At 48.0% G+C, this 128,380-nt stretch overlaps 2 protein-coding genes across 3 annotated transcripts; one reads left to right on the top strand and one right to left on the bottom strand.

The window, feature by feature from the left end:
• Positions 1-18,142: 18,142 nt before the first annotated feature.
• Positions 18,143-65,776, bottom strand: LOC119455708 (signal recognition particle receptor subunit alpha). The gene is made up of 13 exons (XM_037717133.2): positions 65,537-65,776; positions 65,172-65,255; positions 62,055-62,198; positions 59,706-59,880; positions 53,133-53,268; positions 48,399-48,558; positions 39,372-39,487; positions 34,347-34,456; positions 33,150-33,409; positions 30,643-30,856; positions 29,145-29,230; positions 27,966-28,142; positions 18,143-19,087 (listed from the first exon to the last, which is right to left on the bottom strand). The coding sequence occupies exons 1-13, from the start codon at positions 65,651-65,653 to the stop codon at positions 18,962-18,964; spliced, it is 1,905 nt and encodes a 634-aa protein (XP_037573061.1). The 5' UTR covers positions 65,654-65,776; the 3' UTR covers positions 18,143-18,961.
• Positions 65,777-66,159: 383 nt separating this feature from the next.
• On the top strand, positions 66,160-92,953 carry LOC119455709 (upstream stimulatory factor 2). 2 transcript variants are annotated; one of them, XM_037717134.2, is made up of 7 exons: positions 66,160-66,354; positions 67,587-67,645; positions 70,916-71,221; positions 73,398-73,541; positions 74,507-74,601; positions 81,271-81,540; positions 89,905-92,953. In XM_037717134.2, the coding sequence occupies exons 1-6, from the start codon at positions 66,323-66,325 to the stop codon at positions 81,511-81,513; spliced, it is 879 nt and encodes a 292-aa protein (XP_037573062.1). In that variant the 5' UTR covers positions 66,160-66,322; the 3' UTR covers positions 81,514-81,540; positions 89,905-92,953. The 2 variants fall into 2 exon arrangements, with proteins under 2 accessions (XP_037573062.1, XP_037573063.1); XM_037717135.2 differs by having other exon boundaries at positions 66,167-66,354; positions 70,928-71,221.
• Positions 92,954-128,380: the final 35,427 nt, after the last annotated feature.

Below are 128,380 nucleotides of genomic sequence, written 5' to 3'. Positions count from 1 at the left end.
CAGCGACCTTCTACTAGTGTACGTGTTTCCTGGTCTTTTCATTAGTATTGAAATGCAGTACACTTTTTTTTCTATTATAGAACTTACAATGTGTAGATAAGCCTTCGTTTGTAGTGAGTAGAAAAGTGACGCTGCCTTCGCCTTCGGTTTCGAGTTGGCTTGGCTCGTCTACCGGCAGAATAACGACGCCGGGGGCCAGCCAGCCATGACATAAGTGTGTACTTGGGGGAGGAGGAGGAACAACTTTATAAAAAAACACCAGTCAATGAACACCAGGAGAGAAATCCATCTCCCCCGTCACCCCTAGCCGTCGGCCGGAATACCTTGAGACACAGCAGCAGCAAGGGCTTGACCGATGATGTCCTATAGTTGCTGGACGTTGGGGTCTGGGCTGCGGAGCAAAGCCTCCCAGGATTCTAGAGTGCGCGAGCTATCATACTTAAACGGTCATGTCCACACCATGTGAACAGAATTTGCTGCCTCGTCACAGAATTTTCACTTTGACCTGAATACTCCTGGAAGTCACTTGCTGTGGAGTACAGGTTTTGAGAAAACCCCGTCTGTAATTTCCTCCACATAACCTCCTCTTTCTTACTGAGCGTTCTGTCCGCTCCTCGGTAAATTTGTCGATTTGGTGTGTACTGTGATTTCCTGTATATGCGCGCATATCATCTCTTCTGTTTATAGTTTCGGTGACTTGGGAGGAAACATGGTACGAATATAAGAACGGTCTGTACAACAACGCACTTACTATTGCGATAGCAATTATATGGACACTCCAGGCGGATTTCTGCCGTCACTGTCGCCGTGAGGTTCTGTATAAAGTCCAAGGGCGATAAAATCGTCGCCGCGCGCCGTATGCTGTATGTGCGAGTGAACAACGTTTATAGAAAAAGTATCTATAAACGTTGCGAGTGAAAGCATGCGAGGGTGAGCCGGCAATCGCGGCTCAATCTCGCCCACGCAAGAGACAGAAGCTGACAGGAAACGTGCCGTCTTCCGTCGTGTGAAAGGCCGTGGGTGTCCTCCGAAGGCAACAGCGCATTTCGCGACCGCGCGCATGCGGAATCCCTGTTCGCGACTCAAAGTCGCGCGGAAGGGAGGGAGGCGGCGTTGGACACCGGCATCAACTGCGTACTTTGCATGGCCGCGGGCGCCTTATCTTGAAAGCAATCTGCATGCAGGCGGTTCATACTTTTGTGCGCGCTGTGTTCTCGTTGCACGAAGGTGACTTCGCTCGCTGCTGATGCCGTGCTTCCTGACGGCAGCGTTTTGACAGCGAGTGTCCGTGGTCATCGAGTGTGTATGTTTTCCTGTGCGCGCTGGCACCATGCTTGTTAATTTATATTCGCCAGCACCATGCTGGCGAATATTTCCAAGTTCATACGGCCGATAAAGCTACTATCCTTACGTCATATAGATGTCTACCAATTTGCTACCGCAATTGATGCTTCGCCTTTCGGGCGAAACTGCGGCTCTTTCTGTAACAGCTTTTTTTATTTTCAAAAGTGTTTGAAAAGGACAAAATATAAGTGGTTAACCACACTGACACTCCCTCCTGTGAAAGCAGAACGATGGGCGGCTTTCACAATTTGCGAGCTGGGCTATCGGCATCGCTCTCACTTCTCAGCGTTGCTGGAGGGTCTCTTTCTTTTATTGCACTCCAGGCGCATTTCTGCAGTCTCCGTCGCCGCCAGGTTCCATATAAAGTCCACGGGCGATAAAATCGTCGCCCCGCGCTGTATGTGCAAGTGGAGGCGTACGATGGTGACCCAGCGATCGCAGCTCAATCTCGCGCACGCAAGGGAGGGGAGTGGCGAGGAAGCGCGCAGTCTTCCATCGTGCGCAAGGCTCCAGGAAAAGGTAGGAAGGGGCGGGTGGCGTTCTACTCAGGGCGGCCGCGACTTTACAATTGCTAGAAGGTACAGCGCGGGCGTGGCACTGAGGGTCACGTGACTTCCGCTTAACACGTGTTGCCATGGCAATCGTGGAGCTCCTAGGTGCCTAATGACATAATCGTTTAGGGACTTTTGAGGCACTTGTCTCCGCTGAGCGTGGCTCTCTTATCTCCGGGACCGGGCGCAGCGACCGCCGAGCGCAGCTCCTACGTGGTGCGTAGGGTGGTGGTGGTGAAAAACTTTTATTTGTACGACAAAACGTACGAGGAGGTATGCTCGGGACGACCCTGAAGAGGCCGCCCCTTACAAACACTAGGTGGAGTCCCTAGTGTGGGACCCCAGTGGCAGTAGCCGCCGCCTGGGCGCGCTTAACCAGGGCCTTTTGGGCCCGTAGGTCTGAGCAGCCAAGCAGGGCAGCCTCCCAGTCCTCCCGGGTAGGGTTGGGTAAGGGGGAAAAGGCAGGGTTGGATGGGCAAGCCCACACCTTGTGGTAGAGGTCCGAAGACTTCTCCGCACAGTGCGGGCAAGCTCCAGTAAAGGCCGGATCGAAATGTTTAAGAGCCGCCGGGCACAGCATAGTGTTCGTGAAGAGACGGAGCAGGAGACGCTCCTCCTCCTTTTTGAGGCCTCTAGACGGGCGCGGGTAGAGTTCGTGGCCGGATTGATAATAAGCTGTAATTTCTGTATACGAGTAGATTGGGTTTGGGGTGGAGTCCTGATCGGCGGGGTCAGAGAAATAAGGAGCCCGGCGAGAAAGCGCGCGGGCGGCAGCATCAGCTGCCTCATTTCCCTCTAATCCCATGTGAGCAGGAGCCCAAACGACGTATCGGGGGTCGGGGTCCCCGGTTCGGCAGCTAGATTGAAGGACGCGATAGGCCAGGAATGGTATCTGACCCTGTTCGTAGTTCCGACAGGCCCCTCGCGAGTCGGTAATGATGGTTTGAGAGCGAGAATCGGATGCAGCCAACGCGATGGCGACTTCCTCCGCATATGTTATGTCTCTAGCGCGAAAGCTAAGGCCGTTAACTGTTTTGCCTTCGTGGACCACCGCGGCCGTAAACCATCCCCCATGGTGTGGGCCGGTGGCATCCACGTAGAAAACGCCGGGTTTGGAATCATAATGGCGCGCCAGGGCCTCCGCCCGAGCCAGGCGTCTGCCATCGGGGTGTGTGCATGCCATGTTCCGGGGAAGATGGCGCACGTGCAGGGCATAGCGCCATTCTTGTGGCGTACGTACGCGCTCTTCCATCTGTCTGAGAGGTTGGAGGTGTAGTCGGGCAAGGAGGCGGCGACCCGACAGTGTCTTAGAAAGACGTGTGATTTGGTTGGTAAGATGAGCTTCCTTGAGCTCCCGATACGTATTCACCATCCCCAGGCCCCGAAGGAGCTGGTTAGAGGTGCTGACCGGGAGATCAAGGGCCCGCTTAATCATCTTTCGGAGGATGACCTCAAGGGCGTCCTCCTCATGCTTGCGGAGATGGAGGTATGGAGTCGAATACAAGATTCGACTAGTCACAAATGCATTAGCCAGGCGCAAGGCATCTTTGCATCTGAGACCCCCGCGCTTGTTGGAAACCCGGCGGACCATGCGGCCCACCTGGTCCCCCACCTTCCGCAGCTTCCCTAGTGTTGTGTCGGACCGGCGGTGTTGGTTGATGAAAAGTCCGAGGACTCTAATTTCGTGTTGTTCAGGGATTCGACCATACTCTAGAGAGAGAGCAATTTTGGACGTGCATTTGGGCGAGGGGCGGAGATGCACGAATTCAGACTTTTGGGGGGAACATTGGAGGCCACAAGCGTGAGCATATCGGTCCACTATGGTCGCCGCTTGCTGCAGGTTGGCCTGCATGTCTCCCAAAGAGCCTTGCGTGGCCCAGATGGTGATGTCGTCCGCGTAGAGTGCGTGTTGCACCCCCGGGACAGCCTCCAGCTGGGCAGGCAAGTTCTTCATGGCCAGATTAAACAATAGGGGGGAGAGGACAGCGCCCTGTGGTGTACCTCTGGACCCTAGAGTGTATGGGCCATGTTCGGTGTCCTGTATGTGCAAGTATGCGTGTCTCTGTGTTATAAATTGTAAGACGTACTGAAAAGCGTTACGCCCGCAGTTGGTTTGAGAGAGATGAATTAGGATGATTTCATGAGTGACGTTGTCGAAGGCTCCCTTAAGGTCCAAGGCCAGAACCACCTTGTCGTTATGGGGGCATTCGATGGGGTCTAGGACTTCCCGATTAAGTTGGAGGAGGACATCCTGTGCGGATCTGTGGGGGCGAAACCAGAACATGATGTCCGCAAATGCGTTATGGTCTTCCATGAAAGTAGACAACCGGTCCCGCACCATCGTCTCCATTAACTTGCCCACACAAGAGGTGAGAGAGATGGGGCGGAGGTTGTCCGGATTTACGGTTTGCCAGGTTTAGGAATAAAGGTGACAAGTGCTGTCTTCCAATCGATAGGGATAGGCACTTCTCCCAGCCAGATAGAATTGAAGTATGCCAACAGTGAATCGTAAGTCGAGTCTGGTAGGTTTGCCAGGAGCTTGACTGTAATTTTGTCCCGTCCGGGTGCCGTGCCACGTTTCATTTTGGCCAGGGCTGCCTTCAGGTCATGGAGCTGGAAAGGTTGATCCAGCTCGGCATTCTCAGAGCCTGCATATGAGTATGCCGTCCCTCGGGTATCCTGGGTAGTGCACAGGTATTGGTCCCTGAGCTTGTGTGCTAGCTGAGTTGTGTTACCAGCAAAGCCGTGGATGGCGCGCTGCAAGTGTTTCTGCGTTTCAGTGCGGGTTTGTGTGGGGTCAATGAGGGCGCGAAAGAGACGCCATGTGTTTCGGCTGGACATTTGTCGCGCAGCCGTATTGCAGCGGCTAACCCAGTTCGAGTCGGCGAGCTGGGCCGCATACTCTGCCGCCTTCTGGGTAAGCTCTGCTATGCGAGATTTTAGTTGTCTATTGTGTTTCTGATGGCGCCATCGGCGGACGAGGCTGTGCCGGGCTTCCCAAAGGTGGAGGAGGTGGTTATCCACATCCGAGACCGCCTCTGAGAGTTTGATGTGTGTTTCCGTAGAACGCAAGCTAGAAACAAATTGCTGGGACCAGGCCTGGTAGCCGTGCGTGTGTATGAGAACAGTGTCCTGCCAATTTTGTCTGAATTTCGTCCAATCTGAGATGTGGGCTTGTTTGAAGGGTCGTGCCATGGGGCGTGTGCGAATGGTTGTGTTGATGAGACAATGGTCGCTACCGAGGGTTTCCTCAGTATTGACCCAGTCGGCGAACTGAATGTTGCGTGTGAAGGTCAAATCCGGACAGGTGTCCCTGGTCACAGAGTTGCCAATCCGAGTTGGGTGGACAGGGTCAGTGTGAAGAGTGAGGGCCAGCGTGGACGTAAGCTCCTCCAACTTGCGGCCACGCTTCTCTTCACGGCGGTACCCCCAGACCCGACTGGGGGCGTTGAAGTCGCCCACAATCAGGAGGGGGTCCCGGCCCGCAACTCTCAGCGCACGACTGAAGAGGTCCGCGAATGAGACGTTTTGGAGTTTTGGAGAGCAGTATACGTTGAGGATGTGAATGGATGGGTCCTGTTTGCGGAGTGGGAGGAGAGTCACCATTACGTAGGAATAGTCGGTTTGGAGGTCAAGATCGACCTTGTTAGCTGTGTAATTTCGATGAACGCAGAGACAAGACGAGGGGTCCTGCTGGAACGTCGAATAGTTCGTAAGGGTGGCGCCCTTCCCTGGCTCTTGGAGGGCAACCACCGCGGGCGATGCTCGAAGGTTGAGAGGAAAAGTCGGGAGGTCCGCTCTGTTGGTGCGAGAGCGGAGGCCCCGACAGTTCCACTGGGTTATGATGATGGGGGACGCCGATTTGGAGGGGGCAGAACGCCTAACTTTAGGGGTTCCCGCCATGGTTAGGTTGGGCGTTAAGAGTGAGTGGAGCTGCCCCAGAGCCAGTAGGCAGGGCCAGAGTTTTGGCATCTAGGCCTGCCAGGTTGCAGTCTTCGTCATCGTCAATGTCTACAATGCGACGCGAAAATTTGGCGGGGCGGCCGGATACGTCCCTAAGGGGACCCGCTTTGCGCAGCGTGCGGAATTGCGCAGCGACAGCTTGATTAACTTTACTCGTGATCAGCTCATCAATTTTCGCGACCATCTGGGCCATCGCGGTGCCGATCAGGAGCTCCATTTTTGCACTGAGGCGCGCCTCCATAGTCTCAAAAGAATCATGGCCCGACGGCTTCGGCAGCGTAAACGCACTATCCATGGACTCCGCATTGGAGGCGGAGGGGGAGGTAGGAGCAGACGGTGGGTTGGAGAGTTGAGCCTCAAGGCTCGCAATTTTAGCGCGAAGAGGCTCCGTGTGCTTACGGATCTCCTCGGCAATTAGAGTAGGAGAGTGAGGGGGGTTTGGAAAGGGGAGGCTGCCCCACCGGGACCGCCCACCTGTTTGCCATATTTCACTGCGTTCGCCCAGGCACCCGCTCCCGCATCCTTTCGCTGTTGTTGCTGCTGGCCGCGGTTCCCCTTGCCGTCGTGTGGTGGCTGCTGCTGCGCCGCTTGGCCCTTGACGTCACCTCGACGTGGTGGCGCCTGCTGCGTTGTGACGTCGACGTAGCGTGATCCGCCGTGCGAGAACGCCGTATAATGATGACGAGTCTTCTTCCCCGACTTGGGGAGGCCGCTCTGCTGAGGGGTGGTCATCTTGGGTTGTCTGTATTTGGCTGTACATTCGCGCGAGTTGGTGGCGTGGCTTCCTCCACAGACCACGCACTTTGGGTTGCACTCGTGAGGGGTCCGCACCCCTCCACTAGCTCCGCCTGCTGTCCACACAGGCCGCACTTTGCATTGGCTGGGTTGGGCCACGAATCAGCCCGGTGTCCAACGGTGCCACACAGTCCGCAGGCCGGAATGGTCCGGTAATAGGGTTGAACGAAGGTGATTTCCAAGTTGTAATGAATGTAGCGAGGCTTGACTCTGCCAGCAAAGGAGAGTCGTGCCTTGTTCGATGTGCCAAATTTTCCTATATCCAAGAGTTCGCCTGCGCGCCACTGCAGAGCCTGGCGTAGGGTGTCGGTCGTCTCGTGGTTGGCGACCGTGACCACGCCGTAGCAGACGTCCTCACCATGTTGCTTCAGGTGGCCGTGGGCGGCCATCTTGCCTTTGTCCGTTTGTAGCTCGAAGTCGCCGAGCAGCTGGTCCGCCGTTTGGGCCTCCCGCGTGCTAGCGATGATGAGGTTCTGCTCCGGCGAGAGAAGCAGGTTGAGCGTCGCCGCCTTTTGTACTCCGACGAGAGTGACAAAGGCGGCGCCGAGCGCGCCACCTTCGGGAGGTCGAGCGACCACACCCAAAGTCTTCTGGGTGTGGTCGAGGCAGAGGCTTAGGCTTCCACGTCGTTGTAGGCTTGCTGCGCTTCGCGCCGGATCCTTGTGCCGCACGTGTGGCGGATCCTGTCTGAGTTGAAGGTGCCTTGCCGGCGGGCGGGGCCGATGGAGCCATTTTCATAGCTTTGCGCTGGGAGCGGCGCTCAATCATGCAAAAGAGTTCTTCGTTGCGGATGGGGTCCGCAGCCGCAGATTGCTGTCCCTCGGGGACCGGGATCGTCGCCCACGCCATGGCGTCGGGATCGTAACCGCGTTGAGCAGAGAGCTCTGTCATCTTGCAAGACCGGTCCGTTCTCGCCCGCGCGCCGACGTAGCCGTTAGGCTCAGCGTCGGCAACGCGAGGCCGGAACGGAAAATCGCTCTAAGTTTGCCAAAAATGGGCCCACCTGGATGAGATTGGTGTCCTCGGGTGCCGGGCAGCTTTAGGAGCCCGATGGAAGCAAAATTGATGGAGTTGCACGAAATTGACGGTGGCTTTCGTCAGTAATTGACGGAGCCGATGCACCACACCACGCAAGAGGCAAACGCCAACCGCGTTCCCCCGTGCGTAGGGAGCGAATCGTTTAGGGCGCGTTGAATTTCTGGCGGCGTCTGGGCCACGCCGGTCGCGCTTTGTTATTGTAGCGTTTGTTCTAGTGGCGGAAATCCTTGCAGTAGTGGTGGTGTGGCATGACGGCTTTTGATCTCGGTGAACTGTGGTAGTGTAAACAAGCGGATATTACCGCGCTACCTCACTCCAGCGTTTTGATAGCAAGTTTCTGCGGTCATCGAGTAAGATGTGTTCATGGTTGCTTGTGCGCGCGTGACATCGCGCTTGTTAATTTACTTATTATGTCCATGTTTACAAGTTTATACGGCCGATAAGACTACTATCCGCACATGGCATCGCAGTCCACTAATTTACTATCGCAATCGATGCTTCGCCTTCCACGCAAAACTGCGACATTTAAGGGCCCGACCACCCAGAGGTCGAAATTTAGTTGTGGTGTTGCAGTTGTGCACGTCTGCAACGAACACGTAGCCGCGAGAATTTTTCGAAATGGTGCCGTAATAGCGAAGTTACACGCGTTTGATGATCGAAACACGGCCCTCGCTCGTTTCGCTCGTTCCTTCGCTACTCTCCTCGTCGGCTGATCTCTCCTCCTCGCCGAGTGCTCCTCCAAATGTCACGTGACTACGTCATCGCCAACGCGCTTCTCAAAACACTGCCCACTTCCGGTTAAGGCACGTTTACGCTAGCGGCAAATATACCGACGGCGAACCGGCCTCCAGTGCCGTAGAACGTCTGCCGCTTGAGCGGTGTCCAAAGTAGACGGCAGTTCGGCCGGCGCACCGCCCACAGCACTATCAACGGGCCAATTCGATGACCTCGAAGCTGCGCGCCTCCGCCACTGGCGACGAAAACAACGGCTGCAGCTTCTGTTCCAAGCAAAATTATATCAGCATTGGTTCGAGCGTCGTCTTCTTCCGCAGTTTAAGCCAGCCGTAATTTGTGCGTGTGGCACGAAACTGCCGCGCCGTAGCCATGGCAATCAGGCGACGCCACACACACATCTCCGCCGAGCTACCGCCAGCTGCGCGCTACTGCGCATGCGCCGTGACGTCATCCTGGCGCGTCTGCGCTCGCTGCCCGAGAGAAATAAATAAAACAAAATGAACGTTCTTGGGCAAGGCAGGATACGAACTAGGGTGCCCACGGCCCGAAGGCGAGCGTCAACCACTGCACTATGTACACCCACGCTTGCAGAACGTGCGTTTATGGGAACCATATGGTTGCATTGTACTGGCGATTGCAACACAACTTCCAATGGGAGAGAGAAAGAGAAAATGAGAGCGAGAGAGAGTGAAAGGGAAAGAAGGAGAGACAGAGAGAAAGAAATGAAGCGAGAGAAAAAAAAATGACAGCAGATCCACGAGGTGAATGATGATGAGTGGGCGAAGCTCCGGAGGGAATCATCGGATCTCCCGCTTAAGGGGACGCTAGCACAAACGCGTTAGAAACGTGCAGTACTCTCTAGTAAGGGGGAGCGGCCACAGCGTCTTACGCAGCCATTTACACATGCCGGAACGTGCACCGCGTTTGCCGACGCCATCACATGACTGCTGAGAGAGTATACCCCCGTATTCATAAACGCTCCTCGACTTGAACTTGACTTGCCACCGCTTTGGGCAGCGCGTTCGAAACGCGTTGAAGGTAAGGTGGAGAGGCCACAGCGTCTTACACCAGCTTCTTGCACGGGCCGTAATTGGCGCTGAGCCGTGCTCCCTCAAGGGCTGCAGAAGATAGCGCCAACCTTTCCCTTTTCCCTCAAGAACCACTTACCACGGGCCGTAACGCGCTAGCACAAACGCGTTAGAAACGCGCTAGAAACGCGGCCTTTCGTTAATGTTGGGTATTTATAGCCATCGTGGTGCGTTTGTGCATGTCCGCTTCGTGGCGTAGTACCGGGATGCCCTAAGGCACATGATTGAACCACCAGAGTGGATTCAGGAGCTTGACGTTTTGGTGTCTGTGGTGGCATCTTTGAAGGCCTTTCAAAGTATTTGATGTAATAGTTCAGCGGAAATCCGCTAGGTGGAGATAAGTAATTAAAGGGAAACTGAGACTTCCACCCAAATGTAGCAATTCGCTACTATGGAAACCCAACCGGGTTCCTCGAAAGAAAGCCTCGCAGTTGAAGAAAAATTCGTCCTGGTCCGGGACTCGAACCCGGGACCACCGCCTTTCCGGGGCAGCCGCTCTACCATCTGAGCTAACCAGGCGGCTAGCAGATGGCAGGGTAGCATAGTCTAGCCAAATTATGCGTTAATATTGTGTAGCGCCAAGTGACCTGCTTTGTATTTGTACGGGTGTATGTATTGTTGCAAAGAAGGGAATAAAGAAAAAAAAAAAAAAAAAGCTTCGTGGCGTAGTGGGCTAACGCCGCGCGCTCGGAAGCGAGGGGTCCCTGGTTCGATTCCGCGCTACGGACACAACTTCGGAATTTTTTTCTCGTTTTTCTCAGACTGGTTACACACTACTAAAGTGTTATAGTCTTCTAGTTCACTATACACATTACTACTACTACGACGGGGACGGAACGGGTGCCGCCATAAGGAGCTTCGCCCCTAAAAGAGAGAGATAAAGAGATAACCTAGCTACTACGAAGAGAGGCAATCAATCGGCCAGGTTCGCTGTGTCTTGCGCTTTGCGCGGCCTAGTGCAAGCTTTCGCCTTTTAGGGGCGAAGCTCCTTAGGGTCGAGCCTTGTCACGCTGTCGTAGCCGCGCTAGTACTCGCCGCTCCCGCTAGAGGCGCAGCTGTGCTCTTTCTCTCTCGTTCCCGACGCGCGCGCTCTCTCTCTCATCCGTAGCTAGGGGCGCTGCGGTGTAGAAGGGCTATATATAAGCGCTGTATATACTGTACACATGTATATATATATATATATATATATATATATATGTATAGTAATACATATAGATATGTATAGTATATGTCCGCCACGCTCCGTCTTCCGGAAGCCAAAACTGTAAGCCAGCTTCCAGAGAACGCTTCCGTTGTTTTGCCCGAATGATCCCCCAGCCCGTGCTTTGCCCACTCTTTAACATTCACTTCGTGGATAAGCGGTGTTTTTTAACACGAAAGTGTTTTATGCCGGGGTCCACCAAGACTTCACTGACGTATTTCCGTCACGGAAATACGTCATAGAACATAATACAAAGAAAGAAACCAGAAGAAAAAGTTCCACAAACATGCAAAATTTGGAAATCGAACCCACGACCTCTCGGTCCGCGACGATAAATCGCCGAGCGTTTAACCCATTGCGCCACAAACGCATTTGCAGAGAGCTACACAGACGCGCCTTATATATCTAACACTCCTCCGTGTACCCGCGCTCTTGCTCGGGGCGGTGCCGCCGCCTACGAGCAGAAAAGAGAAGTACTGCATTATGACACTAGACAGTTTTAGCAGAGCGTTCACGGTCCGCTCCGCTCAGACCGTCGTGTCCGAACGATTCGCGCAGAGCCGCTCAGCGGAACGCTAGCGGGAACGCTAATGCGCGTGCGCACAACGCTCATATCGGCAGCGGAACGAATAACGCTGCCCACGGTCCGCTACGAAGCCATTTGAGCGGAGCGTTAGGGTGCGTCTACTGGTTGCTTTGCCGTTTTGCAGCCGCGCTGAGCGCGCGTGGCCGGCGTCTCTGGCAGACGCGCTTGTCAAACAAGCCAAATCAACGCAGTTCATGCAGCCAGCGGTGTGCGTGAAACGTTAGCGGAGCGGAGCGTAAGCAACGCTCTGCTAAAACTGTCTACTAACGCGCACCGACAGTGAACGCTTCGGTGGTCTCAGCACTACGACGCCTCGATGCCAGCATTCGAAGGGACGCTGGCATCAAGAAGCACTACCAACGCCACCTAGGTGGCGTTCACCGTACTCAGCACAGCGGAGCGTGGCCTCCGCAATTAGCTCTGAAAATGTTTCTGAAGTTGATCGCGGAGGCTGCAATTACGACGCGCTGTACGCGCTGATTTGACTCGGTGACGATTCAGTTACGTGCTTTGTCTTGCGCGTTGTATTAGTGTGTCAGTTACGTGCTTCGTCTTTCGCGTTGTGCTAGCGTGTGCAGCGTAGTGCAGCTTCCATATGCACGACGGTTGCTCATGGTCATCGACGTTGGTAGTCGTGATGGAGGAGACGTGCCACCAGGCGTCAGCGTGGGTGCATCAACGCCTAAGGGCGCTTTAGCCACAAAACACCAATAGACATTATATATCAATGTGCAATAAACATTACACTACTTCTGTGAAGACACGTTTCACTTTCGTGTTCTATACCGATTCCTATATAAGAGGGATCAACCACATTTTTTTTAAAGGCTCCTCAGATCGAAAACATCTGCTCGCAATATATCTACCCACTTTTGGAAGTAACCCCTGCCGGTGTGAACACTACCGAGGGTGCTCGGCAGCACTCAAACCTGAAAGTGATGCAAATTTACTGGACAATTTAGTGACACCAAGGGCTCAATATATGGCGTCCTCTGATAATGGTTGTCAGTGTAGGTATCAAGGCAACGTGGTCTCTTTCGAGACGTTGACGGCCAATTCAATGCAATCCACGGGCTGTATTAGGGAGGGCTCCGGATCAGTTATCAACCACCTGGGATTATTTATACATAAGGTACGTGCACCCAGATATAAATACACAAGCATATGGCCGGGAATAGACCCCGCTACCCCATACCAAGGTCTCCGAGATCTGGACGGCGGTCAGCGCACGCTGCTATATCTCGGAGGCCATAATCATGCTCACTAGCAGCTAACCCCGTAGTACTGAGCCACCACGGAGACTCGCTGTGATTAAGGTGTGACGGCAGGCAAAGCAGCGTGACCATTTTTAAAAGCAGCGTAACCGTTTTTAAAGTGAATACAACAACTTCTTCTGACTCTCCCCCATTTTCGTTGTTGTCGGACTTTCACCGCCCATGCGAAGGCACTTATGGAAATGACGAGTGCTCTCGTGCAATCAAGTTGCAGGGAGTGTTTGTCGCCGAATGCAAAATACGACGTTCGCACTGCTGTCGCACGGGAGCTTTGGGGCGTCTGAAGGTTTAGATGAGTCGGCCCATGTCCTGATGGATGTCCAGATAAATTTGGATGCTGTGCTGGAGCGCTAGGGAAAGACAGCCCTCCTCCATCAAAGCCTGTAGTGCCTGCGGGAGAGGAGTGTGACGGTCACCTTTCACGCCTGCGCTCGCTTCACTGGAGATGACGAATCGGTTTAAATGTATAGCCATCTATACTACTCCTGCACATGTGCTTGTTAACGGCTTTGTTCTCTCCAGAATTACGTAACAAACGCTACATAAATATCCTCACAGAAAAAATTATGCGCCTTAAATGCATCATTCCTTTCTAAGGCGTATACCTTATTAAAGTGGTCCGCTATTCGCTTACATTTACAATTACTGTCAATGGTTTCTACACTTCTTAAAAGCATGGTTGACTCCTCGCGTGACATTGCAGCTCATAGCATGCAAGTCTTATGTACCACATCTAATGTTGGTGGTAGTAGCCGAGACGGATTCGCAGTAATTACAGTGTTCTAGAAGCTTCATTCGTAATGTAACGCGAGAGTAATTTGTAATTGGAATGTGTCTACGTTCTATGTGTAAAAAAAAGGAAATACCACTAACATTTCTTGTAATAATAAAGTGTCATATAAAAAAACTTAAGCTAGAAAGCAGTGTTACGAGGCTAGTGAAATGCATGTGCATCATGTGGACTCTCCTCATGAGGTCCGAGCAATTTTCTGGAGCATTACTCTTCTCCTTTTGACCCATTTTTCAGAGTTATTAACCTTTACAGAGAAATTAAACAGTGTCGTAATATAGAAGCTGATCAACTTCACTACGTGCAATAAGAGCTCAGCTGAAGGCTCACTGAAACTAATATGTTGCACGTGCAGCTTGCCCTCACCAGGCTCGCCATGTCCATGATACGGCTGCATGCAGTTGCCTTCTACAAAACCAAGTATTTTTTTTCTGTTAGCCAAAAATAATTAACGGTTTATTAATTACTCGTTTAACGGCAGAAGTTTTAACACCAAATTGTGCTTTCAATTCGAAAACATCATATCCAATAGTTTTCCGCCGACTACACTTACATTATTTTTTTCAGCATTTCAAAACGCCAAGTCAGCATGCATACGCGTGCCTCGCGCACGCAACATCAGTGTTCTCAAAGGCACTTTCAAACAGCTGCCTTGTATGTAAAAAAATTTAATTCTGAGGTTTTACGTACATAAACCACGATCCTGCATGAGGCACGACGTAGTGGTGATTGATTTTGACTACCTGGGGTGAGTGGCGTCACTCGACTTGCCAGCACCCAGTGTGGCTGCTCAGAATGTCAACCCCCTTTTCAACCCAGGGTTCGTACACAATATTTGGCTGGAAATTCAAGGACATTTCAAGGATTTCAAGGATGCAAAAAGGCAGAATTCAAGGAGTGTTAGCGTAGTTTTATTTCCTCACATGACTTAGGAAAGGAGCCCTATTTTCGCATTAATTTCTCTTTCAAGAGCTGTTATCTCCGCTTCTTTTTCTTTGGCTGTTCGACGGAAACTGTTTGCCTTGACAAGTCAGGTCATTTTTTGCGTCAGCGTCTTCCGAAAAGTGATCCACTGACTCCTGCAAGCACTTCACAGTTTTTTGGAGCTTTGTCTTCTTCTCTTGCATGCTCTGTAGCTCTAGCTCAAATGCTTTTCTCTTCAAGGTTACCTGTTGAGCTACAGCTTGCTTCTTCTGTTCGTCCATGTATAGCGCATACCTATGCCTGGCTTGGCGCACTGATGACTTCAGTGCTTTCGACAGTGGAAGGTTAAGCAGCCCACCGTGGGTTTTCACGGCCTCGCAGACGACTCTTTGTGAGATATATGAGAGCTCTGCCATATTTTCGACCGCGATCTGCTTGTTTACACTGAAACCTCTTTCTACTGAAGCCTGCCCATGGCTAAGCAAGAGAAGGACCTTCAGTACTTCCCATAACATCGAGAACGCCGGGTCATGCTTCAAAAGGCGCACGAAGAGAACGTCAAGGCGTTCATGGTCTCTTTCATAGTTTTGCAGTTCATGCCGCTTTTCTTGGCAGAACTGAATGTACTGTGCACACACAATATCTCTCTTGTGCTCAGAAAGAAGCTTACTGTCAATTAAACAGTTATGAACAACTTTCAGCTTCCCAAGGCACATTTCTGTCTTCGCCATCTCTCTGGGGTCGAAACATGACAACCCTCGAACCAGAGGGTACCTAAGAGGACTTCTCTCCATGATTTTCAGGATCATGTTCACAATGAACTTACGATACTCGCTCCTAAATTCAAAAACACACTTGGTACTCGCTTTTCCGCTTTTTAAGATATTCTCAGCTTCTTAAATTTTTGCGCGCAAACAAACAGGGACGAAGAAAAGGAGACACAAGGACGAGCGCTTTCATCGCCAACTTTCATCATCCAGAAAATCTCGGCTTCGATCACGGAATCATGCTTTCTGCAGTCTTCGTCAAGTGTCGCAGCCCGAGAGGAAGTTGCCGTGCTTTCACACTGACAAGCAGCCTCGGATGACAGATTTGCCACTTGCATGAAACTTGCGACGGATGAGCAGCCCTCACCTGCTGCAGCTTTAGATCGGTGCTTCGCGCCTTTCTGGTGGCTCTTCAAGGCAGATTCCCCCATCGTTGCAATGTCGACCGTCTTCTGACATAATGTGCACATTGCTCGATAAGGATCGCTTGGTTCCAGTCTCACCCAGTGACCATAGTCCGTATGTTGCAGCCACTCAGGCTGAAACTTGCACTTCCTGCCTGGCATCTTGTCAAAGTAAACACAAAAAGCAAACGCGAACTTCACTGAAATGGTGCGCACGAGGCCGACAAACGGCCCGACTATAGTACCTAAAAGACACTTACTAGTGTGCCGAGAGCGGGTGTCGCGGTAGCACCGAATGTGATGCCTGCCGCCGCCGGCCGCTTGGTGCGCTGCACTTCGAGACTGTGCTGGACCATGCTGAGACATGGGCGGACTTCAGGCAAGACACGACGCGAGTCTCCCCATTTGCCCGGCGATCTGCCTCTTATGTTCTTGTCCCAATCCGCAATACGTTCGGGGTCTGCGGACGCGCTGGGTAGTGAGATGAGCCGTTTCTTTCCGCGTCTCTGGGAAATCGCGGTTTCGCGACCTGTTCAAAGTTTCTTTAGACAGACGAGTGCACACATAGATGCAAAAAACTCACTCACAAGAAAAGACTGCAACGAAAGCGGCAGCAAGGCGAGAAATGAACTACGCATTGCAATTGACGCGTAGCAATCAACGCATCGCAAACGAACGCGAGTCGGAACACCGCAGGATTTAGCATGGTGCCGACAGGCATCGCCGTCTGGTGGCCCGCGGCGACAGGCATCACTGCCCGCGCCACCGTCCCGTGTGGAGACGCTCGGTGGACGGCACACTAGAGTATATTCTAGGCACTATACGCAAGCGGAGCGAGCGATATGCCTCGCATTGGATTGGATTTCCAATGCATATTAGTTGCCAGACGACGTAGGGGCTGCGAGATTTAAAACCGAAACTTCCTGATGTTGCCCTTTAGTCAACACAGCTTGTTTTCATGGGCATTCGTAAGCGAAAGGGCCCTAAATATCAGCATGACTTGCGGAGGTACATCGTTAATTTCCTCTAGCGGAACAAATCCCACGGGATTTTCAAGGATTACAAGGAGCTCACGGGTATTCAAGTAGTTTCAAGGGCCCTTGAACTTATACTGTCAATATCAAGGATATTCAAGGATTTCAAGGGGCTGTGCGAACCCTGTCAACCTCTCTTCTCTTTCCGCTCCCTCCTATTTTTTAAAGCACATGTTTTAGAGTGAATGTGAAATATTTTAAAAAGGCGACGCTCGTATGTCTGCCTCTAATTCAGCATTTATATCGGTAAAAATTTTAAAAAAGGCAACGTGGTGGCAGTTTGACATGTCACATTTTGTAAGCGTTACAGAAATTTGCATATGCGAACTCCAAGACAACATCCCATTTTCTTCATTGTCCCATTCATCTGCCCAGGGCACAGACATTTACCGCATTCGGCTACGTGCTGCCGAAAAAAACAAAGGCTCTGAGTGAAGACTGTAGCACAGCCGCCGCTCAGCGGGCTGCACCCATGGTGGCCCGCCCCCTTTAGCAACGCCACTGCCTGGGGTTCTTTAACATGAATCAAAATGTGGCCGCCATGGTCAGGATCAAATAAGTGACCTCGAAGTCAGCAGTGCAACATTATGGCCAGTAGGATATTGTGACTGGACATAAATGACTGACTTTGCAATGCGTGAAAGCAACAAAGCATCAGTGCAACTGTTGGCTGCTACTGAAAGATATACTTTTTGTCCTTGTCCTAAGCCGGTGGACACTGCTCTAGCTCAGAGCGTCATGTGGCTGCTCCCTTCCAACACATGCAAGTAAGCAGTTACACCAACGCTTTGTCACTTGTCGCCAGCCTGTTTGCAGGCTGTATGTCACCAAGTATGTTTGCCGCAGCTAGAAACACAATAGAGTCATTAATGGATCCAGTGGGTGTCCTCGGGGCCCCCCGACAGACTCTACTGATGGAAGCAGCGTTCGGGTTCGCAGCTGACTGGCAACCACGATGGTAGGTACATCGTACAGAAAACTGCAATATTAAGGTTAAAGCGCGAGCATTGATGGTTCCAGTAAATATTCCATTGGAGCGCGTTTTCGGCGTATGGAGACGAAACAGGACGAGACATTCAGTTCTCTCATTTGCCTTTGCAGTTCCCAGCAACAGTCACCACTCACGCCAAGATGCACTCACAACATTTTTTTCTTTCGTATTTTGTGAAACACGCTTTTATTATTACCGTTTGATAATTATTACCTGGCGTGACATGATGGTATCAAAACATAATGCAGGGCTTGTTTCCAGATGATAAGAAATTTATGTTATTCCATGCAATGTTTCGTGCAAGCTGCCAGATGGCTTAAAGAAAGGCACCATTACGATTCCATCAGTGTTTGCGCATGCATGAATAATTGAGATACAACCATTGTGACATGACAACATATCATCCTGAGGATCAAGTGCACTGCGATACTGTTTCGAAAATGTGAACTGGTTCATAAAGTGTTATAGCTTTATATTCCCATTAACTGGAATTGAACCAATACATAATGAAAGCACCTTGAATGCACGTCAGACTAGTATTTTCTGTTATTTGACGCCCTAGTTCTGCCAGGAAACGGTCACAAAGTTTCAGCAGTGTTTGGATCAGATGATAAGCAACCATAACGAATCAACCATAATGAATCAAGAAGCTTCTCATAGATTGAAACACATACTTTATTTCCAGGCACAAATTATCACTGCTCCTCAAGTCAAGTGTAAACTGATTATAGCGTCCACAGCACAACATGGCAATGTTAGCGAAACACCACAGTTAGGTTCTGGTGCAATTCACAGCCAAAATGCACTATGCATATCATAGAGTATAATCAAACCGGGGCCACTCAACACAGCATTGCCATTGCATTGAAATATATAAAATTAATAAAGGTGCATTAATTACAGCCCTTAGGTGTGACTAAGATTTTTTAAAAACTGACGGTCAGAATTAAACGTCAAATACATAAAAATGTGTATAGTTTTGAGCTAAAAAGCTCAAAACACGCTGTACAAATAATCATATGTAAATAATTTTTTTAGTGTTGAGCAAAAAGCACAAGAAAATGATGTGAAAGCCCGTAAAACACAAATTTAGGTGGTCAGGCCCAGCAGACAGAGCTCGTAGTTTCCCACACTGACGGGAACTTAAGCTAATAGGTGTGAATTCCTCAACAAATGATGAAATAACGACTAAGGGTAGCATCAAAGGAATGTAACAAAATTAACACGTGTAGCATATGTAACTATCAAAAACGTTGTTTTCAAGCGAAAACAAGGAAGGAACCTCCCGGTTCTTCAAAATTTACGTGTAAACACAATAACACGACAAAAAAAAACTTGACATAACAAGGCTTCTTTCTCAACCAAAATGAAAGAAAGTGTGGCACTTTCAACAAAACTGCTACTACCCTAAGAAGGAAAGGCTGCGAAGGGTAGCCAGGTCAGCGAAGCAAGGCTGCCAAACTTCACCAGTGCTGTCTACTTCATGAGTGCATGCACCACTGCCTTGGCGTTGATCGTTTTCAAGTCGATGTAGGTCTGCCCCGTGCCAACAAAAACAATGGGCTGTCCTGTGATGTAGGTCATTGAGATCGCAGCACCAACCTAGGGAGTGAAAGGTAAGCGAAGAAAAGGGTCACTGGGTGCAAATAAATTTTTGCCTACAATAGACTCCTTTCAAGATTAAGATGAACTCTGATAATCTGAATTGTAGACTAAGTTAAGCTAAACTTCTGAATGAACAGATTTTCGAAGTCCCTTCATGATCGTCTTAAAGAGTCTACTGTATTGAAGATGTTTCTAAAAAGGCTTTAATAATTTGGTAGATTGCAAGTGAGATGAATAAAATAAAATCAGAAGTCAACAGCAGCAACTTTAAGCATGATTCATAATGCATCCAGTTAGCACCAAATATTTTAAAAAATTAATATTCATTGAAAGGCAACTAGTACTTTACAAGCTGTAGAGCAGGCTGGGAAACGCACAAGGAACTGTGTCATGCAAAAACCTAGCTTATTCTTGCCTAGCTAGCCTGCCCCTGCATACAACTCAACCCAATTTGAGTCAATGATTCACCGAATTTGGTTACCAAAAGAAATGCCTTGGCTTTGACAGGTGTCACAGCGCGGTCTATGACTTGATTTTGAGCACCTGAGCATCTCTAATGTGCACCTCATCAAACTACAGTCATTTTTGTTTCACACCTACATCAGGTCGGTATGGTGGCTGGAAATCCCAAACCCACAACCTCTCAAACCTCAGCCGCAGATTGCTGAACCACTGAACCATCACATCAAATGCCAACAATTACAACCTCCAATAAAGCAGCAAGAAAGTGCATATAAGCTTCAACAACGAGTGGAAACTGTGCATGCATAACTCACAAATAGTTTTGTAAGCAAGGTTCTTTCACATGTAAAAGCCACTATGTTGTACAACGCCACCAGAGATGTCGATAGAGCCTTCACCGATGTGGCTGGATGAGCAGAATTTTTGAGTGAAATGGAAGTTGAAGTAAAAAAAGAAATGAAGTTTTGGAGTTTTATGTGCCAAAACCACGATCTGATTGTAAGGCACGCCGTAGTGGGAAGCTCCAGATTATTTTTACCACCTGGGGTTCCTTAACGTGCACCTCAATACAAGGGTCTATGCATTTCACCCCCATTAAAATGCGGCCTAGATAAAACCCATGACACTGAGCACAGCAGTGCAACGCTATAGCCACTAGGGCACTGCAGCGAGTCAGACTGGCAGAATAGTTATTTGCACACCAAGACAATGCCAGCCATGCTTTAAGTGTAACCCTGTGCTTTAAGCCTGTCTGCATAGTCACAGCTACTACAAACTGGTGTCACAAGAGCTGATTGATGAATGGAGTTTAATGTCCCAAACTCTGGCTAAGAAAGATGCCATTGCAAAGGGCTTCAGATTGATTCTGAACCCTTGGAAATCTTTAAAAGTGCACCCAAGCGATGGCACACAAGTTTTCTTGCATTCTGCCCCCATCGGAATGTGACGGCCGTGGTCGGGAACTGATCCTGAGACCTCACTGTCACAAGGTAACAAAAAGTTTGTTTTGAAAGTAAATTTCTAGAATGCTGTGTAATTCAATATACTGATTCACAAGTGAGGAGCTCTAATTAACAAGTCACCTGTACACAAATTTTCTCTTCAGGTACAGCTTCAAAGTAGTGCTGAAGCATTACTGCAAAGCTGCCGCCAAAAGCAGAATTCTTGTGCAGATCATATGCCGAAACATATGACAACTTTCTTGGAACATAGCTTGGAAACTATTAAAAGAAAAAAAGTTGTCGCAGTTTCACCCGAAAGGCGAATCACCAATTGCGATAGCAAATTAGTAGAGAGCTATACGGAGTAAGGATAATAGTTTTATCAGCTGTATAAACTTGGACATGCGGCAGCACCAGCAACGCGCAGAACTGCTGTCGACGCCGTCGGTGTTTTACCCGCGTTCGCACCGAACGCGCGCGGCGTTTTTATATAAATACGTATTTGGTGCCGCAGTTAAACGTCGCCTCCTCTCCCCCCTCCCGTCCCCCCACAGCCTTTCACGGGACAGAAAAAGTTGCGTTTGCTCTCTATATATGGAAAGGAGGAAAGAGACGCTTAATTCTGCAGCCCTTCAGGGAGCACGGTGCAGAACGCGCCGCTCGCGTTCACAGCGGCGTCCCTCGCGCCCTTTCACTCGCACATACAGCGTCCGGAGCGCGGCGACGATTTCATCGCCGTTGACGTCATACGGAACCTCACGGCGACGGCGACGGCAGAGATCTGCTTTGGAGTGTCCATATAATTGCTATCGCAATAAAAACATTACATCCATGCATACCTGGGTAGTAGCAATTCAAAGATTGTTTACAACAAAGCTAGTGTGATAGGTGCAAAAACGAGCAATTAGTGGAGTGAGAATATTCGAAACTTCGAATATTCAATTCAAACTGGTTGGTATTCAATTCGATTCAGAAGAAACTTTTACTATTCGAAATATTCGAACTCCTGAAAATTGCTGCTATCGGTTCTTTATAGTCCGCTTTGCCGCAACACAGCCGTGTTATGCGGCGAGGCATACAGAATGTATTGCGCTGAAGCATATTTGCTGTGCAGTGAAGCATATTAAAAATAAAAAGGAGGCACCGTCACGGGCCACTGCTAGTGCTTAATTAAAGGGGCCATGATCCACTTTTCATCGAAATCAAGAAATGCATTCGAAGTTAAATTACACTATTACATTAGGGCCATGATCCACTTTTCATCGAAATCAAGAAATGCATTCGAAGTTAAATTACACTATTACAAATACCTTGTTGCAAAAAGTTTTTCAATGTGCTCCGCAGAGGCGGAGTTACTGGCAATCAAACAAACTGTTCACGGTGATTCCGCTGCTCCTTCAATGATTTGCACTGCGAAGGCTACGGCGGAGTGGGGTGTGCCCACACCACTCCACCTATTGAATGTCACCGTGGCGCACAGTTCAAATTTGATTTTGGATGTTCATGCAGCTGCCACTGTTTCCGATTTTGCCGCCTATAACGTACTAAATGCGGTTGACCTCAGCGAGCCACAGTGCATTCAGCCAGTGGTCTTGTCGCAGATCTACACTATGTGGCAGATCGCAGCTACATGCAACTGCAGCGTTCGCTTTGTGCACGACAGGACTAGAGTGCGCGCTTGTGCTCATACGCTCCTGTCTGGCTGTGCTATATGGTGTGAACCGGCTTTGTCCAGCGTCAGCTTGACCTACGGATAGTAGCCACATCCAACTTGCGCATTCTGAAGCTCATTACAAAGCGAAGTCCGCCAAGGCATGTAACCAGGAGGGGCTAGGAGTGAGCGCGTGCTCGTCAAGTGTGCTTGCGGTATGACCTTAAGTTTCCTGTGATTCGAGGCTAGTTGAGTGTTTAAAACTGGTTGAAATTAGCGAGATTTGATGGCTATAACACCGATAAACAGGGTGGCCAAAGTTCAATTCCTACGCCGGTGGCCTGCGGCCAAGCATGAGCAGACGATAGTCAGCTTCTTCCGGAAGTACGTAATTATTATCAAAATTTGAAAGCTAATTTTCACTTCCATCAGCCAATAACAGCCGCGTATGGGAATCTGCTACATTACGAATTAAAGCGTCCAGAAAAGAGTGAGAAGCAGGCTTCTGTTGATAAGAGAGGATTTGAGAAAAACATGACTTCACGCTCTGCTTGCGAGATTCACACGCCGCGCACGACTAAAAAAATTGGCTGAGATGTTCACAGCAGGGTATGCTATCCACGAACTGTTTTTCACCAAGCCCGAGGGGTCGTTCAGAGCCCCCTTAAGGCTACCCGATACAATCAGCTCAAGTACCCACACTGTACTGCCTCTTCACAACACCAGCCGCCAGGTGGAAACCTGCTGTCTGCTACTAATCTGGATAAGTGCCCAAACCACAGGTTTCCGAACGCCAAATTTGACCAAGTAGCAAGCTTGGCGATGTTTTTAGATCCTCACTCTAAAGTAGTTGTATGCCACTAGGATACTTCAATGGCAAACTGGGTTAAAACCCTGACTTTAGAAGACGATTGATACGACCAGTGCAACCTAACATTAAACACAAAAAAAAAAAGGCGACGAGGACAGGCACTGACTTCCAATTGATGTTAATTACAAAGAAACGTGAATATATAACCTCGCCCACACGATTACAACCACACATACTTGTGCAAATAATCAAGAATGCCACACATCCACAAGAAAAACCAACAAGACTTTGGCGGCTCCCCATGTGCAAATGACTAAGTAGGCAAATTCTTTATCAGTCAAAAGGCAACTCTACCAGTAAACCTTCCATAGCATTGACGAATTAAGAATTTGCCTACTTAAAGTCATCTGCACGTGGGGAGCCACCACAGGCTTGTTAGTTTTTCTTGCGGATGTGTGGCATTCTTGATTACTTGCACAAGTATGTGTGGTTGTGATAAACGTGTGCGAGGTTATATATTCACGTTTCTTTGTAATAAACGCCAGTTGGAAGTCAGCACTTGTCTTCATCGCCTCTTTTTATGTTTCCTGTCTGTTTTTGCACTGGTCATATCAATATGGAATACCAACTAGGCCGGTCTCACACCCTTCTTTAGAAGAAGCGAGGAAAATTTCAACACCAAGGAACCCAGAGGTGTCCTATACCGGTTTAAGCTTCTGAAGAGGCTCCTTCCACGTCAGCACCATGGAAAGATTGATAAGCTCATCAACCAGCAGCAATTTCCACTGTGCCATAATAAGCACAGGTTCAAAGATATGTGCATGATGAAATTTTGGCCCAAAAACAAGGTCCTTGTGAGTGGTGGAGTAAGTATGGTAGCCACTGTTGGCTTGGTTTGCAAAGAGATACCTGCTGATACCAGACACTAGTGTGTCCACTAAGCAGCTCTTTTCGGTATCTGAAGGAATCGTGACATGCACTAAGGTGTCACTGCTGCCCAGACATGTTGACCAGGTATCCTTCCTTCATGGCAATATTAAATAACAGCAGTTGTGGTACCGTAAAGCAAATGTGTTGTACCAAAGAATTTTGTTGACCATATAGCATAATTTTCCTGCACATTACTTAGTGTGCAATAAATTAGCTTTTTTTTTGTACCTCCGGTAGGTGAAAAAAATGGTATATATTGCAAAACCAATACAGGCAAACCACCCATTTATAACGATACCGGTTTTAACAATATATCGGTAATAACAATGAGAAGCTGCTGCACCGTCAACTTTTGTATGTTTTCTATGGTGAAATAACCCGCTTACTACAATGCCCCCATGCCGCATTATCGGTTATAATGATGAAGTCTGGCTACTGGGTGTCCATGCCGAAAGGGAATGGAATGCAAAATCCTTGAAAAGAAAAAAGAAATTCGAGTTGCTGCACGCCACCACGCACTGTTATCCAGCCTTCTCCACATCACCAGCCTCACGCGCCTCTCTCCGATCGCCCTTCCACCCTGCCCATGGCTCTATGCCGCATCACCCTCCGAAACACGAATGGACCGTGCCAACTGCGCTGATAGCGCTGGCTGGGCCCTGGCCCCTTATTCTGCACAGTTCTGTTGATGGACGAAGGCGTTTGTGCTCGTCTTTGTTGGTTGTTGTTGGTGTGTGAAGTAGTTCAGGCCATGTGGTTTCTCAGCCTCGTTTGACTCGCCGCCGAAACGGAAGGTGGCTGATCCGCCCACTGGTGATCAGCAATGCATGACGGGACGAATTGCCGGTGAAAATAAAGTGCACTGCTAATGCTATAGATTTGGAAAAGAAGTGCCTCTAATCGATGAGGCGAGAGTGACGGCGACGATGGCAGCGATGACGCGGTAGGTCCTGCGAGGACAACGCCTCACAGGACACCCCCCAGATGATTCAGTCGCTCCGGGGCTTCGCAGATGATTCAGTCGGCTTTATTTTCGTGAGGGACCTTCACGAGAGAAGGATGTCGGTGAGCTTCGCGTAAAGCAAACAAAGCTGACGGACATGGGGTTTTCTCGTGTAAGCGAGTGAGAAGTACGTGGTGAGGTGCTTGTGGCAACCTCGCCCCAGCGTTTCTTCTGGATTTCTCAAGCTGAAAGGCTGCTGCGGCAACCTTCTCGCATATTTTAAAAGGTTCTTTTTGAGGCCACAAAAGCTATGCCTTGGTGGAGCTCGCATGTCACTTGCCGCCTGTGACCCCGCTTTGCAGGTGTTATAGCAGCGCCATTCTTGAACACCGACAGCCGCGGCTTCTTACACGCGATCAGACCGTGCAGGAAACAGAGTTAAAAAGTTAAACGAATCAACACAATCAGCAGCCAGAAGGAGGAAGGTGGTGGGGTGGGGCAACTCTGCCATCCCCTTATCATATTTATTCGATTACATAAGGTGGTCATGATTATAAGGTGAGGGTGCAATTGGGGGGTCCCAAGAAAGAAAATAGTGAGTATGAACAAAAATATAAGGCGATACAGAGTAGCCGACGGATTATCGAGACTCAGCGGGGATCACCTAAATTACTGAAGTAATAACACAGCCAAAATGCAAAATGACGATCATGAAATAGAGGGGAACGGAACTTCGCAGACTGCGAGTTACATGCGAATTTTGCCTTTAGGTGTGGCTTCACGACAGCCGGGCGCGCGCTGCCGTGAAGCCACACTTAAAGTGCGTGCTGCCGTGAAGCCACACTTAAAGGCAAAATTAGTGTAAAAGGTGGGGGGTGACTTTGAGGCTAAAAATTCTGAGAGAAAAACTCACCTTATATTCGAATAAATACGGTATTTTGAATATTTTTCATACAATCCGGTTATAACAATTATTGGTTATAACAATGGAATTTTTGTGGCACTTGAATATTGTTATAAGTGGGTTCGTCTGTATTCGTATTTGAAAAATATTTGATTCGCACTTGGTTTTCATTATTCGAATTTGCCTCGAAATTAAAAATTCTATTTCGCACACTTCTGCCTGCAATCAAATCAACTTCCACTCGCATGGATTTTCATGAGCCAGCATTTCTGCAGAAATCCCTGTGCATCTTGTTGATTATACCTCGAGCACGAAGTGGCCATGATCCGACCTTATTTTATTTTTTTTGCGAACACCTGATGGATATGAAACAAGCGCACTTGCATCAGCCGACCTTGAACCTTCGTGCGCATGCGCAAATTTTTTCCCGCCTGCCGATAGCGTCAGTCGCTGGAACACAGCGTTTGAGTGAGGTAGTGTGCAGAGCTCTCAGCAGTTTTTTTATTGCAAGGAAAATGACGCAGCGACTGGAGCAGCACCACTGCATCAAATTTTGCCAGAAACTGGGCGACAGCCAAGTAGAAACCATTCGGAAGATTCAGACAGCTTTCGATGACGATGCTATAAGCAGCACACAAATAAAGAGTGGTGCAACCGGTTTAAAGACGGCTGCACATCGGTGGATAGCGAGCCGCGCTCCGGTCGGCCATCAACATGCCGAAATGACCAGGTCATTGCCAAAGTGAACGCTGTGGTGATGCGGGACCATCGTGTGACTATCCGAGAAATTGCAGAAGAGGTGGCCATCAGCACTTTTTCTGCACATTCCATTATGACCGAAGATTTGGCAATGAAGAGAGTTGCGGCGAAATTAGTGCCGAAGCTGCTCACAGTGGAGCAAAAGCAACTTCGTGTTGAAGTCTCACAGGACATGCTGGATTCCACAAACAGTGACCCCGACTTCATGAGCACCATCATCACTGATAACGAGTCATGGGTGTACAGGTACGACCCGGAAACCAAATCCCAGTCATCACAATGGAAGCATTCCATGTCACCAAGACCAAAGAAGGCTAGCCAAGTGCGTAGCAATGTCAAAGTGATGCTGACTGCTTTCTTTGACTCCCGTGGTGTGGTACACCACAAGTACGCACCACAGGGTCAAACAATCACGGAAGAGTACTACAGGGATGTCCTCCGTCGCCTACTTGATGCTGTACGGCGCAAGAGACCAGAGTTGTAGTCAACAGGAAATTGGTGCATCCATCACAACAATTCTCCTGCACATTCCTCGCACTTGATTCAGACTTTTTGGGAAAAAACCAGACTCCTGTAGTTCAACAGGCCTTACTCTCCTGATATGGCCCCCTGCGACTTCAGGCTGTTTCCCAAAATCAAGAGGCCATTGAAAGGAACACGATTTCAGACAAGAGAGGACATTATGGCTGCAACGACAGCTGAGCTAAACTCCATTCTGAAAGAGGCCATCTTGGAATGCTTCCAAAACAATGGCAGCACCGCTGGGAGAAGCGTATGGAGTCCCAAGGAGACTAAATACGTTGAGGGTGATTAGGTTTCCAACGCTCCAGTTATGCCAGTTTTTTTTTCTTCGGCCAAAGGTCGGATACTTTTCTGACAGACCTCGTACAGGGGGAAAAGTAACCAGGGGTCGTATTCTGAAACGATCCACTTCGGCGTCCCTATCGTCTCAGCGATAGTCACGTTCAATAAATCAATCGACTGCTTACTCTTGACGTCAGCAAGCACTACCAACACGCACTCTCAAACGCTTCCCAACAAATGAGAGAGTGTACCGTGCGAGTGCACAGCAGCTCGGGTGTGTTGTTTTCGAGTGTATCGGCCGTAGTACGACACTGTGACGTCAAATTGACGTAGACTGCAATTAAGAGACGGCACTATTTATTTTTTGGTCTTGCTAAAACAGCCAATCGGTGCACGCCGCTGGCAGAGGCGTGGCCGAGGCGACAGTATCACCAGATCGTTTCAGAATACGGCCCCAGTACTCCGTCTGCAAGCTCAACCTTGTCAAGATATTATTCCACGCTGAACTTTCAGAATACCGATTTTCAGACCCAAAATTTTGTGACAGTCAGGTTTTTATATGTGTGTTCTGTAAAAGCTGGTTCCACGAATTGAAAGGAAAAGCATTTTCTGGAAATGAGCAAAAATTATCTCGCGAGAAAGTAACCTGCATTAATTCAAAGAGCCTCACCTTGTCGTCAATAGTGTCAAACTTGGTGAGCACAATGCCGTCAATTAGATGTGGGCTCTCCTCACTGGAGTGGTCGGCAAGGGCCTGGTTGAATTTCACAAGCTGATCCACAGCCTCATTACCAACCAAGGCCTCACCCACAAAGAGCACTAGGTCAGGTTTGTTCACTGTAATTAGCTGGAAGTAGAGATCAAGGGATTCAAGTGCACGGTTAGATTAAGTGCTATGGTCGCTGAAGCAAGCAAAAGGAAAAAGAAAAAAAAGCAGACTTCAGCGATTCCTGCTCCTCAAAGAAAGCAAAAACAAGATCACCACTGCTAGACAATACTGCTGTCGGAGTAAAGGAGTTCTGAGCCGAAGGAATCACTGAAGTCTACTGTTTTTTTATTTTGCAATTCAGTTCCACCTTTCTTTCTCAATACCATAAGAATATTTCAATACAAATTTTTATGTGTAAGGCAATATGCGCCATTACTATTTAAACTGTAGGTCCCATATGTAAGAACTACGTGGTATAGTTGTGGTACTAACTGCCTAACCACACAGTTCTGAAGGCACGTGACCAATGCGGTGTCATGGGCAGTGGTAAATGCAAGAATAAAGAGGCGTAATGAGTTCCTGTCATTCCTGTACGGTTACCACTGATGACCAAGACGATGCAGGCTCTGCTGCTTCATTTAAATCGATGCTAGCGCCACTATTGATTGGTTGTGTTGCACATTTGTGGCACTAAGGGCTTGGCATGCCCCAGGTGTCATTCGAGTTTTATGCATTGAATAATGCATACGATTTCCAGAACCAGAGTGTTAGTCTTAATTATACAATTTTCCAAATTAACAAGATTTCACTGTACTCGGGGGTGTGTTAGAATTGAAAAATTTAGAATTGGGAAAGACGAGATAAAGATCTTACTGTGTTTGCATGATAGGAAATAGACAATATACGAGATTGATTAGACCAGTACACTCTTCAAACACAAAAATACGGTGGACTTTTCAAAATGTACACAGAAAGAAAGGTCAAGTACCAACAGCTACTTATTATGCAAACTGTAAAAAGCAAGAAAAAGAGGACAGCAGCACGAGAAAAGCCCATGCAAATATATACTCATGCACATACATATTCTAAACAGGAGAACACGGAGCATTTTGTTAACACCACGTTCAAAGCTCAACTCACTTTTGCCAGTGCACGCATCAGGGGTTCATTATCCTGCATTCTTCCAGCTGTGTCAATAAGGACAACATCGAGTTTTGTTTCTCGAGCTGAAAGAGAAAAAAAAAGAATGTTTGCATACTGAAACTACTCAGCTACACACTAGTATCACTTAGTACCAGCCAAGAAGTTCTAGAAGCTTGTTTATGCTCCAATACATTAACATGCCCAACACCAGCAGCTGAAGTTCACACGAGTTGACACATTCGGTGACCTATAAATAAAACACCACTCGCACTCACTTTCAGGGATACAATAATTTTCTAAAAATTTTGCATGACTAGCACCAGATGTGTCAGTATCTACGGTTGATAGCGTTCCTGCAACTGAGCAAAGACAGGATGCTTCGCGCTGTGCCAGAAATGCTGTCACTTATAGGTGCTGAAGCTTCACATCTGATGCTACTCGTGCAAAGTCTTGTGAAAGTGATTGTATTCATGAAAGTGAATGACCAAGAATATGCCTCCCCTGGCCACAACAAGGTGCCAAATGTGATGATCGCACACAGGTGTCTGTGGTCAGTATTGTAGAACCTGAGTGACACGATCCCGTTTCTTAAGATTTCTTGGCACCAACGTTCGCAATCGAGAACACAAAAAAATGACCCAATACAGGTATGCTTCTTTTTTACCAGTTATTACGTTCCCAGAAAACAATTATTCGGCACCAATGTTCAGTACATTGCCAAACTGCGGTTGTATAAGATGTTTTTCGGCAGTTGGATTCCATGTGAACAAGAAAAGGCACAAGGCACTCACGGCTGAGAGCAGTAGATGCCTACCACGGCAGCTTTCCCACAGTACTCGGCCGCCAGGGTTCTCCCCCCGGTGGGCGGCGGTGGTTTTGCCGCCTACCACTCCCGCCGACCGCCCACTTCTTTGACCACCCGCCCACCGCCGCCCACCTCTAGGGCTTCAAGTTTGCTGTACTCTGGGACAACTCTCTGTGCCTACGCAGTGGAAGCTATGAGTGCGGGGGGTCGGTTTCCACAAGCGCGCTGTTACGGGCAAGCATGGATGCCGGCGGAAAGTTTCCGTTGAAGTGATAGACCGCACGAACCTTCGCTCGCTGCGGCGGCTGCGCTTCTCCACGCCTGCGTGGGGAAAAGCACAAAAGGAAAAGCACAAAAGCAACAAAAGCGTCACCGCTTCAAACTCATCGTGCCCAGTCGCGGCCTCCGCTCTGTCCGGCGCCGCGTCCGCGCCTCCGCACCAAAAGAGAAAGAGAGAAAGCACGTGACTGCACCTTGTTCTCTTTCGCGGCCGTCGGTGGGGCGGCGTTTATTCGTATCAACCGACGCGGGTCGAAAATCGATTCGTAACAACCATTCTCAAGCATGTTGCAAAGTATTGGGGCTCAGCCGGGACCACAGAAAAATTCGTATCATCCGGAAATTTGTATTAGCCGTGATCGTATCATCGAGATTCCACTGTAACAACCAACACGCGATAAGCACACGTACCGTAGTTGATGGCCTCCATGGCAATGCCTGCAGCATCCTTTCCGTAACCCTTCTCGTACAGTTGCACCATCTGCTTGCCGCCATGCTTCTCAGGTGGGTGCAGGGCATTCAGGTGGCGCATGTGAGTGCGCAGCTGCTCTACAGCACCAGCTCGGAATGTGTCACAGGCGGCAATCAGCACACGGCAGTTGTTTTCAATCAGCCAGAAGCAGATCTGCAAGTTTTTCCAGGCACTGGTAAGACACTGCAGGGCCACTGTGGAAGAATCATTTGGCCCATTTTACTTGTTCCTACCAATCTTTGTGTCCTTTTGCAGCTATGCGGAGCATTCTCGTGACTAGAGTCACAGAAGGTTCCTAGCTAAGCTGAACGCTCAGTTGCCCCCAAAGCAATTCAGGAGCTACCCAGCCAAAATTTTGTCACATCTTCGTCGCACTCCCAGCTTGAAGGTGAGCACTAACTTTAATGGTCCTTCCGAGCACGATGAGCTGGAGTGCGGCACATTAAATGAACTAGGCGAATGTGTTCTAAGAACTTGATTATGGCCACCTAATGTAAGGCACACCACCAGAGCACTCTTGAACGCTCGAAAGACCCGTTGAATGTACCATCTGTATGAGTAAGTTGGTCCATATTTGTCAAAAAGAAAAAGGAACGTCTTTTGAGCACAGCTGCCCAATGCTCTAAACACTAGGCCATGATCCATGCACACTCTTCTCATGCCAAAGCTGACCAGCTCTAAGATATTTGGCGCATGCATCACGTGCCATTCTTTCATGTTCTTACCACAGGACAACTCGCGCTTTGAGACAGTGTGTTAGACTAAAATCGCCAGGATTGGCCCACATTCCCCAGTATTTTCCTAGTAGCAGCTAACACTATGTCAAATCTGTGCAACGCTATACCGCCTTCATGATCAGCCCAGGCTAAACAGGTTTTGTTTCATGCCAGAGCACAAATGCCATCATTGTTTTAGCATACACCACATGACATAGCCATAGGTATGTACGATCGTATAACACGTGGTCACTGATGACATCACAATCTGTGTTTCTCTCATTTACACTCTTCCACTACCTATGTACACTCAACAATCGGCATGTCGTAAGCTCACATTGAACAGCCAGAACAGAAATCATGCTAACGGCATCACACGATTGTGATCACTGTCGTCGCATGCATGCTTGCGTCAGCCACATGGCTGTTCATCTTGCACTAACACGTTGGTTCACCAGGGAATGCTTTGTGTAATCCCAAATGAAGCCGGGTAGTCAGCTAACCAGCAAAATGGTTCGCATACCTTTGATTCACACAGTGCGTGAAATGTGCTTAATTTTTTTTGGTGTATTCATCCTACTGTGTGCCATGTCCTTATTTACTGAGAGACTTTGTAAACGCAACACGCTGCAAGCTTTCCAGTACAGTAATATCTCATTAATTCGACCCTTATTCATACAAAAAATTGGATAATTAGGACTCGTCCTCTGGTCCCGGCAGGCGTATGCATTAGTTAATGGCATCATACTCATTAATTCGGACAACACTCGAAGCACAGAGCACCGTAAATGTACAATGCAAATGAGCTAAAACAAAGCTAGCGTCCAACTGAAACAAAGCGGCCGAGTCCGCATGACATAACCATCTGTGTAAACCATACGGAACGCTTCGTGCTTATTTTTACTTTTACAGCCTTTATTATTGCATTTATTACCATGCATGACACTGCATTGTCCGTGTGCTTTTAGAACTGTGTATTCAATCATGATTGTGTCGATAGCGACCGCAGTTTCGTCTTCAGCGGTTGCGGCAAACAGTAGCTCCGTTTTGACTCAGTGCGCGCATTGGCTGGATGCCTTGAGAAATGCGTGGTCGCCATTCATGATTGTAATGACAGCGACCACAGTTTTGCCTGCAGTGGTTGCGGCGAGCAGTAGTTTTGTTTTACCTCGGTGAGCCCTGGCCACATGCTTTCAGAACGGCGAGGTTGTCATCTATGATCGCGCAAAAGTGGTCACCGTTTTGTCTGCAACGGTTGTAGCAAGCAGTAGTTTCATCTCGACTCGGTGCTGTCAAGGATGAAGAGCGATTCTACCGCGGCCCGAACGCTGGCATTAAACTAGTCGGCTACATCGCGATGGATGGACTGTTGCCGACCAGCTCGCTGGAGAAAAAGTCATCGGGATGTGTGAGCAGAATTGAGCATGTCTTGGGTAAAAATGTGGACCTTGGGCTGCAGCCGCACTGAGAAGGAGCACGAGGCATTCGCCGCTGCAAGTGCCCATTACGAGATGACGAGGACTGTAGTTTCCACACTGCTTTCATGCTAAACAGAAACAAGGTTTGTTGATTCATTCAGTAAGAGGATGCATGCTAATTTACTAAGCATTTGTCTTTTCTTATACCCTCAATAATTTGACATTTGATTAATTCGAACATTTTTTTCAGTCTCCTGATATCCAAATTAACAAGCTTTTACTGTATGTATATATATATAAACAAAAACTTGCCTTGGCCAAGTTGGTGGACTTTCCAACTCCGTTCACACCGCAGAAGGTAATGACGAAGGGGCGTCCAGCACGCTGTGCCTCCAGGACGTCTCGCAGCAGGTTTACACGGCGCTTGGGTGAAAGCAGCTGCACCAGCGCATCTACCAGGGTGGCCCGCACCGTGGACGCCACGCCCGTGAAGCTGCCCAGCACACGTCCTTCCAGACGGGCTCCCACCGAATCGCACAGCTTTTGAGACACATCAGCTGCCACATTCTTGGCTGCGACAGAACCACAAATGGAGGCATACTTACTACTAGACAGTTTTGGTGCTACAACATTTTGACCACTTGCTTGAACATAAGCAAAACCATGTATTTTCATTTTTTATTTAGAAAGGCGATTTTTTTTTCACATTTTCGATTTACGAAGTCTGCAAGCATTGCATGCATGTATCCTAAGCTTTTCTGACAAGCACAGAAAAGAAAAAAACAATGCTCAATGCAGAATGCATCGTTGGCACATTTGAACTTTACATGCAAATGTTGCAGGTGAGAGTACAAAAATACCAACCACGGCATTTCGGTGATAAACTGCCCAAGACCAAGTGCTGCAGACATAAGAAAGCATGTCACAATTTAAGGCATCTCAAATGGGGGTCCGCAGACTCCAGGGCACTGCAAAGCCATTTCTGGGGACCCGTAAAACCCACGCTCGCTCAAAAAAAAAAAAAAAAAAAATTTCCCAGTGTGGCTACTGCAAGCCTTGAGGCATTCAGGTTGGAGACTGCAGAAATGTTTCCCCTTCTCCAGGAAATGGCTGTAAAGCTTTTGTTGCAGTTTTCTACAACATATGCCTGTGAGCATGCTTTTTCCGGGCTTTCATACTTTAAAAGCAAATACAGAAACAGGTTGAATAGTGGCTGCAGATACGCGCAACTCTGCTTAAGAGTGACTGCACCACATATTAACAAGCTGTCCAGATTGAATTGACGTGACACATTTGTTTGACCATTCTTTGACAGGTAGCAATAAAAGCTACCTGTTTCACACCACATGCTGTGTTAATTTATAACTCCCCTCCCCCCCTTGTCTCTGCAAGGGGTCCCCCCTTCACTTTCACCGGTCCATAAGGGGTCCCCGACACATCCATGGCTGAGAAACACTGACCTAAGGGACAGAGAACAGCAGCTCAATAGAGTGCAAACAGTCAACTCACCAATAAGATGATCCCTAAGCTTGTCCAGAACAGGGGCCATGTCCTCTGCTGTGATACTCTTGGATCCGACCAAGCCACGGAACATACCAAACATGCCCCCAGTCTTGCCTCTGCAAAAACAGTGAAGCATGAAAGATTCAGCAGCTATTTAGAGGTAAATGCGTGAGGAATGTGTTCGCACCTCTTCGAGGTTCTGGATCTACAATTTAAATTGCATTCACCACATTGCAAAGTGTTGTACAGGAGCTCACTCAACACAGGTCCTGCTTCACCGAGGAGCACAGTGCAACTGATGGTGATCCGGAGTAGACCACCCCCAGTCGCACTAATACATACATACATGCATATATATATATATATATATATATATACAATCGCCGACTGATTTTCCGGGCTTCGCGGGGACCAAAAAGTAGTCCGAAAAACTTGTTCACCCTAAAAAAAAATTTATTAGGCTTAGAATGCATAAAAAAACTTTAATAATGCCCTGCCTCATATTACACTTAGAGGCGACCATATTTGCTTGGATTTGCGCAAGACTGACATTGTCTCCACATACAGTCGACAAAAGCGTCACCGCGTTGGCGATCTCTGCTAGCGGAGATCGCTACTGAGATCGAAAAAACGAGCCCAGTTACTTCGCACATTACCTCCGCGATCAGCTCTGGCAGCGCGTCATTCGCACCAGCCTTCCTATTCGACAGGACCTTGAATAAAGTTGATTTCATTCATTCATTCCCATTCCACGCGTAGCCCAGCGGAGAAGTGTAATCTTGCTAACTCTGTAACGGCACACTGCCGGAGCTGATCTGGGAGGCTACGCTTCGCACCACTTGGCTCTCACGAAGGCACAGGAGGTGGCGCCGATCGCACAAATGCGAAGCCGCACACCTTTTCGAGGCACACACACCACATGCAAAACAGCAACCAAACTTTAGAGAAAAACAAGTCGCAGTTTCGCCCGAAAGGCGAAGCATTGATTGCGATAGCAAATGAGTAGACAGCTACAGTTAAACCTGGATATAACAAAATTGACAAATTCCCAAAAAACTTCGTTATAAAGAGGATTTCGTTATATGCAGGTTCCGCCCAAAAATTCGAGAAAGGAATGATTACCGTATTAACTCGATTCTAACGCACCCTCGATTGTAACGCGCACCCGTTTTCCGTTTTCGTCGAAGCACTCATCCTTGTAATGTCACACCAGGTACGTACTGGATGCGTGGACGCGTGTCATTTCGCACATGCGTGAGGCATCAGAAACGGACAGCGAGCGTCACGATGGTGTCGCAGCGTCGTATAGTGTTACAGTAGAACCCTGCTTTTACGTTCCCGGGTGCTGCGTTTTCCAGGCTGTTACATTGTTTTCGGGGTGGCACAGCTCCCATAGAACCCAATGCATTGGTAACCCCGATGTTGCATCGCAACTGTGGGACCATTCCCGCATTTTACGTTGCGAACTGCCACCCCGCGCCGGCCTGAGCTGCCATTTTGACTTTTCACGTCGCTTGGCTTGGCGACATGGCGATGGCATTGGCCGCCCAAAGTGCCGGGGGCGACAACTATGACGTATTTTCGGTATGAGATCCGTATTTGCAATCTAAAGATGGTGTCTATGACGCGTTGTGGCCCTAAAATTGGTTTTGGCTCATAGATGTTCCGTATAAAGTCCAAGGGCGATAACGTACGCAGTCGCCGCGCGCCGTATGCTGTATGTGCGAGTGAAAACGTGCAAGGGGAGCCGGTGACCGCGTCTAAATCTCACGCGCGCACGAAAGAAAAGCAGGGAGGAAGCACGCCTTCTTCCGTTGCGCTCGAGGCAACGATGAGGGAGGGGGGGGTAGCGGGCGTTGTATCAGTGACTCTAGCGTTGTACTGTACTCTGGCATCAACTGCATACTGCGCGGCGGTGCGCGGTCACGCGGGCCGTATCTGTAAACGCTGGCGAGACGCCTACGCGCGAAAGGCTTAGTCCGCGTGTCCGAGCATCCCGTGCCCGAGCTCGGTCGCGAAGTCCGCGTCACCGATGCTCAGAATGCTTAGCCGCGGGTCTGAGACGTCCACAAAAAGCGGAATCGGCCCACGCTACTGCGATGTCCGCCGTAGCGCCCGCTTTAACACTCGTCGAGATTACGGAAACTGTCCGGAGCTCGCGAGGAGACCCGCAACAAGCGGAGCAGACGACGCCATCACGGAGCGAGCACCGGACCAATGGCGAACCGCGCTGGAGTCACGTGGCCGGCGCGGCCAATCGGTGGCTCCGGCACGACCTTCAATCATTTGCTTTTTGTGTGCTTGTTTCTGTATTGAGGAGATAGCTGAAGCGGCAGATTTGAAGACGAGAAATGCGCTTTCCAACGAGACCAAGATGGCGGCGCTCGGCTGCGCCGGTTCCGGAGATATCGTGGCTTGAAAAACGCCGTTTTTTTCGCGATTTCCGTGCAACTTTCGGCACCTTGGCTGATACAAATCGCGCCAAAATTTTTTTTTCAATTTAAACACACAAAGCGCGGTAAAATTCATCATTAGATTCAATACCTACAATATTTGACGGAAGAGCGTTCCAGTCCCTCGTGGTTCGACAAAAAAATGAGTATCGCAAGGCATCACCTTTAAGAAGAAGTTCGTAAAGTTTCAAGTTATGGTCCCTTCTGCGTGAAATATACGATGGTGGCCTAATATACTTTTCTCTTTCAATGCCTGTTTTAGAATAATATATATTATGAAAAAATTTAAGTCTAAGGTTTTTTCTTCTGTCCTTTAAATAATGCCACTGAAGTTTACGCTCGCTTTCAGTGATACTGAGGTTATTATTCTAATTTGCCAATACAAATCGGACTGCCCTATTCTGGATTTTTTCAAGTAAATTAACTGACTCACCAGTATAAGGGTCCCAACAAACACACGCATACTCAAGTACCATACATACGTGGGTAAAATATAGTCGTTCTTTCAGTGTACTAGGTAATTGGCGAAAATTTCGACGTAGGAAGCCCAGCTTACGTGCCGCCTTTCTTCTAATCTGCTGTACATGCCTGTTCCATCTTAAATCTGAGGTAAACAAAACACCTAAGTATTTGCATTCGCTAACCCTGCGTAGGGTAACGCCATTTACTTTGTACTCATATGACTTATATGAATGTTTCCTTGTAAAGGTGATGTTTAAACATTTAGAAACGTTAAGTGACATTTTCCATTTGGCACACCAAGATGAAACGCTATCCAAGTCACTCTGAAGAGAAGAAAAATCAGAATCGCTATCAATAACCCTATACACCACACAGTCATCGGCGAACATCCTGAAAGTCGACGTAATACCTCTAGTAATATCATTTATATATAACAAAAATAAGAGAGGCCCCAAAACTGGTGTGCCAGAGGTCACTGCGGTGACCTCTGGCACACCAGAGGTCACCGCAGCAAGATCAGACGATATGCCGTTGAGAACCACAGATTGTTGTCTATTTGACAGATATTCAGATATCCATGCAATTACCTTTTTGTTTAATTTGTAGGCGTGTAATTTGCTAATAAGTAGATCATGAGCCACAACGTCAAACGCTTTTCGGAAATCTAGAAAGATGCAATCAATTATTTGCCTTTTGTCAATTGCTAGTACCAAGTCGTGTGTGAATTCCACAAGTTGCGTGGAACAAGAAAGACCTTGCTGAAATCCATGTTGGTTTATATTCAGTAGGTTATGTTTAACAAGATGTGACATAATACAACTGTATATAACGTGCTCCATTACTTTACATGTAATACTAGTCAAAGACACTGGTCTGTAGTTCTCAACACAATTTTTAGGTCCACTCTTATATACAGGCACAACATTGGCTAATTTCCAGTCAGCAGGTACGGCACCCATATCTAAACACTTTTGGAAAAGGCGGCAAAAATAGAGACATAAAGGTTCAGAACAATTACTAATGATTGCTGCTGCTATATCATCTGGCCCATTTGCCTTTCTAGGAGAAATATTTGCTAATAGCTTCCGCACACCTGCCAAGCCAAACTTAACCTCGGGCATTTCTTCATTCTCCAACGAAAAATCCGCAGCTAGAGTACGAAATTGGCGTTGACTAAATACGGAAGAGAAGTAACTACTGAATAATTCAACTTTGCGCTATCTATGAGCCAAAACCAATTTTAGGGCCACAACGCGTCATAGGCACCATCTTTTGATAGCAAATATGGATCTCAAGTGCCATACTTTTGCTGGCGCAAACCCAAAATACGTCATAGTTGTCGCCCCCGCCACTTTGGGCGGCCAATGCCATCGTCAAGCCACCAAGCCAAGCGACATGAAAAGTCAAAATGGCCGCAGCGGGCTGGCGCGGGGTGGCAGTTCGCAACGTATGATGCGGGAACGATCCCACAGTTGCGTTACCAATGCATTGGGTTCTATGGGAGCTGTGCCGGGACCGGCCGAAAACAACGTAACAGCCGGGAAAACGCAGCACCCGGGAACGTAACAGCAGGGTTCTACTGTAACACTATACGATGCCATCGTGACGCTCGCTCTTCGTTTCCAATGCCTCGCGCTTGTGTGAAACGACACGCGTCCATGCATCCAGTACCTGATGTGACATTTCAAGGATGACTGCTTCGACGAAAACGGAAAACGGGTGCGCGTTACAATTGAGGGCGCGTTAGAATCGAGTAAATACGGTAAGCGTTTCTTTTTCGAATTGTCGGGCCAAACCTGCATATAACGAAATCCTCTTTATAACAAAGTTTTTCGGGAATTTGTCAATTTTGTTATATTCAGGTTTAACTGTATTCGCGCCAGTTTAAACATCCAACATGCACATTCTGATACTGTCTTTTTTCTAGCACTTCACACTTGCCTCTTCATTCGAGATGAGAACAACATTTTTAGAGGTGCTCATGACATGACAGCAGGCATAAATTACACGGTTTTACCATTTAAAAAGCTGCTTCAGCAACTGTGATGTAATATTTGACACATGTCAATGTCCCAACAGCATGCCAAGAGTACAGGGAGAGGGACACACAACTTACCCCTTGGTGGACTTCTTTTTTGAGCTGACAGGGGCATCTTCCTCGTCAATTTCCTCCTCGCTCTCGGAGTACTCCATGTCCTTAATCTCCCCACCACCTTTGCCAACCCATGATCGCTGGAGTGGCAAAGGTAAAAGGCACAGGAATAGGTCACAATCCTAGTTTACAAATTGCCCGTTAACAACTGCGTCTGACCTAAAGGTAGACGATTTGCCCAATAATCCGCCCTACTGTACATGCAGTATACCGCCAGTTCATTATAGCTAAATTTAAAGATACAGTCAAACCTCCACTGAGCAAACATGGATCTAATGAACTATAATGACAAAGTGATAATTTTGGACTCGGCGGGCATTGATTAAACGTAAGTATAATCAGAAGTACAAAATATCAGATTTGCCAGATATTAAATGAATCTATTCCACAAGCAGTCAAAAAAGCATGTCACCAAATTCCTGCACACATATATGCTTGTACAGTGAAAGCTCGTTAATTCGCACCTCATTAATTCAAACTTTCGGGTTAATTCGAACTGATGGTCATGGTCCGGCCACAATATATAGGCGTCTATGGGTTAACCAACTCGTTAGTTCACGCGCGCATCGGCTCCTCTATCGATAATTCGAACTGCGCGCCGCTGCGTGGTGGTATTTTATACTGCCGCCGCAAGCTTTCAAGGCTCATCGATAGATGGCGCGAGCGCAGCGGCGTCACTGTGGTCATTGCGCTCGCTCTTCGCATCGTGTGGTGGTTTGTGCCGGACGTGTCTGCGTAGTCTCCGTGTCCTTTGTGTGCCGCACATTCAGTGGCTAGGCCTCGTGTACGTCAGAGCTACGAAGTCGTTCGGTGCCGTGTCGCTACGATGTGACGCTGCTCACGGCCTTGCATATGTTGGTGCGTTCCTGGGATCAGGTCACGGCAACAACTGTTGCCAATTGCTTCCGCCACAGTGGCTTTTGTGTGACCAATGAGGGCACAGCTTGCGAGCCCGACGAGCGCGAGGCCGTGGTCATTCCTGCCGGATTGCGGGATGCGCTGGAGGACGTGACCTTCGACGACTACGTCGATGCTGATCGCTGTGCAGCGGTCTGCGGCACAATCACCGACGATGATATCATCGCGCAGGTAACTGGTGGAGAAGCGCCCGTCATCGATGTAGGTGCGGATGACGAAGAGGATGATGCACCCACGCAGCCCTCAGCTTTGGAACTAATGGAGGCTATGCGTGTCGCGCGTCTATTCTTCAGCTTCGAGGAAGACGCAGAGGATGCTTTCTGCCACGTTTGCACGTTGGAAAACAAGGCTATAGCGATCGCATTCAAAGAAGAGTGTTTAAACAGACAGTGATCACGGATTATTTTCGCAAGTAAATATTTTGAGTGATTTTCCAACAACCCGGTCTCAATTCCTGCTGTTTTTTCAATGAATTTCGTTAATTCGAACTTCGGTTTAATTCGAACTCATTGGGCGTCCCCGCGAAATTCGAATTAACGAGCTTTTACTGTATGTGGCCTGGTCGGTTTATATTTTGGCTAAAGGTGCACGAATATTAAAAAATTTTAAATACCAGTGAATATTATACAGTCCCACCTCGTTATAATGAAATGGAATACAGTTAAACCTGTATACAGTGTAGACCGCTTATAACGTAAGTCGCCGGAGTCGCGAATAACCGCACTATAAGCGGTACCGCATTATAACCAAGGCAACAATTTTCAAGGCCTGCACATATGCAAAACATGTGCACCGAGCCGCCACGCGAATGCGACAGTCGAGGAATGCGGCTAGACCGTTTGCATTCAATTTACAGTCTTAACAACTTGTGCGTCAACTTAACAAGATTGACGCACACCCACTGGCAACCGCCATCCACGAAGAAGCAACACTTCTGCGGCACAAGGGAACTGAGCTGCACATTTATTGGACACCGAGTCATATGGGCGCAGGAGGGAATGAGCGAGCGGACGCGCTCGCGCGGGGAGCATATTTACCCACCCCCTATTCTCCTTGCCCCGTTTCCGTCACAGCTCGATCGGCAGAAGATGTCGACGCTGTCGATGCTCACCTGCAGCTCCGACAGCATAGAAAGCTTGCTCTACAAGCACTTCTGCCCGAAGGCCATGACCCCCTCCCTCCTGGGCTTCCACGCCAGGAACGCGTGGCACTCCGCCGTCTACGCACCGGCACGGCAGTCACGCCTGCGTTCAAAGCCCAATACATCGACAAGTCGCTTGACCCCACCTGCGGAACTTGCACCACGGGTGCGCCAGCCACAGCCCACCACTTGCTATGGACATGTCCTGGCCTGTCATCACTGCGAAGAATCTGCCTTGCTGGGCTGCAGAGCTCAGTCGCCACTCTCAATGACTGGATCCTTCCTAGAGGGACCCCTCAACACCGCAAAGCTATATATGACAGCTTGCTCACCTACCTTATAAGAAGCGAAACCATTAACTTAATCTAGGCACCTCACCGGAAAAACCACTGGGGTTGCCTTTTCATACAAGTACAATTTTCTATTTTTTTATGACTGAATAAACGTATTTCTCTCTCTCTCTCAATTTACAGTCGAATCTCGTTAATTCGAACCAAATACCGCGGCGGTGCCTCCGACCGCCATTGCTCCGGCACCGCCATAGAGTAAAAGCTTAGGGGAGACCCCTCAATGTCGGGCGCGAACTAACCAAAAAGAAAAAGAAAAAAAAAAATAAAGCGGCGGACATTTCACCCTCTCTCAAATGGCAAGGTCGCCCGATTCTGAGTTGCGCCGGAACATGTGTGTACGTGCCGACGTCTCAGCCACGCTACCGTAGCCACACGTAGAAAATGGCAGTGAACCCTTCTTTCTCCTTTATGCTTCCTCTACTTTCTAGTCACGTGTTGACCTTGCATGTTGCGGCTACGGCGCACAGGGAAGCAGCAGCGCTGTCCCAGGCCGGCCAACGAAACGGCCCACGCCGGCAAACGCCCACTTCCCAATAACGGTAGAAAACGACACTTCGGGGAGCTGGCTCCGGGCTGGCTGGGGCAGCGGTGCCTGCATGGCGGCGCGCGTGCACGGTGACAGTCGAAAGTGAGGGAACTACGAAGGAAGGAGAGGGGAGCCACCGAAGCGGCGGAGTTGCCGAGGCGAAATCCGCTTCCCTGCCGCCCTCCTCCCTCACATTCCACGGTCTCCGTGCGGGCCCTTCGCCGTGCTGTGCCGGCGCTGCCCGCTCCCAGTTTAGTTTATTGCCGTTATCGTGAAGCGAGCGTTGGCCGGCATTGGCAGTTTCGTGGCCCTCGCTCGCTATGCACGCCGTGATATTTCACGACTCGCACTCAAGATTCTGGTTTCAGCCTCACTGGCTGTTCGTTCGCACCATGTGCCCTTCTCCTCCACTTTGTCTCTCTTCCTTGAGCACTCCTTGGGGTGCCCGTTTGAGGAGAGCTGTTCGCCATCTCCTGCTGACTTCCGTACTCCCAGGCAGCCGCACTGTAACCGGTATTTCGTTTCCCGCAACTGCACTATAAGCGATACGTGTATACATGGAGTGCTATGGGAAAATTAACGGGAGTCTGAAAAGACCGCACTATATCCGGTCCTGCACTATAAGCGGTTACGTTACAAGTGGTCTATACTGTATTAGGGGTGTGCTAATATCGAATATCACCAAAACGAATAGTGAATGTTCAAATAACTTGATTCGCGAATTGAATATTTACTATTCGATTTTTGAAATATTTCAATATATTCGGTGTAGAGACCCGCGCAGTACCACATGTGTGCACCGCTGAGCCCCTCCTGCTCGATGCCGCGCAAGCGAGCGTTTCACTTCAGTTTCGGCGCTAAAGGAGTGCAGAGGGTGCCGTGGACAGGCCACCTCGGCTGACGCAGTAGCGGACTGTCACTGCGAGCGCTCCCCGACATTGGCCCAATGCGGGGATCGCACACACAGTGCCCGAACGCCGCAATTCGTGGAACGGCACTGCCTCAGCTAGGGCCCCTTCTGTCAGTACAAGGTTCGTTGAGGTCAACAACACTTATCGAAATGGTAAGGTGACGCGGACAGAGGGAACATCAACAAAAGCAGCACGTATTTCGTAGAGTGCGAAAGCATGTGTGAACATTGTGCCGGTTAGCCACCGATAGGCACATCGATTGTGTTGGATGCGCGCGCTGACGAACTTCACCCCACTTCGAAAGCCGTCAGTAAACTCGCACACGTTATCTCAGGACTGATCACTGGTGAGCCACCTGTACGAACATATTAGCTTCAAGCATTCTGCAGTGGCTTGCAACCTGTTACTATATCGGCCAGCGGCGAATTTTCGTCACGGCCGCACTGTCTCACTGCCAACGCTGCTTCACAGGGCAATGGCCACTAAAGTTACGGTTTAGTGCTGAATCGATGCAGATCTATTTGCAGCAGCTGCGCAACACTCGGAAAGCCGACAAACCACCTCGCAAACAAAAGCGAGGGATGGAAGATGAACAAGGAAGTGAAGAGGAAGGGGGGAGGTGCGGTTAAGTTTGCATGGAACGGTGATAGAGTCACGTGATGCACGGTACTTTCGTCTGTCGTGCAGATTGGCCTTACGATAAGCCACCTGTCATAAGTTGGGGCAGCTTTTCTGCATTTTGGAGAATAACAGGAAAACAAAACTTTCCATGTGATAAATATAAGATTACCGCGAAACACAGGTACACCACTAAACTGAGAACCTCACTGGTATCCAGTACAACAGAACATCGTTAATTCCTTAATTTCAGAGGAAAAAAGAAGCACTTCATTCTATTCAACAGGAATTCTATTGATAAAATATATTTTCCAGACTTTCGTATACTAGAACTGAGCTGTACAGTCAACGTCCCGGACTCCTTAGGGACCGCGAAAAATGTCCGAAAAATCGGGCAGTCAGAAAAAATAAATGCATGCCTTTTACTGCCCCCAAGTGCACAAATTTACTGCCCACAAGGGCCAATACTGCCCCCAAGCACAAATACTGCCTCCAAGGTCACCACAGGCACCTCCAAAATAGCTCCGAAGGCCTGCCAGTACACTTATTATACGCATCGGTGCTCGTACTGTGATAAGAGACGGCGGGTGCATGCGTGTATAGTTAAGGAATACATGCCATGTCCCGTGACAATTGCCCCTTCCCACTCATGGTATGCTTCACCACAATACTTCACGTATGCTTCACCGCGTAACACTGCTGTATTGAGGCGAAGCTGAATGTCGTAAACTGGAATTATGAAACGCGGTGTGCTTTCCAAGCTTCAAAGCCATTAGCAATGATTACAAAGGCGGAGTCAGCGTCATTGCTAACAGCAACGAAATGTTTTAATGAAAAACATGGTACCGAACAGCAAGAAGTTTGGTAGTTAACGTCGAAATAGCTAGGCCTCGCGTTGGTGCCGTTACCGCCTCTTCAAGTCGGCAAGATAATCAAAATGGCAACGGGTGGTAGCTTCGATCAATGCCATTTTGGACCTGCGGTCATGGCAAAAAGTCTGGAAAATCGGACGGCGAAGGTGTTTTGCGTCCGAAATTTCAGACGTTCTTATATATTGACTCTATGGGGTATGTGGCGGTTGCGCAAAGGCAACCGAATTACAGGGTATGTCCGAAAAATCAGTCGGTGACTGTAATCAGTGCTGGCATACCAATTTTAAGTGTTCCCGTTAATGAGAGTTCACAATACTGTATATAAACACTTGGCATTTTACCGCTTGTGATATGGAGAAAGTATTCGAGATTATCCTTTTTTCATAGTATTTATTACAGTGACAGTGCCTTTTCACGCAAATTCATTCATCCAGCAGCCCACATCTCCGCGCGTATTGACCACGAACTCAAGGTCTCCCCACATTTTCCTCGGACTAAAAAACATTTACACTCACCTCTAGTTTTATCAATAAATGAGTGGAACGCCCTTCCGCAATCCATTGCCAACCATTAAGGAATTATCTTCTTTTCAATCGGCTCTACTAACCTACCTTAATGAGAAAACTTGGCATACCAGCTGATCATTTCTAAACAACCATATTATCCTGCTTGCACGCCTTACTACCTTTGAACACTGTCCTACATTTGTTGTATTATTCTAAAAGTGTTGTAGCTCCATCTTGTATTATTGCATTATATAATAATTACTTCATGCCACTACTAGATGCACTGTATCTCCTTAATGTTGTGATCATTTGTGTTCTTTATTTGCGTTTTGTTCTTCATGCTTACAACCCCGTTTTGAAGTTTCTTATTGTTATCCCCCCCCCCCCTATGTAATGCCCGATTCTGGGCCCTTAGGGTAAATAAATGAAATGAAATAGCTTGCTATATTCTTGTTATGCAATGCTAGGAGACTCCTGAGCATGTGCAGCAACATTTGTAAGCATTACATTTTGTGAAACATTCTCTGATATTCGATATTCAGCTTTTTTTCTTGATTCAATTCCATATTCAGTTTGAAATCTACCGTTCGGGAGTCACACACCCATAGTTTATATATTAGTTTGTTACAAATACTCAGAAAATTCTGAATACAGTTAAACTTGCTTATAAGGAACCTCCATATAACGAATTCCTGGATATGACGAAGTTTTTCTATTCCCCGCCGTTACTCCATAGAAGCACATGTATTTGAGACCTCTATGTAACGAAGTGGCAGCGAGAGACCCCCTCGATATAACGAATTTACCCCTCCGACAACCTAGAGATTTCGCCCCAAATTTTGTCATTTTTGCGCGAGCAGCAAACGGAAGCACCTTCTTCTCCACAGCGACGGAATGCGAAGCGAGCACACGTGTGTGAGGCGGGCCTGCATCCCTCGACCCGGCGATCTTTCCGCCGCGGGCGTGACCTTTCCCCCTCCCTTCATTCAAACCTGATCCTGCCGCTTGCTGCAGCTGGCCTAGCCCGCCAAGCTGGCACTCTCTCCTTTTCCAGTTGATGTTGCCAACGCGCTGGTACACGCTGTGACACATCACACTCGATGAGCGTGGACACGCAAGCTGTCAAACGCTGGCGGCGTGTGGAAGTGAGCGAAGTGACCTTCGTGCTGTTGTCTATCGCTTCAACGCAAACTGAGCACCGAGAACACACAGCACGCACAAAGCTACGAGCCGACCGCAGCTGACCGCGCTTAGTGTCTGCAGGCATCATCAGATGGCACCCACAAATTAAAAACAAAGTTACAAATAGATACGGATATTCGTTGTGAGCAAAAATAAAAGTCACAATTTTGCCAGAAAGGCTGAGCATTGGTGGAGATAGCAAAGAGACTACACGAAGTAAAGTTCGTAGTGTTATTGGTGTCACGTGCACTAAGGCAAATGTGAACAGATCTCACTGTCAGTCGCTCTCACAACACAAGCGAACGCTTTGCACAGTGTGGAAACTTGAGATTACGTGACGGCCAATACTAGAGGCACGGGAACACAATGCGCATCAAAGCACCAACTGTCTTGGCTCACCCTTTGCGCTTGTTGCAGATTACCTCCGAGATAAGGCACCTGACCCGTGTGCGAGGAGGAGATGCATGCGCTAAAGGGAGAGGGCAGGTAGGCGCGCGTTCCGCCCCCCCTCCCCCCAGCAAGTGCTCGATCACGTTACCGTGCGTTCACTCCCTCCCCATCCCCCCGTGCGCAGAAGGAATCGTAAGCTCTCGTGTTTCTCCAAGCACTGCAAGCTGCCGCACAACCCGCGTCCTGTGCAAGTTATTTACCAATGCACCAAATGGCGCAGCAGTGTTTCCTGTCAACTGCGCCCTGGCAAGTGCTTTGTCGGCTTCTTTGCCACTCAAATTTTTTATGCTGAAGGATGCTTGAAATAACTTTTGCCTTGGCTGACATCTTAATCGTTCTTGCTAAATTTGCAAGCCATACAGGCTCCGAGCACATGCTTGAAATGGCTGAAAACTTCGTTAATTCGAAACCGTGTCACAAAATTACTTCGCTGGGTCGTGAAAATAAACTACATGGTTTTCAATCTAAGATGAGGAAATGAACATAGTTCGTTAAATCGAGAATTTTTTTAAATTGAGGTTTGTTATACTAACAAGGTTTAACTGTATTCGATATAACTAAGGCAATTTCGTGTTGGATGCAACTGTTATGAGGTTCGACTGCATTAACTAACTTATGGCAGTCGTACCATCACTTCCATTTTGCCTGTCATCTTGGTACCAAATCGTTGGCACCATTCAGCCACTGGTCAAATATTGGACACAGAAACAAACTCTCCTGCGTGTCACTGTTTTTCCCTCTTCACATGAACAGTTACACAACGAAACCTTAATACATCAAACAGCACGAAAATTGCAATACCGTTCAGCATATCACAAATTCATCATGCAAAATTCTGTGGGAAAATAATTTCAGACCAGTGCGGCTTCACCGCATATGTCAGAGCTCTCCACTTCTTTAGCGTTCCCTGCTATGCTGAGTGCTGAACTATGTGCAACAATGCCCACCTCACCATGCAAGAAACCAGCAGTACTTGGGGAGCGCCAAACGTGAACTCCAAGATCTTCAGTGCACCCATGCACACCCCTCGATTTCAAACGCCATGTGCCACAACTGGCCACACTGCCAAGTGCTTACACCACTATACCGCAAGTGGCAGTTTCGTGGCAATGGATGCAAAAATATTGCACATGCTTGTGAGAGTGCATCGCTCATGCCTACCATGCCACTGCCAGTGTTTTTGTGGATAAGCCTGCCTGATGTGTCCGGAGCAAGTGATTTCCACCACAAGAGAGTATGGTATATCAACAACACACTTATACGGATTCGTTATAAAGAAGCTGAACTGAACTAAAGAAACTGAACTGAAATGCATGTAAATCTCGCTGAACTTCAAGAAGAGTTTGGTACACCGAAAAAGTTGTTATATACATTTGCACTATAATGAGGTTTGACTGTAATGATGTTCTGAAGATTGGTAATGTGTATACATCAACTATATGCACTCTGAAAAATTCAGGAACGCCAACTAGTTGGCCGGTTCAGTAACCCTGGATTTACATTCATGATGTCCTCACCGACTCAGCAGTCAGGAGCTCTTCCGAGCGACCGCTTTCCTCGCCTTGTGGAGGTGCTCCTTCGCTGTAGTCAAGAGTCTTGAGGTCCGACGACTTGCCACCCTGGTCCCAAATACGAGGCTTCTTTGACTTGTCCTTTGCGGCAGCAGGGCTCTTTGCGCTGAAATAAAAATGAGTAAGAAGACGAAACTACGAGAACCCAAGCGCAGGCGATGCAAACACCCATAAAAGACGTAAGTGCTACTGAAGTGGATGGACAATTTCTATGGAGCTCTGCATAAGTACAAGACAGTGACCCATTAAAATTCTATAACTTCAGACGAGTAGAAGCACACGAAGATTAGACATGCATGCAGAGTGTTGAGTCTTCAAGTACCCACAAGAAAGCTACAGGCTTCCTTGGCATGCTTCCAAAACTTTTTACGAATCAACATTGCATGCAAAGCCAACACAGTGGAATCTTGTTGCTACGATCTTCACAGGAACCGGAAAATAAAGCGTATCATCCAACATGTTATCTAACTAAATCGTATTATCGAGAAAAGAAAAAGAAACGTATTATCCAGAATCATATCAACGAGGTGCCACTGTGCTCATGCGATGCACTTGGTCAAATCAATTACGGTACTGGTGTAACCAAACAGGTTGGCAAAAATTGAAGGACACTGTGAATTCCAAAGTGTATTCGGCGAAAGCCTGTGCCCATTCGACTGACTACCGCCGCATGCGCATTCGCTGATTCTTCTTCTGGCGTTTGGTATCGGGGGAATCCACATTCTTGGGGTGCTTTTCCGAACCGCTTGCCGTGGAATCATCACCGGGCCGCTTGGGAGCCATCCGACTAACTCAACTGCTGCCACGAGACGTCTGACGAAGGAGCGTTGCCGCACGCGCCGCTGTGCCATCACGTGATTGCTGAGAAGCCACAGCTGGCACCGTGCCAGGGCACAGACGGACGGACTGACGCCACGAGTATGAGCCATTAAAGCCTTTCGCCTTAAAATCCTGTTTGAAATGAGTGCTCCTCTGACCCCATTACGATGCCGGTGTAGTGATGGCCCTAATAATTATGGGGTTTTACGTGCCGAAACCATGATCTGATTATGAGGCACGCTGTAGTGGGAGACTCCGGAAATTTGGACCACCTGGGGTTCTTTAACGTGCACCTAAATCTAAGTACACGAGTGTTTTCGCATTTCGCCCCCATCGAAATGTGGCCACCGTGGCCGGGATACGATCCCGAGTGATGGCCCTCATTGTAGGGGCTAGTTGGACCTGCTGGCAAATTCTTGATACTAGTAACAACAGAATATTCGAAGCACTACTAGAGAAGTTATAAAAAAAATTGACCATAAACCGGGGGCCACTCAAGGGACTCCCTTCTGCAGTAGCTACATTTGCTGAATAAATATAATGTTTCTTTTCGTCAACACATGGAATGCTACAAGGGCGGTCCGATAAGTACTTAGCCTCACCATGAGAGCGCGACGCTATCGCATGAGACATATACTGACGTTGAGTACGCTCTTTTAGAGGGACACATGCAAAGGTCTAGTCGAATCGGGCTCGCGGTTTTGTTTTTGGCCGCTTGAGGAAGAGGAAGCAGGTGATTTTTCATGTGTCCGTTAAAAAAATGGAAAAGAGCAATATCAGTCAGGGGATTGGATTCTTGTTTTTGGAAGGGAAATTGCGCAGCGAAATCAAAGAGCGATTGGATGCCATCTACAGTGAGTCTTCTCCTTCGATGGCAACCGTCAAAAATTGGTTCAACGAGTTTAAACGTGGTCGCACGTTGGTTTTTGATGAGCCTCGCCCAGGGGCCCCGCAAACGGCTACCACAGCCGATAACGTGGCAAAAATCCACGACCTCGTATTGGCAGACCACCGACTGAAGGTGCACGGGATAGCTGAGACAGTAGGCATCTCAAAAGACCGCGTGGGTCATATCCTAGGAGCATGAAATTTTGGGCATGAGAAAGCTGTCGGCACGATGGGTGCCGCGTTTGCTCACTCCGGACAACAAGCGTGTCCGTGAGACCACTTCAGAGCAGTGTTTGAAGCTGTTTAAGCGTAATCCGAAGGAGTTCCTGCGTCGTTTTGTGACCGTCGACGATACATGGATCCACTGGTACACACCATAGACCAAAGAACAGTCGAAACAGTGGACTGCACCCGGAGAACCTGCTCCGAAGAAGGTGAAGACTGTCGCATCGGCCGGAAAGGTGATGGCCACCATTTTCTGGGATTCTCAAGGTGCGATCTTCGTCGACTGCCTTGAGAAGGGCAATACGGTGACAGGACCCTACTACGCCGAATTACTGGGCCGATTCGATGCCGAATTGCAAAAAAAAACGGCCACATTTGGTGAAGAAAAAGGTGCTCTTCCACCATGACAATGCGCCAGCTCACACCTGCGCCGTCGCCACGGCCAAGTTGGTCGAACTGGGCTACGAAGTGGTGCCCCATCTAGCGTATTCTCCAGATTTGGCGCCGAGTGATTTCTTCTTGTTTCCCAACTTGAAAAAGTCACTCACCGGACAAAAATTTGAGTCGAATGAAGTTATCGCCGCCACAGAAGCCTACTTTGCAGCTCAGGAGAAAACATATTTTTCTGACGGGATCAAGAAGTTGAAGGATCGCTGGGTCAAGTGTATAGAGTTGAAAGGGGACTATGTTCAGAAATAAATCGACACCCCTCCCCCCCCTCATTCCAAAATTTTCGTTTTTCTTTTGAAGGCTAAGTACTTAATGGACCGCCCTCGTATTGAGCAGCTTTCCTTGAAAAAACTGTGTTGCACTTAATGTTCGTGCAGAAAAAAAAGCAGAAGTGTCTTCTCTCCTTTCTTCTCTACACGAACAGCAGTCATTTAAGAAAATGCACATATTTATGCTCTCGGAAAGTCTGCTGTTTGAGATACAGTGAGAACACACCAAAACAATCACCCAAGTGCAAAAGCAGTGCAAAAAAAATAATAATTTTTACAAATGCAGTTTTTAAAAAGGTATTGACATACTTGTCAGCACTGAGGTACAAACAAATGCTTCTCAATGAAAATATTTTTTAAAAAATAACAGCGTGGGAGCTGCTGACAAGATTGCCACTCATGGGCACAACCTTCGATACACTTGTTTAACCCCCAAGGTTACTGCTAGGACTGGCTGATGATGCATGCAGAGTTTGCTGTTATTAAATCTCGGCAACAATTAGTCACAATGCAGAGGCTACATGCTTGAGAACTGTTTCTGACAAACAATGGACAGGAAGCTTCCTACCAAAAATGGTTAGGAACTCCTATTGTCACGGCCCATAGCATCATTTCATAACTGCCAATGTTATCGCATATGACATATGAGCGTCTATACAGACCAGCTTTTCTGTGCACAGTTCATTATTACACCTTAAAGGGGCCCTCGAACACTTTTCAAGCTGCCATCTTTCTGTTGTAGGTTGCATAGACTGACAGTTGGAGATGCTTCTAGAATAGGTAAAAGCCGCAGCATCGAAATATCTAACATTTGAATCGCGCAAACAAATCACTGCATCGCTGCCTACTGCATCATAGTTCAGTAGCACTCACCAGAACCATCATAGGCGTCACAACTTGCTGCTCCGCGATTGGTTAAAAACTAAGTTGCAGATAACCACTACAGTGCAGCAAAACAAACATAAATTAAGAATTGATTTTATTTTTGTTCGCTGTAATCTTTACACTGACGCAAACAGATACGGCAGTAAAAAAAAATCACGACAACCACAAAATTAGGTAGGGGCGCTGCCTGTTCTTTTGTCTCTGGTATGGTGGCACAATACCTCTGGCCTCGGAGCACAAAAGCCTCTTCTCTTCTTGCTTTTATTTGCTCATGAGCAGCCTTACTGCCTCGCTGTATCATTTTGCATGTTTTTCTCATGGTTCAAGTTTCTCACCTTGGTGCATCGTTGCTGCTGCATGTGTTTGTTGTTTGTGGTGCTGCGCTTAACTAAAGCTGAACTAAAGAAAGGAGATGCTGCGCGGTCTCAGGTTGATCGACCAGCATCATCAGCACACCGGAGTAACCGGAATCCGTGAACGTAGAACATGCAAGCAACTATGGAGTGCGAACTTCCGCTACGTAGGCGCTTCGGGCTCTAACCATTGGCAGCAAGGGACTATGCAGTGGGTGAGAGAAACGGGGAAAGATGATTGCACAAAATATGAGTTGAGGGCATATTTTTTTTCTTTTTGAATTTTGAAATTTCTTCAGACTGCGTACATCAATTACTGCCATTCTTGTTGCTATTTATCTCTTCAACTGTCAATCTACGCAACCCGCAAATGAAAAACTGAATGTGTTCGAGGGCCCCTTTAAACCAACATGTGCTGTCACAATGCACAAACCGTAAGTATGATAACTTACTGAAAGAGAGATGACACAGAAAATGAATATTTTAATCACAAACAGAATTTTACTAACACCAGCAGGTGGCTTTTGATGCCTGCATATTATTTTAACTGTTAACATTACCAGTGCACTAGAAGCATGAGTCATTATTGCTGGAACTGGCTGATGATATGCAAATAAGGCTGGATCTTCTTTCTGGGGTTTTAAGTGCCAAAACCAGCTCTGTGCAGTTACTATGTTAAAGACCCGCACTGCACAAAAGCATTGGCGATCCAAACCAGACAAAGTCAAGCAACTGCACTGGCAAGGAACCAAACACCTCAACCACAAGAACAGGCAAGCCTCAATCATTACCCTTTCTCGGGCTTCTTCTTTCCTTGCAGTTTTTCGAACAGTTTCTGCCTGTTCTTCACAATGTCGTCATCATTGGGGTCTCCTCCGGCATCACCATTCATGGTGACTTCCTTTACAACAGCTTCCTTCTTGGGTGCTGTGACAAAAAGTACACAAAAAAAGTGAACCACTGCTGTTTGTCTGAGCGGTACGGAGAACCCACAGCGAGACATGTTTGCTTGAGGCGTTGTTGTGGGCCATTGTTCATTATCTTTGAAAAGGTTAGCATTGTCACTGCCTCACATGGCACATCGCATCGTGGCAGAAGTGCTAAACTTCAATTTAATTATAGAGCTGTACATGCCGAACCCCAATCGTATTATGAGGCTCGCTGTAGTGGCGGACTTGGGATTAATTTTGACCTCGTGCTTGTTAATGTGCACTTAGGTATAAGCACATAAGCATTTTTGTATTTCACTCCTGTTGAAATGCGACTGCTACAATTGGGATTGAAGCCGCAGCCTCCAGCAATGCCATAGCCGCAAGGCTACCGCAGTGGGCACAGAAATGTTGATTTGACGTGTAGCCGCTTCCGTAGTGTCGCCTAGATGCTACGGTGCTTTAATGCGGCTTTGCGTCTACCCACCCTGCGTTAGTTGTCCGCTTAATAAATTTGCAGAGTGTTTATTTTCCAGAAATAGCAGAAACATACTGTACTGTACCTTGAACATAAATTTATCCGGTTTGTCCGCAACTGCCGTCTTGTCTAGTAGTAGCATTTCCTTGCCTTCTCAAGTCGCCTTTTCCCTCTCCTGCTCTCCCCCATGTATGTGAGCTGTGAGCGAAGCGTGGAAACGCTCGTTTTGTGATGGCGTCAGTTCTAACCCATTCTCTGCCTCCTCTCTACCAATCTATCTAGCTTCCCTCTGGACTGTTGCAAGTTAGTACAAAGGTAAGCGCTGCAATTTCTGCAATGCTCTTGTACGGAGTCACAGATAATTACAGCTAAAAGGGTATTATGGCGACACCCAGGGAGCTGCAGAGGGCATTTGTAGGGGCACGATGGAAAAGTCCCAATGAGTTTCTTGCATCACCTTTCATCTCTGCCACGCTTCTGCCATTTACATGCACGGTCTGAACCGCCTCCCAACGCAGCGTGCAAGACAGCGACAGCAGCAGCAGCAGTGGAAAAGTCGAAGGAAGAGGCAAAGAAACCTTTCCTTTAAAAATAGGCAAGTGTCTAATAAGTGTTGCTCAATGGCAGCCTGTTTCCTAATGTCCGTTTCGCCGCGTTACAGCTGTGTTATGCTATAAAGCATATGGCTGCCATGAACGCGGTTTTGGTATGGTATCTGACTGCACCTGCAGGCAAGTTTTGGCCAAATTTTCTTGGAAAAATAAAGCTATGCATTTGAATTGTGTGAATACTGTAATCAGACATTATTATTAACTGTTATTGGTTGAAAATCTTCCTAAGGCAGGCCTAACATGGGCGTTTTCAAGGGAAATGACGTGTTCAGTGCATTCGCTGTCCCGCAAGCTCCACCGAGACATGCTGCCACTATAGGGATAGCTAGTGGGGTCAAAATAGGGGTCAGGTGTGTAGATGCTGGCTCATCACATTCGAATTATCTGGTGAAGGCCAATTTAAGGATCGAAATAACATAAGTTTTAGTCCACAGAAATGCATGAGTGCTTGCTGCAACCTTTGGTCTGAATCGAATTAACCGGAGTTAAATAAACGGAAGTCTACTGTACATGGATATGGTAGGTCAAGTGTCTACAATACACTGATTCGGGAGAACAAACGTCTACAATACACAAATATCACAGTACAAATGTCCACAATACACGGATATATACCAGAACAAATGTAGTCGGTGTGTGGCTTCCATAAAACAACACTACGTTGCCAGTGGAATGCCACATTTGACAATTACTGGTGTTTGCTTTGGCATGGTATTCTCGTAGGAGCATGTTCTGAAACTACCAAGGCAGCATCGGCCAGAATACGGTTTCTCCGCCAACCCCTTACACAGCCATGCAGCAGGCACGAGCCATGGGACACAACAGGCGGCAGTGGTGACAGCTGGTTACACCGCAAGCAGCAGAGACCCTGTTTATGACCTCGAGTCTTAAGAATGCACACTGCAGACTGCAGCTCCACCAAGCTGAGTGGCCTGGCGACTCTGGTGGTGTTTACATCGTGACGAGTGGAGATGTCCCTGTGCCATGCCTCGACCATGGGAACATAATTTCGCTCGGGCCAGCTGTGTACAAACTACGGGAGAGTGTGCAAGCAGGGTTTTCAAGCAGACTTAAGTGAAGGGCCTAAAGAAAAAGTAAAAGTGCCGAGTGCGCATTCTGCAGTGAGCCAGCTGCATTTATGCAGAGTCTAACCCCTGTATTCAGAAATGCGTCTTAACTAGAAGCTCATGCTTGACTTGATATAGATGACACCTGATGTGAACGCGCTGAAGGAAATGTAATGAGAGTCTCTGGCAAGTTCACATCAGGCATCACACACAGCAGTAGTTCTCAAATGGGTGTCCGAGAAGCCATTTTTGGGGGCTCCGTGAAACCCACGCCCGCAAAACAGGGATGTGCGAATATTCGAAAAGTTTGAATATTATATTTTTAATATTAGAATTTCATTCGAAAAATATATATCCGAAAATGTTAAAATATTCGGTTGGATACGAATATTCGAATAAAATCGAATATATTGCTGGCTGTGCGGGAGCAAGCACGGTTCTTAGCATTTGTTTCTATGTAATCTAAGAATATTGGGGCGATATTGTGTTGAATTCTGTGATAATTTCGTGCTGCTAGCGAAATTTCGCCTGTAAAGCACACTTAGCCACTAAACATCAAAACTGTGCGGGAAAGCCAGCCTCTCAGCAGCAAGGGGCACGAGTTCGGGAACAGCGAGGGTGATTTTTTATTTTTATTGCGATAGCAATTACAGTATAGACCACTTATAACGTAACCGCTTATAGTGCAGGACCGGATATAGTGCGGTCTTTTCAGACTCCCATTAATTTTCCCATAGCACTCCATGTATACACGTATCGCTTATAGTGCAGTTGCGGGAAACGAAATACCGGTTACAGTGCGGCTGCCTGAGAGTACGGAAGTCAGCGGAGACGGCGAACGCTCCCCTCAAACGAGCGCCCCAAGGAGTGCTCGAGGAAGAAAGAGAGACGAAGTGGAGGAGAAGGGCATCTGGTGCGAGAAAATATCACGGCGTGCATAAGGAGCGAGGGCCACGAAACTGCCAACGCCGGCCAACGCTCGCTTCACGATAACGGCAGTAAACGAAACTTCAGGGAGGGAACGGGCGGCGCCGGCACGGCACGGCGAAGGGCGCACCCGGAGACCGTGGAATGTGAGGGAGGAGGGCAGCAGGGAAGCGGATTTTGCCTCGGCAACTCCACCGCTTCGGTGGCTCCATTCGCCCTCCCTCGTAGCTCCCTCACTTTCGACTGTCAACGTGCGCGCCCGGCGCCAGCTCCGCGAAGTTTCGTTTTCTGCCGTTATCGGGAAGCGGGCGTTTGCCGGCGTGGGCAGTTTCATTGGCCGGCCTGGGACAGCGCCGCTGCTTCCCTCTGCGCCGTAGCCTCAGCGTGCATAGTCAACACGTGACTAACAAGTAGAGGAAGCATAAAGGAGAAAGAAGGGTTCACTGGCATTTTCTACGCGTGGCTACGGTAGCGTGGCTGAGACGTCGGTACGTACACACATGTTCCGGCGCAACGCAGAATCGGCGACCTTGCCATTTGAGAGAGAGCGAAATTTCCACCGCTTTTTTTTTTCTTTTTTTTTTTTGTTCGGGCGCGACATTGAGGGTCTCTCCTAAGCTTTTACTCTATGGCGGTGCCGGAGCAATGCCGGTCGGAGGTGCCGCCGCGCGATTTGGTTCGAATTAACGAGATTCAACTGTAAATTGAATGCAAACGTTCTAGATGCATATTCCTCGACTGTCGCATACGCGTGGCGGCTCGGTGCACATGTTTTGCATGTGTGCGGGCCTTGAAAATTGTTGCTTTGGTTATAGTGCGGATATTCGCGACTCCGGCAACTTACGTTATAAGCGGCCTACACTGTATATGGACACTTCAACCGGATTTCTGCCGTCGGCGTCGCCGTGAGGTTCCGTATAAAGTCCATGGGCGAATTGTAGCCGCGCGCCGTATGCGCGAGTGAAAGCGCGCGTACGCCTTCATCGTGCGAAAGGCCGTGGGGGTATGGGAGGGAAGGGAGGCAGGGTGACGCTGTGCTGCGGCACCAAATGCTTGTCTTGCAACTGGGCGCAAGGGGAACTGGCCACTCAATCTCCCACGCGAAAGCAAGAAAGTGGGAAGGCAGCGCGGGAGGGAGGGAGGGGGCAGCTTCTACTCTGCAAACAACTGCGTTTGTACTTTGCCCAGCTGTGGCGGTTGCCTGCACCATCTCTTAAAAGCGATCTCCACACGGCTCTGACCTTTGTATGAGCTGTGCATTCGCCTCTCAGTTTCCGTTTAAGCGATAGACCGCACAAACCTTCGTTCGCTGCGGCGGCTGCGCTTGCTGCCAGCGTTTTGAGAGTCGTCTGCGGTCATTGAGTGTGATCTATTCATGTTTGCTTGTGCGCGCTGACACCACGCTTGTTAATTCAGTTAGTAAGCGAATGTGTCCAAGTTTATGCAGCCGATAAAACTACTATCCCTACTCCGAATAGCTCTTTTCTAATTTGCTATCGCAATTGATGGTTCGCCTTTCGGGCGAAACTGCGAGATTTCTTTTGCAGCGCCACACCCAATTATGAGCTTTTTGCTTGACAGGAAGAGCGATAAGTGACGACTGGCATGGGTCAACTGCCTCCGAGTTTACGGGAATTTGATGCAGTATAATAAGGCACAGGCTGGCGAGGACAGCTAGTAGAAATTACTAAATTTTCCAAGTTAACATGAGCGAAATACACAGTTTTAGTATAACAGCTTACTAGTCTAGTTCTGTAACATTGACAATTTAAATGCAATGTTCCAACAAATAAAATTAACCCAACTTTCTAATAAATGCATGTGCATATCATTATTCGATATTCAATATTCGATACATATTAGAATTTTTTAATATTCGCAAACCCCTAAAAAAAGAAAGAAAGAATTGCGCGTTTCTTGAGCCTTGATGCATTCCTGGTTCCGGGACATGCTCCCGGAACTGCGGCAGCAATCCGCACAAGATAATAAAGGAATAAAGGACGCCACAATGTTCGTTGCGAATTTTTTTTCGTTGAAAGGAAAATAAACCTTTGGCTCCCTTCGCCCAACCACTGCAAGGGGCCCCCTCCCTTCTACTGGTCCACAAGGGGTCCCCGACACATCCATGGCTGAGAACCACAGATATACAGGGTGTCCCACGTAATTTGTGCGAAAATTTAAATATATGCATGTGCCACGTAGCTGGACCAAATCAAGGTAATGTTGTTTGCTGTCGCTTAGAGCAAGTCAGACTACTTTTTGTATTTCACCTAATTACATAATTATTCATTATTCAATTAACTTCTCAAATATTAAAATCAGACCAAAATTGTCAATCAGAAAGTTGTAGGCCATTATGAAAAATTCCCGATCCATCTTTCTGTTGCACCCCATACATGCTACATAATTTTTTTTTTCCTTGCCTCAAAGAAGCATGCAAAGGGCCACACAACTAGTTGCGTTCTTTGTTTCGTGGGCTTTCTTTCAGGCTTGGAAAGAACTTTTGTGTAGCACATATAGAGCAACAGAAAGCTGGAACAGGAATTCTTCAGGATGGTCTACAATTTTATCATTGATACTTAAGCTCTGAATATATATTTAATGAAGTTGATTAATTATGTAATTAGGCAAAATACAAAAAAATTGACTTGCTCCAAGCGACAGCAAACATTACCTTGGTTCTGTCCAGCTACGTGGCACTCGGATATTTTTAAAATTTCGCACAAGTTACATTGGACACACAATGTAGATCAAGTCAGACATGAGCTTCAAGTTGGGCGCATTTCTTAATAGAGAGGCAGTGGCGTAATCGTGTTGCTGCCGAAAATTTACACTAGCAGCGAAGTAGAATACACTTGATTACACCAATATTAGATGTTTTTGTGTGTTTAAGCTCTGTGCCACCAGGTGGCTGCACCATACAGGCCGCTCACGTTCACGGTTCCGCCACAACGCCCGGTCCGCCCGCGTTTACCCGATTACCAGACAAGCTAAAACTCTCTAATAAGGGAGCTATCCCCGCATTGAGAAATGCATCTTAACTTGAAGCCCAAGCTTGACTTGATTTAAATGATGCCTGTCGTGAACGCACCGAAGGAAACGCAATGAGCGTCTTGGACATGTTCACACTAGGCGTCATTTATATCAAGTCAAGCTTGGGCTTCAAGTTAAGATGCATTTCTGAATACAGGTGTCTCCTCCCTCCCATTAGGAGTCAACCAGAGCTAGCTATCACAGTAGCAGTCTGCCATGAAGAAAGGGGCTCCTATCTTCACTCTGATGAGTAGATAAATCTGGCCTAAGCATCATCATTTTGCTGGATGCACTCAGCGATCAAGGCAGATAACATTACCTTCGGGTTTCTTCTTCGCAGCTTCCTTGCCCTTTGCAGCAGCAGGCTTAGCATCCTTCTTGTTCTCTATCATAGATGCCACAGTCTTCTTTGACTTGAGGGATTCTTCAAAAGTACGCATTTTCTTCTGCTGAGTAGCCACCATTCTCCCGTACTCCTCAGCACTGCGCAATACCTACAAAATGAGAAATTGCTACGTCGGCACAGCAGCTTTATAAGCAGGAGCCGGTACATGGGTATTTCCGGTGAGCGTCCCAGTGCCATCACTGCCCTCATGGTCGAATTTTGCCAGAAAAACTAATATGCTGTGGCAACAAAAGACAGTGACTGCTGCCTGTTATATGGCTTGTGTACAACCTTCTACCTTAAATGCAGAACTGTGATCCATTGGTAATAATTGAAAGCTAGCATGGTAACTATAATATGCTAGCAGCAAGAACCCTGATCAATCAACTGGCAATATTCATATCCACAACACTTCGTTGCGTGTGCCTACATGTCCATGCAGTTGTCCATAGTTGTATGTTGCCATGGAAACTTTGCTCTTTTGCATGCTGGCCTAGCCAACCAATATGTTGTTTTGGCTAGAGATGCTGAGCGGCAACATGCCCTCGACATTTATGGGACCGCCTGCTGCTGGGTAGTAAATAACTGTGCTGACAACTGCAGCTCAAGATACGCAACGAATACAATTTTACTGAAACTAGCAGAAATATGCCTTTTGGCTGTATGAAACATCCAAGCTGTGTGACTGAAATTTGCTGCATGAGCATGTTGGTGACTTGACAAGTCTGCATGGCCTCGGTTACCACATACTAGACATTCACAGCAGCAACAAGCTTGTGCAACCAGCACAGTGTAAATCTTCAACTGTGCAGTGAAAATTTAACTACTGCAAACCATGGTGAAGTAACTGCAGTTAAGATTTTGTGTAGTACTGGCTGCGTTTGGTATAGGATAGGATAGGAATAAACTTTATTTGTCCAACGGTTATGGCTGTTGGTGCCCGGGGCTAGGCTGCCAGGAGTCCATCGCCGGAAAAAAATCTTCCGAGGTATGAGCCACATGTACACAGTCATTGTATGCATGCTAACTTGTCAGAACTGTCATCAATTTCCAGCACCTCTTTTTCCCTGCAATGCCTTTTCCTCAAAACTGAGAACACACTGGAGTGAGTGCGATTCGTTTTGATGAATATATTTCCATATAAATGTTTGAAAATTACCTAACAGCAATAGAGGTATAAAGAGCGCGATGCTGACTTCCTCCCATTCCTCCTCAACCTGTTTTCTCTCAGCTTGGGCAACGTCAATAGCCAATGCCCATGTCTACTGCTCCTTCCTCACTTTTACAGAGAGCGCTGTTATGGGCTCAGTCCCCTAATCGCTTTTGATGTCTGCCACTGGCACTGGGACCCCAAAATCCTTTGTGAGAGGATCTACAAATAACGAAAAGAAAAAAATCCTCATTGTCCCACAAGAATTTGAACTCTGCAGTTTGCCAGTCGAAGATTCTACCTCTGAGCCACTCCACCAATGCTACAGCAGGGTAGAATGCCGTACCTGGTCAGCGCAATCACTCCAGCAGTGGCTATGATTATCTGACACCTGCTCGACATCTAAAGCTGAGTACTGGATAGAGCCGATAGAGCGTCCCAGTTGCGGAGACCATCCTGAATTAAGTATTATTCTGCATAAAATGACAACCATTGCACACCTCTGCGGCATTTTTCTTAATCTTCTTCTAGCAATTGGCAGGATAAATTAAGGCTTGCGTTGGGGCTAGCTGGAATAACATACTTGTACTTTTAAAGCAGCACTGAAAAGTTGAAACACAGGGACGAGAACCACACAGACGAAGCGCATTTATCAACTGTTTGTTAAAACACACAGAGGGTGTACATTGTGGGCAACAACACCACCCACAAAGAGAGGACAAACTGAACTTGACCCATGCGGCTTAGCTGTTGGTACGTTACCCAAGGTACTGGTTAAGCCATGTTCTTAGCTGTGCACATGCGCTTCGTCATCTCTGTGTTCAAAACTTTGCAGCGCTGCTTTACAAGTACATGTATGGTAGGATAAATAAGAAGAGAAAGAAAAAGCTGTGTCTATCCACTTCACTACAGGGGAGTGCAACTTCCACAAGCGAATATGACTCGCGCTTCTTCTTATACTCTCGAAAGAAGATTGTTAGCATGCATTTGTGAATGTTTGCTCCAACCAACACTGTGCGAAACACTACCTGACAAAGACTGGACTGCTAACACTACAAATAATGGGAAGATCAGCAATACACATTACCAAGCACATCTTTTCACCAGAAGAAGTGGTAACAGGGCTTACCCACCTCCTCAAACTCTGAGCTGAAGTTGAAGTTACTAAAGAAATTGCCAGATTCCAAGCATGCCTTGTACTTATCCCTGAACTCCAGGTGGACATCATCAAGGAACTTGTCTACGTATGACAGTTGCAGCACCTTTTGATAGGCAACCTGAGTAAAAGAAAACCACAATTAATATTACGATAGAAATCAGCTTTGAAGAATGATTGATCTTTTTAAAGTCTGAAGGCAAGGGAGTTTCGCTGTTGCTTATCTGATTAAACAATTTCAGAACTACCCAAAGATTGTTATAATCTTTGAAACAAATGCAACAGGTTGAGTTTTTTATGCTGTTCTCGCAGCACCATTTTGCATTGCAACAATGCTAGTTCCATGTTTCAAATCATCGAAACTGCCCGTGGAAGATATACATCTATAGAATTTTTTTCTAACACTAGACCCCAATGACAGTAATTATTTTATTTTAAGCCACAATATTACACTCAAACAGACATGTGAACTTTATCACACTGTCTTCTCTTATTTGGATGGACTGCTTGATAACATTACCAAGTTTGTTATGTGTACTGGTTAAATTGCGAATGTGCATTATACTAAGCAAGCCATTTCATACACAAACAGCTAATTTGCATTTAGTAGGCCTTTTTTTTTTTCTTGTTGCTTTCTTGAAAGTGCTGAATATGATGCTTCAACATGTTTGTTATTAAATCTAGTCTACAGAATTTCATACCTAATCATACTCGTAACTTAATAACGAGTAGGTGAGCATTCTTTTGAACCTCTGCATGCTAACAAACAGTACATGCCTGCTCTTCTTAACTTACATATTTACATCAATGCAAGGTAATCACAGCATCAGTCAGACAGACAGCAAGAATAGAAGCAGTGATAGTGCTCAGTGATAGTTGCTGACGTCAGAGAGCACTGCTCTCATATTTTGTCTGAAAGGCACGCATGTGACAGGTTGGCTGGCAGCATCTCTGTTGCAAAAGCAGAGATGCTGCAGTGAGAAACTGCACATTCACTGGACAGTATCATGATGCTACAAAGGAAACTCCCACAAGTTTCTCAGAAAGAATACTTTGCAGTCAAAGAAATATTCATCCTGGTCTGAACAAATCCCGACTATCTGGTCAGATAGCCAGAGGGTGCTTCGACGAGATGTTAATTTGGCCTTGCTCTGCAATCTGATAGTCTCATGGTTAACTACTCATATACAAGGGTGGGACTGCCCGAAGTCATTTTAGAGCAGCTTGGAGCAGACTAAGTTTCATTTTGGAGCCCAATTTGGAGCAAATAAAATTTCATTTTGAAGAAGTTTGGAGCAGGCCAATCTCAATTTTGGTGGAATAATGGAATATGGCAGCACACTTCGAAACCACAACAAAACACCAAATAAACCAACATGAGCACTGTACTGCAACTGTCTTAACCTGAATGTTAAAGCAGACTACCCAGATACTGAAACCGTCTAGTGTATGCAAATTTTGGTAATAGTGCCTGTATGTTTTTAATTAGTGCTAGCAATCACAAAAAGCATGCATTCTGCAATAGTGAGGCCAAAATTTCGAAAAGTAGCCCAATATATTTTTATAAATACATTTTTCTTTAGTGTATCGACAGTGCGGGTGAAGTGCCTGGAAATGCACTTCAACAGGCCCTATGGAGAAGCCAGAGTTATGAACTACTCTGGTTTATTGAAAGTCATTTCTACATAATAGACCAGGGCGATTCCAAAGCACCTAATGCTCAACTTTCTGGTATAACGTAAAACTATTCCAATCTGTTTTCATTCCAAATCTGCCATTAGCCCTTTGTTATAGGTCAAAATGACTCAAGCCTTGCCCATATTGGCACAAAGACAGATTGGAATACTTTAACATTATACTGGCCCTGGGGACCGAGACGCCCGCCCGCTGAACCCGCTGCAGCACGCGCCTCCCTAATACCTTCTTCGCTCGTAGCGCCCTCAGCCTACTTTTCGTTGTTTTGTGCTTCAGTTCAGGAGCACCGCACAACTCGGCCCTCTCAGATGTATTCTATTACACTGTAAATACAGCTGCCCTGGTTGTTCCAACAGCAGCGACAACAGCCAGGAGTGGCCGTGCACACGCTGGCCGCTTGCCAGAAGCGCCGAGAAGTCCAGTGTCATAAGCGCAAAAATTATGAGAAACTGTGTGGGAGGCGCCGTCGCGCGGAATGTGGATGACTGCACTCTTTTTCGGAGAACAAATCTGCTCGCTGTGCACACATGCCGAAGCCGTTCGGGTGTAGCATGGCACAATTTTGGTCAATTTTCTATGTTTAGTGCATGAACTCGCATTTGTATCAAAGTGGCATAACTGGTGCAGGAGTCCCACCCTTGCATATAGGCCTTGTTGGTAGCTTTGTTGGGTGGATGACAAATTTTCTATTTTATGGTGACACTCTAGCAGAGAAGTGTGCGACCATTACATGCTTCCTCTTCGTTTAATGTTGATATGCTGCATGCCTCCCCTCCCCCCCCCCCCCTCTTCTCTCCTGGTTCTCCTCCATGCCTTCTTACAATGTTACTGAATGCACTATCCATTCTTCCTGGGGACACAACTGGTAGCAGCTACCACTGGTGACACATAGCTTGTCAACCACATCTGATCATCCTGCAGCTCTGTACAGAGCTTGACATGGTTGAGCGATGCAAATAGAACATTTCTTTTTTTTTTTTATTCCGAAAAGCCAGTTTGCTTGACAATAATGTAAAGTAAACAGAGACTGCAAGCGTGCACGGTGCTGTGCAATGAAAGAATACAGTCCTATATCAGCTCCAACAGAAGGAAATTGAACGTGTTTGCAAACACACGTGACAGCATCACGTTTCACTACTGTGCCTAAAGCAGCCAACACCCACTTCACACAGACGTAGAGCAGCATATGAGCCAGCATGAGAAACAACATTGCATGTTCACACTGCATACACGGGAGATGTTTTCTTTCTTTCTCAGCCTTCGCGACACACGATTGGAGCATCATCAAACGTGCTGTTCTTGAGTTCGTACTTAAGATCCAGGCAGCCAAGAGTAGGCCAAGTAATTCAGAGATCTGGTGCAAAAAAACGCGACAGAGTTTGATGAAGTCGATACTCACTACGAAGACAAGTTCAAATTCGTTGTCCAATTTGTACTTGAGAACAAGGTTCTCATGGGTGAAGGAGTTGTCGCCGCCTCTTTCCTGCAGTGAAGTTATCTCAGGTGAGAAGAACGCTTAAAAGAAGCAATCCAGGTGAAAAAAAAAAAAAAGTGGGAAGAAATCTTACGATGCAAATTAGCAACCTAGGCGGAAAGAGCACGTATTACGCAGTAACGTGCTTTCTGCTAGTATTGAACACTCACAAACAAGTCGAAAATGACGCCACATACATAACGCTAGGGGACTTATCATTTCTAGAACAGTAAAATACAAGTAAACCGCACTTTATTTACGATATTTCTTGCACGACATATGGAACTTACCTGTAATATAACGGTGCGTATCAAGGCATTTACCGACGGAGTGAAGAACTGCGTCGTGCCTTGAAAACACCACAACACAATCCCACTTTTGCTGAATATCGTAAAAAGGTCGAGCATTTTCACAGCACCAAAATATCGGCGACTAAAGTATGCGCTCTAGGTAATTACTTCAAGCTCGGCGTATGAACCAAACGCAGTCGGCAGCAGTCGGCTGGTAACGTGTTTGTAGGAAGTGACGTTTAACTCAAATAATGCGGCCAACTTCCGGACTGATGCGATTAGTTGCTGAGAAAAAAAAAAATGTTTTGACCTCAAAAGTCAAGGTCGCAAACCTTAATTTAGATCAAAATTTTAAGCGTATATAACTGTTCAAAAGTCAGCATACAATATTTCCCCACTTACTGCAATTCTGACTAACCAATAAATGCGAACGTTACGAAAGAGCAATTTTACTGTTTGTTACTTCGCAAATTGGAGTTGAGTAACTTGAGTGCGCAGAAATATAGTCCCTCGTGCAAAGCTATTTATCTTTAAAAAAAATAAATAATTAGCATTATTTTGTATGTATATTTGATGAAAAGCAAGACTTTAGTTTGAAAAGCTAAATAAATTGTCATTTGATGCGGAGAATACTTGTGCGCAGGAACACGCGCTCTGCAATTTGTGAGGAAGACGCCGAGAGGTCGCCATATTGTCACATGTCTAGGTTTTGGGCTCACATGACCTGTTGTTTGGCCCCGTGATCACTCGCTTCCTGGCAAATTCAAAACATTCATTTCTAACCACATGGATATGCTGGATCAAGCACTGGACAGCAAGTAAGCGGATTTTCAGTGAAAATAGTGCTCACGCGAGACGTGTAGGGAGCCCCGTCGGAGGCGACAACAGCGTAGTAGCAATCTGGAAAGCGCCCCGTGATAGCGGAACATCGCCGGGTCGGGGGATCGGACAGGCTGAAAGGCCGTGTCCATCGCTTCCGGGGCGTGAAAAATCAATTAAGTATCTTGCTTGCCTTATGAAAATTAAACGGAAAGTGCGCACCGCATGAATTAAGTCGATTCGAGGGTTACGTGGGCAACTGCCGATTCTCTTTCCTGCCAGCAGAATTTGCACTCTTCGCTTTTCGCTTGCGGCATATCACAGTGAAGTCTTCGGGGAGTGGAATTTATGAACGTGTCCCACGAGTAATAGCGAGTGTGACGTTTGACGACTGTCGAATGCCTGTGACTTATGCACCGCCCTCAGCGTTTTAACTCAACAGAGCGGCGCGTCTGCTGGCAGGCGACCTCGACGTTTTAACGCCCCAGATATATCGGTATGGTCTGCGATTTTCGTAGCCGCAAGCGCCGTCATACGTCTTTCTTCTATTTTTTTAGTCCCGTTTTTGAATACGTGAAAGCCTCGTACGGTGGCGCACGTAGTGCTTTAACGCCATCTGCATATCAGCGGAGAATGTTGTCGGCGTATCGTCGCCGTCGGCGACTTTCCAAGGCAGACGAGCCGACCGTAATGTGGGAAGCGAATGCCCTACGCGAGCAGAATTATGTTTCGCCCATTCGGTGTTGCGTGAGCCGTTGTCTGCACTGCGAATGTCGCGACTCTTGGCGATCGAACTGTTTTACGATCGGCGTAGGTGTAAAAAAGGACACCTGCGTTGTGGTCTATAAGTGAGAAAGGGATCACCTTTTGAGAACGCGCAGCTGTGAGCGATCGCAGCCTTCACTTTCCGATACGCGTAATGTTACGCGGATGGTTCGAAGACTGCGGCACTGCTGTCTCTAGACTGGTTTAGCTTGATGCATTCACGTGGAATAGATCTGCACCTCGACGACGTACGACTGTGCGTTTCGTGGCAGTTTCATTCATTGTGAAAGCAGTGCGTTTCGCCGCTTCCGTGTGACGTGATTTGGTATTGCACGCGCGCACGGTAGTTCATGATCCTTGGGCTCCTTGCTTTATACATGTGATCCCCCCTTCCCAGGAAAAAAAAAAAAAAAGCAAGAACAATAAAATAACGCCCTTTCTTACGTAATCGTTTTCTTTGTTGTAGTTCCCAAGACAAGAATAACGATTCAGCTTCAGATGATGCATCACAGATTCATTCTGATGGTAAGCAGTGTATTTGTCTTTCTAGTATTTATAGCGTGTAGCATGAGGTTTGGGATTAATGCACTCTCGGGAAAAGTAGTAATTACTTTTTGTGGTCATGGTTATTCCTTCGTTATGCCTCAGTTTTGAAGCTTGTTGTGGCCTTATAATGGCTGTAACCTTTAGTAAGCCTGATTAATAGTCTTGTGAATTTGCATGCATTTGAATGTTTGTGTTATGCCTGTCTACTCATGCTTCAATGGTGCTTTCAGCTCAGGCCTCCGCAAGTTTGTCATCTGATTGGTTTTGGTTGAAACAAGTTGAACTCATAAAATGGTGTGTGTGTGTGTGTGTATATATATATATATATATATATATATATATATAGGTCTGTTAATAAAGATATTTCTGCTAGGATGTTCTGTATATTTCTCTTTCTTCTAAGATTTGTTCATAGGATGGGCATAAAGCAAACGACAATAGATTTACTTAGATTTAGATGCACGTTAAAGAACCCCAGGTGATCCAAATTATTCCCCCATCACGGCGTGCCTCATAATCAGATCGTGGTTTTGCCACGTAAAACCCCCTAATTTTTTAACGATAGATTTGTCTAAGTTATTCACTAAGCTTCCATGTATGCCATAACCTTTATTACAGTATTACCGCCTTCCTTTGTACAACAGCCATTACAGCGCAACCAAATTTCTGCTGTATTGTGGGCATTAGGCAAATTCAGACTACGACTAGAATGCTGTATTCACAGACAGCTTCACCACTGAACATTAATAGACCCAATTAATTTGACTTGTAAAATAATGTTGCTTGAATTTCCTGCTGCATGCAAAATTTACTGTGCCGAGATATTGAAATCTTCGCTCCCATTGTTGTGAGCACTGGTCGATCTTGCTGGCACTGTATCAGAAATACAAACGGAAAAGTCTGCATTTTTCACTCGCCACTTTAATACAACATAATTAGCTTGACTCAGCTGGTAAATCAGAAAGAACCACCACCTCAAATTTGACTTTTTCTCGGGGCATGGTCCGGCACATATTCACTTAAGATGCTATCACTGCATCCTGTAGACAGTGTTAAAGAGAATATCTTCATACTGCCATTTTGTACCTTGTATTTTCGGAAACCAGTAAAATTTCTAATAAAACTGCACATGATAGTGCAACATAAAGGTATAAAAAAAAATGATGCACCACTTATATAAATGCCAAGACAAACCTGGGAAGGTTATTCTGCAAGAGTCCACCTAGTGGACTGTCTGTTTGGACTGTCGCTGATTGGCTGCAGCTGTACAAGCGAGAAGGAGACTAGCTGGGGGCACCTGGCTCCTCCTCAATCGTACAGCTGCAGCCAATCAGCAGCGACTAAAAGGGACAGTCCACTAGGTGGACTCTTACAGAATACCCCCTCCCCCCCCCCCCTGCGAAAGGGCCTGCTACTAAGAACAGAAAGCTAAGGCAGATTGGAATAGACTACAGCACTTGGCAACCATGAAAAGTGGTAAAACTTCATTCTGCTGCATAAACAGGCCACCCAGTGTGCACAATTGAAAGATTTACAATAAGCTTGAAGGCAATTTTTTTAAAGTTATTATTGTTGGCACTGTGAGAAGATTTGTAAAAGCCTTTACTCCTCTAGGTAACATGCCTTCACTTGTGCACTAGGTTTACAGTGCTTGTGCTGGGCCTTGTGGGTGCTTGAAATGTATAGTTTTTATGTCTGTGCTAGACTCAGCTCAATTGCAGGTGAAAGGACGTAGTTATTAGAAACTGGCAGAATTGAGTATTTGTGTGCTCCAAGCCGAGTTTGGCAAGTCATTATGCTGTGATTATCAGATTAAACAGCAATGTGCTTCAAATAACCAAAACCAAGGATTTGCTAGGTTCAAGGTTAGATGGGTTACAGGTGTAATTAGCCAGTTTGATTGGTGAGCAAATGGCAGCCATCTGATTTAAGTGACACTTCAACCTAACGACGATAGCGAGAGTCTCGATGGTGGAGTGGCGAGCATTCTGTATTACTGCATACAAATGAAACCCAGTGACAATAAGTAAATTGGAATATTGTGCATGACATAGGTGATGTAACAGTGCTGGTTGATTATAACTTCAACATGCTGTAGACAGTCCTTTTCCAGTGAAAACAGATTTCACACATGTAAAATCAGCCAGCAAAACTGCTGCGTTACTAGAGTTCAGTTTGTCCTATCTAGGCTTTATTTGTCCATAATGGTACATACAAACTGCAATCTGGAAACTGGTCTGAGCAGCTGCAGCAGTTCTGATGAAAAAAACAGAAAGCAGCTGTGGCCTGAATTCGAAAACATTTCTTATATGAATGAGGGCATCTGAAGTGCTTGAGAATAGGTGATTTTTTTTTTTTTTTTTTTGTCTCTTTGGTGCACTGCTGGATAGTGACAGTTGTTGGAACTTGAATGCATGCTGTAGTTCCTGAAAATAATCTTGAGCCAGAGTAGACTGCCTCATAAGAGCAGGGGCTGTATTCTCCAACATTTTTTCATTTTATATTCTTTTTTGTCCTTGGTCAGTGAAGGCTGGCTTGTTGCCAAGCTTTCGTTATCGCCAGTATCAGTCACTCGCTGCAACATGTGATAAATGAATAGGAGAGAAAAATAGTCCTTACATAATATGGCCTCATAACAGTGCTGTAAAAGAGAGACCTATTTTTGCCATGGTTACCTCTTCGTTCTTGACATGTTAGTCTTATTTTATTATACTGGTAACGGGACGTCCCATTGCCTTTAGTGACAACAAGTTGCAAAGAAAGACATGAAATGGGAAAAACAAGCTTTTGTGATACAGTTATAAAGCTTGTTTTCCCAGCAGGTTCTTCCTTTGCAGCGTTCTAATGCCATGAGGGATGGCACATAATGGTACAACAGGAATCATTTGACTAACACACAGGATGATGGTCCCCTATAATAAAATAGTTCCTAATATTAAATTTTGTCATAGCTTTCAGAGGTGTTTCTAAATTGGTTAGCCTTACTCGCTCTTAGGTTACTTCCGTAGTTGTTGTACTTCGACATAGGCCCTGTGTTGTGAAGCAGAACGTAGGCAGCAATCACGTGATAAAGATTTACACAGTTGCTAGGTGATCTTCTGACAACTGCAAGTTCCTTCTTTGCCTGCAGGAATAGATTGCAGGATGTCAAAAATTGCATGTCCTTGTAGGCGTGTTCATTCCGGCATGCTTCTAGACACTAACGTCTGCCATGCTGGCGTATGCCGGCACTGCTTTCATGCCTCGTAGTAATCTGCGCAGTGCCGGAAGGTGTGGAAGTGGACAGCCAGGCCGCGGCTGCTGCTATAGCCAGTGTTGCACCACAGACCCTCTTAGACCCTGGCATCCAGTACCAGTTTCGGACCGAGAATGGCCAGGGCGGGGTCACCTATCGTGTGGTCCAGGTGGCCGCAGCGCCGGAAGGCACAGAGGCTGCCAGTGGGCAAGTGGTCACCACGGCAGCGCTTGTTGGCCAGCAGGTAGCACAGGCCATTATCTCCAGCCCCTTCGCAGCCACCACAGCCAATGGAGGCTCCAGCCCCACTGCGGAAGGAGGTCAGTAATGGTGTGCTGCACCTTTTAGTAGGCCAGCGTTCCCATAAACTGAGTCCTGGGAAACTGTAGGACCTTGGGTCAGTCTTGCTGTGAGTGGAAAATTTAGAAAGCTCACAAAAACAAAAGCTGGGTGGCAACACTGTACTGAAATTCGAGCACTAGCTTCTGGCAATCCCATGAATTCTCACCGTGTATGCTCAAAGCTTGCTTACATTCAAACTTCGTTATAACGTAGAGGGCTCTATCAAAATAATGGCTATCACAATGTAAGTGAAATTCCCCTTGAAATCCCCATAGAGATTCATGCACTTAAAACCTCGTTTTAATGAAGTAGAATTGACCTGCCAGTGGATATAACTTTCTAGATTTGTGTCTGAAAATAAAAAATACCTGACCCTTGCACGCCAAATATATCGCTTTTCGCAGAGTTATGCACACATTCGGTACAGAAGTTCAAAACTCCTGCACATCTGCGCTGAATATGCTGCTGACCAACACTGGTCCTTCTCATCATTGCACATTGCTGCGCATTAGCAGCGGCTCATTATGGCCATTGCACTTCTCTCTCTCAATGCAGCGCATTCCAGGCCGGCGCAGGTAGGTTTGGCCTGCGAGATCGCACCACTACAAAGTCGGAGTCCCTGCTTAGCTGCGCCCAATTTGCATGATGTACCACATTGAGAAAGAGAAGTGCGGTGGCAATGATGGTGAGCCACTGGTTGCGCATGGCAGTGCGAAAGACCAGTGCATCCTCTTCTATTTTTCACTGTGGTGTGCTGCGTTGGCTATTATAGCTATGCGTGGCATCAGTGCATGCCGGCACAATCTCGGAGACCACAAGTCGGCGAAGCCGCGGGAGAGCGGTGGATCAGCCTAGATCAGCTGTGTAGTTGGCACGCCATGTTGTGTGCCATGTTTTGCTCACTTTGTTGGTGTCGCAGCACGCAAACTGTTTTCTTAAGCTACATCGCCCTTTCGCCAGTTTCATGATGCTGTAGACAAGCCAAGTGGAAAGTAGAAACGAAAGACCACCGCATTAGAATAGGAGGAAGCTGTCGTAAAGGCAGTCACGTCAGGTGCTAAGAAGTCGTGTGTTGCACACGCCGAAGATTATTTTGCTGTTTTATGAAAATTTGATTGCATACGTTGTACAGATTCCGAAGGTGACATTGCCGTCTTCTTCTATGCATGTTTAAAGTTTCGCAGCCCATTGGCGTATAGTGCTAAAAGGCACAGGGACGGAACAAGGCAGCGACACATGCAGTGCTGCGTGTGTGTCTCCCTTGTCCTGTCCGTGTGCTTATAGCGCTACAACTAGTTCTCTGTCATGCAGTACCGACAAGCTCACATTGTTGCGCCCATTTGGCAATTTTACTGTGTTGATAAAAAAAGATTATGTGGTGTTGTAAGATGACTAGCAACCTTCAGGTGTTGACACATGCCTTGAATTGGTTCCAGTTAAAAATGGTATAATTAATTATTTGGGGCACATTTCAGGAATTGAGGCCTCATACTGTGAAGGCGAAAGAACAATGTTTTAGGTACTTGTTCAATGACGGGTAGCGGATGTTTTTGTAGTGATAGCTACATTACGCCAGGTTTTCGCCTCTTCGCCATCGCCACACTTTGAGCCGTGGCTGCACTGTGACGTCACACCACGGGCCTCGATTCTCCGGCGACTCGGCTCGTCGCGGTCGCTGCGCGGCCACCGCTCCTACAGGCACGCGTCGGCCGCAGCTGGCGCGCTCGCCGCGCCCTCTGTGTGACGTCACACCACGGGCCTTGATTCTCTGGCAACTCGCCTCGTCACGGTCGCCGCGCAGCCACCGCTCCTGCCATTGGTTTTACCCGTTAGTTGACCACAACGTCTGTCCTTTCTTAATCTAGTGGGAAACCACTAAGTTTAATAACAACATGCCTAACTACAAGCGAAGCTTAAGCACAGCCGGGGGTCTGTAGCTATCGCTACTCGACTAGGTTTAACCAGAGCTAAACCACAGCCAATTTTTTTAACCTCATGGAGACTTTGTGTGAACGTTGCTAAAGTGTGGTTGATGGTACCTGTGAGCATCTCATGCTAAATGTGCATATGAGGAGGAGTTGAATGGACATGTAATTCATTTTCAAAAGTCCCTGGGAAACGGTGCACACTAATTCCGCTGTTGCTTCTTTCTAGGTCAGTTCTATGTGATGATGTCACCCCAGGATGTCTTACAGACTGCTCCAAGGACATTAGCACCACGATCCCACAGCTTCAGCTCCAAATCAGAAGGAAACAGGACAGCCAGGGATGAAAGAAGGAGAGCAACACACAACGAAGGTACTTACTGCATTCCTGTTATCTCCATCACGTCTACTCCCCCCCCCCCCCCCCCCTTTTTTTTTTTTTTTGCTGCTAGTTGTTTTGAGTATTGTCAGATGTTTTTGTTTCGGGGGGGGGGGGGGGATAGCTATTTAATAAATGCATTGCTTCTCAGGAGCCCCAGTTATGTGTGCCCTGTTATTAGTCAGACTTCATATATTGAACGTGGGCAGGTTGTCACTCATCTTCTTTTCTAGTGTGGCTGTGGTTCTGCATAGCTATTCGCGTGGCTCACTGCATGTGCAGCCCACGCACCCGGTTTTAGAAGTAATCTGTTGCGTGTGCATGCAAACACTGAGTGAGCTGAAATAGTGTGGCATTGTGTGCTGTCATCCTGCACGTTCAGTGCTGGAGGTAGCTTAGTCTTGAGTTTCAGAGACGCGTTGAAGTGAGAGGGGGGTAGACGAAGCATTCGCTCCCCGCTGCCAGCGCTTTTCATGATAGCGTCGTCCCACTGTGGGCAGCACTATCAGCCGCAAGCGCGGCTGGCTTCGCTTCATACCTCCGACGTGGAGACATCATCAACGGGGCATGAAACCATATCTTTTGTCACTGACTTTCAAATTGAACAAAATGAATTTCTTTCTCTTCAAATTTGCTTTTTCTGAATGTCCGATAATCCGAAAAATTTTGCAGGTCATTCCGTGTGAGAAAAAATTAATCTGCATCTGTACTTATTTGCAAAAAAAGTCTAATTTTAATATAACGAAGCAAATCGCAAATTTTGCCTGCGTCACTATATCAATGTTTAACTAAATTAGGTGCTCAACAATGCCGAGTGGCATGATGACGCATGTCTGCAGTTTCAACATTGCATGTTTCTTCATGATTTAATTTGTGCTGAATTAGAGATGAAGCACAATTGTGAGTGTGAGATGTAATATTGCAGTTGTCTTTAATGTCAACCCTATTGTTCTTTGCAGTTGAGAGGAGGAGGAGGGACAAGATTAACAACTGGATAATCAAGCTTTCTAAAATCATTCCCGACTGCTCAAGTGACCTGAACAAATCTGGGCAGGTAAGGCACCTCAGTCACTTTGCTGGCCTAACCCTTTCCGTGCCATGCTGTTATCCCGAATTGCGACCAAAATGGCCACATTTTTTTTCTGTGGAATTTTAGAGGAAAATTATTGCTGGCAATGTTGTAAGTACTTATTTGTTCAAGATCTCAATCATTATTACGAAACTGAAGTTTAACAGCACTACAGTCGAATCCGCTTATAACTATCCCAGATATAACAATCTCTGGGCTGTAACGACCACATTTCAGTGCATTTACGATTTTCCAACCCTGTCTACTGAAATTGCAGATAGTATAACAAACGTTTTTAAAATCGGTGCACTGTTACAACAAATGCTTCGAACGCGGTCACGGCAAAAAGAAGGTGCACGCAAAGTACAAAGGCACGGAAACGCAACAAAACTGGGCACACAGCAGCACATGCCCCGCTCCAGCCCAACTACGACGATGATAGGGCCTTCGAAATGAGTGTGCAAGTGACTGCCGCGTGCAGTTATCGGAAACTGCCCAAGAAGGTCACTTGCGGAGGCGTACAACGTAAGCAGCATGGAACGGGGCATGCACTGGCGCCTGCGCCGGTACGGTATCGGATGCCGCGGCGGTGGTACTGTCGTTTCTGTGGAATGGTCCGTGCTGCACCACTTAAATTATACTCCTTTTTCAATGATTTGGGACGACCATCTGTCTTCCACCATGGGAACAACGGCCACTCGAGCGTTCCTATCGTTACTGTCAATATCCATGCAGCCCGAGTCAGCGAGAACGCTGCACCACGCACTGCTGCCACCAAATCTGGTCCTCGGACCAAAGTGTTGCCAAATTATAACTGCTGACGCCAGCTTCAATGCAGTTAACTTTCGGACATTTTTATGGACGAGTCGATATTAACTACTGATATAACGACTTTTCAGGGAACTATTGAATTCGTTATAACGGGTTCGCCTGTGTACCATATACTGTGCAATAGGTATGAAAAGAGAACATGAAACTCAGTGTTTGCCTGCAGAGTACACTTTGAAATAGAGTTAAACCTCGATATAACGAAGTACAGTAATCCCTCGTTGTAACGAAGTCAGCGGGACGACAAAAAAATTCGTTATAAGCAGTAATTTGATATAAGCGACCACTCGAGAAAAGCTAAAGCAGTCGAGCTTTAATTGCGCCACAACTGCGAGGAAGTCAAAATACAATCTATTCAGTGAAGCACCACTTTATTCAGGTGAAAAAAAGGCAGTGAGCTTTGGCTGTTTCAAGTTCCTACTGCACGCGAGCAACCCCTGCTCTAATTTGACCAAGCATTGCACGAGGCCCTGGTCGCCGCCCATGCATTCAACATTATTTCGCAGCAGGCGTAGGTACTCCCGCGTCTGCACCATAGTTGGCACTTCATGTGGCTCTTCGTCCGCCGGCACTTTGTCCTCATCACTTTCACGCAGAGACTGACGAAGCCATTTATCACTGTAGACCACAAAAGCACACGCGAGGCACGCCTTACGAAGCACTCCGAATAACACACAGTCACATGGCCTGCAGCACGGATCCAAACGCATGCGCCGTTGGCGCCAAAGTGACAGAATGCGGCGGGCGACGCAGAAGGCAGGAACGACTCCTGGAGAGAAAGGCAGTGGCCACTTTTATAGAGTGGGGGGGGGGGGGTGGAGGTCACGGAAGACTACTAGAGTGTATCACGCTGGAAAGCACCGCAAATGCCGTGGCTCGAGTCTGAGGTTGTGTTTGTTGTGCTCAAAAAACGATTAGCCGCTCATTGTGGGTACATAGCGTGATCGTGAAAGCTGAACGGTTTTGCAGTAGGGGCTTTGCATTATCTCTGGGCAATTTTTTCCCGAGGTGTGCAGCCATGAAGTTTGCAAAACGAGAGTTTTTCGGCGCACTGTCGCGTCCGCACCATTGACAAATGTGTAGGAACAAAATTACATGACCCTACCACGCATTTAGACCGTTTGTCTAAAGTTGGATGGCTCGAATCGAGCATGACCGGCTCAAGAAAATCGCCAGGGAAACACCAGCTTGCGTTGACCCGTCATGTTGACAGCCTGACTTGCCGCTGGCGACACTTGGATTTTTCATGTTTTAAGCAAGTTATCGGTCACTTTGCACCGTAAAAAGTGCAACGAAGCTAGGGGCGGTGTTTTATTGCAATGCAGGCCGATTATTGCGAGCGGCAGGCAAATTTCTAGACCGGCTTCCCTAAAGTCGTCTTCCCGATTTGTTAACGTAGCTCCTCGCGTTGAACATGGCACTTATAATCGGAGGGACACTTATTTTGTGCTTTTCGGCATGTTTCAGCGCCAGAAGTGCTCTTTAGAGCGGTAAAACTTTGCTCATCGAGCGCACCCCATGGAATGCTACGGCGCAAGTCTGCCCACAGTCTTTTGGCCACTTTTCGGCATCCAAGAGACCGCAGTTTTCTGACATCACAAAACAACAAGAAAACTTTATTTTCGTGTGTATTTTATCACGGGGGATACCAGCGATGCGATTGCGACCGAGATTAACGATTCGGACGCGCTGCACCATGGAATTTGATAGCTTCCGTTCGCTCCGCAGTAAATAGCTGGAAGCACTCGGCACTCGCTTGGTACCAGTTACTAGGCGGTCATCGGTCGTGGGTTTGGTACTTTTGTGGCCTGTTTTGTGCCTGCATGAGACTAATTCGTCGGTGGTATTAATTTGACACTGCATGCGCAAAAGGGTCGCCACCGCCGAGTGGTGGCGTATCTCCGCTCGTCACTTCGCTCTAAGCGGGTCAAGCTCTGAGTGTGCTTCAAGTAATGTGTCTTAAAATGCATGCGTTTGGGTCGAGACCGGAAGCAATCTTGAATTAAGCAATATTTCGAGTAAAGCGATTTTGTTATAATGAAGAATTACTCTATTTAAGGGGGGACACGGGTCTTTGAGACCGAAAAATCGCGTAAAAATGACTTTTTTGAAAACATTATTTTTGGATTCTACAGTGTCTGATGCATTATCTCAGAAATTTTCACGCATCTTGGACCAATATTTTAGTCGTAATGAGGTCTTGAATCACGTCGGCGAGCAGCATTTTTACTGATGAACGCGCAAAAAACGGCCTTTTTCCGTGATGCGCAGTTGCCGTTCTAAGTTTCCGATCGCAGCCATCTTGGTCTTGTTTGAAAAAGCCACTCTTCTCGTTTAGTTTTCGCGCCACCGCTACTCTGTGCGCTGAATGGCTACGAAGAAATAGCCCGCAAAAAAGTTGTCCCGATGTGCAATTCCATTCGTCGACTGAGGCGCGTGACCGTAAGCACGCCATGCCATTGGCGGATTTTCGCCGTCGTCTGCTCGGGCCGCTCAGGCGTGCGAAACTCGGCACGAAACGATGTCAAATTCGGTTTTCTAGATGCCGCGAACGGAAGAAACGAGGGGTGTTAACTTTCGAAAGTGCGCAGTAGCTTTGAAAGATGCGCTCGGCACGGCGGCCAGCCGTGCTGAGCGCCGCCGAAGCCTCCCCCGTGACTGCGAAATAGGCTTAGCAGATGAAAGCAGTACTGACAGCGGCCTGTGTTCATGCGGCATTCGAGCACAATTACTGCAGCCTGACGATTTGGAGCAGGTGAAGACTTCAGAAAAAACAGCGAGGCTGCTTCTACACCGGCTACCAAGCGAAAATCGCATTTTCTCGCGCACCCTGAAGCCGCCACGCTGATGCCGCCGTGGCTGGCTCGGATGCGCTAGCTGGCGACGCGCTTCGTTATCGTAAGCCTCGATTCTATAAATACTCCGCTGTCTTGTGTAAAGCGCAGGTTACGGTGCCGCAGTGGGAAGGGTGAACGGGACAGCGGTCTCGCCTTAGAGATAGTTATCTCGTGTACAATCTGCGACGATGCCGCGTCGGCGCGGAGTTCGCGGCGCGTGAGCAGCGGCCGCCGTTCACGCGTGCACGCCGTTCCTCGTGAACTATCTCGCCGTGCACGACACACGGAGTACCGGTAATTGGCAAACAGTGACATTTTTTGCGATTAAAGATATTCATCTCGCGCGCGATCTACGCTGATGCCGCGTCAACTAAACGTGCAACCCATCCCTCGTGAACAATCTCGCTGCGCGCGAAATGCGGTGCTCCGGTAATCAACAAACGACACCTTTTTATTTATTTTTTTATTTTGCTATATGAAGTTAAATTCATTATGCTTGAAGTGCTGCAAGCAGATTGCTATGGGGCTTACTAGTCACTTCTGAATGTAATCATTCAAATAGCCTTACTGTATTGCACTCAGTAAAGTTTGTTTTCTTTTTTCTCATTTTTCTCAAAACATGGTTTTTGGTCACTTTGCTTGTTTGCTGCATCGATATCTTTGGACCTAGGACAGCTAGAGCTATTATTTTTTTTTGCAGCCCAAAGCTAAATTTGTTGGCAGGGCAACGCTGAGAGCATATTTTTAATTTTCAGCTTCAAAAAATTTTTTTATTTACACCTACATTTGCTCTTATTATTGATAATGTAAACACATAACTTCAATGAGCTGTAAATTGACGAATTGTTGTTCAATTTCTAATCTGCTTGCAGCGTTGCTATCCTTATGCACTGTAGTATCCAACTATATGTTTGTTACAACTTTCGCTTTAGCAGGTCAATTTTAATTGTTTCAGCAAACAATAGAAGGCAATTATTAATTATCTCGGCAACCACTATGTATATGCAAAATATAATTGGATATTTAAAATCAACACAAAAAACCGAATGAGCATATGCAGTTTTATCAAATTTCTTCAAGAAATAACAAAGTTATCTCAATAAACCATGTCCCCCCTTAACTTTTTATAACTTCTTGTCCTGAGAACACAGTGTATTTTGAACCTCAATATAACGAAGTGTGTTTACACACAATTTCAATATAACGAAATTTCACTGCCGCCGCGAGGGGATACCAAGGCATAAATGGAAACTTCGGCTGACGCAGATGGTGATATGGTTGAGTTACATGCGGCTGCTTGCGAGCACACCTCTCAAATTGTGCGTCGCAACTCGGAGAGCGACCACAGAAGCAGAGCAGCGTCATGTTCTGTATGAAGTCCAAATGCGATAAGTTCCTGTCACTCCCCCAGCACTTTATGCTTTAGGTGCAAATGGAAGCGTGCAAGGGTGAGCCGATGAGGATGTTGGCTTGATGAGCACTGTCTTCCCGTGCGAGTAAAGGCAAAGGTGGGATCGCAGCAACGTGATATAGTGCTAGAGCAGTGAGGGGGAAGTGAGGGACTGGTTGGCGCAAATCTTTTCTAGCTTGACTGAGTGCATATGCAGCCCATGCGCCCTGTTTTAGAGGTAATCTGCCACATGTGTAAGGGCTGCGCGAGCGGTGGTGGCATTGGCGTCATGCGCTTTCTTCCCGCACATTTAGCGCTGGAGGTTGTGTAATCGCTAGTTTCAGCGACACATTGAAGCGAGAGGAAGAGGAAACATCCGCCGCCCGTTGCTGGAGCTTTTCATGATAACGTGCAGGCAGCACTATCAGCCGTGGGGGCAGAGTGGACGTGAGAACATGGCTGACTTTGCTTCGTACCGCCGATGTGAAGATATCATCGATACAACAAGAAGCCATATCATTCATCACCAACTCTCAAATTCAACGAACTGATTTTTTTCTTTCTTTTTTTCTCATTAAAATTTGCTTTTTCTGATTGCCCGATAATCCGGAAAATATTGTGGCCCCTTCCGTGTAAAAAAGAATCTATCGCCAGCTGTGCCTACTAGTGTAAAAGATGGAATTTCAGTATAATGAAATTTCAATATAACAAAGCAAATTTTACCGACTTCGTTACATCGAGGTTTAACTGTACTCCATTGGGTCACCTGTGTGCTCCACAAAGACGCTTGGGTCACCTGTGTTTATGCTTGTGTGCCACAAACACAGTACGCCTTTCACTACATTGCCAGCCTCGTGCACCCCTGTCTAGTCTCTTTTCCACCCCTCCAAAACTTGACTCAGCGACACCAATGCCTGCCTTCCGGCTTTATGATGATTTAATATACTTAAATAGCAATGGTACAGACACTGGAGTGGCTGCATTTGCTCCACAACAGAATTGAATGCAGCGACGGCTACAGTAGTCCCACAAAGCCCAATACTCAGATTAGTTGAAAGGGGTGTTGCTCGCACTTGCCAGAAATTTCCAATAGACTGATCTTTTCTTTTAGTGCAGTAGAGGCAAGGGTGGTAAATCATAGAGTTAAAATTGCTTGTGCAGCTCTTAAAAATAGTGCATTTGCAGAGTTGCCAAACAGCTGGGATACCTATCATCACAGTTTTTATGCCACTTCTGCTTTTGTCTAATTTCTGCTTAGTACTACATAATTTTTTTTGTACTTCATGGACCATGTTTTCAGACATTTCATGTCAATTTCCATTCTTTCCACCCCAATAACATGGCTCGCATGCCTCATGTTATCGCTGAGCTATTTGGTGCAGCATGCGATAAAAAAAGAACAAAAGGAGATGGGATAATGAAATGGAATGTTACAAAATAGGGGCCCTATTCGCTCCTTTGATAACTGAAGGTTTACTGCAATTGGGTGTGTGCCTTTTTTGTGAACCTGTTGCACTGTTTGGACATTCCACTGTTAAGACTAAAGCATACTGTGGTGTGAGTGCAATTTTTATTAAGCACATCATTTCCTCTATGCAGCAATCGTCAGTGCACCTGCACAGCAAGGGGGGCATCCTGGCAAAGGCCTGCGACTACATACAGGAACTGCGTGCAAGCAGTGCGCGGCTGCCTGAAGTTATGAAAGAAAACGAGCGATTGGCTCTGGACTTAGAGCTGCTGCGGCAACAGTGCGACCAGCTCCGGGCCACCAATCAGCTGCTGAAGGCCCACCTAGAACAGAGTGGCATCACAGTCACCGAAGTGGTCGAACACACATCCTAACAAGAGCTCTTTGACGGCCTAAAGAAGGTATGCTTATTAGCTCACCATTCCATGCCTTGCCGTCGCGCACTGGGGTACCTGTCATGGTTAATAAATGTTTAAGTGGAAGCGGTTGCCATGCAAATGGTACATTTTTATGTAATAGCTGTTATAAGCTTTTTCCCCCTACTTGAAATGATCTTGTAGGTGGCGGTTACCATGTTTTAAGGGGGGACGCGGGGATCAGATCGCGAAAATCACGAGAAAAATCAGTTTTTGGAAACCCCGCATTTCGGTATCTGCAACGCCTAATCTACGCTGTATCAAAATGATTTGGCTGGAAACGCACTAAAAGTGCCCGAAAAAAATTAATTTGTCAGTGCGCAGGGCGAAAAAACAGCTTTAAATCGCGCAAAATCACCGCACTTCACGGAGCCATATCTCGTATTTCCCGCCACCGAGCGCCGCCATCTTGGTATCGTTCGAAAGCTCAAAGTTTCGCCGTTCCGCTTCTCAATTCGTCGATCTCCGCCATCTTGTAACAAACGCACAAACACAAAAGAATCGCGGGTCTGCTAGAGGTAGTCACACGGGCCCTCCGATGAAAGCGGTCCTGCGATTGGCTGCCGTGCTGAATGGCGTCTTCCCATTGGTTACTGCTGCGGCAGCGGGCAAGATGGCTACCGTAGTTGTTCGCTTCGCAAACCATGCCGGCGTCTTCACTTGACACGCAGAATTCGGATTTCTGAGAGCGCCCAGTTTAGTTAAGGATCGTCGCTTGTTGGAGAAGAAAGTTTGGACGAAGCACGTCTTCGGAATACGGAAGCGCAAGCCTCCTACGGCGACAAAAATACGGCGATTAGCGGAGGAGCACCCGACTGAACGTGCCGCGCTACCTTGCACCGTGGATTACGTGCCGCGCTATCTTGCACCGTGTGACTCAAGCAGCGAAACCGACAATCGCCCTGTGCCATCGGTACCGATAACGCAGTCGACGGAAGACGCGCCAACGGAAGCTCCCGCGCCTCGGCGTATGGCCGCGCGAACCAGCCGAGATCGTATCGACGCGGGTCGAAGGTCACCATCGCCGGCGAAGACGGTGTACTTAGTTTGATGCATCGTGCGACATGAACACACCGCCTCTGAGCGAGCCCCAACCGTCGACGAGCTACAGTGTAATAACCGAAAATTCACCGGACAAATAGTCGCCCGAACGGCGCACCATTCAGACGCGCCTCGAGCCGCGTTTCGCGTCAGCGGTGACGGCAGAATCGCGAGCATGCAGCGTGCGCGACTCCCTTCGCGCGATGTCCGCAACTGAACGGAAGTTCAATTTGATGTACTAGCCAGGCTATTAAATTTTCAAAGCCCACCAAACGAAGAGGCAAAGGTGCAAGAAGATGCTTGACAGCAGTGATGCCAAAAATTACCGCCCTGATGCGTTCTAATAAACCTGCACTGCTTGCAAAACTTTGCAGCTCGTTTTCTCAATAGTGTTTTTTTGGTCGGTCACCTCGCTCGTGGAAAGCATAGCACAACAATGGCTGGACCGATTTTGATCCAGTTTGTTTTGCTGTGATCCATGAACTGTGCTGCACATCAAGACAGTCTTGAAATGTTCATTTATTTTTCCATTATTTAATTACTTCACAATTACTGCATGGCTCTATGCAGTCAAACACAAGTTACATGCATGTCATGTTGAGTAAAAAATTATAAGGGCACTAAAAAAAAAATCTAACGCTGTCTTGATATAGATTAGACATCTGGGCAAACATACAAAGTATTCCCAGTTCCGTACCATGTTTCGTTACTGTGCCAGGCTTTCCACGAGCAAGGAACTTGTAAACTTTTGTAAATTCTTATAAAACAAAAACTAATGAAGATATCTTAATGAAATTTTGGATTTGTCCCTCTGTTGCAATGTACAGCTTGTGTGCCAAATTTCAGCCCTTTCTGCCAAGAAACAAAAAAGTTATTTTTCATCCCCTCCTCCCCCCTTAACTGCCTACATGACGCTGTGAAAGCTGTGCAAGTATTGCTGTCATAGAGGCCTCACTATGCGCTTTTCGCAGGGCAGTTGTTTTTGATCTGAGACATTTTCTACGAAAGATATACTTCATATATTACAACTGAAACTGGCAGATGCAAGTTTACATTAAATCATGTGTTGTACCCATTTGTGCTTCCAGTATCCTCCTCAGATCCGAAGCCCGCTCAGGGGCATAAAAACTTTTGAATCCGGTTCATATTACCGACTGGTATATTATGAACGTGTTCTTCATTTAAATACCCTGGTTAGATGCTGGAGGCAACATCTCCATGTGAATGGAGTACGTAAGAGTCTCTTCATGATGTTTGTCATAAAAACCGTTTTTATTGGCCAAAAGACATAGATGAAGATCTAACTTGGCGTGGTACGCTGGCTTGTTAATGCTGCATCCTCTATTTTTGTGTCAACTCACAGTAATTGAGAAGTACTTGATGGTTGCCTGTCGTCATCTGTGATGACACAATGGCCTAGACCAATTTGGTGGAAATTTTCACAAAAGCTTACAGCAGTATTGCGCCTAAGCCACTTTGTCACAATTTTTGCACACTTAAGACTTGAAATCATGGTTGGATATTTTATCTGAATCTATTTACTACAGTAAAAGCTCGATGATACGATCACGGCTAATTTGAATTTCCGGATGATACGAATTTTTCTGTGGTCCCGGCCGAGTCCCATTACTTTGCAACGTGCTAGAGAACGGTTGTTACGAATTGATTTTCTGCCTGCGTCGGTTGATACGAATAAACGCCGCCTCACCGACGGCCGCGAAAGAGAACAGCGCGCAGTCATGCGCTTTCTCTTCTTCTCTTTTGGTGCGGAGGCGCGGCGCCGGACAGCGCGGACTCCGCGACTGGGCACGAAGAGCTTCTTGAAGCGGTGGCACTTTTGGTGCTTTTGTACTTTTCCTCCTTTTCTGCGAGCCGTCAGATGGAGTGGCTGCTGCGCTTCGGGCCGCGTTCTTTGTGTTTGCGCCATTTTGCCTAGTCGCAGCGAACTATGGTCTCGCGAGCGGAAAGCACTCTCCTTTAAAGAGAAATTAGACATTCTTCGAAAGGTCGATGAGGATCCCAAGAGGAAGCGGACAGAGTTGGCTAAGGAGCTAGGCCTCGCAACGTCAACACTGAGCACAATTGTTGCACAGCGAGACTATTGTGAAAAACGTGCTTTCGTTCAACGTCAACGCGAAGCAGGCGAATTCGAACACGCTTATTTCGAATGTACTGCGCACCGACAATGCTCTTAGCAGCGCGCCAAATCACGCGGCGGCGCCTCCGACCGGCATTGCTCCGACACTGCCACAGAGCAAAAGCTCAGGAGAGACCCCTCAATGCCGCGCGCGAAGGAACGAAAAATAAAAACAAAAAAAAAAATCCCCCCGGCGGAAATTTCACTCTCTCTCAAATTGCAAGGTCGCCGTTTCTGCATCGCGCCGGAACAAGCGTGTACGTGCCGACTAGAGTGTTCTAGACAACCGTATTCTAGCACACAATAGTGCCGACGTCTCAGCCACGCGGATAAAATGGCAGTGAACCCTTCTTCTCTATTTTCTAGTCACATGCTGACCTTGCACGCTGCGGCAGCAGCGCAGAGGGAAGCAGCGGCGGAGGCACAGTCGGGCCAACGAAACTGCCACGCCCGCAAACGCTCGCTTCCCGATAACGGCAAAAAACGAAACTTCAGGGGGCGGCTAAAATAAGCTGGCGCCAGTACGGCGGTGGGCGCGCACGGAGTCGAAGGTGAGAGAGCTACGAGGGAGTTGAGAGGGAGGGCGAGGGGAGCCACCGAAGCGGCGGAGTTGACGCGGCCAAATCCGCTTCCCTGCCGCCCTCCTCCCTCACCTTCGACGGTCTCCATGCGCACCCGTGTGCCGGCGCCGCCCGCTCGCTCCCTGAAGCTTCGTTTGCTGTCGTTATCGGGAAGCGACCGTTAGCCGGCGTGGGCAGTTTGTGGCCCGCGCTTGCTATGCGCTTGCGCGCCGCAATATTTCACGACTCGCACCGTTCGTGCATCGTGCTATGGTGCACGAATACCTCAAAAATACCTCCTTTTAATTCGAACAAATTGTCGGGCCCCTTCGAGTTCGAATTATCGAGATTCGACAGTAGTTTTAATTGTGTTTCGATGATACGAATTTCGGCTAATACGAATATTTTTCGTGACCCCGTGAGATTCGTATCATCGAGCTTTTACTGTAATAGGTTCAATTCTCTGACACCTTTCATGTAATACAGTTAAACCTGGATATAACGAAGTTGACAAGTTCCCGAAAAACTTCGTTATAAAGAGGATTTCATTATATGCAGGTTCGGCACGAAAATTCGAAAAAGAAACCGTATTTACTCTATTCTTACCGCTTACCGATGGCATCGTATAAGGCCCGTTTATAGTCCGACGTTATCGGCGCACGGGCCAGCGTCGTTTGCGGCCAGCCGAAACGCTATCTTCTCTATGCTCCGACGCGCGCCGTCGGCTGCTATCTTCAGAGCGTGTGCAGAGTGATCGCAAGCCCGCACGCCACTTTGAACGGCTGTCTGCGACCGTCGGCGAAGCGGCGTGGGCGCCTTTATTTCCTCGCACGCAATGGCATTGCGGGTCAGCGCGACCAACGTATACACTGTATAGTATAGACCGTTTTTTCATGGGCGCCGCCATTGCGTAGGCAGTGGCGTCATCTATGGGCAGTTTGCATGCTGGCTTGGGCGAACGCCAGTGTTGTATGTTATGGTTTGCGCTCAGCGGCAGTTTGTGGTGGTTTTTTTTTCGCACTCGCGCGGTCTGTTTAGCATGAAATGGCGTTTTCTACGTCGGGAATGGTCGTGTGAGGTGTAGTGAAGGAATTTAAGTCTGATTTAGTTAAGCGGCTGGAGTTTATGCTGACATTAGGGCGGACGGAGCACCCAGTGCGAGGTGTGCGCGTTTGTTTGAGCTTACAATCGGCCTCGGATATCAGTTAGGTACAGTAGCCGACCAATTTTCCGGACTTCGCGGGGACCCTTGTCAACCTTCTAATTAGATCCATGGTAGCTGCCCCGACTGGTGGTTAGAACTGTTTCCTGAATTTGTGCAAACTCAAAATATGTTACAAATGCCCGATTCCCAGACCAATCAAAATAAACACACAATATTTGAAGTCTGGCGAATCAAAGGAAAAAACCACGCACTCACCCATGGATGCAGCACCACGCCATCTCGTCCATCCGTCCGCTGTTCCCAGTTCCTCGGGACTCCCTGGGTCGAAGGCTCGTTCTTCTTCGATGTTCCCAGTTTCTTCAAGGTTCCCCGCTATCGCTGTTCCAAGTTGTTCTGCTGGAATCCCTGCATCGAAGGCTCATACTTCTTCGTTGCTCCCAGTTCCTTCGCTGTTCGCTCTCAGGACTCCTTTGGTCGAAGGTTCATCCCACCGCTGCCACCAGTTATCTCCTTGGAGGCTGCGATGATCTATCTCACCGATGCCATCCAGCAGTTATTGGATCTGGCAGGCGTTGGTTGCGGGAGTTGGGGAACGTTGAGGCGGACTTGGGAGAAACAGGAGGGTTTATTTACATTATTTACAGTGAAAATATACAAAGTAATGAATAGTCATACAGTGATCGACGGCGGGCAGCAAATCGGACGCTGCGGCCCGAGGCAAGAAGAGGAATCATCTCCCTCTCCTCGATTTGTCGCTCTTTTAACCCCTTCGGTCTCTCGAAGTCTCTCGCAATTCCTCGAAGTTCATTGAGGTTCCTCGGGGTCCTGTCATTTTCGGCCAATAGTCGAGCCAGCTCAGGTGTCGTCATTTTCCTCTCCTGGTATTGGCCCGTGCAAGTGCCGTCATATTCGGCCAATGGGGACGCTCCGAGGGCTCCATTGTCCGATGGTTGATTTTCCTCCGGCGTTGCCTCCTCGGCTGGAAGCGCTCAGCTGAAGGAGACGGGATGTTCTCGGAACGACCCTCCAGTGCGGCAAAACCACTTTGCTCTCGACCAAGGCCTTCAACCTGGAACCGTGCCCATCTCCTGTTGCACTTTCGGGAAGTGTCAAGCAGGATGAGAGGCAATAGCTTGACGTGAGGTGCAGGAGGGGGTGTGTCGCCAACCTGTCTGACAGGTCCGGTAGCGTTGTTGATGCACCTCGGCGCACCATAATTGGAAGATCGCGCGACGTTGGTGGGGAAACTTTAGTGATTCCGGGAAAGGGTCCGTATCTAACAGGGCATACCGCCGGAACACCCAAGTGAGGCAAGCAACATCCTACCGTGCCTCTCAGTTGTACTCCTGTCATGTAACCTCAGTGTAAGCCCCGTAAACCAACATAATGGATGTACGGACTAATTTCTTGATTGTGGCAGCTGATCTGGTTGTGGCATTCAACGCCAAGCACGCTGAATGCACCATAGTGTAGATAAGCTTTTAGTCTCTGTGCCTCTGGATTGAGCTATCATGTACAGAAGGCACTGTTCATCTCCACGTTAAAATACCATGGCCCAACGATGAACACTGAATTCTAGAGGCACATGCCACATAACGTTCACCTACGGTGTCTGTGGCTTATCAGCAGACGGTACTTCGAGCCACATGCTCGCATATTTCTACTAACAGACTAAACCCTGTACCAAATTTCTTCTCGGTGGGTTTTCTTGGTTATTTGATAAATGTAGATTTTTTTCCCCCACATCCGTGAGATATTAGATAATGAGTTTTTACTCTTGTAACTGAATGGCAAGAAACTAATGTTTCTCATTCTACTTTGAACCCTGTGCCCTGTCATTCTGAAAAATGTCACTGTAAGTGATTGCATCAGAAGTTGCAAATGTGCAAATGCTATAAGTGTGCCACACTATAAATATACGACTACTTTGATGAAGGTCTTGTCCTGGCTAAAAAGTTAAGAGTTGCTTGCTTCATACGCGGGTTCATTTCTAGATGATGCCTGCAGCTAAATGTATGTTCCGTGTCTGCCACCATGGTCATGCGTGGCACTGGCTACCACTCCCAGTGACTAGGATCTAGCACAAGTACACAAATTCACAAGAAAGTGGTTGGAGAGTGAGTTGCAGCCGTAGCTCAATTTCTTGATCATTGCACACATAATGCAGAAGATGTGGGTTCAGCCTCCGCTGGCGGCATGTTGTCTTTTTGTCCATATTTTTTTCCCCTTTTCCTTATTATTTTTACATTTCATTTAAAACTACAATTAATTGACGCTAACTAGAGGTTGAATTACCTTTCAAGTTGTTTTAGTGTATGCATGTGTGTTTGAAATTAAAGAGACATACACATCGTAAAGGTCTGCTTCAGTCAGCAATTTCTTAGGGTGCGACATGGCAACATGAAGGCGAGTTGCAGGCCTTCAGGTGTGGCTGTGCAGCTATGCAGAGCACATTACCATATGTCGCACCTGAAAGCAAAATTAATCTGCAGTCTGTGGCCACACTTTGTGTGCTTCATTTGACAGTTATAGCTCTGTCACTCTTTGGTATCAACTATATGGTAACGTGGCAATCTTCTGCCTCGCAGCTTCTCCGTTTTCTATGTGGTGTAATACAGCAGTGCCGAAACTCCACAGTTTAAAGAAACTTGAAGGCTTTGCGAGAAGAAAATTTGGAAGGTGATTCAACATCTAGTTGACGGCAATAAAAGACAATGTTTTCCTGAGTTCTGTGCGCAAATTGGGTGGATGAACCATATAAATTATTGTGAGAGCTGCGCTGAAGCGACGACAATTAATTGATGCCAACTAGAGGTTGAATTACCTTTCAAGTTCTTTTAGTGTATGCATGTGTGTTGAAATTAAAGAGACGTACACATTGTAAAGGTCTGCTTCAGTCAGCAATTTCTTCGGGTGCGGCATGGCAATATGAAGGCGAGTAGCAGGCGAGCGAGCGCAAGTCTCGATCAATGCCACTCCCCCGACATACTGAAATTTCCCTGGCACAAGAGCGATGTAGCGCTCCTCCATGTGCTGCAGGCAGAGTCACTGCGCATGGCACTCTATTGCGTCACCCCTAGTGTCCCCTTCTGTGAGGGGAATAGGAGGAGCATTGCACTTTAGACTGTGCTACCTTTGGAATTGGCCCACATTTTTAGACTACGCTATCTCTTGGATTGGCCCAGGAAAGAGGCTAGAAACACACACACCCAATACTGAAAAGGAGGGGTAACTCCCTAAGAATGATTGTCTTTAAAGTGTGGTAAATCTGTATCTACTTGTTTATTCTGCATGCATGGTTTCCTCAGCAGCCCTGAATATGAGGTAATGGCAATGAATAAACTCACCGTTTCAGTTAAGCTGATCTTGAATCTTTAAGCTGTGCAACTTTGGGTCTCAGGTATTTTTTTTTTCTATGTTCTGACTGCATCTATCTATTCTTGCAGCATGTCTATGAAGAAAAACGAAGCACCCAAGTGATACGTTATGATCCAGCTTTAGTGGGAACCAACCGGCTGCTGTGCAAGACAACTAGGCTGTCAAGATCCAGGACTTAGACAAGGTGCTTGCCGTCACAAGGTGTGACAAAGTATCTTCCACTCTGCACAGTGTTGAGGATTCCCTTCTCCGTGCTTGGCCTTTTGGGAAGGAACAGGAAAGGGTTACATAAAACGGCTTCTGGTGGTTCAATGTGCCTGACGTGCAACCGCCCTCTTTCGTGTGCATTGAGAGAACTTTTGCAAAGTGATTTATTCTTCTCTTCCTTTTGGATGCTGTCCTGGGCTTGTGTCATAGTGCCCTGCCTCTGCTACGAAAAGAGGGCACAGGGAGAACACTTCCATTTTTCGTTCAGTGAGACCTGGCTCCCTTGTCTTCGATGATCGTGGTTGCGCGAGCAGGGGAGCCACAGTTTTGTGTGTGTAGTGATCAATGTTTCTTGGCCTTTTTGCCTTTGTTGGCACCGCCTGATTGATGAATTGAAAAGCACCATGTTCTGAATAATTGCATCCACAAGAACCGCATATTGTTTTTTGTTTTGTTTTTTTTTTTTTGTGCCAATGTATGGTTGAATTTTTACGTGCAGTTTGTTATAGAGAATCTTAATGCAAGAGGCCTTCTAGGTGGCTTATATAAATTCAGCTTCTATCATTTAGGAAGCTGTAATATTAATAAGAAAGGGTTGCAGCTTCATTAGGCTTTGTTAAGGCAGCAAGATGCAGTGTGAGAGAAGCATAGTACCTGCGTAGTGTGGTTGCACATTGCATCTAAGTTGGATCTAATGCACCTGTGGAGCATTTGAAAAGTTTAGTTCCAGGTGCCTTTGCGTTTGTACTGGAAAAGATGCTGGCATCTAGTCATTGCTCTAATTTGTGCCTGCATGAGTATGTTCTGTTGATAGTATTGTACGGAGGTCGGAGTTACAGTAGCAAATTGTGAAGATGATGCGATTGCCTGTTTACTGTTGTCTCTGCCACCTTCTTCACTCTGTGCTGCTTTTCTTCTGTTGTTTGGTAGAGTTGAGCCTTGGCGCATCTTCAAAGTATGTGTGTTCATGTTGCTCCACCATCTGAAAGAATGCTGGCGTGAACCAAATAAAGGTACCAGACATCCGTAAAGTGTTTGCGCAGTAGCGTTACCTTTTGTATCGCGTCATGTGAAAGCACCTGCAATGAGCTGCTCTTGAGAGGCGAGTCATAACATATGCATCATTTCTCCTGCAAGGCTTTGGTGATGGGACATTTTGTGTGTGTGTGGCCAGTGCGGACAGTGGTTTTCATACTACTGCCTAGCCTGTGGCAGAAAGCCTTTGTACATTGTGCCGAATGCTTGGTACCTTTGTAGTGTGCATAATAGGCAAGCCTGAGTTGGCTGAAGTGTGTGTTGGCTGTAACCCCCCGCCCCCCTTGAAGCGCCAAATTGTCGGAACAATTCTGTCATTACTGTTTTAGCATAGCTTAAATGTACTGGCGTAGACTTATACTGCAGTACCAGGTGACGTAGATAGGAAAGGCAAAGGTGGTGATGACCTCTCGTGACGTAGTGTTCAACTACGGATTCAAAATGAAAGCCGTGGTGACTCCTTGTTTTCCGCACACTTCTCACAGCCGACAGACTTTCCCAAAAGATCCACTCAGCATAGTCGCCATTGCAATAAGAGCTCTGCATATTTCCTTTTAAAGCTTTCTCACAAGAGGTCTCCACCAGCATTGCTGCTCCTGTGTAAATCTTTCTGGATTCCGCGTTATGTTTATGTTAGTGCATCTACGCTATGCTAAAAGCTCTATATTGTCAGCAGTTGTTGCACAGAGCTTCATCGAATGTTGTGACACAAGACTTTTTAGCAGCACAGTGAATAATTTAGAGCACTTGTTTTTTGTACGTTGAATGTCATGAGAGTGGGGCATTGATTGGAGAAGCACTTTCGTACGAGCTATATTAGGCAGTACAGTTTGTCATGAGCATGTCTACTCATCATTTTTTTCCCCCACTGTTGTCTGTTCTACAAGTTTACTTGTGTGTGAGAAAGAACCTTTGCTGATGTAGGCTTGTTTGTGAGCATTTCACTGTTTACTTTATTTGGGCATCTGGCAGGTGTAAGGCTGTTGTGCTATGTTCACCCCTGTGTTGTAGCATTAATGCTTTCAAGCCTCGTTTTGTTTCTTCCTGTGCCAGTGCAACACATTGTTTTCAGAAATGAATTTCAATAAATGAAACCTGGTGGACTACAGTGCGAGCACATAGTGATTCTGTTGTTTCTCTGTTTTAGGAGGCTTGTCTTTGAATTTTCCAAACAAATGGTATGGTAAGACGTAAATTCATTTTTTGATTTGTAGTGAAGCTCTGTTAATAAATGTTACATTAAGTACATATTTGGTTTCATAGTTGGTATTAAATGGGGTGGGGGGCTGTCGTGCACAGTTATGTAAACGTCTGTAACTATGTCCTTGCTTGAGAATTCAGTGTCTTCACAGTGGTAACACTGATGTTAAATTATTGCCGCAACATGTGTGCAATAATTTTGGTTTTGCATTCATTAGGCAGTCAAACCCATTTATAAGAAACACTGTAATAGTAATAGCAAGAAGTGCAGCAGTTACATCAATAGCTTCTTACTCTAGGATCACAGTGAAAAGCATCACATTGGAAAGGCGTAATATACAGCTAGTTACCATAATAATCAATGTTATTGGCACTCCCTGTTTGATTACACTTCTTGCTCACCTAAACATGTTAATGCTTAAATAGTGGACCGGCAGAAGCAAGGGCTAGCAGGCACAGGCTTTCTTTATTTTTCGTGATGCAGTGCCTTGGCAGCGTGTGGCTGGTGTTGTGCATGGCATTGCACGCTTCCTTAGCCCAATGTGTTAAGCCGCCACTGGCACGTGGTCCCATACATCTTTTTGGACGTGTTTATGGAGCTTCAGCCTGTGGCTTCCTTAAGTGCTGTTACTTATTTTTTAGGATTTGTTGACAAGATGTGCATTGCACAGACAGAGGAATTATGTGCCAACTGACCAAATAAAAAGGGCCACTGAAATAAAACCATGGCAATGTTTTGTTTTTATTGGCTCATAACTTGGTGCTATAGTAACTTCGGGTAAAGCCTGAAGTAAGGCAGATAAAGAGCTTGGACTTATAATGGTGTCACCGAGGTTCTGGCTTTGTAGCCTTTTTTGTAATTTTTTTTTACTTTGTGCTATTTTAATGAACCCTTTTTGTTAACTGTAGAATACTTAGATTTAGGTGCACATTAAAGGACCCCAGGTGGTCCAAATTATTCTCGAGTCCCTCACTACGGCGTGCCTTATAATCAGACCGTGGTTTTGGCACGTAACACCCCATAATTTAATTTTTCTTTCACTGTAGAATAGCCACATTGTTTACAAGGTGGATGCTTATATTTGCTTCCATTAATTTCACTTTGGGTATTCATTACTTTGGATGACCATTGGTGCTCTTTGGTGTCACTTCTGCTACGACAATGCTGTTCCGGTATCAAACATATTACAAGATTGGTTTGTGGTAATGCAATAGTATCAAGTTCATTCATGCTGCCATTCTATGTGACTAATGGTAGTGTTATCCACCAAGCATGTATGTAAATTAACAACAGAGCTGGTGTGTTCAGAGAGTTCTACCTTGTCCCTATTCTTTTACGGATATTAATTTTGTAGAGAAGTCTGTTTTTGCATGTTATAGACTTCGTGGAATGGCAGAGCAATGGAGATGATGTAAACAGCTCACAGCAACATGAGCACCATATCTTGTAACGCTTGTTCAACCACAATTACAACGTTTATATCTTCCATCAGTGTTCTCACCGAATGATAAAGTAGGAGCCATCACACACTTACTATTATATTGTTGATGCATTTAAGCTAGCATTTACATCGAGCATAGTTATTATTTCGATGGAGTAAAATCATGCTACACACTTCATTATGCTCAGCATGGGCAGTGTGGCAATATTCTCATTAAGCATTGTAGCAAATCATCTGAACTAAAAAAAGAGACATAGATTCGCAGTCCTGAGTTTAATTACTGTTTTAAGCTGCTGCACTTCAATGTACCCCTTCACGTGACCTAGCAACCCTATAATAGGTCATACAACAAAACTAATGAATGAATGAATGAACTTTTATTTCCCTTTTTAAGAAAGGGGAGGGGCCGGGGGGGGAGAGAGGGAGGCCTGTGTGCTCCAGTCTTAGCACCTTGTGCTGCCAGACGTCCGCCTACCAGTCGTGGTAGGCCTCCGCTACCTCCTCAGCCCACCTCAGGACTCGGTCCTGCAGGGTGGGATCGGAGCTGCGCAGGGCAGTCTCCCACAGCTCCTCGCTACTAATTAATGGTTTGAGGTTGCGGGGGGGATATTTGATGGGGCATTTCCACATTATATGGGAGAGATCTGCTGTTTGTACAGGGCAGAAGCGACACTTGGGTGTCGGGTATGTGTCGGGAAAGAATAAGTTCAAAGTGCGTGGGGTAAGAAAAGTGCGAGTTTGTAGTTGGCGCCACAATATTTCTCTCTGGCGCGTGCTCGACACAGAGAGAGGTGGATACGTTAGGCGTTGGTGTTTGTAATGTGTGCAAATTTCATGGAATGTGATGAGTGCGTCTTTATTGGTCTGTTGTTGGGAGTCATTGGCTTCTGGGGTAAGGCCCACATTTCCGTCCACTCGGTCCGTGAATCCTCGAGCAGCGGCATGAGCCATTTCGTTGCCTGGTAGTCCTTGATGTGCTGGAGTCCAGATGAGAGCGATGTAGTTTTTTGGCGGGTGAGCGACTAGTAGAGAGTGTGCGAGGTTTGTAATGTAGCCGCTACTGAAGTTCCGGATAGCAGTCTTCGAGTCACTGATGATGACATCGCAATCAGGTAGCCCCGATGCGAGTGCAATGGCGGCCTCTTCTGCGTCGCCCGCTGAGGTGGTCCTGACTGATGCTGAACGAACAGTGTTGCCCTGCTTGTCTACGACCGCTAAAGCATAACGATGTTTAGTTTTATAGGCTGCGGCGTCCACGTAGTAAACTCCTTCTGCCTGTCCATAGCTGCGTTGTAGCGCCTTGGCTCGAAGTTTCCGGCGTTCGACGTGAAATTCGGGATGCATGTTTCTGGGTAGGGGTTGGATGTGGTATTGGCCGTGTATGTTCGGAGGAAGTTGATGTCGCTTGTTCTCGTTGAGTGGTGGGGCGTAGTGAAGTTGTCTTAGGATCTCACGCCCAGCTGCAGTGGTGGAGAGTCTGTGATATTGCGATGATAGATGTGCTTCGGTTAATTCTTCAAAGGTATTGATTGTGGCTGTGGCCATCACCCTCTGTGTGGATGCTCTAATCGGAACACCAAGGGCGACTTTGTGTATCTTGCGGATCAAGCAGTTTACAGTGTCCGCTTCCTTCCTAGAGAGTGAGAGATATGGTAGTGCGAAGGTGATTTTGCTTAGGACAAAAGCTTGGATGAGCTGAATCAGTTCCTTCTCTCGAAGCCCTCCGTGTTTATTGGAGATCCTTCCTATGAGGCGTAGCGTGTTATCTACTGTTGTTTGTAGTGCTTGCAAGGTACGCTGATTTGCTCGGTTGCTTTGAAGGTGAAGACCTAGCACCCTTATCCTGTCTACCTGGGGTATGGAGTGCCCTTCAACTGTGAGGTCGATATTCGGGGGCGATGTCCTGAAGCGTCTCGTGGGGGGCAGAAGGAGAAGCTCTGATTTGGTGGGGGAGCACCTAAGGTTCAAGTCGTGACCTACTTGTTCGATCTGGTCAATGGCTGCTTGGAGGGTGTCTTGGATGTGCCCGTCCGAACCTCCGGTCATCCACAGCGTAATATCATCCGCGTACAGTGAGAATCTGAGGTCGGGAATCTTCTTTAGAGCGAAAGCTAAAGGTCGCATAGCCAAATTGAAGAGGAGGGGGGAGAGTACTGCCCCTTGGGGTGTACCAGTGCTTCCTAAACCTATCTGACCTGATTGTTCGCTGCCTAATTGGAGCGTTGCAGTGCGCTTCGTCAGGAAGCTGCATATATAACGGTAGATTCGCTCTCCACAGTTTATACTGTTAAGTTCGCGCAGAATGGCCAAGTGGGACACATTATTGAAGGCTCCCTTGAGGTCGAGGCCCAGCAACGCTTTTGTGTCGCGTGCGTCGCTCGGTTCAATGATATCTTGTTTGAGCCTTAGCATGACATCCTGGCAAGAAAGAGACTTGCGAAATCCAGTCATTTCCGAGGGGAAAAAGCGATGATCTTCGATGTATTTGGAAAGGCGTAGGTGGATTACGTGCTCCAAGATCTTCCCTATGCATGAGGTGAGAGAGATGGGACGGAAGTTATCAATGTGAATTGGCTTATTCGGCTTGGGAATGAAGATCACCTTGGCTGCTTTCCATTGTTGGGGTATCTCGCCCTCTTCGAGACAGTGGTTGTAATACTCGGTGAGTTTGCGTATGGAATGCTCATCGAGGTTGCGAAGCGTCTTATTTGTCACAGAGTCTGGACCTGGTGCCGTGGTAGTTCGCACTTGGTTGAGGGCATGTCGAACCTCCGCTTCTGTGATGGCGCTGCAAAGTTCCTCATTGGGTTCACCAGTATAGTCGGGCATGGGGATTTGCGTAGGAGGGGGCATATGTTTGGAAGCCAAGTTACTGAACATTGTCGGCAGGTCCGCTGCATGTTCATGTAGCAATTTATTGATCTGGTGGTTATTATGCGTCCTAGATGTGGTGGGGTCGAGCAGGTGCCGGAGCAATTGCCAGGTCTTTTTAGTGCTAAGATGACCATGCGCTCCTTCGCAAACCTGAGTCCATTGCTGTGCCCTCAATTTGATAGCGTATTTTTCAATCTGAGAGTCCAATTTGGCGATTCTGATTCGGAGTTTGTGATTGTAACGGGCTGTTAGCCATTTCCTGAGTAAGGCTTGCTTCGCTTCCCACATGTGTAGGAGCTTCGAATCAATTGTTGCCAAGGGTGTATCTGACGGGAGAGTGGTGGTATGGGCCTCTACATCTGCTTGTAAAGCGTTCGCCCATTGCTCTATGTCGGTAATGTCTTCTTCGTTGGTGTTGGAGCGAGATTTTCTGAATTCCGTCCAATTGGTAAGCCTTAGTGGTTTCATGGCCAGTGGTCTGTGCTTGAAATTTACGTGGAGTTCGAGGATGTAATGGTCGCTTCCTAAGTTGTTTTGGAGGTTTTGCCACGTCGCCTGAGTGATGCGGTGAGTTAGGGTGAGGTCGGGGGATGTATCCCTACTGACGCTATTTCCTAGCCGGGTAGGAAGAGTAAAGTCATTGTGGATGGTGAAACCTTGATTCTGTATGTGCTGCCACAGAGCTCTTCCCTTAGGGGCAGATGCAGAGTGGCCCCACATTTGGAGGGGGGCATTGAAGTCGCCCATTACAACTAGCGGCTGTTTATTGGCGTTAGCTTTGGCTTGAGCAAGCATGTGCTCAAAGCGGTGTTGTCGAGCATTGGGAGGGCTGTAAACATTCAACACGTATAGGGTGGGTTGTTTGAGGCTTTTAGGTTGAATTTCGATGAAATCGTGGGGGATGTCAGTACCGCTGAATGTCTCCCATTTAACAGAAAGGTGCTGTCTTACAAGTACGGCAGTGTTGGGCTTGACTATGTGAGGGTCTTGAAACGTGTTGTATCCCGGTAGAGTTACTTTCCCGTGTGTTTCCTGCAAGGCTATAATATCAGGGAGCTCGTTAAGATTCTGCAGAAATAGTGTAAGATTTGCGCGCTTGTTGCGGAACCCCCTGCAGTTCCACTGCCAGATCACCAGACTACGTGCTGGCTTCATTATTATTGTCGCTGTCGTGAAGGATGGGAGTTTGTGACGTCGTGGAGGGTCTTCCCCAGGTTTCGATTAGCTCTTGGAATCTGCAGAACTGCGCAGATGCCTCACAAATAAAGGAATCAAGCTTGCTTTGTAGCCGATTTTCAAGGGCAACAACCTTGTTTTCCAGGGTCGTCATGCGCTCACTAAGGACAAATATGGCGTTTTCAACGGTGTGGTCGGTGTCTGTTATATCGGCATTCTTCCTTTTTGCCGGTGGGGGCTGCACGTGGGGTGAAGGTGGCCTTGGAGTTGCTGCTTCAGTAGTAGCAGTGGGTGCAACAGTGTCCATTTGTTCTGTCGGAGGGCTTATGGGTGTGGGTGCAACTGTATCCATGCGTTCTCTCGGAGGGCGTGTGGGTGTGGGCGCAAGCTTTTGTGGCAGTGGGTTGGAAGTAGCGGCAGGACTTTCATTGATTTCGATGGGGGGGTGGAGCATTGCCTTGAGCTGTTTGATTTCGGCCTTGAGAATTTCGTTCTGATTAAGCAAGTATTTGATGAGAGAGTTATCAGCATCTAGTGAGGAGCTGCTATTGTGGGAGACTACCCCTGCCCAGCTCACCTTTGTATGGTTGATGGGCGGTCTCTCCTCGTTGCGTGGAGTCAGCGGAGGCCAAGCTTGCTTCGATGCTAGAACCTGGGCCGCTGTTGCAGAGTTCTTGCGGCCAGAGTTGCTCTGCGGCTTCTCTTGTCCTGGGTGTTGGTTGGAGGCCTGGATATTGTTCCTGGCCAGAAGTGTCAGTTTAGTTTCTGGTGGTGCGGGGGGCGGCGTCCGTGGTTTGTAACGAAGTCTGCACTCTGATGAACCAGTCTCATGTGTTCCGTTGCAGATGATGCAAGTAGGGGTGCAGCTGTGGTCTTCAGGAGGATCTGGCGTGCCGCATTTTGGACAGAGACATATTGTCACATTAGGGCAGACATCTTGACGATGGCCAAGCTGCCGACACCTCGCACACGCCTCCACTTTTTGCCGATATGGTCGGCAGCGGAGGTCTGTGCGGAGGTAATCAATATAGAAGGGGACTTTTGAGCCTTCAAAAGTGACCAGGATGGAGTCCGTGGAGCCCATTCTTCGAGCAGCTAGGATCTTGATTGTTGGATTAGAGTCTCGAAGTTTAACCAACACGTTCCCCTCCACCAGGGAGGCCGGCAGCTTGATGATGCCCCTACACGAATTTTTGGGGTCTGCCACGTGCGTGGAGACCTCGTAGCTCTTGTCCATGATGGTGAGGGTGGCAATCTTCAAGTAGCGATCAGCTCTGTCCATGCAGGGGGTGCTTATGATGATTGTGTTGTTAATTTCGTTGGCCCGGAGTCGATCTAGCGATGTTGCAGCCGCGGAGAGGCCTGTGGACTTGATGACGATGTCACGGAGAGAGACTGGGTGTATGTTAGCGCAGTTGACACCACCATGTACACGAAGAATGATTTTGTATTCAGCGGCAGGGAGTGGAGGAGGACGAGGCAGATTGTGGCTTACTTGCGGCCGAGTTTTGAGGGTGCTTGGCGAAGTGGGCGAAGGCCTCTTGGTGTCAGAGTAAACAAATTTCTCACGCCAATCGATGATCTCTTCTGGAGTCATGTCGACAGCATCGACGACGTCGTCTTGGCTCATGCCTGCTGCAGCTGCTACCGCCGACGCACACTGCCGGCTCTGCACGGCAGGGGCGCGGGGGTGCGGATGTTGCGAAGAATCGGCGATGAATTTAAGACTTAAATTTAATTTAAACAAACTTTAATTTAAACAAAACTAATGTTTACACCAACAGTGCTCAAGAATGGTCTTCACATAACTGCATAATGCCAATGTGCACTACTCGGCTGTTGTCACGTTGTGCGCTTGCAAGCAGGTGAATTAACCCCAAGTTGCGGTTCGGGTTATTGGTGACAGGGTAAAATTTGTAGCTCTCCAGTCCCGTCAGATGCACGAGTCAGCAACAATTTCATAGATCTACACCGCAACAAGGGAACATGCAGGAGGAATTGGAACGATTGCAGATTTATTTATTTGTTTATTTATTTATTTATTTATTTATTTATTCATTTATTACTGAGTGAAAAATGGAAAGGGGCCTCAGATTTTTGTGCGGGGACTTAAGCTTGAACAGATACATATATAGTGTGTTTACGCTTCAGTTACGTGGGAATGCGGCAGCAAGCATCGAGGCAACCTACAGGCCAGTGTTGTCTCGGAAGCCATGGAGTCTGCTTCTGCACACACTGCTTGATGGCGTAGCACGCCCTCACAAAATTTCGCAGATTTCATTTCAATCACAAAATTGATTTTGTATTTTCCGATACAACCTTAATGTGTGACCTGTTAGAACCATTTTGGGATCTTAGAAAGCAAAATTGTAGAGGTGCCATACAATTACAGAGCACATTTTTTAATACGATTAGCATTCTTAGCTTACTTTGCCCACTTTGGCGTGCTGCTGCTATCTGCTGTCTAGGCCCTGAAATGTTGCTCTTGTTTGCAGTATAAAAAATAAATAAATATAAGAAAATCGCAGTCTCCACCCTAAAGATGTAGCAATAATAGTGATAACACGCACTGTGGGAATCGATGTAAAGGAAGCTTTCTGTTCTGTTTGGATTCATTGATGGTATTTGGTGGCGATGTTGACGGCATAAGACAGTCGTAATGTGATGTTAAATGTACTTTGCCTGCACCACTTGTGTTCGTCCATGTGGTATATAGAACACAGAGAGATGCGTCTTTCATCACTCATTCCTTTACTGAAGAGAGCCCAAATAAGCAATGCTGATGACGCATTTTCTTTCTCTCGTGTCCACAAGCGTGACAGGGGTAAGGTTAATCACGCGTTTCCTGACTGCGTCGCTACGGGATCCGATTGTACCTAAAGGAGCTTTACTCTGAACTAGCGAAGCTGAGCCTGGCTAAGTCTAGCTAAGCATGGTTGGGACTACTTAAGCTTAGTCAGTCATCGATAGCCAATCAATAGCTAATCGATCAATAATCAAATTCTTGAAAATGCTGGGAATGACTTGGTAGTGCTTAGTCTATCCCAAAAGCCAGGAATAGCTAATTGCCCATCAGCTCCACTGTCTCTTTAGCATTGCGCCTCCAGTGCAAGCTACGCTAGTGTTTTTACCGCGGTGGGTTAGACCTTATTGGGCCGTTTCCTCTCTCGGGCTCCGGAATTAAATGGGTCCCCGTTTACGCTACGCGGTACGCAATCAGAAGAGCTTTATCGACAAGTTGCGCTACTGAAGTCACTGACTTTCTACTCTACGACATCATTTTAGTGCATGGTGCTCCGCGCCAATTGCCAATTACTCAATGACCGTGGCCGTAGCTTTTTCTAGGCAGCCGTCGAGGGCATCCTTAGCTCCTGCTCGACAAAGCACAAATTCAGCACGTCCTTCCACCCACAGACCAATGGTCTCACGGAGCGCCTCAACCGGACCATCACCGACATGCTTTCGAAGTACGTTGCGGCCGACCACCACGACTAGGATCTTCATTTACCATGCATATGTGACGTTCGCGTATAATCCATCGCGTCACGACACCACCGGCTATTCGCCCTCTCCCGCAAGTTCAGCCACTAAATACGCCCGCGACGCGACCGCACGCGCCGACCACGCACGGCGCTCATCCGCACCCGTCTCGAGGCCTCACAGGAGCATCAGAGACGCCTCTATGATTGCCACCATAGTGACGTGCACTTTTCTCCGGTTTCTCTGGTGCTTCTGTGGTCATCCATTCGCCGTGTGGGCCTTTTCGGAAAGCTGCTGTCGCGTTACACTGGTCAATATACCGTGTGGTGCGACAAGTGACCGATGTCACATATGAAATCATCCCCGCCAACCCCTCAGCGTCGTCGTCAGCTGCAAGTGGCATCGTTCACGTAGCGCGACTAAAGCCGCATCACACACCTTTCACCGCGGATGTGTACCTTCAGCACCGGGATGTTACTTCAAGGCTTCTACTGCCGGGGGTGATGATACCGAATAATGTCCCTAGATATATATATATATATATATATATATATATATATATATATATATATTTTGCTTTGAGAGCAGAACGTCTAGAGACTTTAATACGGAACAGCCGCCACAGTATGGCTGCACTGAAGAGGAGGAAGATGACGTGCGCGTACTTGATTTAGCGTCGCCATCTTGGCCTCCGTTGGCTTCCGTGTAAATAAATTGTAAATATCCTTGGACATCAGCTACACGTAACGTTATATATACAAATTCAGTGATGGCAGCTTCTTTTTCCTGTTCTGATATCTATGTCTTTAAGTATCTAAATGAGCGCTAACGCGCCGTACCATGACTCCGAATGTACCGCGTGCGCTACATTTGGCAAGCGCGTCGCAAGATCTTGTTGCGAATGGGGGTAAATAACACGTTTCCGATCGAATGCCAGCATCCTGGCCTCCAGCAAGCCCTCAGTAACCTAAATAATCCGCGCCTTCCCTACCACTTGTATTCGCGGTGCGTATCAGCTATGACGCTCAAAGGCTGGCAGAGGGCACGAACGCACCAGCCTTAGTGGCCTACAGCAAGTGCCTCTCAGAGACATAGCGGCCCTACGAACGAATGATTGAACGAACAAGCAAGCGAACGACTAAACGAGCGTGCGAACCAATAAACGAGCGAGCAAATGAACGAGCCAGTGAACGAGCGGGCGACCGCACGTTTTCTTTGCGAGTGCTCCACCGCGGCATCTTAACCTTCACACACTTAAAAGCTCACGCGAATTAACACGTACGTCTCACAGTCCTATCATGCTGTCGTTAGGCGACGAACGCACCTCGTAACTCGGTTTCGGGAGAGCACGCACGCTTTTCATCGGTGCCTTTGTATCGCAAGTCCACCGGGCGACCGCCAACGACGAACACGAACAAAAGAGGCAAACAGCTATTTGCTCTAAAGAAGGCTAGTAAGTAATCACAAAAGGCAGAGAGTTGCTTTCCTAGGATGGATTCTCACGCTCGAGCCTCAAATTTCGTCAAAGCGACTGTGCTGAATCTTAAAAGTTTCGGAATCACGTTTTCGCACGCAACCTCGCGTGCCTGCGAATTCACCTGTTGGCGTACAAAACGATCAAGCTTCTTGCCTTTGCTGAAACTATTTTGGCATCCGAAGCCGCAGCAGGTCATAGTTATGGAAAATGCCGTGAAGCGACGACGCACTTGCCGCAAAACTTAGGTCAAGGCGTTCGCAAATCAAAACAACACGGAAGAGCAACGGCGCCAACATGCGCTCCTTCGTTTGTTCACAGTCGCGCTCCATTGCCATCTTCTCAAGCGAAAATGGCGGTGGATCGCGACTGTAAACAAACGAAGCCGGCGCGAGGGCCCACGTGATGCCGTTAGGCCAATAGCGACGCGGCGTTGGCCTCAGACAGGGCGCGCGAGGAGGAGGCGTTATTCTTCAAAGCGTGTCGCTACTTTCGAAGTTTGAGTAAAGTCCCTAAAAAAAATAAAGTAGCGCCAACCGCACCCCTTCGCCTCTTCCTCCTCTCTCAGCAGCTGCAGCTGCGCCCCTACAGCGTCCAGGAGGAAACTACGGACGCGAAAGCGAAAGCGGCGCGCGGCCGCGCTCGGGCAGCCGCTCGGCGAACGGTACGCCGGTGTCGTCTGTGGAACGCGCGATCGTTTCGCAGGTCTTCGGCGGTGATCGTCTCGGGATGAAGCCATAGGCAGCGTATACACGGCACATGTTGCAACTGGCATGCACATTTACCATCGACGTGGATACACGCTCCATGCGCGAGACTCAAGCTTGAACGTACCGCAACACTGGATGCACGAATACAAGCAAAAAGATAAGGCAGATCACCCGTACTACCTCACAAAGCCGCGACGACGCAGAGTTCAAGTCAGTCCGACCAATACGCTGTAGCCACAATTCTCGCCGAACGGCATTTTCTTTTCCTCGCGGAAGGAAAAACAGCTTCTTTCCATTCTCGTACCTGTTTTTGCAACTGCGGGCACAGCAGGTCGGCATCGCGAGACGTGCAGGGCCAACGCGCCAGACTCGAACGCGGTGGAACGCCCGCCACAAAACACTCGCACGCCGTGCCAAAAATAAACAACGCAGTGGACAGACAAAATGGCGCCTTCACTACCTTCAGAAAAGCTAGTGCGTCGTGCTTGAAAAGCTTGCAGATTCTTAGCGCCGCCGAGTTTACACGGCGATAGTGGCGCTGCCATCGAGAGCGTCAGCGCCGAGCGCGTCCGCAAGCAAACGGTCGGCTCTCGCATCGAGTATTGCTTGCTTGAGGTGATGTTTTTTGCAGTGCAAGCGTTTTTATTATTTCACTGGTCTACAAAGCATGATACTTGCCGTATTTATCTCTCGAACACTCTTGTAATGAATCGCTTTAGACCGCAGCGCTCTAGTCCGTTTAGCGGAAAGATTTGAACAAGCCCATCTTTTCGGCCAACAGCCATGCCACCCCTAACTGGCTCCATTTACAATCTGCAAGACACGCGGGAGAGGAGGAGCCTGCATGGGCGACACGAATGGCGCTACTTTATTTTTTTAGGGACTTTAAGTTTGAGGGGTTTTAGTTCACAGTGGTACGTGCCATTGCTCTTGGACCCTTTCTGCACTACCGTCAGGATCGGCACACATTTTTTGTGGACGACTAACGGAATAACGGCCGACTTAAATAGCTCCGCTGTTAAAAGGGTTCGGGCGGGACGTCGATTGGCTGGAAACATCCAGCTGGAAGCGCAGAGGGCTTCTTCCGGCGCTGACAGGGCTCACAAGCAGCAACGTAACGCCGCACGGAGCGGGCGAGACCCGCGACTTTAGAATTGCGAGTAGGTACAGCGGGGTGTGGCACTGCGGGTCACGTGACTTCTGCTTGTTGTCATTGCAATCGTGGAGCTCCAGGTGCCTAGGGACATAATCGCTTAAGGACTCTTGAGGCACTGGTGGCACCAGACGGTGTTTGGAGGGACCGCCAGTCGTTTGTCCGCAGGCGCGAGGACAAGCGGGTGCAAGAGAGGAAATTGCGTCCGCTCTTGCGCAAGCGGATACTGCTCGCGTTTGTACTTCCGCCGCGGTGCCGGGCGCCGACGCGAAGCGGCGGTCGTAGGGGTGTTGCGGAGCGCAGCGTAGCAAGTTGTGGAGGTGAGTGCCAGTGAGTGTGAACGTGGTGAGTGCCTGTGAGTGTGAGTGGAAGTGAGTGTGAACGTGACTGAGTGCCTGTGAGTGTGAGTGGAGCTGAGTGTGAACGGGGTGAGTGCTTTTGGGTGTGTAGAGGTGAGTGTGAACGTGAGTGTGAGTGCAGGTGAGTGTGAACATGAGTGAGTGCTTGTGAGTGGAAGTGAGTGCGAACGTTGTGAGTGCTTAAACGATAAGCAGAGGTGATATCGGTTCACCTTGCTGGCGGAAAAATGGAGGCGCGTTGTTTGTACAAGCTCACTCGCGGTGATGACTTATCGCGCTAGCAGATTGTGCACGCCAAGATAGAAACCGCTCACTAAGGTTGTAATAATCCAAGGTTCAGGCATGAGTAAGACAACGTATAATGAAATGAGCGGATATATTATATTGCGATAGCAATTATATGGATACTCCAAGCGAACTTCTGCCGTGGTCGTGGACGTCGTTGTGAGGTTCCGTATAAAGTCCAAACACGGTAAAATCGTCGCCGCGTGCCAGCGGTACATTGCGTATGCGAGTGCAAGCTTGCGAGGGTCAGCCGACACCTGCTGCTCAATCTCGCGCACGCGAGGGAAAATGCGGGGTGGAAGCGCGCTGCTTCTGTCGCGCGTCAGGCACGGGGGTGGGGGGGGGAGGGGGAGGAAGGAGAGGGGGGGGGGGGTAGGGTCGTCTTGCTCCGGCGGCGGCTGCGTGGGTGTCGTATCTCGAAAGCGATCTGGAAAAAGTGCGCGCCCGCGCGGGCCTCCTCTTCAAAGCGATTTGCGACGTGCACTATGTTCAACTAGAGCCGGTAACTTCGTATGCGCTGTGTTTTCGACGTTTAGTACGCTTTGAAGCGAGAGGCAGCACGAAGGTCAATTCGCACGGCTATAGCTGCGCCTCCTTACTCCAGCGTTCTGACAGCGAGTTTCCGCGGTCATCGAGTGAGATGCGTTCATGTTTACCTGTGCGCGCGTAACACCGTGCTTTCTATTTAGTTAGTAGGTGAATGTTTACAAGTTTATACGGCCCATCAAACTACTATCCGTGCTTCGTATAGCTCTCTACTAATTTGCTATCGCAATCCAAGCTTCGCCTGTCGGGCGAAAGCGAAACTGCGACATTTTCTTTAGTATGCCAGGGAATATGTATGGGCTGGAGCGCTGATGGCAGACGTATCCAAATCATGACCGGCAAATTTTGCCATCACTTCCACGGAGTGAAGACGCTTAATACCGTGTGATTTGCTACACCTTCGCTGGTCATCCGCCTTCAGAGGGTGAAATTTCTCCTCATTTTCTTCCTGCTTCCCTCCTAAACGTACACGTACAGGCTCCTTATATAAACAGGCAGAGCGGAAGAGGGACTAGCCAAGTTAGCACAGAGTAACAGACACGCACGCTCGCATACATGTAGAAAAAGCGAAGATGCAATGATAGATACCGCTTTGTTCTCCCTTTTATGTTTCTTTCGGCGTTAAGTGGTTGACTAAGTATACGGACAGTCAATCTCTCCCACTATTTCCCGCTCTCTTGGCTCAATCCGACCGAAGGGGAGCTTAGCGAGCATGGGCGGCAAGCATGCATACGTCTAATGTCAATGACAGAGAGATGGACAGAGAGAGGTTGGGGCTGACGTCAATGCTTATGTCACCATGAATAAATTGAAACGAAAACTTTAGTCGTGATAGTTTTTCTCTACTTTGCAGTGTTAATAAACAAGCTCTCTTTAATAATACAGTCAATGAATCCGTTAACTTCTACTTATTAAAACAGAACCTTATTGCCTTCCTCTACACCCCTTCCATTCTTGTAACGAGTTTATTTGTGTACGGAAACCAAACAATTTTGACGTGCTCCAGCACTGTTCGAACAAGCATTTTCTAGGCCAGCAAATTTTATCTGGGGGCGAAAGACGAAGGTGTCTTCTCAGAAAGAAGAGTCGCTTTAGTGCTCAGCATGTACATTGATATCAACTTGAGGTTATTTTGTTAACATGGATTCCCATCGGAGAGCGTATGTTAAACTGACACCTAAATATTTACGCTGAAATGCACAAGTGAGAGGTGTTTCATTAATAATGTAAGTAAACTCAGATATTTGTTTCTTCCTTACTGTTAGCGTTACGGATTTTTGGGCATTTAGAGTCATCTGCCACTCCTGACAGCAAGAAAAGGCAGAATTTTGTATATGGTGATTATCACTGTGATTAATTTCGCGGTACGAAATACAATAGTCAGCGAATAGACGGATGTTACCATGTAATCGGGAAGGCAAATCTTTTATGTACATTAAAAATAAAACTGGGTCCAAAACACTGCCTTGGCGCACTCCCGATGCAACAAGTGCTAAATTGGAAGCTTCGTTATGAATATACACGAAATGTGAGTGGTATAGTTCGGCACAGTGACTCACCAGTGCACTCACTCACACTCGCACTCATTTCAAAGGTGCGAGTGAGTGCCAGTGTCTGTGAGTGTGAGTGGAGGTGAGTGCGAGTGAGTGCCAGTGAATGTGAGTGGAAGTGAGTGCGAGTGCCAGTGAGTGCCAGTGAGTGTGAGTGCAGGTGAGTGCGAGTGAGTGCCAGTGAATGTGAATGCAGGTGAGTGCGAGTGCGAGTGAGTGCCAGTGAGTGTTAGTGAAGGTGAGTGCGAGTGCGAGTGAGTACCAGTGAGTGTGAGTGCAGGTGAGTGCGAGTGCGAGTGAGTGCCAGTGAGTGTGAGTGGAGATGAGTGCGAGTGCGAGTGAGTGTCTGTGAGTGTGAGTGGAGGTCAGTGCGAGTAGCGAGTGAGTGCCAGTGAGTGTGAGTGGAAGTGAGTGCGAGTGCGAGTGAGTGCCAGTGAGTGTGAGTGCAGGTGAGTGCGAGTGAGTGCCAGTGAATGTGAGTGCAGGTGAGTGTGAGTGATTGCCAGTGAATGTGAGTGCGAGTGAGTGCCAGTGAATGTGAGTGCAGGTGAGTGCGAGTGCGAGTGAGTGCCAGTGAGTGTGAGTGAAGGTGAGTGCGAGTGCGAGTGAGTGCCAGTGAGTGTGAGTGGAGATGAGTGCGAGTGCGAGTGAGTGTCTGTGAGTGTGAGTGGAGGTCAGTGCGAGTAGCGAGTGAGTGCCAGTGAGTGTGAGTGGAAGTGAGTGCGAGTGCGAGTGAGTGCCAGTGAGTGTGAGTGCAGGTGAGTGCGAGTGAGTGCCAGTGAATGTGAGTGCAGGTGAGTGTGAGTGAGTGCCAGTGAATGTGAGTGCAGGTGAGTGCGAGTGAGTGCCAGTGAATGTGAGTGCAGGTGAGTGCGAGTGCGAGTGAGTGCCAGTGAGTGTGAGTGAAGGTGAGTGCGAGTGCGAGTGAGTGCCAGTGAGTGTGAGTGGAGATGAGTGCGAGTGCGAGTGAGTGTCTGTGAGTGTGAGTGGAGGTCAGTGCGAGTAGCGAGTGAGTGCCAGTGAGTGTGAGTGGAAGTGAGTGCGAGTGCGAGTGAGTGCCAGTGAGTGTGAGTGCAGGTGAGTGCGAGTGAGTGCAGGTGAGTGCGAGTGAGTGCCAGTGAATGTGAGTGCAGGTGAGTGCGAGTGAGTGCCAGTGAGTGTGAGTGCAGGTGAGTGCGAGTGCGAGTGAGTGCCAGTGAGTGTGAGTGAAGGTGAGTGCGAGTGCGAGTGAGTGCCAGTGAGTGTGAGTGGAGATGAGTGTGAGTGGAGGTCAGTGCGAGTAGCGAGTGATTGCCAGTGAGTCTGAGTGGAAGTGAGTGCGAGTGCGAGTGAGTGCCAGTGAGTGTGAGTGCAGGTGAGTGCGAGTGAGTGCCAGTGAATGTGAGTGCAGGTGAGTGCGAGTGCGAGTGAGTGCCAGTGAATGTGAGTGCAGGTGAGTGCGAGTGCGAGTGAGTGCCAGTGAGTGTGAGTGAAGGTGAGTGCGAGTGCGAGTGAGTACCAGTGAGTGTGAGTGCAGGTGAGTGCGAGTGCGAGTGAGTGCCAGTGAGTGTGAGTGGAGATGAGTGCGAGTGCGAGTGAGTGTCTGTGAGTGTGAGCGGAGGTCAGTGCGAGTAGCGAGTGAGTGCCAGTGAATGTGAATGCAGGTGAGTGCGAGTGCGAGTGAGTGCCAGTGAGTGTTAGTGAAGGTGAGTGCGAGTGCGAGTGAGTACCAGTGAGTGTGAGTGCAGGTGAGTGCGAGTGCGAGTGAGTGCCAGTGAGTGTGAGTGGAGATGAGTGCGAGTGCGAGTGAGTGTCTGTGAGTGTGAGTGGAGGTCAGTGCGAGTAGCGAGTGAGTGCCAGTGAGTGTGAGTGGAAGTGAGTGCGAGTGCGAGTGAGTGCCAGTGAATGTGAGTGCAGGTGAGTGTGAGTGAGTGCCAGTGAATGTGAGTGCGAGTGAGTGCCAGTGAATGTGAGTGCAGGTGAGTGCGAGTGCGAGTGAGTGCCAGTGAGTGTGAGTGAAGGTGAGTGCGAGTGCGAGTGAGTGCCAGTGAGTGTGAGTGGAGATGAGTGCGAGTGAGTGTCTGTGAGTGTGAGTGGAGGTCAGTGCGAGTAGCGAGTGAGTGCCAGTGAGTGTGAGTGGAAGTGAGTGCGAGTGCGAGTGAGTGCCAGTGAGTGTGAGTGCAGGTGAGTGCGAGTGAGTGCCAGTGAATGTGAGTGCAGGTGATTGTGAGTGAGTGCCAGTGAATGTGAGTGCAGGTGAGTGCGAGTGAGTGCCAGTGAATGTGAGTGCAGGTGAGTGCGAGTGCGAGTGAGTGCCAGTGAGTGTGAGTGAAGGTGAGTGCGAGTGCGAGTGAGTGCCAGTGAGTGTGAGTGGAGATGAGTGCGAGTGCGAGTGAGTGTCTGTGAGTGTGAGTGGAGGTCAGTGCGAGTAGCGAGTGAGTACCAGTGAGTGTGAGTGGAAGTGAGTGCGAGTGCGAGTGAGTGCCAGTGAGTGTGAGTGCAGGTGAGTGCGAGTGAGTGCAGGTGAGTGCGAGTGAGTGCCAGTGAATGTGAGTGCAGGTGAGTGCGAGTGAGTGCCAGTGAATGTGAGTGCAGGTGAGTGCGAGTGCGAGTGAGTGCCAGTGAGTGTGAGTGAAGGTGAGTGCGAGTGCGAGTGAGTGCCAGTGAGTGTGAGTGGAGATGAGTGTGAGTGGAGGTCAGTGCGAGTAGCGAGTGATTGCCAGTGAGTGTGAGTGGAAGTGAGTGCGAGTGCGAGTGAGTGCCAGTGAGTGTGAGTGCAGGTGAGTGCGAGTGAGTGCCAGTGAATGTGAGTGCAGGTGAGTGCGAGTGAGTGCCAGTGAATGTGAGTGCAGGTGAGTGCGAGTGCGAGTGAGTGCCAGTGAGTGTGAGTGAAGGTGAGTGCGAGTGCGAGTGAGTACCAGTGAGTGTGAGTGCAGGTGAGTGCGAGTGCGAGTGAGTGCCAGTGAGTGTGAGTGGAGATGAGTGCGAGTGCGAGTGAGTGTCTGTGAGTGTGAGCGGAGGTCAGTGCGAGTAGCGAGTGAGTGCCAGTGAATGTGAGTGCAGGTGAGTGCGAGTGAGTGTCAGGGAGTGTGAGTGAAGGTGAGTGCGAGTGCGAGTGAGTACCAGTGAGTGTGAGTGCAGGTGAGTGCGAGTGCGAGTGAGTGCCAGTGAGTGTGAGTGGAGATGAGTGCGAGTGAGTGTCTGTGAGTGTGAGTGGAGGTCAGTTCGAGTAGCGAGTGAGTGCCAGTGAGTGTGAGTGGAAGTGAGTGCGAGTGAGTGTCAGTAAGTGTGAGTGGAAGTGAGTGCGAGTGCGAGTGAGTACCAGTGAGTGTGAGTGCAGGTGAGTGCAAGTGAGTGCCTGTGAGTGTGAGTGGAGATGAGTGCGAGTGCGAGTGAGTGTCTGACTGTGAGTGGAGGTGAGTGCGAGTGAGTGTGAGTGCAAGTGAGTGCGGGTGCGAGTGAGTGCTGTGAGTGGAGGTGAGTGTGAACGTGAGTGAATGTCGTTCACACTCACCTCCACTCACACTCACAGCACTCTACGAACTGATCGAATGCGCCGCCATTTCCTCTACTGTTTTTAATTTCCTCTCCTTGAGGAATATCGCCAGACTGTCGCTGCACCTGGCGAGGAATTGTTCTCCTACGACCTTGTCCCGCACTCAAAACTAAAGGCACGCAAAACTAAAGACATAACTCAACGTAGATGCTTACTTAATAGAAAATCCAAAACTCTAACTAAATACAACACTACTAAAAAAGGACCATCTCATTTCCGGAGCCTAGCTCCGCCTTATAAGTCTCTAGGTCAGTCCTAGTCTTCGTTCGCCAAAGTCTGGCCACCCTGGCCCCGGCCTAACTGCGTTGCAAATCCGAAACGTGGGCTCTTACGGTCCGCCTGGAAAAATTGTGAGTGTGAGTGAGTATTCGCCCACACTGCCGACCTATGGTAGCAACACCCCAAATAAACAAATACTGCTCCAATCAGGTAGACTGCTCCCTCCCTGATAGTGAGATTATATTTGGATCATCAAAACAGTGATGCGTTTGTCCCAGCCGGTTACAAAGGTAACATCTTTGTGACGTCTCTTGCCTGTTCATTGGACGCCGATTCCTCGTCTCTCCTACTGCTGCCATCGGCGCGTCCTTGCCACTCTTTCCTAAATTCCTTAGTCCCGGTGCCTCTACGAACTGATCTGAATGCGCCGCCATTTCCTCTACTGTTTTTAATTTCCTCTCCTTGAGGAATATCGCCAGACTGTCGCTGCACCTGGCGAGGAATTGTTCTCCTACGACCTTGTCCCGCACTCAAAACTAAAGGCACGCAAAACTAAAGACATACGTCAACGTAGATGCTTACTTAATAGAAAATCCAAAACTCTAACTAAATACAACACTACTAAAAAAGGACCATCTCATTTCCGGAGCCTAGCTCCGCTTTATAAGTCTCTAGGTCAGTCCTAGTCTTCGCTCGCCAAAGTCTGTCCACCCTGGCCCCGGCCTAACTGCGTTGCAAATCAGAAACGTGGGCTCTTACGGTCCGCCTGGAAAAAATTATGGTGAGTGAGTGTGAGTGAGTATTCTCCCACACTGCCGACCTATGGTAGCAACTTCCCAAATAAACAAATACTGCTCCAGTCAGGTAGATTGCTCCCTCCCTGATAGTGAGATTATATTTGGATCATCAAAACAGTGATGCGTTTGTTTAGGAATGCCATCGTTTCTCGCTGGCACCCGCTTGTCCTCGCACCTGCGAGAGAGAAACGATGGTATTCCTAATAAACGCATGACTGTTTTGATGATCCAAATATAATCTCATTATCAGGGAGGGAGCAGCCTACCTGACTGAAGCAGACAGACAGACAATGAACGTTTATTGAGGTCCTGAGGGACTAGCCGGCGAAGACCCGTTGGGGCCCCCGGCTCATCGCTGGCTGCTCCCATGTCGGAATCGGGAGGCCAAGCCTCTCCGCTCTTTCACGGGCCCTCTGGGCGGCCATGGACTGGAGCTAGAGTTCCGTACTAGAGATGGCCTCGTCCCATTCCTGTTCGCTGGTGAGTGACGTATCCCGTAACGCAGGACACTGCCAGAGCATATGAGCTAGAGTGCTAAACTCCTCCCCACAATCCGGTCCGGGCACTGTGGGTCAATTTCTGTGTTAAACCTGCTTAGGAAACCTCGCGAGGAATATGACCTCGTCTGAAGCATCCTAAGTGCGATCGATTGAGATCTACATAGATTTGGGTGTGGAGGCGGGAAGCGCTTGCGTTCCTCTTTATAGTGGGAGACGATCACATGGAAGGTTAATAAGGGGTCGCTGTGGCCGAGCTCCTCCGGATCCAATGAATCCCACCGCCGTCGCGGCGCGTGAATTCTCGCGCACGGCGGTGAGCAATCTCATTGGGGTTCGGGCGACCCGGCAGTACCTTGTTGCCCATGTGAGCGGGGAACCACGTAATGTAATGCACGGGGTCAGAATTTGTTCTGGACTTGCTTTTCAGAAGCGCCTCCGCCTGTCTCGCAACCATTGACGGCCCTGGCGGCCGTGCGTGAGTCAGTGTAGGTATACGGCCTTTTAGAATCCTGCATCGCCAGTGCAACCGCCACCTTATCTTCCACGACGGCCGTGACAGCGCCTACCGAGGCCGCAGATAGAAGCTCGCCCTTCTCGCTGACCGCATCGCCATCCTGCATCGCCATCTTGACCGCGAATTTACCGGAGCGCCCATATTGAGCTGCATCCACGAAGGCTTCCATGCCGACCGTTGTCTTTAAAATCGCCCTGGCACGAGCTGCTCGCCTGCCCGCATTATGCTGTGGGTGAAAGCTTGTAGGGAATAGACCGACGAAGTAGGTCCCTCTGGAGTTCTCGTTCAGCTGAACCGCCTCACTTTGACTGTAACGCGGCCGCAAGCCCGCCGCCTCCAAGAGGCGCCTATACCCGCGCTGGTGCCCGAAAGCCTCGTGATCTGCGCCGCTTGTTGCGCCTCTGTTAGTTCGAGGGTGGTGTTAAGAACGCCGAGCTGCATTAGCCTGCCTGTGCTCGTCGTGACCGCAATACTCAGTACCTTCTTGACGTTTTTCCGCATCAACGTGTCAAGCTTGTCCCTTTCAGTCTTAGTCCACTGTAGGGCCGGACCACATAGTTGATGTGGCTCATAACAAAAGCGTGATGCGCCCTAAATAGGTAGTCCTCGCCTAGGCCCCCCTTCTTATTGGAGACTCTCGTGATTAATCTGAGAATATTCTCGGTTTTGGCGGTCAGATGCGCAATGGTTTTGGCGCAACAGCCCCTGGCATCGAGCAACAATCCTAAAACTCTGATCGAATTCACCCTGGGGATCTTCTGGCCGTCCTGCGTGTACATATCTATGGGGATCTGCTCGAGCGGCATGAGCCCCCGAACCCCCTGCATTGCCGGTCTGTATAACATGAGCTCTGAGTTGGTCGGGGAGAGTCGGAGACCCGTTCCCTCCAGGAAGGACTCGGTCACGTCCAAGGCCTCCTGGAGCGCCTGTTCCATGGCCGCCTCCGAGCCTCCCGGGCACCAGATCGTAATGTCGTCGGCGTACAGCGCGTGTCCGATTTTTGGTACGGCGGCCAGCCACTTCGAGAGCCCGTGAATTGCAATGTTAAATAGGAGGGGCGAGATCACCGCCCCTTGTGGGGTGCCTCTGTTTCCTAGCGCGAGTGGTTCTGATTTGGTCTGCCCCACCTTGCCGACCGCCGTCCTGCCCCTCAGGAAGGACTCTACAAACGCGAAAAATCTACCTCCCAAGTTCAATGCCTAAATCTCATTTAAGATGAAGTCGTGCGACAGGGTGTCGAAGGCTTTGGACAAGTCTAGTGCAAGAATGCCCCTGACGTCTCTAGTCCTGTTGTCAATAACCTGTCTTTTAACAGTAGCATGACGTCCTGCGTAGAAAGTGATGGTCTAAACCCTACCATATTGTACGGGAACAACCCCTCGTGCTTTATGTGTTTTGAGATCCTGTTGTGTATAACGTGCTTGGCAACCTTACCTAAACATGACGTGAGCGAAATGGGTCGCAGGTTGCCCAGGCTTGGGGGCTTTCCAGGCTTAGGGATCAGTACCCCCGTCGCCTGCTTCCACGAGTCCGGAACATTACCTTGCTCCCAAACCTTGTTGATTTCCTTCGCAATGGTACTAATGGACTGGTCGTCCAGGTTCCTTATTATCCGGTTGGTTATGCAATCCGGTCAAGGGAGGTTCCTTATTATCCGGTTGGTTATGCAATCCGGTCAAGGGGCCGACCTGCCATTGAGATTGTGGAGGACCTCCCTGATATCTGCCTCCGAAAACCTGCGATCAGATCATTGAACTTTGGCGCGTCCTCCCACACGTATTGAGGGCATTCCCGTAGTTCATCCTTCCCTATCGGAAGATACTTCCGTGCCATATCTCGGAGAAGGGACGTATCGGAATGACCCCCCCCCCCTCTTTTTGCTTATGCATTTTTGTCTATCTACGGTGAGCCTCTGATTACCCTTGGTCTGTTTATCATCGAACAGGTGCTTAAGAAGGTTCCATTTTCCCCTCGTGCGCACTCGCCTGTCTGTTGCCGAGCAGGCTTCGTCCCATTGTTGTCTGATGAGCTGCAGACAGCGTGCCTCTATGCTGCGATTAAGCTCCGCGATCTTTTTTCTCAGCCTGCGGTTTAGCCTTTGCGTTTTCCACCTCTCCAGCACAGACCTCTTGTCCTCCAGGAGATGCGCCAGGCGTGCGTCCATCCTGGGGGTCTCGAGGTCCGTGGAAATTTCCTTGGTGGCCCTTTCAACGTCTGTCTTGACCTGCGTGAGTAGATCTTCCACTGCACCATACTCTGACTCATCCTCGTCCCGTATCTTTCGGAATAGATCCCAATCAACGTACTTTGATATCCTAAGCGGGGCCGCTCTAATCCTGATTGATAACGCTACAATGTGATGATCGCTCCCTAGATTTTCCTGCAAGGTAGTCCAGGCTGCGTCAATGTTTCTAACAAAGGCCAAATCTGGCATCGTGTCCCTCGAGACCCAGGTGCCTATCCTCGTCGGAAAGCGGGGGTCCGCCACTAGGGTCAACGCGCAGTCTTCTGCCGTGCTGACTAAGTTCACTCCCTTCGCCGTTTGTCTATCATACCCCCAGGCCATGTGCGGGGCATTGAAGTCCCCTGCCACTATCAGAGGGCTGTCACCCGCTATTGCGACTGCCCTGCCTAGGAGTCCGCGAAAACTCTGCCGCTGATCTGTCGGAGGGCTGTACACATTGAGAACGAATATGCTCTGTTTGATCCTGCCACTAGGGATTATCTCAACCAGCTGCGCCTCCAATGTAGTGCTGCCATCAGCTCTACCTATTGTGATCTCGTGCTCCTGGAAGGAAATTTCCTTCTTAACCATCGTGATTACCCCTCTCCTACGGTCTCCTCTGGTCGAGACAACGCGGTAACCTGAGAATTTCGCCTCTTCACAAAGGGTCTCCTGTAGGAGCAGGACGTGCGGTTTGTCCGCTTGTGATTTCACAAACTGCTGTAGCGCGGCCTTGCGCCTCTGGAAGCTGGCGCAGTTCCATTGCCACACAAATAATCTGTCCGTGTTGTCCGCCATTTTGACTTTATTAAGTTAGCATACCGTTGAGCGCGCTGCACTTGCCCAAAGCTTCGGAGTTCTGCTGTGTTTTCTTAACCTTACCGACTACCTTAAGTCTGCTTACGTCAGCTGCTTTAGCCTCCATTATCCCCATTCTGCGGTTGAGGGTAGCAATGGCCTCAGACTGTTTCTTGACGGTCTCGGATTGCTGCTCGTTATCACTGGGCTGTGTCCTAATCGCCTCCGTTAATCGATCGAGGAGTTCCGCAAGCGATCTTTTCGCGATGGTCGCGGCGGGGGTGGAAGCGGACGCGGGCGGCTCCTCCAGCAGCTCCGCCGCAGCCTCGGTCGACTCGGGAGGGGGCGCCTTACGCTTTGCCTGACCTAGCACTGGTTTTAGTGCGGCTGCGGGCGACGTGCTGCCATGACCGTTCTGTGCTTTCCGAATCCATTCGAGGTCTGCCCTCAACTTAGGTATTTCCGCCTTGAGCTGCGCGTTCTGCTGCTTTAAAGCCGCAAGACGCGGATCCTCCGTCTGCTCTGGCAGTGTACCATGCGTTACCTTCCTTCCAGTCGTCGTCGCCGTGACCTTGTCCACCCAGGTAGGTCCCTCCGGGATGCGAACACAGGAGCGCGAGCGCCCCCTGGAACGGGTGCGCACTCTGCTGACGGGGCGCCCCCTGGATCCGGAGCGCGCTCTGCTAGAGTGACCTAGTAGGTCACTCTAACTCTGCTGCCGGAGCGCACCCTGGATCGGGAGTGCCCTCTCGTTGCCGACCGGCCCCGGGAAGGGGCCACGCCTACCACGCTGGCATCACGTGATCCTGCAGCCACTTGCGCCTCCCGGGCATTTCCTTTTGTCCTCTCCATTAGGGCAGACGTCTGCTCTATGGCCGAGCTCTCCACACGTGTAGCAAACGTCTACTTGCTTGCGATACAGGGCGCAAGGCAACATGACCGTCCCGCAAACCACGTGATTCGGCACCCGTGGGGGTCTTCTTGATTCTTCGTACTTCCAATGACTCGGAGTTTCGGTGGTTGACGATGAGCGCCTTTAGATCAGCGTCGCTTATCCCGGGGTCCACCCCCCGCACCACTCCCTTGCAGGTGTCATCCGATGCCGCAACGTATGCTGCCACGTCGAAGGGGCCCTCCTTCGTGTGGATCCTCTGGATCCTGGCGTAGGCGCGTGCATTTATTTGGGCTGTAGCTACGCTGCGCTCCCCAACACCCCAACGACCACCGCTTCGCGTCGGCGGCCGACACCGTGGCTTCCGCCGCGGTACTGGGGCCCAAACGCAAGCAGTATCTGCTTGTTTACACCAGCACAGTTCACCGAGATCAAAAGCTGTCATGCCACACCACCACTACCGCAAGGATTTCCGCCGCTAGAACAAACGCTACAATAATAAAGCGAGGCCGGCGTGGGCCAGACACCGCCAGACATTCAACGCGCCTTAAATGATTCGCTCCCTACGCACGTAGGAGCTGCGCTCGGCAAGGTCGCTGCGCCCGGTCCCGGAGATAAAGAGCCACGCTCAGTAACTAGCAGCCGACGCGCGACCGCGCAGACCAGTGCCCGAAAAGTCCCTAAGTGATTATGTCCCTAGGCACCTAGGAGCTCCACGATTGCCATGACAACACGTGTTAAAAGTAAGTCACGTGACCGGCAGTGCCACGCCCCCACTGTACTACTAGCAATTGCAAAGTCGCGACCCGACCGCGCAATTCATTTTTCAGGGCAGCTGGGCCCTTGGACTGTGGCACAGCCGCACGGGAGAACGTGAACCACGGCGGCGCCTCAGATATGTTTGCACCCCGGTGCCGCGGCGGAAGCCGCATTGCTGGGCGCCGCTGCAAAGCGGCGGTCATTGGGGTGTTGTGGAGCGCAGTGTAGCAACACCCCAAATAAAAAAATACTGCTCCAGTCAGGTAGATTGCTCCCTCCCTGGTAGTGAGATTATATTTGGATCATCAAGACAATGATGCGTTTATTTAGGAAAAATGTCACAGTTTCGCCCTAAGGGCGAAGCAATGAATGCGATAGCAACACAGCAATGTCATACGAAGTAAGGTGAGCGGCTTTGGTAGCAACAACACGCAGAACTGTTGTCGACGCCATCGGCGTTTTGCCCGCGTTAGCTCAAAATGCGTGCGGCGTTGGTGACTGTTGCTGGAGCCTCTGATATAAATAGGCACTTGGTGCCGCAGCTAAACGTCGCCTCCCTTCCCTCCCCCTCCCCCACGGCCTCTCGCGCGTCCGAAGAAGGCGCGTTTGCTCTACATATATGGTGATTGTAAAGGAGGAAAGAGACGCCTACTTCTGCAGCCCTTAAGCAAGCACGGCGCGGAACGCGCGTTTGTTCTCCGCCGTGCGTTCACTCCCCGTGAAAGAGCGCGTCCCTCGCGCCCTTTCACTCGCACATACAGCGTCCGGCGCGCGGCGATTTCATCTCCAAATGACGTCATACGGAACCTCACGGCGACGGCGACGGCGACGGCGACGGCGACGGCGACGCCGACGGCGACGGCGACGCCTACGGCAGAAATCTGCTTTTGAGTGTCCATATAATTGCTATCGCAATAATAGCATCGATCCCTTAACAGCACCCCAACGACCGCCGCTTCGCGTCGGCGCCTGGCATCGCGGCCACCGGAGCACAAACAGATCCGAGGCGCCGACGTGGTTCACGTTCCCCCGCGTGGCGGCGCCACAGTCGAAGGGCCCAGCTGCCCTGGAAAATGAAATACGCGACCCAACTAAAAGAAGCTATGGCGTAGACGGTCGTATATACGCGAGACGCCCAAGTGCCCAGCCAAGGGAGCGTCGTGAAGTTGGCGGAGGACAGTCGAACGCAGGTGTGATGGAATGACGAGAAGGCCAGGGCTGTGGGGATTGAAATTGCGGCGGTATAATGTCCCCTCCTTGATGCGAAACATCCGGAGAGAGGCGTCACCAGGCGCTGACTCCAGCCCGTGGATGAGGGCTCGTAACGAAGTATCGCGGCGTTGCTCATTGCCGATTTGAAGCAAGTAGTACACAGAGAAAACGGAAGCAATGACGTCCGCATCTGTCGGTTCTTCCACTGGTTAGCTAAACAAACAATCTGCATCCTGATGCAAGCGTCCCGTCTTATATACCACGGAGAAGGTATATTCTTGCAGGTGTAAAGCCCAATGAGCGAATCGTCCCGTGGGGTCCTTGAGCGAGGATAACTAGCAGAGAGCGTGGTGATCAGTTATGACACAGAATGGGCGTCCGTACAAGTATAGACAAAACTTCGCAACTGCCCACACTAGAGCGATGCACTCGCGCTCTGTGATTGAATAATTGCGCTCGGCCGGTGATAGAAGTCGGCTGGCATAGGCTATAAGACGATCATGTCCACGCTGGCGTTGTTCTAACACTGCTCCTACGCCATGACCACCGGTATCAGTTTGAACTTCCGTTGAGGCAGACGGATCAAAGTGGGTCATAATTGGAGGCGTGGTAAGGAGAGCAGTGAGATGAGAAAATGATGCGGCATGATCAGCACCCCAAGAAAACGGGACGTCTTTCTTCAAGAGGTCGGTAAGGGGACGTGATATGGTCGCAAAATCTTTTACAAAGCGCCGGAAGTAGGAGCACAGCCCTACTAAACTACGAACGTCTTTTGTAGACTGCGGGACAGGAAATTTCGTGAGGTCGCGAATTTTGTCCGGATCAGGTCGCACGCCTCTGGCATCCACGAGGTGTCCAAAGACAGTGATTTGGCGGCGAGCGAAGTGACAGTTTGAAGAGTTCAACTGGAGACCGGCCCCGGCAGAACACATCAAAAATGGTTGAAATACGATCGAGATGCGTGCCGAATGTGGGCGAAAAAACGATGACGTCGTCCAAATAGCACATACAGGTGGACCACTTGAACCTCTGAAGCAAAGAGTCAATCATTCATTCGAAGGTGGCCGGCGCGTTACAGAGACCGAGAGGCATCACCTTGAAGTGATGAAGACCGTCAGGGGTAACAAATGCGGTCTTTTCTTGGTCCATGTCGTCGACGGATATCTGCCAGTAGCCGGACCGTAGGTCGATAGAAAGAAAAAAAAAAAGCCGGCAGATCCCACGCCCTGTGTGAATCGATGTTATGCGAAAGCAGTGTAAACGTTAAACAAGTTAACGCTACCAAGTTAACGAAACGACCACGAGAGCAGCAAGACGTAGGCGGCTCTTTCATGACCGACATGTCACGCATGTCATGACATTCATCCCATAGAGTCCTCAAAAGTCCCTATAGCTACACATTATACACCTTAAAGCGAAAGCCTTCTTCTTCTTCTTTCTGGGGTTTTACGTGCCAAAACCAGTTTTCATTATGAGGCACGCCGTAGTGGAGGGCTCCGGATTAATTTTGACCACCTGGGGTTCTTTAACGTGCACTACAGCGCAAGCACATGGGCGTTCTTGCATTTCGCCTCCATCGAAATGCGGCCGCCATCTTTTAGTGTTTCCTTCACTTAGATACCCACGATTTCAGTGGTTTTTGGGTGTTAATCTTTGTTCGCTGAGTCATTGTCATTTTTGCTGAGTCATGATCATGACTATGACTTCTACCATCATCCTTTACTGTTTCCTTCACTTAGTGGGCACGTCCGAACCCATTCCGGTGGTTTTTGAGCGTTAATCTATTTCGCTGGGTGATTGTCATGACCTACATGATACGCATGTCATGTCACCTACCACTTATGTTCATCATACACTCCTCTCATACTATGTCAATTTTGGTACCTACCAAGCTAACGAAATGACCATAAGAGCACCAAGACATAGGCGGCTGTTTCACGACCTACATGACACGCATGTCATGACATATGATTTATGTTTGTCATATACTCTTGTCATATTATGCCAATTTTGGTGCATACCAAGTTAACGAAACGACCATGAGAGCACAAAGCGTAGGCGGCTAGAAGATAGATACTGTCAAAGTAGCAAATGTTTGCCAAGAAATGCTTCGATTTTAATAGGTGGCCCCGTGCAGGCAGTCTAGAGCGTCATCAATACGTGCCAAAGAGTAAACGTCCTTTTTTGTGATTTCGTTCAGGTGGCGATAATCTACCCAAAAGCGCCAAGTTCCATCCTTCCATTTGACAAGTACGACGGGAGAAGCCCACGGACTCCAGGAAGGCTCGATAATGTCCTTTTAAAGCATCTTTTCTACTTGCTGTTGGATAACTGCTCGTTCCGACGCAGAAACACGATATGGACGTCGGTGAAAAGGGTTCGCATCGCCAGTATTTATGCGATGGGTCACGACGGACGTTTGACCTAAGGGTCGTTTGTCAAAGTTAAAAGTGTGACGATAGCCTTCAAGAATGCGGCAGAGGGCTTCAGCTTGAGCAGGTGCAAAGTCAGAGGAAACCACTTCTCAATGTCGACGCCACTGCCATTGGATGACGTAGTCGCGCTATGGGCTGAGCAGTAATAATCTTAGACTGTGAAGGGCTCGACCTGATCATCCTGCAGAGCGCTAATTTCAGCCAATGAGATCCCCTGTGGCAGGACTTGCGCGGTTAGCACGAAATTTACAAGGGGAAGGCAGGCGCGGTTGCCAGTAATTGTCAGCACAGTGTGCGGAACAGTAACACCATGGGTAAGCTTAACGGCTGAAATTGGTGTGACCAGGTAATTGCCGTAAGGTACAGCTGGTGTGGAAAACAAGTCGACGTGAGTCATAGATTTAGGCGGTAGGCGAATAGAATCCATGCAGCTTAAACGGCTTGGAGGCGGGTCCACAGGGTCGGCAAGAAGATGCAAGTCAAGGTGAAGTGACCCGGTCGAACAGTCAATGAGGGCAGAATGACCGGTGACAAAATCCAGACCGAGAATGAGTTCGTGAGGGCTATGCTCGATGACGGTGAAGAGAACGACGGTGTGGTGAGTCGGGCAGACATAATCGGCCTGCTGTCATTTAAAATAACTAGACAGGCCGTTGAATGTGCTTCTTAGGTGAATTAAAGCGAATAGCTTTCAAATTACAAAGGCACCGATACAAAGGGCGTGAACGCCGACTATTAAAAGCCTTTCTTTGCGAACCTCGCCGTGTTTTCGGGACTGTTCTGTAGCCGAATAGGCCACCCCATCACAGCGGAGGACGTGCGCGACATTACCGCCGTTGGGTTCCTTCCACCACCACGAGCTGGCGCTCGCCTCCACTCATCCGGGGCAGCGGCGGCAGCAGCCGTGCGGGGAAAAGTAAAAGAAATAACCAGAAAGCTCGCTTGCGGCGTATCCGCATCGGCGACAGCTGCACTGTATTAGCATCTCTACAATGCCTGAATAAAGCCTTCCGTGTCTGTCTGTGCTTACATTCAAAATTTGGAGGACGATTATGCTTCGCGTTTAAGAGTGGAACACGATGGCATTGAGAGATCCCTGAGTGCTTGTCACGCTTCCCGGCAACTGCAGTTTTCTTTTTTTTCTCCACTTTCCCCTCCGCGCGCTGCTGCCGCGGAGGCGAGAGGCATCTGGATGGTGGTGTTGCAAGGAACCGAGCGTGCGTGCCGCTGTAGGAATGGTAGAAACGCTGGAAAAGAGGTTCGTGTTTGAGCTTCCGTGTAATAGAATTATGTTTTCTGGCTTTAACAGCTTCGCTGTTAAAAATTGGAGAGTTGAGCGATCGTAGACCAGCATTTTCCAGATGTGCGCGCGCACTTCCGCACACATGATTGCTGGTGTTTAGTAAACCAAGTTTTTCACACGAAAAAGTGCCACGCGACTAGTCGCGCTGTCATAGTCGCTATTTGAAATTTCTGGCGCGTGCGTCACATGTGCGTCAGTTTGTTGCATTCTTCCCTCGTGACAGCAGCTTTGTGCACTGCCTTCAAGATCAGCCATTATTTTTCATCCGACGGATACATACAAAGTGTGTGAGGCCCTCCTAAAATACTGTCGCAAAAGAAAAGCGTTATTTCGCCGTTACTGACGGAAAGCCGTACGTTGAACATGCTGTCAAACATGGTAGTGCCTTCAACAAAGTGGTCGTCTGTAGCGATACTTAGCACACTAGGGTGAAATGGTGCTATATTGAACATGCAGGGTGTTCAATTTACTCGGAGCTCAATGTCCGTGTTTTTGTTTCCTGACGCCCACTTACCACGAAAAAAAATAGCGATTAGCGTACGATATATGTACACGGTATGCGGCGATTGAAGGGGGTAGAGAGAAAACAAACTTTGAGTACTTAGATGCAAAACTAGTGATAATTACCAAATAGTTAAAGCTGAGCCACACATTACACCTAACATTCCCCCTTTTCAGTAATTGTAAACTCGGTATGACGCACTGTTTTCCTAGGACTCTGGCAAGCATTGTTGATAACGGCCGTATAATGCTTTGGAAAATTGCTTAAGAAAGATTTTATTGCGATATCAATTATATGGACACTCCAAGCGGATTTCTGCCGTCGCCATCGCCATGAGGTTCCATACAAAGTCCAACGACGATAAAACCGTCGCAGCGCGCCGTTTGCTGTATGTGCGAGTGAAAGCGCGCTTTCACGGGGAGCGAACGCACGGCGGAGAGCAAACGCGACTTCTTCCGTCGCGCGAAAGGCCGTGAGATGACGGGAGGGAGGGAGGGGAGGTGACGTTTAGCGGCGACACCAAATGCGTATTTATATAAAAAGGTTGCGAGGCGAGAAAGTGGTAAAGACTTCTGACGCTGCTCGACGAGTGTCCCGTTCTGATCTCGTCGAAAACCTCCGAGCCGCCGCCAGAGGCACCGGCAACAGTCACCAACGCCGCGCGCGTTCGGTGCGAACGCGCGCAAAACGCCGACAGCGTCGACAACAGTTCTGCGCGTTGCTTGTGCTGCTACATGTCTAAGTTTATACAGCTGATAAAACTAATATCCTTACTCCGTATAGCTCTCTACTAATTTGCTATCGCAATTGATGCTTTGCCTTTCTGTTGAAACTGCGAAATCTTTTGCAAAGCCCATAGTTAACTGGCACTCTTGGGCCTTCACCCACAAATACCCAATAGGAATGTCCTTATTATCTCGAAATGTACGCTTTGTGGCACGCTGAGTTCTATCACAACATCTGGCAAACATCCCACGTGATTACTGCAGAATACGCTTGTAAGGTTTTTGAACGCCTGTAAATGTATGTTTTTACAAAAGCTGTATGTAATTCCATACACAGTTAAAGGTTTTATTGTAACTAGAATATGCTGCCTAATTGAACGAAATAGAAACACCATGCTTCGTTTAGTTCACCAAACAGACCGGCAAAACAAAATGCGCGCATCGTATAACACTTGAAAAAGAATGGAGAAAGTAAGTTTTCAATTAACATTTTCTTAGCACATTATTAACCTACATGCTTGAAATTTCCCGTGCACATCACTCACTCACTCTTAACATCGCCCCCAATCTCTGCAAATATAAAATTGCTGCCACTTTTAGTTCTCGCAGAAAAGCGAGGAACCTTTTTAAGCGTTTCATATACAGCCTCTAGATACCCATAAAACGAGGATTTAGCAATATTCAGTGAGTACTTCGTTAACCCACACACTTCAAAACTAGCCTGTGTATTACCCGTAACATGACACATGTTTTGAAAGTGTAAGCTAGATCAATTACGCATTTTTTTCAGGACATCGTGAAAACATGCATATAACATTTTTGAGCGCTTCTAGTTGTACTGACAGCTTCACTGATAAAGAGAGAGAGAAAAGGCGGATTGAAGCTTGTCTTAAGCACAGGGAAGGAGTTGCTGCACATGACATTGCTTTTCAAGGAACAACTCCGGCATTATTCTGGGGATTCGCTCTGTGCCATGTTTCGTTCCATGAGCTGGAAAGAAATTCTGGCGCCAACTATTCCGCCGTAGTTTCGACAGGTGTATAAACTAGCTGTCGCGGAAAGCAGAATGTCGAGTGCGTTTATGGCTTTTCCAAAAGAACTTATAATTAGCATTTAAGGAGCGCGGCTTGGTCACGTAGATACATGCACATATGGACTTAGCTCAACTTCATCTGGACTGAAATGAGGCGCACATTGCGCAGCATAGCGGTGAACCTAAGCTGGTATACCATGAGGTATACTTCTATCTGTAAATTATTTTGTGAAATAATAAAAATTGATTCATTGATTGATTGAGGTAAAGTAACACTTCTGTGCCACCTATGACTCGGTGTGGCATTCGCAAAGGCCTGTTTAGTCTGCACTGAAACGTCCGAAAACCATGCGACAGCTGTTATGGCTACTAGATTCTCAGAGATTTCCCTCGTGGTTACCCGTAGTATAATTGACCATCTCGTTACAAGAAAGGAGTTCTTGACCACGCTGGGCGGTGTGGGACCACCCCTCATCAGACTAAAAAGTCCTATAGGCATTAACTGTTTCAAGAAGTTTTCAGCCAGAGGGCTTTACACATGTTATGGCTTTAGACTTGCTAACCTGACCGTATCTGCCGTTTATTTTTCTTCGGCTCTCAGAAATGTCTGCTTTTTTAAAATTATCATGACGGTTTTTGTCAATAGTGTGAATAAAACTGCAAGATAATGATATAGTAGCACACACAATGAAACCACAGACCGTGAACGATATCACAATATATCACAGAATTCATCTCTCCATGCTAATCAGGCCCGAGGCTCGCCTCAAGCAGATATTGAAACGAAGAAAAAAAAAAACAAGTTTATTGAACGTGGGCGCGTTTTTTTTTTCGGACTTTGCATACTTCAGGCACGTCAAAGTTCACGCACGTCAACATTCCTGACCTATAAGAGTTTTCAATAGCGAACGTGGCTATCGGAAAAGGTTCGTGCTTTTTAAATGTAGCTAAAGCAGCGAACTCTGAAAAAAAAAGAATAATATAGTGAAGCGTTCTTTGCATACATGACCTTACATCCTGCAGCAGTGAATGAGCTTGTGGTTTTGCACGTTCCGAGAATTTCCAGCCAGAGCGGCTGCTGCGGTGTCACATTTAATGACTATAAAACGTGGCCATTGCGCGTTCAGTAGGATCACTTCTCACCTGAGTGAAGCGGTAAATGCATGTCATTGAGATCCATGATTTACTTAAACGACATGCCCATGGAAAGAATATTTAATAGGTTTTAGAGAATCAGACATCTTAGGAAAAGGGAAATGCCATTGCATTTGGTCGGTATCCTACTACAATGAATCAGAGGAGCCTAGTAGTAATTTTTTTATGCCACAATACTTTATTAATGGGAAGCTAGATTTATTTCTCCGAAACTGGTCATGTATGCTGATGATGCAAATATTTTCTTTTCCACACCAACTTCAGCCCACTTAAACACAACGATAAACAATTGCCTAATTAACCTTGAACAATGGTTGAACTCTAACAGATTAACCTTAAATATTCAAAAAAACGAAATACATTATCTCTAAATCGCTCAATAAACAATGTAACTTCGAACTCACCCTAAACTTTTAAGGAATGGCCCTGCAGCGCGTTGCATCTGAAAAATTTTGCGGGGTTTGGTTCGAAGAAACAATGTCTTGGAACATGCACGTTATTAAGCTCGCGATTTAATTAGGCAAAACAGTTGATTGCCTTTACAGACTGAGGGAATTAATTCCAATGAAACTAAGAATGCAACATATTATGCTAATTTTTACTCACGTCTTTCATATTGTACTTTAGTTTGGGGTACTTACTACAACAACCACCAACTATACCAAACTAGAGCGGCTTGGTCCAAAAGAAGGTACTAAGAATCTTTGATAATTTTAATGGACACGCGAACATATTACCCACTGGTCCCCTATTCATTAAACATAATATGTTGAAAGCGTCTAAGTTATACGATTACAAACTATCTCTTTACATGTATAAAAACAAACTTCCAAACGATACCGAACATTCCCCGTATGACTACAGCATACGTGACAGTCTAATACCAGTTCCGCGTACACGCACAAATTAGGGTACATCTGGACTGGATTACTGCATACCAACAGTATACAACCTCTTAAAAACTCACATTGATTTCAGTGACCCTGTCAGTATGCTTAAATCGGCTTGATTACCTGATGAAGCAATGATCTTTTTTGTCTTTTCTTCTGGCTGTTTTATTTCCTGAAATGTTTATGCATTCTGTGATAGTGTCCACCATGTATGCTGTACCTGTACAAGCAAGTTCTTTTGTTCTTCATAATGACTGTACCTATTGTTTATAATGATCGTTCATAATGATCAAGTGGTTTTTCAGTGTTAATATTTTTTCGCTGAGTCATTGTCATTTTTGCTCAGCTTGGACATTCTGGTTCGAATTCTTGGTCCGAGAAACAATTCGTAGGGCGCTGATTCAGTGAAAGTCTAAGGCGTCGTCTTGTATGAAAACAGAAAGTTATCAATGCGGTGCTGTAACGACTGTCTTCGGTCGGCTCTGTCACCTTCGAGTTTTAATTTCAAGATGACCATCTTTGTTGTCGGCACAAGCCTTTCTACTGCACCGTTCGACTGGGGGTGATATGTACGGTGGCCTGAAAATTGACTTTACACCATTTTGCTCCAAGAAGTGTTTAAGTTCATTGGATATAAATTGTGGGTAGTTGTCTGTCGCCACAACACTGGGTAGACCATGCGCCGCAAAACTGCTCCTTACCGCCTCCACCATGGCCAATGCTGATGTGCGGTGCCTTAGTCCTATCTTGAGCCCTTTTGAGTACTCGTAAACCATTATCAGCAATGACTTGCCTTCTAATTCCGCAAAATCCAAATGAACCCTTTCCTAAGGATTTCCAGCTAATGGCCACGGTTGAACCGATACGGACTGTGCAGAATTCCGCACCCTTTAACAGACCTCACATGTTCGTACCATGTTTTTTAGATCTGTATCCAGATTTGGCCACCATTTAAATTTTCGTCGTTCTGTTGTGGCCCTCGTACATTAAACACAGAACACTTGACCTGAGAGCTTTTGGGATAACAACCCGACTGTTCCACAACAAACAATCATGCTCTAGACGATTAAAATAGCGCTGGTATAGCGGTTCTGTTTCTTGTGGCAACCGCGCCACGTCATGTCCATTACTGCGCTCAAAACCTCATCCCATTACTGCGCTCAGCCAGTTCCTGGGCTGTAAAGGGAACCTCTGATAGTGGTGAAAAAGAAATCTTGTTCGTCCCCCGCAGTTGTTTCTAACGGCGGCGTTGATAAACCATCTGCGTGGCCTACATGTTGATCTTTCTTGTACTTGATGACGTACTGATAACCGACCAAAAAATTTTTCCATCGCTGCACTCTTGCTATCGCTACTTGACTGCTGTGTCTCTTCAAATCAAACAACGGCGTAAGTGGCTGTTGATCAGTCACTATTTTGAACTGCCGACCGAGCAAGTACGTACATATATATGAAACTGTTTAATGCCAAAAATAATGACTAAAGCTTCGCGCTCTATTTATGCATAGCTTCTTTCGGCCGCTGTAAGTGTGCGGGACGCGAAAGCGATGGGTCTTTCGT

The sequence above is a fragment of the Dermacentor silvarum genome, chromosome 6, assembly GCF_013339745.2.
Source record: "Dermacentor silvarum isolate Dsil-2018 chromosome 6, BIME_Dsil_1.4, whole genome shotgun sequence".
In the NCBI taxonomy this organism is placed as follows: domain Eukaryota; kingdom Metazoa; phylum Arthropoda; class Arachnida; order Ixodida; family Ixodidae; genus Dermacentor; species Dermacentor silvarum.
This window is presented reverse-complemented; position numbering and strand designations above follow the sequence as displayed.

Excerpts from the sequence above, each read along its gene's own strand:
- LOC119455708 (XM_037717133.2), bottom strand. The coding sequence starts at position 65,653 with ATGCTCGACCTTTTTACGATATTCAGCAAAAGTGGGATTGTGTTGTGG. Across the intron at positions 65,256-65,536 it reads TACGCACCGTTATATTACAG|GAAAGAGGCGGCGACAACTC; the intron begins GTAAGTTCCATA and ends ACTTCACTGCAG. Across the intron at positions 19,088-27,965 it reads TTGACACTATTGACGACAAG|GTTGGTGCTGCGATCTCAAT; the intron begins GTGAGGCTCTTT and ends TTCACTCCCTAG.
- LOC119455709 (XM_037717134.2), top strand. The coding sequence starts at position 66,323 with ATGGATATGCTGGATCAAGCACTGGACAGCAA. Across the intron at positions 67,646-70,915 it reads ATCACAGATTCATTCTGATG|TAATCTGCGCAGTGCCGGAA; the intron begins GTAAGCAGTGTA and ends CATGCCTCGTAG. Across the intron at positions 73,542-74,506 it reads GAGAGCAACACACAACGAAG|TTGAGAGGAGGAGGAGGGAC; the intron begins GTACTTACTGCA and ends TGTTCTTTGCAG.